A 144,179-nucleotide genomic window follows, 5' to 3' on the forward strand; every position below is an offset into this window, starting at 1 on the left:
GTGAATTCATTAATTGTATATAATGAAAAAGAATCAATAGTGAAATTATTCAGTTTTGAGTGTGAGACTCTTCCCTTTATTAACTTACTACTTAGGGACAGAAGACATTCAAATAGGTAAAAAGTATCAGTACAGGAGAAGAGGAACAGTACAAGGCAGCAAGGTGACAGATACCATGTTTATCCAGAATATGTCCTTTGCATTCTCCAGTGATGCTTTTAATCTGGAAGTCATTGGATTGGCACCGTGGAAGGAAGGTGCTGGCTCGCCAGTCTTTAAGCCCAATCAAGAGAATGGTTAATAGGCTTTGGGGGCTGGAAAGCAATGGCCTCCCTTAAGAAGCAAGCCATGGAGAAAAGGAACCTGGGTACACAGGTGGGGGCCCTGGGAGCCTGGGTGGTGGGAGGAGAAGCTCAGCATCCTCTGTAGGCAGCTCTGCCCTCTGTCCAATGAGGGCACAGCTCAACTGCCCAGAGCCGTGGGGCTGCCCAGGGCAGGGTGGGTGGTCACGCTGTTCAGTTGGTCACTGATGGCGCTGCTGCCCCATGGAAGGTCCCCCCAGCCCTCGTCCTTGGACGATTTCTGGTACGGGGTCGGCCTCCACTGAGTTGACTCATAATTAGTGCTGTTAGACTTTCTGCCTCCTTAGAGCTTTCCAGTTATGTTTATGGACATTTCAGAGAAGTAAAGAAACAAGGTAATATCCTTAAACCAGGCATTAAGGTAAGCTCTAGGGTCAGGGTAATGATCCAAACTGACCTGATCTGTACTGTCAGAGCCTGCAGTCTAGTGCAGGAAGCAAACAAAAGGCAAAAATAGATACATAAGATATTTGCCAATTGTGGTGATGAGGAGAAGGCAACAAAATGGGCGGAGCTGAAGATTTGCAAGAGGTTTGATATAACTTTAAGGCATTTTGTAAATGATCTCATGGGTTGAAATTTTTTTCCTAATGATTTTCACAGACTTAAATGCAAATATTTTTCATTGTTTGTCTCTTAGGTACACTCTGCAGGTCCCTGATGAATCAAGGGAACCCTCCACCGTATCCAGGCCCCGGGCCGACGGCCCCGTACCCACCTTATCCACAGCAACCGATGGGGCCTGAGGTCTACCCTCCAGGACCTATGGGGGGCCCCTACCCACCTCCTCAGGGGTATCCCTATCAAGGATACCCGCAGTATGGCTGGCAAGGTGGACCCCAGGAGCCTCCTAAGACCACAGGTATTGTGAACAGGGGTGTGTGTATACACGCATATGTGCATGTGCTATGCAGCCGCATGTCACCAAAGGAAATATTTGCCTATTTTCTTTGGCAAAGAAGAAACTCTGACCTTTGTATGCCATGGTTGACATTCCCAAAGCTTGGGGATTGCTTAGGGTAGCGTCTACTCCTGAGAAGGACTTCTTTCTCAGGAGGCCTGAGTCAGTTCTGCCTACTTCTTTCGAGTCTCTTGCCCCCTCTGGGGCTGATGACTTTCTGGCCGACATGTTTTCTGAGAGCTGCTCCTGGAGCACTAGGGGGGAAGGGCCAGTTGGGTTCTTGCTCTGGTAGCCAGTTTTGTTTTTCAGGTTTAGCCCGTTGGGATTACTTTATCTCTCAGCTTGTCGACCCTCAAGTCATCCTCTTGCCCGTTATTGGGATTGGTTTTCATTACTAATGTCGTCATAATGCTGTTTAATCTCCTAGCTGAGTTTTCAGCAGGCTTATGAGTCCTTGTTGTGTGCTAGAACAGTGCTACTCAAAGTTACCTCTGCAGACAAATGCCAGTCATGAGTGGCTAGCAGGTTACACTGAGATAAGTACAGAAATGAGAGTAAACATTTAAAAACTTGTAGAGCAATTTGACATTACTGTGATACTCCAGCACGCAATATTGCATTTTACAAAAAATGTCAGTCTGTGAAGTTAGAAAGGAAACATCTTGAGAAGCACTGTGCTAGATGTCCTGATGACTGTTAGGACTTTTACAACCTTTTGGTTTGTGGAATAGTTGCTTTCTTACAGCGCTTTCAGCTTTTAAAATAGCTAATTCTCACTGAGTGTTTATTATATGCCAGGTAGCCACCTAAAAGCTTTATATATATTAGCATTTAATCCTTGCAACAATCCTATGAGGTTATTCCCATTTCACAGTGAAGTAACTGAGGCACAGAGCAGAGTGATGACTTCCCTGTATCCCACCTAGAAGTTGCCAATCCCAGATTTGAATTCCTGATAGTTTGGCTTAAGATTCTGTGTACCTGTAACTTATTTCTGTGCTTGTTGTTGCTCTCCTGTCTCGTCTGAGCTGACCCACATTCCCCTGAATTTAGGGCTTTAGGCTGCCTCACAGATTTTCCTATAGTTAAACCCCTTCCTAGTCAAAAGTAGTAAGAGAATTGATGGTTCATTTTATTCCAGGATTTGAGGATTCCTTAGAATAGGTGGATGGCATGGAAGAAAAATATATTTAAGAGGAATTTTACATTCATTGTAGGAAAGATTATACTCTTAGGGTGTCAAATCAGAGGCTGTGTTAAGATCAAATAGATTCAATTAAAATATTTAGTTTTATCTCAAAGGAAAACTTTTACATTCTAAGATTCTGTTTTGTTGTATAACACTTGGTCAGCAAAGCTCAGGGAGTGTAACCAGTGTCATCCAAGTAGTTGGCATCCAGGCCTGTGACATCAGAGGGGCATTTCCTAAAAATAAATCTCAGTCTCAGGGCTTTCTGCTTCAAAACAGATAACCCTATGGTGAATGAAAGAAGGCAAGCTGAAAAGACTGCATAATGTGTGATTTTTATGTAAAATTCAAGAACAAGCTAAACTAATCTGTGGTAATGGAGATGAGAATAGTGGTTACTCCTGGTTGTGAGTTGGGGCTGGGGTGGGATGGGAACCTTCTTGGGGCATTGGGAATACTCTTTATCTTAATGTGGATGTAACCATTCTTTGAATTGTACACTTACTGTTAGTGCCGTTGACTATGTTATATGTCAGTGAAAAACCCCAGCATTTGGACTGTCCAGTAGCCTCAGCCCAGTGCCACCTGGGGTTAGGTCTTTCACCTACAACCCTCAGGGTCTATGGTACATAGGCCATTTCCTGACCTGTGCTGATTATACCAACTGTAACTAGCATTCAGTAGCCTTGGATCTTTATAAAGCTTGTCTACAATAAGTGCTTCCTGGGGTCAGGGGACTATGTCTCCTCAGGCAGAAAATACTGATTAGGTACTCCTTCTTACCTTTGATGTAATTCTAAGTATTATGAGAGCCTTTCTGAGGAAAAAATAATATCTTAATTCTTCTTAGGATAAAAAGGCTCTGTCTTTTAGTTCAGTATGTCTTTTAGGTCAGTGTGTGTTCAGTATAAAATCAGTTCATCAGATTTCATAAATGCAGTTGAAAGCTGTTTAATGTCCTTCCCTACAGGATTTCTCTCTCTGTCTTCAGCTTTGTGCATTGTCAACTGCCTGTACCCAGACATGGCAGGTGATGCCAAATGGTCAAGTTCTTCTCTCACCTGGGGTGCAGGTTATGTGAATGGGATGCTTTGATCCCCTCACTAAGGGATGCATGCTTTAGGCACCCACTTCATTCCCCTCTTTGTATTGTATCTGGGATCCCCAGTCAGAATAATTCTCTGGGCTTGTATTCTGTGTACATGTCTCTGAGCTCTTCAGATTTCTCTGTAACTGCAGATACCATCTCTCAGCTGAAGTTAAGCGTGTAGTTCATTCTGTTAACAGCTCTGTAAGTAGAAACTTTCAAAGAAGGGAGGGTCTTAGATATTCTTAATTGGTGTCTGGTAACTAGTAAGGACTTAATAAAGGTGTGTTGAATGGACAGGAGGTGGGTAGATGGCTAATCTAAGCAGAAACCTTCGTTGGCAATCTGTTTATGGTTCAAAGTTCATTTCAGGAATTGTAGTAAAAAAAAAAAAAAACCTTTGTTTTTCTCAGGAAACCAGCTTTTTGGAAACCATGGGATTGGAAGCAGCAGGTACTTGTGGGAATGAGGCTGCCTTGAGAGCATACCTGTAGTCTGTCATGGGTCTCCTGGGGTGACTTTTAATAATAGGAGCAGAAACGACTAGTATTTCTTGAGCATGGTGCCTGCTATTAGCCTCATATAATCTTCACAGCAACCCTCTAGCATTAGTCCCATGTTGCAGAGATGGAATCTGAGGCTCAGAGAGGTTGTGTTTGAGTTGTCTATTGGATAACATATCACCCCAAAACTCAGTGGCTTAAAACAACACTGATTTATTTGTCATGATTCTGTGAGTTGGCTTCATGTGATCTCTTCCGGGGTCACTTGCGTGATCAATTCCACTGTTGCTGGGGCTGGAATGGCCACAATGGCTTCACTCTCAAGCCTAGGGTCTTGGTTTACCTCTATGAGGCCTCTCTGTACACATAATTTCTCATGTAGCCTGAGCTTCTTTACATGACAACTAGCTTCCAAGAGGGTAAAAGTAGAAGCTGCCAGGCTTTTAATGACTAGGTCCAGAACTGGCACAGTATCACTGTTCAGAGCAAGTCATGAGGCTGGCCAGATGCAACAAGAGGGAAAATAGATGTCATCTCCCCTTCCTTTGCTTTTTTCCTTATTATTGAGAGATAATTCATGTACCATACAATTCACCCATTTAAAGTGTACAATCCAGTGACTAAGAGTATATGCACAGAGTTATGCAGCCATCCCACTGATACCAGAACACTTTCATCACCCCCAGAAACAGCCCTTAGCAATCACTCCCTGTTTCCTTGAACGGCCCCCCTCCAGCCAGTCTCATAGATTGGTTCTGGACAGTTCTTATAAATAAAGTCATATAATATGTAGTCTTTTATGACTGGTTTCTTTCATCTAGTACATTTTCAGAGTTTATCCATGTACTAGTATTTGTTCCTTTGTATTGCCAGATAACATTTCATTGTATGGATATGTCACCTCTTATTTATTCATTCATTAATTGATGGACATTTGGGTTTCTGTTTTTTTTTAGCTATTAGTAATAAGTAATGGCTGTGATAAGCAGTCATATAGAATAAACTCTGTCTTGCTAGGAAGAATGGCATGTGAATATAGGGTGAGAGGAATTGGACCATCTTGGCAGACAGTCCACCATATTCTACTCTGCTCTCAACAATTCACATCTCTCCATATGCAAACTACATCCACCCCTTCCAAGACTGCCAGATACCTCATCCAAATAACTATCAGCTTGAAGTTCACATGCCATCATCTAAGTAGTCTATGTGCAGATAAGGCCTCAACCTGCTGTGCTGCTCTCTTCACTCCCCTGCCCCAACCCCACTCCCATTCTGCCCCCACCTAACACATCTGGGAGATCAAACAGGACATCACCTCCTCCATGAAGCTTTCCCTGAGTGTCCCACACTTCCAGTAGAAGTTACCACTCCCTTGTGCTTCAGCTGCACTGAAAATGGACTTCTTTCAAAGCACCTCCTCTCTCCAAATTCAGGTCATTTTCATGCTGTGTCTAGTTTACATCTTTAATGTCTGACTCTTAGTGGAGGCTTTCACCATTTGTGTTAGTTAAGACTTTTGAGGCTGCAAGTGACAGAATCTCAGCTTAAATATTAACCAACAACAGAGGATCACCAGAGACCTGAATAAAGCCTCCAAAATGATAGAATGTGACCTTTTCAGGCAGGAAAAAGAAACTCTGGGGGAGCAGAGACAATGCAAGGAGCAAAAAACCCTGCTGCAAAACAGGAAAATAGCTCCATCGTATTTCTAGATACATGGGGAGATAAATCTTACTGAAGTAAGAATAGGGATGCTGTATAAAAAGGAACTTGGGGAAACAGAAGCCAAGAAGAATGTGAAACTGACCTCAAACCAAGGATCCTTACACCTAATCCTTGAATAGTCAAATCTTGCCAAACCAGAATTTAAGGCTTTTCACCACAAGTGAAAGGTTGACGGATGCTTTGGTTATCTATTGCTATGTAGTAAACCCACCCCAAACCTTAGAAGTCCTCTAGTTTGAGCAGGGCTTGGCAGGAAAGATTGATCTCTGCTACCCCTGGCATCTACTGCGGCTGGAACATAGATGATAACCAGTGTGCTGGGTCGAGTATGTGTACTTTCTACCCTTGAATGAGATTTATAAACTTTCCTCTTAGCTTTATATCTATAGTGTGTCCAAAGGGATACTATCAGGTAGGCTTACACCTGTAATAGAGAGGAAGAAGCCATTTGGTTTACCAGATGCTTCAGAAGGTAGAGAGGGGTGGGAGCATTATTGTAATCGACTGCTGGGTGGGGTCAGAAGGTAGCCATGCTGAGACTCCATTATGCTTTTGTATGTTCCAAACCAGTCTTGGGCTTCTCTACTCTTTTTTTTAAATTTTGGTATCATTAATATAAAATAACATGGGCAACATTGTGGTTCCTAGATTCCTCCCATTATCATGTCCCCACCACATAGCCGATTATAGTCACTGTCCATCAGATGCTATAGAGCCACTTCTCTGTACTATACTGCCTTCCCCGTGCCACCCCTATGTATGTGTGCTAATCATAATGCCTCTTATTCCCCTTCTCCCTCCCTTCCTACCCACCCTCCCCAGTCCCTTTCCCTTTGGTAACTGTTAGTCCATTCTTGGGTTCTGTGAGTCTGCTGCTGTTTTGTTCCTTCAGTTTTTGCTCTGTTCTTATTCTCCACAGATGAGTGAAATTATTGGTACTTGTCTTTCTCTGCCTGCTTATTTCACTGAGCATAATAACCCTCTAGCTCCATCCATGTTGTTGCAAATGGTAGGATTTGTTTTCTTCTTATGGCTGAATAATATTCCATTGTGTATATGTACCACATTTTCTTTATCCATCTACTGATGGACACTTAGGTTGCTTCCATTTCTTGGCTATTGTAAATAGTGCTGCAATAAACATAGGGGTGCATCTGTCTTTTTCAAACTGGGCTGCTGCATTCTTAGGGTAAATTCCTAGGAGTGGAATTCCTGGGTCAAATGGTATTTCTATTTTGAGCTTTTTGAGGAACCTCCATACTGCTTTCCACAAAGGTTGAACTACTTTACATTCCCACCAGCAGTGTAGGAGGGTTCCCCTTTCTCTGCATCCTCACAACATTTATTGTTCCTAGTCTTTTCTATGTTGGCCATCCTAACTGGTGTGAGGTGATATTTCCTTGTGGTTTTAATTTGCATTTCCCTGATGATTAGCGATGTGGAGCATCTTTTCATGTGCCTGTTGACCATCTGAATTTCTTCTTTGCAGAAGTGTCTGTTCAGATCCTCCACCCATTTTTTAATCGGGTTATTTGCTTTTTGGATGTTGAGACATGTGAGTTCTTTATATATTTTGGATGTTAACCCCTTGTTGTATAGGTCATTTACAAATACATTCTCCCATGCTGTAGGATGCCTTTTTGTTCTACTGATGGTGTCCTTTGCTGTACAGAAGCTTTTTAGCATGATGTAGTCCCATTTGTTCGTTTTTTATTTTGTTTCCCTTGCCCGAGGAGATGCATTCAGGAATATGGGCTTCTCCATTCTTACTGGCTTTGTTTGGTCTTGTTATTTCCCTTGGAGGTTTAAGTTCAACCATATTCTGTCAGCTGTTTCAGTTTCAATGAAATCTTGTACTTCTGGTTCATTATAACAAGAAATTGTTCTTTCAAAAAAAACAAACCACACGTCTGGCATCTCTCTTCCCCCTTCTCCTCCCCCCACGTGGCCTGTCCATGAGGCTCGCTTGAGCATCCTCACAGCCTGACAGCCTCAGGTAGTTGGGCTCCTTCCATGTTAGAGTACAAAAGCAGAAAGTGTCAGGCATTCCTTAAAAAAAGAAACAAAAAAATTTTTAAATTTAACTTCTAATTTTGAAACAATTTTGGGTATACAAAAGCACTGCAGAAATAGTACAAACAATTCTATATACCTTTCACCCAGATTGCCCTAAACCTTACATAACTACAATTTAATGCTCTTCTCGGCTTTTTTATTGCCCAGGCTCAGAAGACTGGGAACATTGCTTCCATCCCGCTCTCCCGGTCAAAGCAGCCACCAGTCTATCTAGCCGTTCATGGCGGGGGAAACAGACTTCACTCTGTGGCGGGGAAGTGGCAGAAGCACACTGCCAAATGGTCTGTGGGTTGGGAGATCTTTGGAAACAACGACCTCCAGTCCCAGTGGTCGTAGGCGAACTTCTGGCTAGTGAAGCATTCTGAATAGCAGAACTACTTCTAGGTGGCGGTGACTATGCCATAGAAATGGGACTGTTTAAAGTGAAAAATTAAACATGCAATATCTCCAGTCTTGTATCAGGAAAATCTTTTTAAGGTGGGTTTTGTGAATTTTTTACAAAGTCATGAAAGAAGAGGTTTTTAAAATTCTGTCACCAAAATTAAAGTGACTCCCACTCAGATACTTCAAATACTCAGAAGCGCAAGAATCCTCAGGTGCTCACCCAGGTTAATCACTCTTTCGAGGTCGTGGCAGATGTCACTCATCAACTGTGGCTCTTTCTGCTCAGCCCGAATGTGGCTTTGGAATTGTTAGGTAAGATGAAGCCATTTGCCATTCCTTGCTGGGCTAACCCATCTCATTTTAGAGATAATCAAACTGAAGCCCAGAGAGGTTTAGTGACTTCCCCAGAGTCAATGAGTTTTGACTAAAATATGAATCCGGATTCCAAGCTAAGTACATTTCTTCTCCCTGCCCTGCTGCTGCAATCCAGCAGAGGGTCCAAACACCCACCAAAGGAAAATAGCTTCTTTTCTGACCATTTCCTCCCATCTCCCCCCGCAACACCCCTACCACCAAAACAAACACAAAAGCCTGGTAGTTGTAGCAGGGCACCAGGGTCCCAGTAGACAGAGGCACAGTGGAGTTGAGAAAGCTGGATTCAGATCACCTTATTAACACAGGTAACTTAGCTTCCGCCATCTCTGTGCCTGCCTCCTCTTGTGGGCTTCAAGAAAGCAGTTTTCCTCTGCTTCCACTGCGCCTCGAACAGTGCTGACACATGGGATATGCTCAGTAAATGTGTCTTAGGTGAATAGGAATATCATCATTTTGAAGGGTGGTTGTGAATTCATGTTAGTTGTCCAGTCCTCTTGTCCTTTCAGACCCTCCGCTTTCTATTTAACTCTTCCAAGTCCAGATGTTGGGGTTCTATACATGTTCTTCTGGGTTTGGGCTGTGATATCTGGCAACGTAGTAATTTAAAATAAATTCTACTTCAGCAGAGTCCTTGGGATGTCCGCACGCAGTTCAGGAGTCCAGTTGGCCTTTGAACTGGGTTTCTAAGCCTGTAAGTCAGGAACTAAAAGTGGCCCTATTATGGTTCTTTGTAATCTGAAGCCGCAAAAAGGGAGCGCCTGCTTTAGAAGTGCCCTGCCAGGTCATTGGCCAACCAGTGAGAAGTTACTCACGGCCTCTCCTGTAGTCCAAGGTTAGAGATGGTGTGTGTGTGTGTGTGTGTGTGTGTCGGGGGGGGGGGGGGGGGGTTCTCCTTTTGCACACTCTTGGAGTCTGACACTGCTCTCATCAGTCAGCATGAGGATAGAAGAGGAAGGAGTTTAATGGTCTGGCATCTGGCTAATTGGCTTGAGGTGCAGAACCACGGTTTGGCTTGGTTGAGCCTTTTACGCCTTTGTTTCATCAGAAGCTCTGATCAGGTGTTTTCAATGCTCTGGGAAGCCTTTCCAGCCTGAAGTCCGGCTCAGTACTTTCCTTCTTTGCCAGGTGTCAGATGACAGAATGTCACAGCAAGGACGCTGTGGTGGCACCAAAAGCCACATTGGCTTAGGAATCTAGGTGGAGTTTCTCTAGTTCCCTGGGCTTCTGTTTCCTTATCTGTAAAACCAGTCTTACAGGACTGTGGTGAAGAATAAACAAGGTGTAATACACCTTGTACGTGGCGCCTTGATGGGCAGTGAGGAAGTTAGGACCGTCCCTGGGCCTACTCAGATTCTCTGAATCTTTGCTTGTGGGGAGATGGGAATGGTGAAGACAGAAAGCTATCAGGGGGAAAGGTGGGGAAGCCTGCTGCAGACGGTCATTCCTAATCTGCCCTGAGAATCCCCAGTGACCTGAGGCAGTTGTGGGGTGGCTCCAAAGTCATCTCGTCTGCAGATGTAGCCACATCACTCGTCTCCCTCCTCTTGCTCTTGCCCCTTCTGCCTGTTTTCTACCCGACCCCCTAGTAGCTTCCCGTGTCACTCGGAGTAAAAGCCAGAGTCCTTACAGTGCCCAGCAAGGCCCTCTCTGAGCATGCTGCTTCTGCCCTCTGTGCTGCCCCTCCGCAGGCCGACCGCTCACTCACCAGGCCCACTCCTACCCCAGGGCCTTTGTATGTGCCATTCCCTTTCCCTCTGCCTTTTTCTTTCCTCCGAAACCCATGCAGCTTATGTCCTCTCTTTTGGTTCTTGCTCAGCTGTCTCTAGTGAGGCCTTCCAATCACTTGCCCTCCCTCACCCCCCATTTAATGTGGCAGCCCAGCGTGGCACTCTGGCCCTGCTCTCCTGCCTCTTGCCTCCTTAACATACTGTTTACATGTTCCTTGGCTGCCTTTCTCCTCCCACTGGACTGTATGTTCCTAGAAGGCAGGGACTTCTGGGTGCTCTGTGTGCTCTGGTTGCTACTTGATTCCAGGTGCTTGTTGAGTGGTTGAGCGTCCCCTCCCCCAGGATCCTCTGCCTGTACAAGTATCTTGTGAGGCCTTCTTCTTCGGCCTTAGCTGGGCTTCCTTTTCCTCCCCGGCTCCTCTGTACAGAATCCTGGAGTGGCCCTACGGAGCTGCTACTGAGTTAGCTGCATGGCAGCCCTGGGGCTGAACACTGTATTGTCCTTCATCATTTAACTGGTAAGGCAGCTCCACGAGGTGGGTCCTATTCAAGAAGAGAGTTTTCCCAAAGTCAGAGACAGTAAGTGGTAGAGCAGGCATTCCAGTACCAGGTCTGACTTGAGAGCCTGTTCGCTGCCTCAGGCACCGGCTCCTGCCAGGGCCGCCGGGGAGGTGGCGGCAGTGGGCTCTGCTTGTCGCTGCCTCCAAACTGGCTGAGGTCTGCGCTTGGTGTGCTTTGTGCCTCTTTGGTGCCCCTTCCTTCTTGGCCTTCTGGTTTTTCCTGGTCCCTGCCTTCTTCATGGCAGGAGTTGGCTGTTTTGCAAAACACTCCTTTATATCTTATCCTCAGTTTCTCTTGTTCTATCCATGTGAACTTCATCCTTCCTCTTCCATCTTTCAGCACATATCCTGGGACAGTCATCTGAGTCTTCTAATGCCCAAATAGCATTTTCATGGAATTCCTTGGAAAAGTGCCCTTTTGTCTCATATGGGCCTGGGCTGTCATCTTTAAGACTTTAGCCAGGCCTGTCAGAATTGAGGAACTTGTGTGGTCTGTGACCCAGCAAGTCAGTCTGGCCACATACTCTCTTCACTACAAGCGGAGAGAGATGGCCACAGTGGGGAGGTCTGCAGAGAGGGAGGAAGAAGATGAACAAGGAAGGGGAATAAGGTGGAGATTATACAATTCCCAGACCTCGCACAGTAGCTGGTAGTAGGGCTTCCAGAAAGATCTACTGCAAGATGAATCCCCAGGGCCTGTGCAGATGAAAGCACAGAGCCTGGAGACAGATGGGGGAGAGTTAGTTATGGTCCAATCCAGCCTCAACGTGGGTGCCCAGCTAGAAGAAGATGGGCTGCTTGTGGGGCCCTCCTGGAAACTGTGGCTCTTGACACAGCTGTTTCTCAGCCATCTTGAGGGCTCCCCTTTCTTGCCCCAGAGAGAGCATAGACCTTCATTGCCCATTGGGCTTAGAACTTGCTGATACTTGCTTTAGAGGGGAAATTGCTCCTTTTTTTTTTTTTTTGCAGTGTTCTGTTGGCTTCCATTCAGTTTGGAAGCTTTGCTGCTAGTGTGGGTTTGTGTGATGGGCCAGACGTTTTGATTTACCTGAGGATAACGAGGCTTTTTGGTGGGAGTAGTTTCCTACCTAATCCTTGGGCAAGCCAGAATAGGAACTAAACAAGTTAACAGTTTAAACGGTTCTTTTACCCTCCTTAATGGTTTTCTATTATTCCTAGAATAAAGACCAACATTCCAAAAGGCCTTGAGGTCCTTCGTGTTCAGCCCTGCCACCAGATTCCATGTCAGTTCTCAGTCTCGCCAGGCCTCTCCCACCTGGCTTTGAAAATGGATTTCCTCTGTATGGCTTGGAAAATTCTTCACACCTCTCTTGGCTCAGTACAACTAACCCCTATTAATTCTTCCCGTCTCACTCATATGTCACCTCAGTGACACTGAGTGGTATCCGCCACCCCAGTCAGGGCAGCTTTCTGTCCTTCATAGGGCTACCTCGGTTGTCATTTTACAGTCTTGGGCCTAGTTACAGAATTATGGTTTTCCTTCCTATCTGAGTGCTCCATGATAGCAGAGACCTGTCTAATTTGACCACTTGATTCCCTGGTAACTACTTGTTGAGTGATTAAAGGTGAATAAGAGTTTAAAGATATGCAAGAGAGAGGGCAGGGTGAGAGTCTGGAATAAGCTTTGTCAAGTTATTAAATTCTGAGTTTGACAGTGAAATAAGCCAGGCGGAGAAAGACAAGCACCAAGTGATTTCCCTCATTTGTGGAGTATAACAACAAGGCAAAACTGAAGGAATAAAACAGCAGCAGAATCACAGACTCCAAGAAGGAGCTAGCAATTACCAAAGGGTAGTGGTGGGGAAGGGTGGGTGGGGAGGGAGGGAGAAGGGGATCAAGGAGCATTATAATTAGCACACATAATATAGGGGGGTCATGGGGAAAGCAGTATAGCATGGAGAAAGAAAATAATGACTCTATAGCATCTTACTACGCTGATGGACAGTGACGGCAATGGGGGTGTGAGGACTTGATAATATCGGTGAATGTTGAAACCATAATGTTGCTCATGTGAAACCTTCATAATATTGTTTATCAATGATACCTTAATTTAAAAAAATTCTGAGCTTGAATTTGCAGAAAAGACTGGGCTCCTTTTCCCACCCTCACATTACTCATCTTTTTGTCTGGGGGCTGAGCAGAGTTCATTGTGTGTAGGGATTGGAGCACTGCTACACTGCGGCAGTCACAGATATGTGAGGTACTGCAGCTTGGGTCATTCTTGCCCCCATTGAGCCCCCACTTTTTCTCTGGTCCCTAAACATAGTAACAGGTCTTGTAGAAAAAAATTTTTAATTCCACTCGTGGTCTAGATAGCCCATCACCATAAATCATTTTGTATCCTTATTTCCTAGGCAGTTCTTGCTTCCACGCACATGCCACCATGTGCCGCTGGCTGCCGTTCTGTGTAGGTGTCATTCATTGTGTATTCTGTCTCCCCCGCCACCTTGTCCCAAGCACCTTTCCCTGTAGGGCAGTTTCTCCTCTTACGCACTGTTGGCGTTTGGTTGGATGATTTGTTGCTTGGAACTGGGGAGTGTGTATGTGTGGGCTGTCCTGTGCCTTGTAGGATGTGTAGGGCATCTCTAGCCTCTACCCACTAAATGCCAGCAGCATCTGCTCAGCTATGACAGTCAGATTCTCAAGATGTGACGAGATGTCCCCGAGGGGCGTAAATCACCTTTGAGAACTCCGACTATAGAGGTTCATAATGAAAAGTTTAAGTTGGACATTGCTTCTGAGCCCAGTGAAGAGAAAGGCCTTCTAAGCAGCTTCAGCAGCAGCTGAAAAATACATGACTTTTTCTGGTGGCCTTCCCAGGAAGAAGGCTCCAGGAACTGTAAAGCACTCCCTCTTCATGTCTGACTGGACAGGTTTTGCTTCTGAGCCTCTCTGCATTCTGGGACTGGAGAATCGAGGTGTCTGATACAAATTCCTAGATTAAAACCAGCAGAACTAGAAGAGTTCAGGCCAATGGTCCCAGTTAAAAAACTGGGACATTTAATAGTATTTAATTACTATTAAATAATTAATAAATACTAACTATACAATAGAGCTAAGACCTATCAGGTGGTTATTGTGTGTCAGGCACTCTTATATATTAACTCACATAGTCCTGGGACCGAGGTGGGCCTTTTATGATCCCCATCCCAAAGATGAAGAAACGAAGCATAGAAAAGCCGACTTGTTCATGGTCACACAGGTAGGAAGTGGTAGAGCTGAGATTCAAACCCACCAGGCCAACCCCCAAGCCCATCCTCCTCAGCGGCTTCCGTTTACTGAGCGCCTTGTGAGGTGCCTGTCACTGGGCTGAGAGCTTTATGGGCATGGCTTTGATTCTTACAATAGTCCTTCAGGGTAAGGGGTATTATCTGAGATTTTACAGAAGTGGAACCACACTGAGAGAAGCTGTGATCTCTTGCCCATGGTCCCCTAGGTGACCAACCCCAGAGCCTGACATGCTTCCATGTGTTGTGTGGCTCCCCCCATGAATGAAGAAAAACTTATAACTCCATCTCCTTTTTCCCTTGGAATCACCACTCGTTCAGTAATTGCTGAATGCCATTTAAACACCTTCTGTAATTCAGTGCCAGACACTAAATAAATGTTAGTGTTTCTACCTTGTATACATTATCTTATATTCCATAGAATGGTCCTGGTGGTTTCCCATTTAGAGATGAGATTCAGAGAGAGGAAGTAATTTGCCTCATGTCAAATAGTAACTCACTGAGCCATGAACTGAACCTAGGTCTGTCTGATTTCAAAATCTGTATTCTTACCTTTTATGCTCTTTTGCATTCTGTTAGGGGATATCCTAAAATACTTCAAAATTAGCAATAATATGCATTGTTAGCAGTGGTAGAAAAGGCAGACCCTATGAGTAAGACACGTTCTCTCTGGGATAGAATTACAATCATTCTGTGTCACATCCCCCTCTGTAGAGCATCTCAACTCTGGGAAGCCACAATATAAGCAGACTATAGATCCTTCCCCTGTGGCTAACCACACTGACCTCTGGGAAGCACACACAGGTCTGGCTCAGGCTCTGGAGCTGCCCCACCAGCACACGTAATGCCTCATTACTATTTGGAAGGCTGTCCTAGGAAAAGATCCCTGCCACCCTTTTCCTTTTCATAAAAGCAGATGAGATTGGCCTTTAGTGAGTGCATTGTGCCCCTAGCAATAACTTTGACTCTCATTCCACATCCTTCTAACTTCAGGCTTTAACTTGAAAAATCAGCTCAGCTAGGCCAGTGGTTTGTTAAAGTCTTCCCAGTGACTGCACTAGGTCTCGAGGACCCGGGCATCATGTGGAGAACCGTCTGTCACGAGAACATGGGGATTGTTGGCTCTTAAAAATGGCCTTAGCTCCCTCCTCCAGGAAATAGGACTTCCTAGTGACTCTTAAGGAAACACCTACGGAACAATAGATGCAGTCTATTTTGGTCCAATACTTTGTGCAAAACCCTCTTTTGCTTTTTCAAAGGCCTTGGCCTACCCAGCTCTCAGTGTAAATGGAGTGTGAAAAGGCAATGCTCTGCGCAGATCCAGTTTACTCTGCTTGTGGGTGGGGTGGGCCCAGTGCCTACTGACTGGAGCGGGCTGGGCTGGGCCAGGGAACAGGAGCAGTTTGAAGTCTTGCCCGTTCCTAGACTGGTTTGCTTCACTGTGCTTAGTGCCCTTCCACTGGCTCTGCCTGGGTGTGCTGCTCTGATGCTGCTTGGACCCAGTCTTGAAACATGACCTAAATACTCCCTTCACTTCTTGCATGAGCTTTTTAAAGTTGGGTTTATATTAAACAATGAGGGAATTGGTTTGGCAGGTGAGAGGAAGACTGCTATGGGCAAAAGGCCCCGAGGGAAATTGGAGGTGTGGGTGAGTTAGAATGGGTCAGTCTCTAGGGTAGGATCCAAGACCGGGCATGGTGTTGGGACCTCCCTGTGAGTGGGATCACCTAGGGTGGCAGGGATCTTTTCCTAGGACACCCTTCCAAACAGTAATGAGGCATTATGTGTGCTGGTGGGGTGGCTTTAGGGCCTATGTAAGGCCTGTGTGTGCTTCCCAGCGGTCCGTGTGGTTAGCCACCGGGGAAGGATTTGCTTATATTGTGGCTTCCCAGAGCTGAGATGCCCTACAGAGGGGGAGATGACACAGGATGATTGTAACTAGAATGCTGACAATGAAGATGGTGAAGACCGGTGTCTATCTCTGGCTGAGGGCTGAGCCCAGCAGACACTAACACAAGTGTCACAAGTCCAGCGTGGTCGGGGGCCAGAAGAGTGGCCTTCTCCAACCCTGACTAGGTACAGCTCTGCTCTGCCCTGGCTGTTGCTTCTGCTCCTGGGTTACAGCCAGGTTCTTGCACAGAGAAATTTAGCCTTGTTTTGAAAATAACTTTTTCAAGTTACAGAACTATCTCTTCCTTATAGAAAGTAAATGCTACCTTTAATGTTGCTACCCAAAGACAGTAGTTAACATTTGGTGTAAGTCTTTGGTCTCTGGATAGGTTTTTTTGATGCAGTTCTTTTTAAAATTCAACTAGTATGTTAGTCTCTGTCCAGGGGATATACTTGCAGCTAATATAATGCTATATAAAAGTGTTGTTGGGTGGTGGGGTTTTTTTCTTCTTCTTTTTAAATTCATCAAGTCTATGTATCCTCGGCTGCATCTTGGCCCTGTAGAATATGCAAGTCCTAAGGAGCAGTGATCAGTTTTCACTGAGGTCTCCATTTCAGATGTCAGTCTCACACTGCTGACTTCATGCTGGGTTTTCTCCCCACCCCCAGTCTAAATTATTCTTGTTTTTAAAAGCTCAGTACAGTGCAAAGTTCTGCAATATAGATTGCTTTTCCTTGTGGTCCTTTATTTATTTAGCTCATAGAGCATCAGCAATAGTTACAGCTATCATTTATTGTCTAAACAAACAGACTTTGTTCCTGGTACTGTGCTAACTGCTTTTTGAGGAATTAATCATATAATCTTTATAACAATCCCAAGAGGTTGGTGCTGTTAGTGTCTCCATTTTTCAGATGAGGAAACTGAGCCACAGAGAAGTTAAGGGATGTGTATTTCACTTCAGTGACGGTGCCAGGTATAGCAAGCAGGAGCCCCGAATCCAGTGAACCTGTGTGCACAGTGCCTGGACCTTGGGTAGTACAGGAATGAGGAGGACCCGGCTCCTGGCGCAGCCAGCAGGCTGCTGGAGGCTGAGGGGCCCACAGAGCCAGACCAGTGAGCGAGCGTGGCGCTCTGTGCAGCCTGCCCCGATGTCTCCCCCGGAGGTGCCTTGGCTCCCTCCTCCAGGAAACGGGACTTCCTACTGACGCGTAAGGAAAACCTTATCAGCTCGCAGCCAGGAAGCTTGCTGCTGTGTGTGTCAGGGAGGCAACCCTTTTGGTTTGAGAGGCCACTACTGCTCCGCTCCTTTTCCCATGCTGGACTCGGTGTGTTTCCCTTGCTTGATCAGAGGTGTCTTTCGCGCGCAGGCTGGGATCTGACTGGGAAGGTGGCACGCCCCCTGTGGAGGCCCTCACCGGGCCGCAGCCTTCCGGACTTAGAGGCTGCCTGCAGCGGGGGAGGGCAGCAGAGTCCCCCACCCCCGCACGCGTGTGCACGCACACACGTCCTCCCAGGGGTTTACCTGGGGTGTACGTGGTCATGGGGAGAGCTTTCCCCTTGGGGTCCCATGTGTCACCTTTTTTCCCAGCAACGTACCTGCTTAAAGATCTTATGGTGGGAATAGCCTGGGAAAGATTTCAATGCCTTTCAGTTCCATTTTCTCATGGGAAAAGAATTGCCATCAAACTTTTTTTTTCAGTGGTGTTCTTGGTTCCCTCTGAGCTTCTCCATTTACCCTTGAAGTGCGTCCATCTGGTAGCCTGGGACACCCTGATGGCCTGGAGGGTTTAGAGAGTGTGCAAGGTTATGTTTGAGTTGTTAGTGGGTGAAATGGATTATTACTCTTGGGGATATGTGTGTCACGGACAGTTTATGAAGAATCAATATTTCTTCCTTCCCCTGCCAAAAAAGCCCTAAGCCCCTCAGGCAGCTGTGGGTAACCACGAACTCCTCAAGGCTGTGGGCGGGATGTCCTGGGCCTGCAGATCTGAAGGAAAGGCCCAAGAGGCCACTCTGGAGAAGGTGTTTCCTGTGGCTGCGGACTAGTCCCTCTGCTCACTGGACTCTCTCCCAGCATCTCCTCCTCATCAGGCGGGTCTCTTCTGGGAAAAGTGGTGGCCCCATATCAGGGCTGCCCTCAGCCATTCTGAGAAAATTCAGGGTGAGTCAAGGTTTCTTGAAGGGTTTGAACTGACAAATGGGAGTAACTTCCTTTCTTAAGAACTTAAGAATGATAGGGGTCTTTTCTTAGCAATCTTTACTGTTGCTTCAGAGAAGAGCTAGCTAAGCCTATATCTGCAGCTTGCTTACAAGACAGGCAGGAAACAACTTTTCCAGCTGAGGTAAATGGTGCAGAACAGAGTGATCATTCTTTGACTCACTCATTCATTCCCTGCCTCCTACGTGCCAGGCCTACTGAGTGCTCTGTGCTAGGCTGGAGGAATGGAGTGGTGAGTGGCATTGGTGTCCTCAGCATTTTATCCAGGTAGACTCAGGAGCCAAAGGTCACCAGGGTTTGTCCTGGAGACTAAAGGAATTCCTGAGCAGGACCATTGCCCTATTCAGGCATGGGGTAGAGTGAGAGAAGGAGTCTTGGTGGTCGGTCGCTGGCTCCTGCCTGCTGATACAGCAGGTGTAGGTGATTAGGGTGGCTGTGTGAACATCATTAGAAGGCAGTGCCCCTGGCTTTCCTGAGTTATCACCCTGCAGCCTGGCATCCACAAAGAGATGGGCTCAGGCAATGCCTGAGGGAAGTAGACACCTCTTTTACCCCATTTCCTGTCTCAAAAAGACCTTGATTCATTATGTAAAATGGGAAACTGTCTATAGGATCTCCTACCAGCTTTACTGGATGCTCATGTTGCTTCTAGGTGCTCAGCAGTTAGGGCACCCTGCCTTTGGTCCTTCATCTCTCTGTCTTGGAAGTAGTAACAGCAGCTAACATACACTGAGAACCTGCTGTGCACTAGGCACTGGCCTGTGTTAATGGTTAATTCATTCAGCCCTGAAGAACCCAGTGAGGGAATAGGTGCTGCTATTCCCACCTTACAGGTGAGGAAACTGAGGCTGAGAGAGGCAGCCACACCCTCAAGGTGGCACCAAGAGTAGACCTCAGGACCCCTGACTCTAGAGCCACCTCTCCTCCTCTCCAGGGTGTTCCTGGTGAGCTGCTAGAGGGTGTAGCACAGCTGTACCCTAGGTTGAGTGTGCTGGGCTGTCCTTCTGTCCTCCAACCTAGTGGTGTTATAAATAAACCCACCGCTCTGGGTGGCTGAATGCTGCTCAGTGGATGGGGAGCAGTCAGGTGCCTGCTGTCATTCCCACCCTGTTGGAGGCTCCCTGCATGCCCACCCCAATTCCAAGGCTAAGCCCACTTAGAGCCCCACCTTTGGGGGGTCACAGCAAGGACTGGTCTGTCTCTTCCTGTTTCTGTGGAGGGGTGCTCGGTTGTGGCACTGGAGACTTGTTTTGATAGGCCTTCATTGACAAACTGGCTTGAACTGGTAGAACTGACCATGGAAGGGAGTTGTTTCCCAAACTCCGGCCCTGCCTCCCGCGCAGCAGAATTCTAGTCACCATGCCGCAGGCCAGGCCTCTCTCCTTTTCTCTATCCGGGAAGTCTCTGGCCTCACAGTTGCCAAATGGCACATCTCAGTGGGGGAGGTGTTGGTTCCAAGACCCTTTGTCCTTGACTGTGGCTTGTGGAAGTGTTACAGAACAGCAACTGTGGGTAACTTGGTGGAGCCCAGGCACCCCGCAGAGTTCTTTCCAAATCTGTAAGGATGACCTTTGTTGCTCTGAAATGGTGGGCAGTGAGTCTGCCGTGAGTCACCTTCTCAGTGGTTCACTGAGCCTGGTCATCCTGACCTCAGAACTCCCCATTGTACCAGGGCTCTAAACTGAGGGGGCATTCAGGTGAAAACACAACTATTTTTACTGTTGAAAAATTAAGCCTGACAGTGGAAGAAAACAACCTGGGGTGTTTTGCATAAATATATCTGCTAGAACTGTTAATCAGTAACACAGGAATCCAGTACGTGTAGAAGCCAGTTGTGGTCTGTATACCTAAGATAAAAACATGCTTTGTGTTCAGTAAAAACGATACAGCAGTGTTTGCTTTATTAGAAAATGCTGCCGGTATTACTTGAGCGGGACTCCCGAGGCTGGCACTCACTGCGAGTCAGACTAACATTGCCGACAGCGGAGCAGCTTGTGCCTGTCTGTGCCTGGGCACTAATTGGTAGAAGCCAACAGCTACCTCCTCGGTGATCTCTGCCCACTTGGGCAAGTTCCAAAGAACCAGCTTCTCTCAAAGTAACGTCTCCATTTTGTTTTGTAACCCAGTACCTGAAGAGCCAGGAAAACACTAGTTTTCCTGATTACTGTTTAGCCTCCAGAATCGTAGCAATCATTGTCTTATATTCAGGGCACAAATGCAGTGGTTTCCGACGGTTCTGTTCTACTCTCACTTTTTCTCTCCTTGCTTCGTTCCATGATTCCCTTGTTCCAAGCATCTTCCCTGTGTAGCAGGGTGTGAAATAACAGATCCTGCATTAATCACCATCACCACCCCTCCCTGGGGTGAGGTGAGCCAGGCCGTGATAACTCTATCAGTCAGGAGAAGCCCAGGCTGCAGGGGCTGGGCCAGTCTAAAATGGTGCCCACTTCTGGGTAAGCCACTCACTAGTCACCGTTTCTTTAACTTTTCTTGTATTGGCATAAGGCAAGAGAAATGAGGACAGTGAAGTCGTAAGGCTGGCTTCCCTCTCTCCTTAGTTTGAAAGGCTGTGTCCTGATCCTGAATGCCAGTTGTGCTGATTATTGGGCCCACCCAGTGTGGCATGTCACTGTCATTTCCTCAGATAATTCTCTGGCCCTTCTTCCCAAGGAGTGTGTGAGCTGCCTGAATCAGAGATGAGGCTTTTTGTTCCTGGACTCCCCTGCAGGGTTGGCTGTGTCAGAAAAAGGAGAAGTGAGCATATGAGGTAGGAGGGAAACTGAGCAAAGTGCCAGGAACAGCAGCTTTTTCTCCTTCAGCACGTGCTCTGTTTGTGAGACAGACTCAGAGCCGTCTGCAAGGCCTCAGCCGGCAGGGCAGGTGCGCATAAGAGCAGGCAGAGCAAGTGAGCTTAACTGTGCCTCTAGCTGGCTGGCCCAACACTTCCATGCTGCCCCTGGGGACTGCAGGACTGATTCTCACCCCCAAACTGCAGCGAACTGAGACCACTGCTGGGCCAAAGCATCCCTGAGCCACCAGCATCTGGCGCTGTGCTGGCTGCGAGGTGAGGCTGTGCTCTCTCCTCCCCAGGGTGTTGAGGTGTCTGGAATCCTCAGGCGTAAGCCGAGAATTAAAGAATGTAGGCGTGTGTGGTGATAAAATATGCACAAGATTTATCATCTTGGCCATTTTTAAGTGTACAGTTCACATTAAGTACATTCACTTTGTTGTGTGACCATCACCACCATACCTCTCCAGAACTTTTCACCTTTCCAAACTAAACTCTGTACCCACCCAACAATAAACCCCCTCCCACCATTCTACTTCTCTCTCTGAATCAGACTTCTCCAGGTTCCTCAGATAAGTGGCATCATACAGGATTTGTCCTTCTGTGACTGGCTCACTTCCCTCAGCGTCATGTCTTTCAGGTTCACCCACACTGTAGTATATGTCAGACTTTCCTTCCTTGCTAAGGCTGAATACGAATCCATCTTGTGTATAGATTATGTTCCGTCTATCCATTCGTCCAGCAGTGGATGCTTGGGTTGCTTCCACCTCTTGGCCACTGTGAATAATTCTGCTGCGATCCTGGGTGTGTGGCTACCTGTTGAGCCCCTGCTTTTTCAGTTCTTTTGAGTAAGAGTTTTAAAGCACAAGGAGCAAGATGTCTTTGAAGGTCAGTTTCTCATAAATCACCCTTCTCCACCAAGAGCTAGACTTGCACACCAAAAGGCAGCTCACAATCTAACTTTAGACTCCAGTGTAACTCGTTAACATCAAGCTTCATTTTGATAGTTGATAGGCTTTCACAGCATGTTACAATTCTAGTTTTACATATTACTTGTCTCTGACTCAACTCAGAGCGCCCTTGTCACTTGGCGGCACTGGCACCGGGCGGTGCACCTAATCGCAGCTGGGGGATAATCCCACGCCTGCCTCTGCTGACCTGAGCTGGGCTGGATTTTTGGCCTCATCCCCAGACACAGCTCTATCTGGGACCTGAAACCCTGAGCCCACCGACAACTGTGGTGTCTTGAGGTCACTTGTCTTCCACTCACGGCAGCTCTGTGCAGGCACAATATTAACCCCCGTGTCTGCTGGCTCTTGTAATCTGTTTCCATTTCATCTAGTTCTTACACAACATTTAGCGTAATCAGAATTATATGTAAATTTTTTCCTAGGAAAGTAAGATATTTTCCTGAAATACCTTGACATTTGGAGGTGCCACAAGACCTGGTTTTCGGGGCACCAGCTGAGAACCAGTCCTAGGGCTCTTGGAAACTGGTAAGGTATACACACCTGCAGGGGAATGGGCTTTTGATGGATTCGGCTGTCCGGTCATGGGTCTCTCTGCCTCTAGGTGAGACTTCCTTTGGCCATTGCTCCTCTGTATTTGCCAGACCAGTTAGGAAGTGGAGATAGCTGGTTGTGAAATTCTTGTCCATATGGGCATATGGTTATTCTCTGTGTTAATTTCTTACTAGAAATTCTACAAACCCACAGATGAGCCAACTCAGACCTCTTCTGCAGAGCCAGCAACACTATGAACAGTCACCTGCGCCCTGGGAGACCTTGCACCCATGGCCTGGTGAGGCCGTAGACTGGGCCGCGGGGCAGGCATCCTGTCACGGGAGGAACTCGCAGTCCAGCTAGGGCATGTGGAAGCCTTGATGATAAATCAGCCCTTCCTGGAACAGACCTAGCTTCTTGTGCTGGTCCAGTGACACAGGTGAAAATGAAAACATTGCTGGCAAACAAAGAGAAAGTTCTTACTCTCAGGCCATCCTGGAAACTCTACACGTTTTAGGAAAATGCAGGATGAGTCGAGGTTTCTTGAAGGGTTTGAACTGACAAGTGGCAGTGACTCCCTTCCTTAAAACTTAAGATTGATAGGGTTTTTTCTTAGCAATCTCTGCTGTTGCTTCTGTTCTGTAGCCTACCCTTTGCATGTAAGACTTCCCTTGGGCCCATGGCTGTCTCGTCTGCATTCTTCTTAAGGACTGCTTGGTATTTCTAGGGCTGTTTTCAAATGATTGGAATGATAGTGTGGTGGCAACAGTTCAGAGTGAGAAAGATCCTTGAAGGCTGGGTTAGCTCAGGAAGGCCTCTTGGAGGAGAAGCCCGGAGCCCCCAGGCGGTGGTGGTCTCATGTGGCACTGAGGCGGCAGTCAGCGCCCTGGCCTAGTTCCCCCTGCTCTGCTAGGGCTGGGACTGACCTCACTTTCTGCTGCTGCTCTGATGCGGGAGGGGAGCAAAGTGACATCTTGTGAACGCGTTTTCATCTCACTGGGGCCTCACTACAGACACGACTATCAACCCCACTTTTTACAGGCAAAGATAGGGTTCGAAGAGGTGATGACGAGGCCCAGGGTGGGGCTAGCTGATCTGGAGCCTAAACGAGGAAGCAAGGGAGGTGTCCAATTAGTCTGAGCTGGGGATGAGCTGAGAGAATGCGCTGGTACGTGCTTCATGCTGTGGCCGTCGCTGTAGTCCCCTGACATGGTGCCTTATTTGGGTTTGTTATGGATATTAGAGGCTGAAGGGAGGAGTTTTCCAGACAGCAGGTCAGCTGCTTCTCAGAGAATCAGAGATCGTGTGGGTTGTGAGGAGCAGCCTTCCACACTGTAACCCAGCCTCGAACTGGGGCTCTGCCTAAACCCTGGGAGAACAGCTCATGAATCAGGCAGCTGTTCCCGGAGCTGACACGGACAAGGGGGCACTTATCCACCCTGGGGCAGGCAAGCCATTCCTTGAGAGGTTGTTCAAGGAGTGCACAGCCAGAGATCCCGGAGGCGGACTGGTGACTCTGCGCCCAGGGGTCGCTGCAAGGGAAGGCCAAGGCCCAGCAGATGGTCTAGGCAGGCGCCTGTGAAACCCACTGGGCTCTCCTGCTGGGCCGGGTGGCCACAGAGCCCAGGGTGCTTGGGCCTTCAGGGGATGGGGTGGGTTGTCACTAGGCATGGATACAGGTCTGTCTGTGGCCCTTGGGCTACAGCTTTGGGCTGCTGCTGTTTTGTTCCCATGCCAACCAAGTCTCTCTTCTGTCCCAAGCCCAGTACACTAGCTCCCTGTCCTTTGCCTTCAGAAGCTGCTCTGTCCTAACCCTCCTGAGCATCCCAGAGTCATACTTCCCACAGGTGTGACTGTGAATCCCCGACCCCGAACCTGGGCTCTGATGCCATATGGTTGGTTGGGGCCAAAGGAAAAGTGACAGGGACTGTGTGTGCTTGTGCATGAGTGGGGCTGGAGGCCGGGCCCTGAGCTCCTGGCAGTTGCCTCCACAAAGTTCTTCCAGGTGGGGGCCTGGCTCTGTTCATTTGCCCCTTTCCCTCATAGTGGCCTTGGGCACATCTCTCCCTGTGGCTGGACCTCTGTCACCTCTCCATACAGTGACGGGCTAGCTGATCTCTCAGGCCCTTTGCTCCTGGAGTAGCCTGTGACTCTGCCTCCTAGCCTTTTATTTCTGAGGCTTCTCCCCAGAGCCTGGGAGAGCCACCCCTTCTCTCTACCTCTCTGGTCTGTCTGTAAGAGGCCTGGTCTTTACTCAGTCAGGGGAGCATCTGCCTGATGGGTCACAGTTGCTTGAATATCAGTAGTAACATCAGTGAATATTTCTTGAACCCTTTACAATGTGCTGTAGCGTATAGATTACTAATGTTACCACTACTGTACAGCAACGGCAACTGAGGCTAAAAGAGATGGTCACCTGCCTGAGCTTAAATGGCCAATGAGTAAATGAGCCTATATTTAAGTCTTATTAAAATGAGTTCTGAAATCCTAATTGTGGTGCCTCCCACTAAACTGGAACAGTATCTTTGGGAATTGTGACCTGGATTGGGGTGACAGAATCAGGGAGCCTTCGTTCCCCGCTTTCTCTGAACTTCCCGTCTCCACAGTCTGATGCGAACCCGCTGCCTACCCCATGTTCTCCTCCACCGCACTGCTTCCTGCTGGGCCTCAGGGCCCTGGGAAAAGAAGTTGAAATGGCCGAGGCCAGCTTTGGTGAGGAAGGAGAGCTGGGGGAAATGGGAACAGAGGTTTGCGGACCCCACAGCTAGTGCCCCCTGCAGGTTGTGCTTTTTGGTGTTGCCGCGTGGAGCATAGAGTACCTTGTCTCAGCCTTGGCCTCCCACACGCAGAGGCTGCTCTCAAATCCCTCATCCCGCCAGAGGGATGCACTGATGCCTGCCTTGCTCGCTACACCGTCAGCACCGATGGGGTTCAGGGCAGCGCTGCCCCTCGCTCTGTGAATGCAGCTGGAGGTGGGCTCCTGCCTTCTCACCGCAAAGCGGTCCTCACGTAGCTTTCCACACACACCAGGGCTCTGCAGCCAGCAAATACAGGCCTTGGCGCTTGAAGCTCCGAGGAGTTTCACCACGGAATTCGCACTCTTCCCTGGATTCCTGCCAGCCAAGTCCAAGCCTTCGCACTGTGCATGTGCCTAGCACTGCGCTCCCTGACTCCAGAGGACAGGCAGCAGCCCCGGCTCCGGAGTGAAGGTCTCCCTATGTGAGGCTGGTCCAGTCAGGCCTGTGTTGTGCTAAGAGCAGCCTTCCTTGTGGGGGCAGGTTGGACTGATCTGGGCTTTAGCAGAACTCAAGGCCCTTACAGGTGGGGTTGGGTAGTGCGTTGAGCCTGGTTGACGTGGACCCATGGGACCCAAGCATCTGTGAGCGGTTTGCGCAGCCAAGCAGGATGTGCTGTAAGAAGGAGAAGCCTGGGTGTTTGGGGGCAAAGGAGTGACATGACAGCAGTGAAGTGTACAGCGGGGCTGTGCGGCATGAGGCGGCAGGAAGCAGACGGGTGGGTGCCGCCTGGCCTCCTAGTTGAATCCGGACAGAGCACAGTCTTCTCCCGAGCAGCTGCCACCTCTGTGGAATGGGACCGCTCTGCCTGTGGCCGTGCAGGGCTCTGCAGACTTGGGTCTGATGATGGAAAGAAGGTGAAGGCTGAGCCTAGGAGCAGCAGGCAGGAGCCTTGGCCGAGGCAGCAGCAGCCCAGGAGGTGTGAGGACCCCAGAGACAGAGCAGAAAGGCCCCGGGGCTACTTCCGGGACGGAGGAGAGGATGGGCCCAGGAATAGCGCTGCAGCAGTCAAGAGAAGGCCAAGGGGCGGGGTGGGCACTACCTCCGGGGTCAGAGGAGTAGGCACTGAAGGTCCTGGCGAGGCCCCTGCTGAGGTCACACACGGGCTGGTGAGAGCTCTGCTGAGGAGGCAGCCGGAGGAGGAAGTGCCGAGGTTCACACTCCCAGGGGTGAGCGGGGGGGGGGGGGGGCAGCGAGGGACACAGGTGGCCCCTGGAGCAGCATGAATCCTCGGGGTTGGGCAAACACAGAGACAGACTGTCCCTGCTCCCTTGGTGCCCTCTTTCTCCAGGACTGAGCTCAGGTGGGCGCCTGACTACCTGCCCAAACCTAAAGGCAGACCCAAAGGGGAGGAAGATAAGAGGCTGGGCTTAGGGAAATTCTGAGGTGCTGCTGGCGAGGGAGGAAGTGTACTTGGCAGTGGGCTGTTTGGATCCTGGCATGGGGGGACAGGGCATGTGTTTGTGGCGCCTGGGGCCCGGTCTTAGGATTGCACCAGTGCGGGGTGCTCACTGGTCTCTGAGCTCTTGGGCGGGATTTGATCTGTCTGCTACTCGCCAGGTTTGCCCAGTAGAAACTGTAGCATTTGCCCAGAGCCAGAGTCCGCAAGGCCTGAAGGGAGTCAGAATGCGCTGGAGGCACATCTGATGGGTGGAACCACGTCAGGCTGCGAGGGCAGCGAGAACAGCTGGAGCAGGGCTTAAGTGGAGTTGGGCCAAGGCGGCGTCTAGGTAACAGTGACGTGGGAAGGTAGTCCAGGACTGAGGCCGGTGCCACCAGGGAGCCCAGGTCGGTTGAGCTAGCTGCCCCAGAGCCCTTGGAGCTGGCACATGTGTCAGAGGCTAGAAGTCCAAGGTGTCCTGAAACTGGACAGGCCTGCCCTCCTGCCAACAGGTCGCTGGCAATGACAGTAGAGGAGGATTTGAGAAAAATGTAAAATGCCAAGTAAAAGCCTGCAACCCCTCCCTATCCCGACTTTTAAGTTTCTTGTATTATTTCAGAAACTTTTGTCTATGTGTGTTTGTGTGTGTATATCCTTTTCATTGTACAGATAAAGCAGGGCACTGCTGTGTACCTTGCTTTTATTGGCAACATGGAAGAGCCACCTAGTTCTTTTTAATGGCTGCTCAGTATTTTATTATGTGATACACATCAATTTAGCTTACCAGTCTCTAGTTGACAGACATTAAGGCTATTGCTAGTTTTGGAGTTATTTTGCTATAATTCCAGCAGCAGTCACACCACATGCATATGTGAACACTGGGACAATTATTTCTGTAGAAAAATGCTAGATAGGGATTTTCTGGGTCAAAGTTGCGTGGACTCCTCCCCACCATTTCTCTTTCAGTGGGGTTCTACCTATTCACACCCTTGCTAACAGTGTTTGAGAGTTACAAATGATAGTAACTGAGCTGTTGTGAGGATTAAATGAGATAATGTGTAAAGCTTTCAGCCAGTGCCTGCCGCATCAGGCTCACTGCAAGCCGGACCACTGCGGATGAGCCTCAACTGAGGGCAGGTCGGGCTTCACAGTCACCTTGGGGAAGGGGAGGTAGTAAAAGCAGTTCTGCCAGCTGCTGAGCAGATGTCACCTTCACTCACTCGTTCAAGACACATTCAGAGAGCACCTGACACCTGGTGGAGACGGAGCCGCCTGGCTGCCGCGCTGCGGGCACTCCCCTCTGACCGGGTCTCTCTCTCCCCACCCCACCCGCTGCCCCAGTGTACGTGCTGGAACGGGGAAGGAAGAAGGACTCCGCCGGCTGCCAGGCAGCCCTGGCCGCGTGCTGGGCGGCTCTCTGCTGCTGCTGCCTCCTGGACAACTTGGACTGAGCGGCCAAGACCCACGTGCTGCCTGCAGGCTGCTCCCTCCTGCCACCGATGAACACCTAGTGCTGCGCAATGTCTGTTTTCTCTCTTTGAAAAATACTTTTGCAGTATTTTTTTTTATTTTGTTTTGTAAGATTTGCAGACTTACATTTTAGCGCCTATTAGGTGTGAAATGGTATCTCACTATTTTAACTGACCTTCCCTGATTACTAGGGACCTTGAACATAAAAATATAAGTATTTGTGATTTGCTTTTACAAATCTTGTGAATTGTTTGTATGTACTCTTAGCCCATTTTTCTTCTATTGGTTTCTTAATGATTTGCAGGGAATCTTTAAATATTCAACATACTAATAATATTTGTCACTTTTATAGGTTACAAGTATCCTCTCCCTATTTGTGTCTTAACTTTTTTTACAGTGTATTTTCTAGTATGGAAGTTTTAAAATGTCATGTTATCAATCTTTCCCTTATGTTTGTGTATTTTAGAAGTCTTTGAAAAATCATTTCCTATTCCAAGATCATAAAGATAAGCCTATATTTTCTTCTAAAATTTTTTCCACATAGTCTTTAGACCACCTAAATCTATTTTTGATCATGGTGTAGGATAGGGTTCTGGGGTTTTTTCCATTTTGATAGTTTCAACACTGTTTATGATTAGGTCACCCTTTCCTCACTGATTTGAAGTGATAGTTGTCAAATACCAAGTTCCCAGACATGACTGGGCTGGGGTCAGGACTCTGGTTTGATCAGCATCTGCCCTATCCCCAGCACATGCATACACACATACCACTTTTTCTTCTTCACTTTTCTTAGCTTTTCTTGGCCTTCTACTCTTTAATCTAGGTTTTAGGATATGTCACTTTCTATGGAAAACCACCATGTTTGGCTTTAATTGGAATGGCATGTAATTTACAGAGTATTTGGGGAGAAGAGATGATACATTTACAATCCTATCTTCCTGTCATGAACATGTTATCTCTATTTTTTTTCTTTTATGTCCTTAAATAAAATCATATGATTTTCTTCACATAGCTTTCACATGTCCTTTGTTGGTTTTTAAAATGGATTTCTTCTGAGGTATGTTGGCTTTATGCTATTCTAAGGGTATTCTTTAAAAAAAAAAATTACATTTTTGGTGAAAATTTCTTCACTCCAGTGGGGTCACAGATAAGATTTTTAACCCAGCTGTATCACAGCATTGCCTCGGCACTTTAAACTGGGAGGAGCAGTTCTCCCATCTGCCCCATGGAACCCCCAGGAAACACCCTCTGCCTACAAGGACTGACACTCATTCGTAAAGGCTGAATAGCTCCAGTGTGTTAGGTGATGGGCAGCACAGAACAGACCCCATCGCTGCCCTTGTGGGGCTTATTTATAAACTCAAGGGAGAGAACCAGATGCTAAATAATCCAACAGGTAATAAATAACAATCTACCTGCCCAAGAAGAGAAGATAGGTATTGCTATGAAAACATATAAAAGGGGGAGAATCTTGCACATTCTGGGAGAGAGCTGAAAGGTGAATAGGTGTTAATAGGCAAAACAGTTGTGAGAAGAGAAGGTACAAAGACCCAATGACAGGGGAGAATATGGCTCATTTGAGAAGACGAAATTGGTGTGGCAGAAAGCAAAGGGATGTTGTAAACAGAAGAGAAAAAGGCAGGGGCAAGACAAGGTGCTTGCTCATAGCCCCAGTTAGAGATTTTGGGTTTTTCCCCATCAGCAGTGAGAAGCCGCTGAAGGATTTTAAGCAAAGAGATGCCATGATCATATTTGCATATTTGCATTTCTAAGAGATCCCTTTGGCTTCCATGTAAAGAATGGTTTGGAGGTGGGGGACAGGTTCACGTGGTGATGGAGAGACGTGAATGCATTAGTGATATTTGGAAGTAAAATCAACAGGACTTGGGGATGGACTGGATATGGAGACTTAGTGTAAAGGGAGAGTGGGTGGTTCCTGGGCTTCTGACTGGATCTGTTTGCCTAATGGCAGTGTCTGTGGAGGCTGGAACAAGGGAAAGGAGGTGTGTTTGGTTGAAAGGAAGAAAACCATGTTGGGCTTGGAATCTGTTGGTGGGTTAGATTAAGGTGTCAAGTGTCTATGATACATGCAGGTGGAGATGTCAGGTAAGCAGTTGGGTGTATACCTGGAGCTTGGTGGGGAGTCTGGGATGGAGATATAAACATGGAAAGCGCTGGCATAGTGGTGATAATTGGAACTGTGAGCATGAATGAGATCAAGTTGGGTAGAAATACTGCCAGAAAAGACAAGTGCAGGGCTGAGTTTTAAGGAAAACTGACTTGGACCTATAGACAATGAACCTGCAAAGGAGTCAGACATGGAAAACCAGGAGAATGGGGTGTCCTGAAAGTGGAGAGAATTTGTATTAAGAAGAAGGAGGTGATCAGTAACATCAAATGTTGCCTGGAGGTCAGGTAAGAACTCAGAAATGTCCATTGGACTTACCCATGCTGTTGCCACTGAGGGATGGGCTTCTCTACAGTTCCTCCTATTCAGTGAAGGACACCAACAGAGGGAAGTCTGACACTAGAACCAGAGAAGAGGACTCCTCAGGCCTGGAGAAAGGCCGGCATTTACGCAGGCATGGAAGAGACAAACTCAGAAGTAGAAAGAACCAGCTGGGGCAGGAAGGCTCAAAACTCCTGCTGAACTGAAGAGAAACATGCAACAAAACATCAGGCTCCGTAAAGTCCAGGCACCACATAAGGGAATCAGGCTGATGTCACTCTGCTTTAAGCCTGGACAGAGATGTTGCTCCTCAAGCAGTGGCCTTGGGGTGGCTTTTGGAGAGTCCAGCACATAGATAACCAAGCATCTGACTATCCATGTGCTGGGGAGGCCCTTAGGAACAGCAGCAACAGCATAGATCCTTCATGACCACCGTTTCAGACTTTCTGATCGTTCTCAGATTTTCCTAATATAAATCTTTTTAAAAGAAACTTTACATGCAGCTCCACTGTGGAATTGCGGTTGAAGCAAGGAGGGACCGCCTTTGTAGGGGACCTGAGGAATACATTTGAAAGCCTTTGGGCTTTCCAGATTTTTCCAGTACATTTGGCTAAGGGAGATTTTGCTGGATAGGTTTTGCCCTAGAATATTCTTCTGGGTTACTGCCTCACAAGCAAAATCATCACCTTGTAACTGCTGGTGTGTTCTGTGATGATCTGGCGGGCCCTTCATTTCTGAGTAGTATTCCATTGTTTATTCGTTTACCTGTTGAAGGACATTTGGGCTTATTTCCACTCTTTGGAGTTATAAATTTATGTAGTTTTTTGTGTGTGTTTCTCTAAAATGAATACCTAGGTGTGGAATTTGTGGATCATATGATTAAGTATATGTTTAAGAAACTGTCTTTTCTTTCCTGGAGTGGCTGAACCAGTTTGTGTTCCCATGATCAGTGAATGAGAGTTCCAGCTCCTCTGCATGCTCATCAGTCCCTGATGTTGTCCGCGGTTTTTATTCTAACCATTCTGATAAGTATGTTACAGATTCTCACTGTGGTTGTAGCTTACATTTTTTAAATAGCTATTGAGATTGTCATGTACTTATTTGCCCTCCTTATATCCTCTTTGGTAAAATGTCCAAGTCTTTTGCCTACTTTTAAACTGAGCTGTTTTCTTACTGTGGAGTTTTGAGAGACTTTATAGATACAAGTACTCTGTTATTTGAAAATATTTTCTTCAAGTCTCTAGCTTGTCTTTTCATCCCTTTTCACAAAGTGAAAGTTTTAAATTTTGATTAAGCCCAATTTATCATTTTTCCTTTTCTAGAGTGTGGTTTTGCTGTCAGGTCTGAGAACTCAGCCAAACCACAATTCATGCCGATTCTGTTTTCTTCTGAAAGTTCTATGCTTTTATGTTTTACATTTAGATCTGTGATTCATTGGGGTTAATTCATACATAAAATGTGAGGTTTACAATGGCTGAGGTTTTTAGTTTTTTGTCTGTTGGGTTTTTTAACTTTCGTCTGAAAAGACTGTCCTTTCTCCATCGGATTCCTTTTGCATGTTTGACAAACGTCATGTGGCCGTACCTCTGTGGGTCTGTTACTACCTCTCTGTCTGTTCCTTTGATGTGTGTGTTGGTCCCTTTGCCAGTACAGTAATTCTAACTACTGTAGCTTTATATTAAATCATAAAATAAGGTAGTATGATTCCTCTGTTATTCTTTTTCAGAATTGTTATTCTAGTTCTCTTGCCTGTCCATCAATTTTAGAATCAGTTTAATCTACAAAAAATATTGCTTGGATTTGATTAGAATTGTATTACATCTATAGATTATTATGGGACCTGATGGGTATTTAATGGGATTGCTTGCTCGCTCTTAAGTGCTGTAACTTTAATGACACAGGCAGCCTGCTCCTTCATTTGCTGTGTTGTGATTATTCCAGAGTTAAACCCTCAGCTTATGATTACACTGGTGTCTACTGAAGTTTGGTAGTAAATGAGGTGTAGTCTATGTCAAATTGGGTAGGAATAGCTATGAAAAGATGACCGGTGTGTTGAGAGGCTTGTGGGGCAGGTCAGCCACCATCTTTCACAACCTTGGTCTCCGTGTGTCTCACTGCTGAGCAGGTTTTGAGCCAGATCATGCATCCTTCCCATTAGCTGGGGGTCATAAAACTGTCATCCTGGGTGGGCATGATCATATTTTTTTCTCTAGATTGCCCTTAATTTCTTCTGCCTAGCATAGGAGCCCCACTCATATTTCTCCAAAACACTGCATTAGAAATATATTCATGGTATGTCATGATTTAATGAACGCTTTCTCCCTTCTGCAGAATGTCATCCATGATATTGGGGCGTCTCATACTTGTGAGCCCTCCACGCTTGATCTTTACAGTGACACTCTCCCCTCTCACATCCACAGCCCGTCTGGTGTCTCTGAGGCAGGGGCAGACAGGCTTTGGGGTGGGGGCTGGAGAGTGCCTACCATTAGGTTCTCATCCTGAGTATGCCTTCCTTCCTGTTGTCCAGCAAACCCCACCCTGGTCTCTTGGCTGACTTCAGGATGAAAGAAAAATTGCTTTGCACTCTGGAAACCTAAGAACACAGGCATTGCAAGGTGTCTCTTCCCCTCAGGGTATGTGAGGTTCCTTTCCTAAGTCTCGTGCAACAGAAGCGGGGCCGTCACATTCGTAAAACACTTTGAGTTCCCTTCTGCTGGCTTCTTTTCTTCTCTCACCAGCATGAAAAGCTCTTGGTTATCTCCTCAGATTTACAAGAAAACCTAAGTTTTTCATTTTATAAACTCATCTGGATAGAACTCCCACCCCCAGCTGTTCAGCCCTCCTGTCAGCTTGGGGCATCGCTGGCTGTGCGCCCTGCCCCGCGGCCCGGGCCGCTTGCTGTGTCTTGCAAGCCCAAGCGTTGCACATGCTGCTGCGCCAGCACACGGTGTGCAGTTGCTGCACCGGAATGGCTGGCACCTCTGTTCTTTATTTCTGTAATAGAAACAGTGGAATGTCTATCAAATTGTAGAAGATGTTTGAAATGTCCTATATATATATATGATCTCTTCAAGAAAGCCCATGATAAAACCTCCCTGTTTGCAAATTGGATCTTCTCTTGACCTGTCTTCATGACCCCTTTCCTCACCACATTTTCCCACATCCTCTAAGGCAGTAGCTCCCACAGCTGCCTTTCCTTCCTATAGAGGAGGAGGCGGAGGCTCCGAGAGGCCCAGTGACTCCCCGAGGTCACCAGCTATGGAAGAACTGGGCCAGACCTCAGCTTGGGTCCGTCTGACTCCCAAGTTGGTAACAGTGTGGGCCCTGGTTTTGACCTCTTCTTTTAATAGTGGAAGAAAATAAAAAGCCCCCATTTTCTGTTATTTAAGTGGGGACCACTACTGCTTGCAGAATAGCATGGAAAGTACCAACACTTCCGGATCTCTAGCCACGTGCACCCGAACGTCAGCTTCCAGCACTGCACTGAGTCCCCCATGAGGAAGTGACATGCACTTGTGCCGTCCTTCACACACGCCCTGTTCAGGCTCCTTGGCAACCTTCTTGCCTTCTGCAGCATCTCCAGTGGGGAATCGGATGGTCCTTTCACTTCAATGTTCTGTGACTGTGGACAGAAAATGCCGTCAGCTCTCATTCCATTTCTGCACTTAGCCTAGGTCAAAAAACAGACTGGAGGGAGCTGCCTCACTGTCTTGTCCCCAGAGAATTCAGTCCCTTCCCTGAGATTCAATGAGCCAGGCCACCAGACTGTTGGAATTTTTGCCATTCAGTTGTGGGCTGATCACATTTGACTGGCCTTTAAAAAATTTTTTTAAGTGTAAGGAGAAACACCTTACTCTTCAGTTTTTTAGTCTTTTAAATGTGACTAAAAGACGTCGACCTTCTAACCTGACCATTCTCTTTCATATGATGCTTCGGCAGACCTTAGTATCCGAGTTGCCTTAGTGGTCACCACAGACTCATCACATCTAGGCAGATGCTCCCATATACATGCGTAAGGGTTCCCTTACTCTCTTTCTCTAAGGAAATGGGATGTTGCCAAATATTTCATCCTCTCCAGTCTCTGAGGGGTCTCAACAGCTAAAGGGGTTTCTATTCTACCTCCCAGGCCAACGTACACCCAGCCCCTTGCCTCTCCCCTGGGGTTGTTTCTTCTCTTTCCTCTGTGAGCAGCTGGGCTTCACATGGGCTGCCAGTTGCTCTGCTTTCATCATCGCGTGATGGTTTGGGGCCCCAAGGACAAGTACCAATCTGAACGCGGGTTGGTTAGAAGAGCCCCTCCCCACACACAAACCCATTATAAGAAAACATTGACTTCTGGTGATTTCTTCTGTAGGATGTCATTACATTGTGGCTCCTATGTATTAAGTTCTTCTCATTTACATTTTTTTCACTTAATTACTGTTTTTTTTTTAAATTTTTTTCATTAAGGTATCATTGATACACACTCTTATGAAGGTTTCACATGAAAAACATTGTGCTTACTACATTCACCCATATTATCAAGTCCCCCCAACACCCCACTGAAGTTACTGTACATCAGCATAGTAAGATGCCACAGGATCACTTGTCTTCTCAGTGCTACACTGTCTTCCTCGTGACGCCCCCACAACATGTGCCAATCATAATGCTCCTCCATCCCCTTCTCCCTCCCTCCCCACCCACCCTCTCACATCCCTCCCCTTTGGTAACCGCCAGTCCCTTCTTGGAGTCTGAGTCTGATGCTGTTTTCTTCCTTCAGATTTGCTTCATTGTTATACTCCACAAATGAGGGAAATAATTTGGTACTTGTCTTCCTCTGCCTGGCTTATTTCACTGAGCATAATACCCTCTAGCTCCATCCATGTTGTTGCAAATGGTAGGATTTGTTTTCTTCTTATGGCTGAATAATACTCCATTGTGTATATGTACCACATCTTCTTTATCCACTTACCTACTGATGGACACTTAGGTTGCTTCCATGTCCTGGCTATTGTAAATAGTGCAGCGATAAACATAGGGGTGCATCTGTCTTTTTTTGAATTCGAGATCTTGTTTTCTTTGGGTAAATTCCTAGGAGGGGAATTTCTAGGTCAAACGGTATTTCTATTTTTAGTTTTTTGAGGAACCTGCATATTGCTTTCCACAATGGTTGAACTAATTTATATTCCCACCAGCAGTGTAGGAGGGTTCCCCTTTCTTCACATCCTCGCCAGCATTTGTTGTTCCTAGTCTTTTTGATGGTGGCCATCCTAACTGGCGTGAGGTGATATCTCCTTGTGGTTTTAATTTGCATTTCCTTGATAATTAGTGATGTGGACCATCTTCCCATGTGCCTGTTGGCCATCTGAATTTCTTCTTTGGAGAAGTGTCTGTTCATGTCCTCTGCCCCTTTTGTAATCAGGTTATTTGCTTTTTGGGTGTTGAGGCATGTTGAGTTCTTTGTATATTTTGGATGTTAACCCTTTGTCAGTATGTCATTTTCGAATATGTTCTCCCATACTGTAGGATGCCTTTTTGTTCTACTGATGGTGTCCTTTGCTGTACAGAAGCTTTTTAGCTTGATGTAGTCCCACTTGGACATTTTTGCTTTTGTTTCCCTTGCCTGAGGAGATGTGTTCAGGAAAAAGTTGCTCATGTTTATATTCAAGAGATTTTTGCCTATGTTTTCTTCTAAGAGTTTTATGGTTTCATGACTTACAATCAGGTCTTTGATCCATTTCAAGTTTATTTTTGTGTATGGAGTTAAATAGTAATCCAGTTCCATTCTCTTACATGTAGCTGTCCAGTTTTTTCTTATTAAGGTATCATTAATATGCTACCTGTCCAGTTTTGCCAACACCAGTTGTTGAAGAGGCTGTCATTTCCTCATTGTATATCCATGGTTCCTTTATCGTATATTAATTGACCATATATACTTGGGTTTATATCTGGGCTCTCTATTCTGTTCCATTGATCTTTGGGTCTGTTATTGTGCCAGTACCAAATTGTCTTGATTATTGTGGCTTTGTAGGAGAGCTTGAAGTCAGGGAGCATAATCCCCCCAGCTTTATTCTTCCTTCTCAGGACTTCTTTGGCTATTCAGGGTCTTTTGTGGTTCCATATGAATTTTAGAACTATTTGTTCTAGTTTGTTGAAGAATACCATTGGTATTTTGATAGGAATTGCATTGACTCTGTAGATTGCTTTAGGCAGGACAGCCATTTTGACAATATCAATTCTTCCTATCCATGAGCATGGGGTGTATTTCCATTTATTGGTGTCTTCTTTAATTTCTCTCATGAGTGTCTTGTAGTTTTCAGTGTATAGGTCTTTTACCCCCATGGTTAGGTTTATTCCTAGGTATTTTATTCTTTTTGATGCAACTGTGAATGGAATTGTTTTCCTCATTTCTTTCTGCTTCTCACTGTTAAGTATAATGTTGGCTGTGGGTTTGTCATATATGGCCTTTATTATGTTGAGGTACTTGCCCTCTATACCCATTTTGTTAAGAGGTTTTATCATGAACGGATGTTGAATTTTGTCAAATGCTTTTTGAGCATCTATGGAGATGATCGTGTAATTTTTGTCCATCTTTTTGTTGATGGTTTTTGAATATTGTACCATCCTTGCATCCTTGGAATAAATCCCCCTTAATCATGATGGATGATCTTTTTGATGTATTTTTGAATTCGGTTTCCTAATATTTTGTTGAGGATTTTTGCATCTATGTTCATCAGGGATATTGGTCTGTAATTTCCTTTTTTTGTGCTGTTTGCCTGGTTTTGGTATTAAACTGATGCTGCCCTCACAGAATGAGTTTGGAAGTATTCCCTCCTCTTCTACTTTTTGGAAAACTTTAAGGAGGATGGGTGTTAGGTCTTCACTAAATGTTTGATAAAATTCAGCAGTGAAGCCATCTGGTGCAGGGATTTTGTTCTTAGGTAGTTTTTTGATTACCAATTCAATTTTGTTGCTGGTAATTGGTCTGTTCTGATTTTCTGTTTCTTCCTGGGTCAGCCTTGGAAGGTTTTATTTTTCTAGAAAGTTTTCCATTTCTTCTACGTTATCCAATTTGTTTGCATATAATTTTCATAGTATTCTCTAATTCTTTGTATTTCTGTGGTGTTTGTAGTGACTTTTCCTTTCTCATTTCTGATTCTGTTTCTGTGTGTAAACTCGTTTTTTCTTGATAAGACTGGATAGGTGTTTATCTATTTTGTTAATTTTCTTGAAAAAAACCAGCTCCTGCTTTCAATGATTCTTTGTATTGTTTTATTATTCTCGATTTTATTTATTTCTGCTCTGATCGTTAGTATGTCCCTCCTACTACTGACTTTGGGCCTCATTTGTCCTATTTCTAGTTTCATTAATTGTGAGTTTAGACTGTTCATATGGGATTATTTTCTTTCCTGAGGTAAGCTTGTATTGCAGTATACTTCCCTGTTAGCACAGCCTTCGCTGTGTCCCAAAGATTTTGAGGTGTTGAGTTACTGTTTTCGTTCATCTCCATATATAGCTTGATCTGTTTTTATTTGGTCATTGATCCATTGATTATTTAGGAGCATGTTGTTAAGCCCCCATATATTTGTGGGCCTTTTTGTTTTCTTTGCATAATTTATTTCTAGTTTCATACCTTTGTGCTCTGAGAAGCTGGGTGGTACAATTTCAATCCTTCTGAATTTACTGGGGCTCTTTTTCTAGCCTAGTATATTATCTACTCTTGAAAATGTTCCATGTGCACTTGAGAAGAATGTGTATCCTGCTGCTTTTGGGTGGAGTGTTCTGTAGATGTCTGTTAGGTCCATCTCTTCTAATGTGTTCAGTACCTCTGTCTCCTTATTTTCTTTCTGGTTGATCTGGCCTTAGGAGTGAGTGGTGTGTTGAAGTCTCCTAAAATGAATGCATTGCATTCTATTTCCTCCTTTAATTCTGTTAGTATTGGTTTCACATATGTAGGTGCTCCTGTGTTGGGTGCATAGATATTTATAATGGTTATATCCTCTTGTTGGACTGACCCCTTTATCATTATGTAATGTCCTTCTTTATCTCGTTACTTTATTTGTTTTCAAGTCTACTTTGTCTGATACAAGTACTACAACTCCTGCTTTTATTCTCCGTTATTTGCATGAAATAATCTTTTTCCATTCCTTCACTTTTAGTCTGTATGTCTGGGTTTGAACTGAGTCTCTTGTAGGCAGCATATAGATGGGTCTTGTTTTTTTAATCCATTCAGCGACTCTGTGTCTTTTGATTGATGCATTCAGACCGTTTACATTTAGGGTGATTATTGATGGTATGTGCTTATTGCCATTGCAGCCTTTAGATTCATGGTTACCAAAGGTTCAAGGGTAACTTCTTTACTATCTTAACTCACTTAGTATGCTATTACAAATACAATGTAAAGGTTCTTTTTTTATCCCCCTCCTTTTTCTTCCTCCTCCATTCTGTATATATTAGGTATCATATTCTCTTTGTCTATTCCTTGACTGACTTTTGTGGTAGTTGGTTTAATTTTGCATTTGCTTAATAATTAATTGGTCTGCTTTCTTTACTGTGGTTTTGTTTCCTTTGGTGGCAGCTTTTTAGCCTTAGGAACACTTTCATCTATAGCAGTCCCTCCAAAATACATTGTAGAGACAGATTGTGGAAGGTAATTTCTCTCAGCTTTTGCTTATCTGGAAATTGCTTAATCCTTGCTTCAAATTTAAATGATAATCTTGCTTGGTAGAGTATTCTTGGTTCAAGCCCTTCTGCTTCATTGCATTAAATACATCATGCCACTCCCTTCTGGCCTGTAAGGTTTCTGTTGAGAAGTCTTGATAGCCTGATGGGTTTTCCTTTGTATGTGATCTTTTTTTCTCTCTCCAGCTGCTTTTAATATCCTTGATCTTTGCCATTTTAATTATTATATGTCTTGGTGTTGTCTTCCTTGGTCCCTTGTGTTGGGAGATCTGTGCACCTCCATGGCCTGAGAGACTATCTCCTTCCCCAGATTGGGGATTTTTTCAGCAGTTACCTCCTCAAATATACTTTCTATCCCATTTTCTCTCTTTTCTTTTTCTGGTACACCTATAATGTGAATATTGTTCCGTGTGAATTGGTCACACAGTTCTCTGAATATTCTTTCATTCCTAGAGATCCTTTTTCTTCCTCTGTGCCTCAGCTTCTTTGTATTCCTGTTCTCTAATTTCTATTTCATTTACTGTCTCCTCTACTTCATTAAATCTGCTTTTAAATCCCTCCATTGTATGTTTCATTTCAGATACTATATTTTTCTAAGTTTCTCTCTCTCTTTTGAATTCCTCTGACATCTTGAATATTTTTCTGTAGCTCTGTGAGCATGTTTATGATTTTTATTTTGATATCTCTTTCAGGAAGATTGGTGAGTTCAGTTTCACTTGGCCCTCTTTCATGTGTGTGGAGTTTTGGTTTGAACCAGGTTCCTTTGACGTTTCATATTGGTAGGTGGCGCCCTCTAGTGCCCAGAAGCTCTACTCTCTGGAGCTGCTCTGCACCTGTAGCGATGGTGGGGGTCACAGGCAAGCAGCACTATTGCCTGCCAGGAGGAAAGAGCTGTTTCCTGCTTCCCAGCTGCAATGCCTGCCTCCACTGCCAGGGCCAGTGGGCCAAGCATGCAGGGAGGAGTCTCTATGTTATGCCCCTTTAGATGCTGTAGGTGGGACCACTCTCTGGCTGGCCTGGTGCAATGGCAGGGGCAGGTTTGAGAGCCAGTCCCAGCTGGGAGGAAGGAACGGCAGGCTGCCTATTGCGGTGCGGGGCTTTGGAGCTGTGTTGCCAGCCAGGGGGCTGGAGCACCTGAAGCTCCTCAAGTTCCCAGTCTGCTGGGCTGAGTGTATCGACACAATTTTGTCCACCTGTCCTTTCTCCTGAGCAGTAAGCTCTGTGCAATCCTTGCCCCTTTAGCGGCCCTCTTGCTGTTGGGGAGTCTCTCAGAGTGCCTGCCTTTCTTTTGTCCTAGAGTGGCCGGCCAGTTGTGGGTGCCTGTTATCTACAAGCAGCTGGAATCTCAGACTCTCTTGAGTATTCCGCCTTAGTTTTCCAACCCCACTTATCTCCAGAGTACCATGCAATGTAGGTTGTGCTCCCAGAGCAGATCTCCAGGGCTGGGTGTTCAGCAATCCTAGGCCTCCACCCCCTCCCCACTCCATTTCTCTTCCTCCCACTGGTGAGCTGGGGTTGGGGGAGGGCTTGGGTCCTGCCAGATCATGGCTTTGCTACTTTACTCTTTTTTTGTGAGGTCTGCTGTTTTCCCCAGATGTAGGCAGTCTGTCGCAGCATTCTTTCATGTTGTTCTTTCAGGATTAGTTGTATTTACTATATTTTCATAATATATGTGGTTTTGGGAGGAGGTTTGTATCTCACCTCTCATGCCATCTTTAAGCCAATCCACCCACATTCTTATGTTTTGGTCACAAAACATAGGCTCGTAGGCTCTACTTTTTCCCCCATTTTGCAGGCAAGAAGACTGGGGCTCTGGGAACTGACTTGTGAGGGCCACACAGCCTGTCATTGCAGCATTAGATTAGAGCTTGGGCGGTGTGCCTCTACAGCCCCTGTACATAACCACTTAGAAAATAAAGTGACCCAAGGGGTGGGGTGGCCCAGGAAGGTGTGAAGCAGAGCTCTTGAGGGGGAGAATCCAGCCCCCAGGAGGTGCCATGCCCTGGGCCTGCCTGGGGACTGCTGGGCCAGGTCATTTTGAGGTAATGGGCTATGACTCTTGGGGACACACTGTGAAGCAGGGCAAGGACTAGATCTTATCCTCCAACACAGACCTTGTATTTCAAGGGAAAACGGGGCAGAAAGAGAAGAGAGGCCATTTATCCTTCCATACATAGCCATATTTCAGGTCACTTGCCGCCAGACTGGTTTGAAGTGAGCCTAATCTTGACATGTAGAGAGCGCTGGGCCAGGAGGCCAGGAAGGTTGGGTGACAGGCCAAGACCTGCCTTTAATTCACTGTGACCTAAGTCAAGTCACTTACCTTTTTTGAGCTTAGCATCCTCTTAGCAAAAATGACTGGCCAGCATGATTCCTCAAAGCAGTTCCATCTGCAGGCATAGCACCTAAGATGTTCTCAACTGTCGCAGTGTCTACAACCAATCCTATCTTAGTGCCCCCAAGAGGTCCTTCCCTAGGGCCACAGGTGGTGGTGGCACTGTCCTAGTCAGACTGACACAAGTTTTATGAAAAAAACTTCAGTCTTAAGCCAAGCCTGCCGTTATAGGACTGAGACTAATGTGCCTAGTGGACTAATGGACGGGCCTAATGTGCAAGCTGGCCTTGTGAGAGAGGAGGGCATCTCTCCTCTGGACACTGTGGGTGAGATGGGCTGGGGTTCCCTAGCCCATCATCAGCCTCTAAGGCTTGGTCTTGGCTGAGATAGCTGCTTGGTTTTCCCTTTCATGGTGGTGGCAGCTACACTTCTAGAGATCTCAGAACGGAACCCACACATAGGTCAGTAAGCTCTTACCCTTCCCAGGCCAACCCTCATCAGCACTTGACCCTCAGTGTCTGCAGAGTGAGTGACGGCAGGCTGAATGGTCAGCGGGTGGCAGTCAGCAGATACATGAGTGGGCAGAACTGGTTGGCCAGCTCCCAGACTGTTCTATCCTAAGGGGGGCTATCTTGGAACCCTGAAGCAGAGAGAGGGACAGAGACCTGGGAGATGTGCATCACATGACTCACAGCTTCACGGAAGAGACAGGCCAGAGCTGAAGCTGCAGGAGGCGGTGGCATGAGGAGCAGCAGGGTGGGCGGAGGCCCAGGAGGCCCGGGGAAGACCCCGGCAGCAGGCAAAGGCAGCTGCTGTTGCAGAGCCTGGCCACAGCTGGGCCCGTGCTGCCAGCCCCACGTCCCACCTCCCTGTGGAAGATACTCCTGCCTCTCCTGCTCTTACCCTCCACATCCTTGATCGCCTCTTCTGTTCTTGGCCACCCTTCACCCTGTCACTCTCCCCACTCAGTGTATTACCTGGTGCTCCTGGGCTTGAGAGCAGGTGGCATAGTGGCACTGCCCGTAGGACATCCTTTCTTAACAGCTCAGCCCCCTTGTGCTGAATAATAAATGATCCCACCACACATGCATATACAAGGAAAGACGAAGTGAAAACCTCAGCAAGCTGTGCGCTCTCCTCTGTGCCCTGCGTGGAAGAAACAGGATCCATCCTGTGGCCATGTTGGTATTTCACTTACTCCTAAAATGCTTAAAGATTTTCCCCTCCCTTCCTGCCTCTTGGTCTGAGTAGTCAGAGCAGCTGTCCAGCATCCGATACCTCCTGGCAGGCCAGCCTGGCCAATCTTCTGTTGGTCTAGCTGCTAAAGGTGGGGATGGTGGCTGCACACACACTACAGGCCTCCTGCTCTGGGCAAAGCTGGCATCTCCCCTGGGCACTACTTGGCAGGTGCTGCGGCTGTGGTGGTCTTAGCGATGGAGGAGCAGCCCTGGGTGTCCATCACTGGTCTGGGCCATGAAAGGCCAAGGTGCAGCTTCCTGGCTACTGGAGCATGAAGGCCCCAAATGCCAGAACCCTCTAGGAGGCCCCAGTCTTTTCATTTCCTTCTCCTTACCAGCTTTCCTGAGACAGGACTGTGTACAGATGCACACAAATACGAAGGGCTTAATAAGGCTCTATCACAATGCCAAAGTACCTGATTAATCATTTAAAATGTTTGAGCTGAGCAAGTAAGGGTTTCAGATTCTAGGATGGACTGAGGAATTGGAGCCTTTAGCTGAAAAGACCTCTGCTCACATTTCTCGCTGGGCATCTCTGCCTATGGCCTGGAGCCCCACTTGCCCACTGTGTGTCCAGATACCTGGTTTCTGAGTAGCCCATATGAATGGCACCCTTGGGACTGCTGGCTGGTGTCTGGAGGCCTTCCTTGACTGCAGTGGACTAGTGCGTAGTAGGCAGTTAGCACAGGGGGCTGCGTGCCTCCAAGTATCTTCCATTTGGCCTCGCTGCGTCTAGTCCAGAGGCAAGAAGGTGGGTGGGAGCCTCTACCAGAAGCTGCTCTGCACCCAAGACCTAAAACTTACCTGGACCTTTCTGACCTAGCCTGTGGCTCTGGGTTACACATGTGTGTGCACACCCCTCCAGGCACATGCCCCCAACCCCCTTCACCACCACCATCACCACCACCACCACCACCACCACCACACTCCTCTCCCTTTGCCCTTGCATCCGGTGGCAAAGCTCTGAGTGCCTACCTCTCTGCTGACTGCCCCCCGCCCACCAGGGCTGAGAACACTGATGGTGTCCAAGGGCTGCCCCAGGGCAAAAGAGACAAGCTGGCGAGGAGCCCCCTGGACCTGATCTCCAGCTCAGCTAGTTTTCTGAGAATAGAGTCCCTTCAGTCCGTTCCTGTTTGGGGCCAGGGCGCAGGCTCCTGGGGCAGCAGCACATGGGAGGTTAGCCACTTGGCTGATGTACATGTAAGCCAATCCATAGGTCCTCTCAGCATCCATCAGAATTGGAGCCCAGGCTGGCTACAGGGGGCACTCGATCTCCATGGAGGAGCTCAGTCTGAGCAGCCCTGCAGGCATCAGAAGCCCTCTCCCATCCGGGCACTGACAGTGGCAAACATCTGGAAGGCCAATGGTTGCTCCTCTCCCCACCCACTGCTCTTTTGACCCCTTCCTGTTTTTTCCCTTTTCTTTTTAAGACTTTTATTTTGAAATAATTTTAGGCTTACAGAAAACTTGCACAGATAGATTTTGTATACTGTTCACCCAGCTTCCCCTAATGTTTAACATCTTACATAACCATGGTTCTGCCCCCTTGATGCCCTGCTTGCCAGCACAGGCAAGTTCCAGGAAGGCCCCTATGGCCTGGGTGTGGAACCTCTGTACTGGAATCATCTATGTCCCAGCTCTTGCTGGGTGACCAGTAACCAGGACTGCCAGTCCCCTGAAGCTTCAAGTATCAGGGAGGGCATCACAGCCCAGGACTCGGGTGGCACAGGCTGCATACTGGCTGGCCAGCCAGGCAGCTATAGGAGCTCCCAGGCAGATTCACCCATTGGGTGGTAGGGATGGTGGTGGCAGAGTAGGTGAGGAGCAGTGAGGCCTCGGGTGGGGTGGCATCTCTCCTGGGGCGGCCCAGGCTGAGTGCAGTGCCTCAGACCACAGGTAGCAGGGCATCTAGGAAAACAGTTACAAAGTTGGCCATCACAGGGCCCCAAAATGGGTGCAGCCGGGAACTGAGGCCCTCCTCAGCACTTTCTCCTGGGTCACTCACCCCAGCTTTGGGTGATAGAAAACACAAGTCCCACCTACCTTCAGACCTGCCCACCCTCACCTTCTCAACCGTTTGCGGGCAGAGGTTCTGACCTCAGCTAATGGAAAGGAGAAGGACCTAAGGGCTTACTCACTTGAGAAGACCTGGTGCTCCAGGAAATAACTGGCTCAGGTTTCTACAATCTGTACAGCATTAACCATCCCGTCAAGGTGGATGCCACTCTGATCTGAAGGCCCCTGTTCTGTAGCCACACTGATTATGTCTAGCTTCCGTAAGCCTTGTCTGGGTGTAATGAGCTCGAAGTCCCTATTGCCCTGGGGTTGTGGAATATGTCATGTGAAATAAGCCCTGGCAGGAAGGCTGCAAGAGTGGAATGTTTTGTTTCCTACCTGCCTGAGGTTCAGTGGTTCTGATGGGCAGGAAGGGCTGGGAGAAGCACAAGCTGTGAGGAGATGGTGATCCGATGCCTGTGCCACAGGGTTGTGAAGACCGAGGGGTGCTGTGGTTGGAGGCCTCAGCGTGCACCCTGGCGCATCTGTGAGCGCCATTCTAAATGGCAGCTTAAGAAAGACCACGGGACCTCGCACCTTGCAACGGGGCTGGCTCTCGGGCCTGGATCAAGCAAGCTATTTCTGTCTCAGGCAGGGGCAGGGGGACCTTCTGCCCAGGGGCAGCAGGGCCAGTCCTCTGGCAGGAAAAAAATAGGAAGGGTTCTTCAAGGGGGTTCACAGCCAGTTGTGTCCTTGGTTTCCTTGTCCAAAGCTGCCCATGCACGATCAGGGGAGGCTGGGGACTTGTGCTGGCCCTTGGGGCAAATGGCAGAGATACTCTGCCTGGAGTTTTCCCGCTGTGCTGACCCCCAGGGTCTGGACTGCCTAGGCCTTCCATCGGTGGTGTGGGCTCTGGCTGGTTAAAAGAGGTCTGTCCCAGAAGCCATTCGCTCCTGTGCTCCTCATGGTCCCTTTTTCTTTCCAGTTGGGCCTGGACAAGACTGGCTTGCCAGAGGCCTCGGTTTAGATCCTGCCCCTGCCTCTGGCTGGTCACGTGGGCTTGAACAATAGGCTTCACCTCTCTCAGCCTTGAGTTCCTTACCTGCGTAACAGGAATGAGGGTAATATCTCAAAGTTATTGTTAGGATGATAAGCAGGTAATGAGCCTCACCAGTCCTCAGAATAAACAGGTTGTCTTTTCCTCTTTGGCCGGCTTCCCTGGTGGTGGGCCTTGTCTCCCAGACCCAAACAACTTTGCCTCTTTTGCTCAGTGAGGCCAAATGAAAGCAGGCTGAGATTAAACCTGTGCCACGAGAGGAGGAAAGCGCTGTGTCGTGGAGGGGGCTGGTACGGCGGGAGAACTGGGGAAGCTCACCACTAGCCCAGCATTTCCTCACTGCTCTGCCAGGCTCCAGAGAGAGAAGTTGCCAAGAGAGGAGATATAAAAATAGGCACCCAAAAATGGAACTGAAAGAAGACTGCCCCAGGACTGGTTCAATTTTTAGGACTCATGTATTCATGAACTTTCAAAAAGTTCAAAAATCCTCACTGCTTACAACTGAGTTTGATGATGGTTGTTGAGATTTTTCTTCAAAGTGGCCACAGATCCTCTGAAGCCAAAGCTGACCAGCAGCCATTTTTAAGTGTGCGCTTACGGGAAGAGAGGCTGATGCCGGCAGCAAGTCAGCTGGCGGGGAGAGGGTGGCTGGGGTCCTTCCTGCCCTGTGGATTGTCTAGCCCTCAAGTCTTATAGAGCGCTGGGCCCTGACAGGGCTCAGAGTCCCGACTCCGTTCTGAGGAAGAGCAGGAGTGCCAGGCTCCAGGCAGCCTTGCCGCTTGACCAGGTTTTCATCCCTGCCTCCTATTGCTTTGGGTGAAAGTTCAGAGGTTGGGCACATTCTTTTTGTGTTGCTGTGTATGAAAAACCAAGATTCTCGATTATTCTTTTAGGACCTAACTCCTTTTCAGAAGCTTTTAGTTACTCTCTGGCTGTTGGGAGACAGCTTAGCTGTATCTGAAGAAACTCCCTCCAGTTTCCCCACGGAGTACGGGGCACAGAACCGCCTGGTTTCTAAACCAAGTAAGGTCAGCCAGCTCTGGCCAGGCAGCTGGACCCTTCTTACTTTTCTCTGGCTGCCGTGGTGGGAGGCTACTGTGTCAGTTCCCTAGGGCCTGCCCCTGCGGGGATTAGCGTCCTCAAGAGGAGGAAGGCAAGTAGTGCGCAGCCGAGCCAGACGCCTTCCATTCGTCATCTGCAGTGACGTAAGCAGAAAGGCTGCACCAGATCTGCCCCGTGGCTTTCGGCTGCCTCCCCCTCCCTCAGTGTGGAAGGCGCTGGCTCTGTAGGGCCAGGGGCTGTGACAGTGCATCCTCACCCTCTCTCCTCTTCCAACCCCTGCAGTGTATGTGGTGGAAGACCAAAGAAGGGATGACGTGGGCCCCTCCACCTGCCTCACAGCCTGCTGGACAGCTCTGTGTTGCTGCTGTCTCTGGGACATGCTCACCTGACTGGCCCAGCCTTCCTGTCCTGCCAGTCCTGCCGCCTGCCGCCTCTGACAGGTGGGCCTGCCCCATCTCTTCTGATTGCTGAAATAAATGACTAGCTCTGCGCAGACACAGTGGGATTCTAGATTAGCAGGGGCCGCTGCTGTTTAATTCAGTGACTTGATCTTTTAATGTTCAAAATCCATTTCATATTAGCCCTTCACAAATGTGCTAAATGACTTTTATTTTTTTGGCCAAAGGCTTAGTTATGAAATATATATTTATAATTTTTAAATTATACATTCAAGGTAATGGCATGGTATGACATACCACTGAATGATTTCTCTGCTAACACCCTGTAAGTTTCAATAAATGTGTCTAAACCTCAACTGTCTGAATTATTCCAGATAGAATCTAAGCCCTGGGTATCAGCTAGTGGCCACTATTCGGTACAGGATGAGGGGTATATTTACCTTTTCATTCTGGCTGCTGCAAGAGCAGTGTGGGTGTCTTAGGAAGGCAGGTTCCAGGGCCAGGTATCCTTCAGCCACATCTTGGGGCCCTCACCAGGCTAGCCACCTCTCCCTAGTCCCACTCAGAGATGGGCTTGCCCCAGAGCTGTACCCACATTTCCCCAAAGCCTAGGAAAGGGCCTGGGACCCAGATCCATGGCTTTCTTGGCCTGCTGGCCCTTCATGACACCTCCCTTCCCGTGACACACCCACACAGCTGAGAAGAACCAGCCCAGCACAAACTAGTCAGCCAGGCCACCCATCTCAGGTCCGGCCACAGGGTGGCGCTGGGCCGCCACAGCAAGTCTGACTTCCTTTCTCGGCTGGCCTGCCAGCCCGGAGAGGCTGCAGCTGATGGCTCTCCGCCCACCTTACCTCTGAAGCAGTGATGTTCCCTGAAAGAAATATACCAGCTCCCTCTCTTCAAAAAACCAGAGCCACGATTTTGTAACATCACCTATTTCTGTGGAGTAAATGGTCCCATAGCTGATTTCAAGCTACCAACATGATATATTGAATGTGAAGTTGGGAAGAAAAGCACAGGAGTGCACCCTTGTGTAGTATTTCTGCCACCCAGATACAATAGGCTGTTAACCTCAAAAACATAGATCACAGCCAGATTAGTAACTGGGAAGGGATAAGTTTTGAATATTTATTTTCCTCTTTTTTAATGTAGTTTCATTGTAAATTTTTAATATTGGCTGTGTTTAACTGGCTTGCAACAGAATTCCTGAGAACTGAATCCCTGGCTCCCCCAAGCCAGCTGCAGCGCACCACTCCTCCTGCGCCTCGGGGAGGCCTCGGCATCACAGGGCCGCCGCCCCCACCCCACCACCTCTTAACACCGGCCAAAGGGAGACCGCCCTGGGGTGCTGCTGATTCATTACTGAACTTTGGGAGGAAGGGGGAAAGGAATCTCAGATTGCCACCGAGGCACCTCGATCCTGTTCACTCAGGATTCAGCTACGACCTGGTCTCCGCTCCTCATCGGCATCCCACTTGGAGGCTCAGAAGTTTGAGGGGATTACTTAAAGGAACAGAAAGGGAAAAAAGAAGAGGGCAAGGTTCCGCTGCTGCAGGAGCAGGGCCACCGGCCCTGGAGAGGGAAGGCAGGTGCTGCGGAGACGGCCTCCGCCACATAAACCTGTTCTCACCCCCGGCTCGAGAGAAGCGGACTCGGCAGAGCGGGACGGAGGCCTTTTATTGGTCCGCCCAGCGTGACTAGCAGGCGGCTCAGCAGAGCTCCCCGGTGCGTCCTGGCTCCCCTCCTCCCTCTCCTGGGTGCTCATGCCGCACCCCCAGGGGAGAGGAGTGCCCTGGGCAGGGGTGGCCCGCAGAGCCAGGATAAAAAATACAGGGGCTTAGGGTGATGTAGAAAACAGTGTTACCAGACCGTCCAGAAAAAATGCCCATCAGAGCAGAGGTTGCTTCCCCGCACAGGCCCCTCTGCCCTTGCCGGGAGTAGGAGTGTCAAGGGGAGAAGCTTCCCGCGGAGGCCTCCTACTGTGCCCTTCGTGCCATAAGCATCTCTCGGATGTTGTCCTCAGCTTCTTTCACGCTCCGCTCCAGGTAGGACTTTTTCTGCTGCAATATGAGAAAGAAACAAGGGTTTCGGGGAATGGGCAGGCTGTCCGATGCAGCGTTCCTGCCCAGTGGTTATGGTTTCCCCTCTGACCAGTGATGACTTCCAGGAGCAGTGTCTGCTGGGAGCCAGGCACACACACCTGCCCAGGGTGCTCGCCCACCACACAGGGGAGGCCGGCTGGTGCAGGAAGCAGAAATGCTCTGTGGAAGGCAGCCACACTCTTCCCCCAGAAGGAAGTCAACTCTAAAAACAGGCGTCTCAGTACATGAGGTTACACCAGACAGACAAAGGCCAGGAAATTCCAGGACAAAGCCCCGGCCCCGTACAGACTGTCTCTCAAGGTTTTCCATGGCCCGGGCCAGGCGCCTGTGGCCGCCACTGCCGCACAATGGACAGTGTGGCCTCTGCTCTGTCCAGTGAGACAGGAGGCTGTGTGAGTGCTGAGAAGCTGTGTCACTCATCCTACCGAGGCAGATGAGTCAAGATGAAGTCTGCTTTTCTAATGAGAGGCTGCCTGCCAGGAATCCAGGGGAGTGACACATCGAGTAGAACAGACCTTTTGGAAGCTTACCTCCTTCCCCATCTGGGCCCTAAATTAAAAATCTCGACTTAGACAACGAACTTGAACTACTTTCAGGAGCCCCATCTGGACCAGGATTACACAGGATTAGTCAAAGGAAATGATGTCTGTGTATGATCTGCCCTGTGGTCACCCCAGAAGTATGGTGGCTCACCACTGGTTCCAGCCGGAGGACAGAGCTGTGGATTTGCACTTGAAATAAAGACTCCCTTTCGGAGGAGTGCTCAAAATAAGACCCCCAAGGGTGCAGTGACCGAGCCACGCTGAAGCCAGTGATGCAGAGGCCTGACCCCGCAGCCCTGCCCTCCCCTCACCCTGGGCCCGAACAGGTGAGCAGCCAGGCCTGGCAGGCCTCACTGGGGAAGTGGGCCCCAACCTCTGAAAGAGGAAAACTGAAATGAGTGTGCCTCCATTGCTCAAGGCCTTCCTTCACCATTACACCTCTGGTGCCCCCCTACATGTTCCCACCTCTGACTTCCCCACTTTCTGTCCAGATATTTGTTAAATGATACATTTAGAGACTTTTTCCTATAGGTCCCAAACTATGGCATCCACAAGTCCTTCTCAGTTCTTGTGTGAATTTATGATTATTTGTCTTCTCCAGACTTCAGAATTTCCAAAGGCTAGAGAAAGTTGTCTCTCTTTATTCCTCTCCCACCTGTCCAACTTGCACACAATTCCTTACAAAACAACAGGCGCTCCATAAAAACTCAGAGTGACCATGATAATTTGATGGCCACAAATGTATATTGTTTGCTAAGGAATTTTGTTTAACTACATTACTAAGCCTGATACAGTCCTATCATTGTGATATCAGAGTGGGAACTCAAACTTCCTTTGATAAACAACCCTTAGACTTTACTAGCGGTGAGTTAAAAAGAGGGAAATACTAATAACTCTTGACACACTACTGAAGAATGCACACGCACTGGGTGTTGCACAAAAGGGGAACAGCAACTAGATAGCAAGTGCCATGTACCATCTGGGCACCTTCCCAGCTCCGTGGGAACCTAAGGAAGTCAGCCAGCGCTCAGGAACCCAGGTCTGCTGCCCCAGCTGGCAACCCTAATGTTCCATAAGAGGCTTTCTATCTACTGCCCAGGTCTCTGGACAATCGAATTCTGGTTGCAACTCTTTAAAATTCTTCATTCTAACTTCCACTTTCAGTTTCATGAGTTTTACCACTGCATATCCTAAAATCTTACAAGTTTCAAGAAATGGTGCAAAATGAACTTGTCTATCTTTACTATTTGTTTAAATAAACTTACTGGACATTAAAAAATTTTTTATTTCATCCCAACACATGGGCATTGCTAGCACAGACGGACCCAGTTTTCATTCAGTGGCTGCCATCCCATCCTCAAAGCCATGTCTAAGCCCAGAAGAACCTTACAAGCAAACTCAGACCAAAGCATCTGTTGTGGGTTGAATTGTATCTCTCAAAAAGATATACTGAAGTCCTAAACCCTGGCTCCTGTGAATGTGACCTTATTTGGAAATAGGGTCTTCGCAGAGGTAACCAAGTTAAGGGGAGATCATATTAGGTTGTGGGGGCCTAAATCCAATGAGAAGACCACGTGATGACAAAGGGACACACAGACACACCGAGTATGCCGTGTGTCGACTAACGGAGGCAGAGTGGACGGGTGCATCCCTAAGCCCAGGAAGGCACCAGAAGCTGGGAAGGAGGAAGGAAGGATTCTCCCCCACTGGACCCTTCAGAGGGGACATGGCCCTGCAACACCTTGATTTTGGGCATCTTGTCTCCAGAACTGTGAGAGAATGCATTTGTGTTGTTTTACATCACCCAGTTTGTGGTAATTTGTTACTATGTAGGCTCAGAAAACCAACAGCATATGAAGGATGCCCCTAGAAAGAGAGTCTACCCCAAGGTTCTTCTTGGACCCAGAGCTTCTGACCACACTGAGTCCCAGGGGCCTTGATAAGGATTCTTAAAAGTCAGTACGCTGGGACTTGTACTTCTCCCTCCAAAAATTGTAGAATTAAAATCAGACTATCAGAGAAGATACAGAAAATTCAGGAACCAGTGATTAAGTCAAGCTACTTCTTCCTTGGCTCTCCGGTTTCCTAAAACTACTAGTCAAATGAGAGGTTCTGTGGACCCCAGGGTTCCCCGTTTCTATAAAAGACAACTCCATTCTTGTGATTGCTCAAGACGAAAAATATTGGCATCGTCCTTGAATCTTCTTTCCATCTAACATCCAATCAATCAACCGTCTCAAAATACATCCAGAATCTGACCTTAATGAACAGCCTCCTAAGGGTCTCCTTTCTTCTGCCCTTTGAGCCCCGCCAGTTTCTTCACATAGTGGCCTGAGTCACCTTTTCACACTTAAAACCCTCCAATGGTTCCCACCTCAGAGTAAAAGACAAAGGCTTTTCAAAAGTCAGTCTTGCTCTTGGCCGACTCTGAAGTCCCCTTGCATGACTCGCTGCCCCTCGTCCAACCCCAGCCACCCCGGCCTCTAAGCTGCTCCCCTGCCCCCCAGCCACTCCTGCTCGGCCTCTGCCCTCCCCGGCTCTCTGTGGGGACTCCCTCCCCCAGGTGTCTGCAGAACCTGCTCCCTTGTTGCTTTTCTCAAATGCCACTGGGAAAAGGCCTTCCTGATGACACCACAGAGCCCCACTCCCTAGGCTCCCCCTGACTTTCCTCCACAGCACTGCCAGAAGCAGTGTCCATGTCTTCTTTACAAGAAGAAGAGGCCCAAGAGGGCAGGGTTTTGTTGTTTGCTGATATAGTTCCAGTGTCTAGAGAAAAGCCAGTACATAATAGGAACGCAATACCTATTGAACAAAAGTGCATCTATTGTGGAAAATGATGCCTTACTGATTTGCCTATACAGGCACTGCTCTGAGGGTCTCCCTGTCAACTTGAATGAGTGGGAGACACCCAGCAGAGGAAGCCAGGGCAGAAATGATCATCTCCTTCAGAGTGGTTTTCAGCTTCGGGCACTGCCCTCTCACTCTGCCTCTGCATATATACATGGGTTTAAAATTCAAACCTCACTGAGGCCAGTGAGGACATCAAAGCTTTGCTCACACAAACAGAACAGGCCCTAAGGGTCAAGCCCTTCCACATAATCAGGTCAACTTGTAAAACTATATACCATCCGACTTTCCCACGTCCTGGAATTGGAAATCCCAGAGAAACTGCTCCATCCGATGTCGGCGGCAAGGCCGCTGAGCCACCAAGGAACCACAACTGCCGTGTGAACTCCAGGGGGCGCTAAACCCACACCTTCCCCCAGGAACCCGGGAAGGCATTTGCGGGCCTCACTGCAGCACCTTCTGTCTTGCTGAGCCATCCCCTCAGAACACTTTCCCCAGGAAATTCTCTAGCGGCATCCAACCACAGAGGCCTGGGTGCAGTGACATTCTTGCAGGGCCTTGTCCTAACATGAAAGTCTAACTTCCTGTGGGGCTCAGCGTGGCCAAGGAAATGACAGTCAGAGTTATTGCTCATCAGCCTGAGCTGCTGCTTTCTGGGAGTCAGACTGAGGGACCGTGTTTTATTCTCACCCTCATGAAGGAAAGAGGCTCACGTCCCTAGAACTTCTCTGACATGACACAATCTCTCAAATAGACTCCTGAGGCAACTCACCTTGTGACACTGACACTACCTCTTGAGGTTTTTTTCTGTTCTTAGGAATTTTTTCTCCCTCCTTCTCTAAATTACTGTTTTTCCTGTTTGCCATTTCTTGGGGTATGGGAAGAAATATGTATGTCTCACCCTCCATTTCCCCATTTGTAAAATGAAGATTTGGACAATACCAGTGTCCCCTGTCCTCCATTTTTCTTGAGTCACAGAACTTTTCTTCAAATGAACTCTTGTCTTATTAAAGACAAACCAAATAAGAAAGGTAAAATGGAGCTTAGGGAAGGGGGAAGACAGCCTGCTTCCAACCTAGGCTACAGGGCAGCAGACACGGCAGTCTTGGTTCCCTTCTGCCCATGATATTCAGTGAGATCTGTGCTCAAAGACCTGCTGTTTTGAATCCCATGTTTCAGACCCTGAGTTTGACCTGCCCTGGCCACATTTCCTCAGACCACTACCAACTTCAAGCTCTACTGTGAATCAGAAACCAGAGACAAAACCAGATACCTTCTCTGTCTCTCCCATAACTTCCAAATTAAAAACTCAAGAGCCTCACTCATTCTCATGTTCACTCAGTTTGTAGAACTGTAAAATGGCCAGAGGATGCCAGCTGCCCACAAGGGGAAGTTTAGCAAGAGGACAAGAATTCACTAAAGGCTGAGGAAGCATGTCTTGGCAGACAGGGAGTAAAATGTGAAGAAGGCAGGGAAACAAGAGGAGGAAGAGAAAGAAAGCAAGGCAATAAGAGCACAATCAGAGAAGTCAGAAGGGGAAATGCAACCGAAATGGCCAGAGCTGGAGCAAGCAGAGCCTGAATGGGTGGGGAGCACTCAGGCAGGAGAGGCACGCCAGCCCAGGCCGGAAGGGAAGGCTAAGAAAAAACTGGCCCAAGAACTCATGTCCACTTGTGAATTCATCAGGCTACATTTACTTCATGATTAAGGACACAACTAGGCTAATCTAAGAAGGTGTTACTGTCTGTAGATTTTTAAGAAACTGCTTTCAAACCCTTTTTCAGAGTACCTCCTAGAAGATGGAGGCAAAAGACTTGGTTCAGCTGAGGACTGACCTTGTTCTTCTCCCAGATGTTCTTTGACCTGCTCAGAGACTCTGATGCTGCTATCATGGAGGACAGACTCCCAGCTCCCATCTGTGATCACATGCCCAATCTGCCCAAGACAAACCTCTACACTACTCAAACACTTGAGAGCAACTCAACTCTGGAAATAAGAGCAATTCTAATTTCCTCCAAACAACAATGGTTAGCTCCTTAGAGACCCTAGGGTTTCGGTGATCTCTACCTACTGTTGCCCTAACACATCAGCTTCATTTGAGTCCCAGGGAAAGCCCAGGCCCTCAGACAATCCAGGAAGGAAAGTAGAAAGAAAGCTCACAGGTAAGCACACAGCCAGGAGGGGCAACAACTGTTCAACACACATGGCCCTGATCAGACTTTATCCAAAGAATAACTGCATTTGTGGGCACCAGCCTTAAAGGGGTGAGAGAAGCCAATGAAGCATGGCAAGTGACAAGAGGCTGGGGTAGGTGGGCACATTTGGCTCAGAGAAAATTAAGGGGAGAAGGAACCTACCACCACCTTAAATTGCTAAAGCAATGGCTCTTCAAGTGTGGTCCCTAGAAATCTGCAGCATCAGCAGCATCTGAGAACTTGTTAGAAATGCATGTTCTTGGGCCCCGACCCGGACCCACTGATTCGGAAATGGCAGAGGCGGAGCCCAGCCCCCCAGGTGACCCTGAGGCATACTAAAGTTTGAGAACCACTGTTCAAAAGTGGAAGTCAGCAAACTTTATCTTCCAGACAGAAAATATCTTAGGCTTTCTGGAGTTATCTCTGTCACAACTATTCAACTCTGCCATCTTATTACAAAGGCAGCTGTAGGCAGTGCACAAACGGGTGCAGTGTAAATGAATGGGGATCCTGTGTTCTAAAACACAAAAAGGCAGCAAGCCAGATATGGCCAGCAGGCTATAGTTTGCCAACCCGTTTTCAAAAAAGGGGGTCTTAAAAAGGAGAATGGAGTCCAGTAGGTAGAGATTTCAGAGGTTTTTAACTTTCAATGAAAGCTGTCTAATAAAAGTGTAAGTTTCCATCCATCCATCCTTCCATTCATTTAGTACCAAACCATTTCTCCTCTTTTTTCCTCCCAAAACCTTAAATTCTGTGGTATCCGCCTCTTTACCACCCCCTTTCCCTGCTCGTTGCTGCAATCTAACAATATCTGGGTACTGTCCCTCATTCACCAGTGGCCCAGCGGCATCCTCCACCACTGCCGTACCACTCGAGGTGACTTTAACAAGGACACAGATGACCCATGCCATACCATGACCTCCCCCTCACCATTTCTATCTACTTTACCCCATCTCACCACCGTGCCCATGTCATACTCTAGAGATCTTGTCAATACTGGTAACCACACCACCTCTGAAATGTCAATTTCACTGCCACCACTTCATCTTTTTCCAGGTCAGTTCTACCTGATAACTCTTTCCAGCACTTCTTCGCCCTCACCACTCAACACGGTTTTCATTGTCCGGAATGATCTCATGGCCTTCCCCGTCCTACCCAACTTAGCTCCCACAGTCCATCACTTAGATTTATTCCCCTTGCCGACACCCCGTTCTCCTTTGCCTTTCTCTCCCCCCTCTGTTGCACTTGTCTGGAAAAATGCCAACCCAAGTTAAACCCAAATCTACCTACTCTTCGCTATACCTCAACCACTGAGAGTCACTTAAGAAAACCCTTCACTGCACTGAATCATTCACTTTCCATGCAGGACCATGAATCTGAACGGGCACTCAGCACTGTCCAGTTCAGTTGTCTGCTGACCAAAACAACTATTTCACACTTAATCTCCTCAGATGTCCTGTGCTCTCTCATACCCACCTCACTGAGAAAATACAAGCAATCTGATGAGAAACCCCTCTTGTTCCCACCACCAAATCTACCTGACCTACACCTGTCCATAGGCCCTCTTCTTTCCCTGCGGTTAAAACGGAGAGAGCGCCCCTGCTTCTGTCAGAACACAACCCTTCCACTTGGGCGTCGATTCCATCCCCCCTCTTCTCAAACATCTCACTCCCACAATTATCTTTTTTCTTTCTTTCTAATCTTTGATTTCTCTTCCTCTGCAAGATCCTCATTGGTGGGTAAGTCACTCTACAATCCTTTATGGACTCCACATTTTCCTGTAGATACTGCCCCCCTTTCTCCCCACCTTTCTAACAGAACCCTTAAACCAACCGGTTTTAGCAGCTGCCTCACTCGCTACTTCCCATTTGCTCCCCAGACCTCTCCAGTCACACTTCCATTTACTCTACTGGACTGACTGTGGTCCAGGTCACCAAGGGGCTCTGCTGCCCAAAGCAGTGGTTACTTCTCTACTGTCTTCTGACTCTACCCATTCTTACCCATCAACAGCACTCAACACAACTGTTAAAATGCCTTCTTCTCTTAGCTTTCACGACACTACACTCCTGTTTTCCTCCTACGTCACTAGCTGCCTCTTCTAAGTTTTCTTTTGCTAACTTCTTCTCTTCTGCTTAACTTCAAAATGCTGGCATTTTCTAGGAAGCCATCGTGGAATTCCTCTTCTACTCTTTCTTTCAGTGTAGTCTCATCTAGTGTCTCATGAAACTCTCATCTAGCCTCACAGCTTTAAACACTATTATTATTCCCAAATTTCTATGTCCAACCCGGACCTCCCCTTGATTCCTGATTTACACATCCAGTTGCTTACAAACCTCTTAGATATCAAACCCAAACTTAACATGTCTAAAACAAACACCACTGACTTACTGTCAGCTCGCCACCCACCCGGCCCAGTCTCCTCCACCTCAGTGAAGAGTACTCATCCAAATGCTCAACTTAAAAACCACAGAAACATACAAACACACAAATACAGAAGCCTTCCCTGATTATTTCCTTTTCCCTAAACTCCCTATCCCCAAACCAATCAAACTGCAAACTGCAAATTACTTTCAAATATATCCCTAAACCATACTCTTCTTTCTACCCAGCTTGACCATCCCATCAAAGCCTCCACCATCCTAGCCTGGATGTCTGTCATGCGTATTTTAACACATAAATCAAATTACTTTCTGCTCAAAACCCTCTATGTCTTCCCATGACAATTAGAATAAAATCCAAACTCCTTTACCTGAGCAATAAGGCCACGCATGATCTGGTTCCTATCAACTACTCAGACCTTCTTACCACTCTTTCCCCCTTTCACTTGCTTAAACTCCACCAAACTTATCTCAACCTTTAGACATTTTCGCCACCTGTGCCCTCCACCTGAATTTCTTACTCTTCATATTTTAAGTGGCTGGCTGCTGCTTCTCATTCATATCTTGGCTGAAACTGCACTTTCTCAGCGAGGCCTTCCTTTACTACTAAAGGAGGTCCCCAGTACCTCTCTAAAGTATCACCTTTACTACGATATTTTCTTCTTTCTTTGTTATCTTATCTGAATGTAGGCTTCATAAGAATAGTGATCTTCAAGGATAAAGACAGACTTTTAAAACGAGCTAGAGAGAGAAAAAAGATCACATACAAAGGAAAACCCATCAGGCTATCATCAGATTTCTCAACAGAAACCTTACAGGCCAGAAAGGAGTGGCATGATGTATTTAAATCACTGAAAAGAAGGGCCTGGAACCAAGATTACTCTAACAGGCAAGGTTATCATTTAAATTTGAAGGAGGGATTAAACAATTTTCAGATAAGCAAAAGCTGAGAGAATTTACCTCCCACAAACCAGCTCTACAGTGCATTTTGGAGGGACTGCTATAGATGAAAGTATTCCTAGGGCTAAATACCTGTACCCAGGAAAAATAAAACCACAGCAAAGTAGAACAATTCATTACTAAGCAGATGCAAAATCAAATCAACTACCCCCAAAGTCAATCAAGGGATAGACAAAGAGTAGAGAATATGATACCTAATATATAAAGAATGGAGGAGGAAGAAAAAGGAGGGAAAAAAAAAAGAACCTTTAGGTTGTGTTTATAATAGCATACTACGTTGAGTGAAATTAGACTGTTAAGTAGTAAGGGAATTACCCTTGAACCTTTGGTAACCAAAGGGAAAGGGATTTGGGGGTGGGGGTGGGAAGGGAGGGAGGGAGAAGGGGAATAAGGGGCATTCCGATTAGCACACATAATGTTGGGGGGGGGCACAGGGAAGGCAGGCTAGCATGGAGAAGACAAGTAGTGACTGTATAGCATCTTACTATGATGATGGACAGTGACTGTAATGGGGTGTGTGGTGGGGACTTGATAATGGGGGGAATCTAGTAACCACAGTGTTGTTCATGTAATTGTATAGTAATGATACCAAAAGAAAAATTTTTTAAATTACAGATAAGTGGATATATATTAATATGAGGTTTCAGTGAGGCGATAATTAGAAAGTGGTTATTACAGAGTAACATGTTGAAATAACATGCTATATTAAAAAAAGAATAGTGATCTTGTCAGACTTGATTAATACTTCATCCCTAGCACTAAGAATTAACACATAAATCATTTAACCAACATTTATTGAGCACCTAATACATATTAGGCCCCCAAAGCACTGTGATTAGAGCAGTGAACAAGTCACACTTACAACCTTACAACAGAGATTACACTGAAGCAGGGCACATGGACATTCATTTAACTACCACTGTAATAGGGCTCTAAGAGTAAAGCACGATGTCTAATGGAGGAAACACTTGGTGTAATCAAGGGAATAACAAGCACTTTTATGTGAATAGCTAGCAATCTTTTTTTTATTAAGGTCTCATTGATACACACTCTTATGAAGGTTTCACATGAAAAACATTGTGGTTACTACATTCACCCATATTATTAAGTCTCTCCATACCCCACTGAAGTTACTCTCCATCAGTGTAGTAGAGCTACAGAGTCACTACTTGTCTCCTCTGTGCTATACTGCCTTCCCCGTGACCCCCCTACATTATGTGTGTGAATCATAATGCCTTTTAATCCCCTCTCACTCCTTCCCCACCCACCATCCCCAACCCCTTCCCTTTGGTAACTACTAGTCTCTTCTTGGAGTCTGTGATCTGCTGCTGTTTTGTTCCTTCAGTTTTTCTTTGTTCTTATACTCCACAAATGAGTGAAATCATTTGGTACTTGTCTTTCTCCGCCTGGCTTATTTCACTGAGCATAATACCCTCTTGCTCCATCCATGTTGTTGCAAATGGTAAGATTTGTTTTCTTCTTATGACTGAATAGTATTCCATTGCGTATATGTACCATCTCTTCTTTGTCCATTCATCTACTGATGGACACTTAGGTTGCTTCCATTTCTTGGCTATTGTAAATAGTGCTGCAATAAACATAGGGGTGCGTAAGTCTTTTTGAATCTGAGATCTTATTTTCTTTGGGTAAATTCCTACGAGTGGAATTCCTGGGTCAAACGGTATTTCTATTTTTAGTTTTTTGAGGAACCTGCATATTGCTTTCCACAATGGTTGAACTAATTTATATTCCCATCAAGAGTGTAGGAGTGTTCCCCTTTCTCCACATCCTCCCCAACATTTGTTGTTGTTTGTCTTTTTGATGTTGGCCATCCTAACTGGTGTGAGGTGATATCTCCTTGTGGTTTATTTTGCATTTCCCTGATAATTAGCAATGTGGAGCATCTTTTCATGTGCCCGTTGGCCATCTGAATTTCTTCTTTGGAGAATTGTCTGTTCATATCCTCTGCCCATTATTTAATCGGGTTATTTGCTTTTTGGATGTTGAGGCATGTGAGTTCTTTATATTATTTTGGATGTTAACCCCTTGTCAGATACGTCGTTTACAAATACATTGTCTGGTAGTGCAAGATGCCTTTTTGTTCTACTGATGGTGTCCTTTGCTGTACAGAAGGTTTTTAGCACGATGTAGTCCCATTTGTTCATTTTTGCTTTTGTTTCCCTTGCCTGAGGAGATGTGTTTCAGGAAAAAGTTGCTTATGTTTATATTCAAGAGGTTTTTACCTATGTTTTCTTCTAAGAGTTTTATGGTTTCATGTCTTACATTCAAGTCTTAGATCCATTTCAAGTTTACTTTTGTTTATGGAGTTAGATAATAATCCAGTTTAATTCTCTTGCATGTAGCTGTCCAGTTTTGCCAACACCAGTTGTTGAAGAGGCTGTCATTTCCCCCTTGTATATCCATGGCTCCTTTATCGTATATTAATTGAACATATATGCTTGGGTTTATATTTGAGCTCTCTATTCTGTTTCATTCATCTATGGGTCTGTTCTTGTGCCAGCACCAAATTGTCTTCATTACTGTGGCTTTGTAGGAGAGCTTCAAGTCGGGGAGCGTAATCCCCCCTGTCTTCCTTCTCAGGACTGCTTTGGCTATTTCGGGTCTTTTGTGGTTCCATGTGAATTGTAGAACTATTTGCTCTAGTTCATTGAAGAATGCCATTGGTATTTTGATAGGAATTACACTGAATCTGTAGATTGCTTTAGGCAGAATGGCCATTTTGATAATACTAATTCTTCCTATCCATGAGCATGGGATGCATTGTTATCTTCTTTAATTTCTCTCATGAGTGTCTTGTTGTTTTCAGGGTATAGATCTTTCACCTCCTTGGTTAGATTTATTCCTAGGTAATTTGGTTCTTTTTGATGCAACTGTGAATGGAATTGCTTTCCTCATTTCTTCTTCTGGTAGTTCACCATTAGTATACAGGAGTGCAACAGATTTCTGTGCACTGGTTTTGTATCCTCCAACTTTGCTGAATTTAGTTATTAGATCTAGTAGTTCTGGGATGGATTCTCAAGGGTTTTTTTATGTATAATATCATGTGATCTGCAAACAGTGACAGTTGAACTTCTTCCTTACCAATCTGGACGCCTTTTATTTCTTTGTGTTGTCTGATTGCCATGGCCACAACCTCCAGAACTATGTTGAATAAAAGTGGGGAGAGTGGGCATCCTTGTCTTGTTCCCAATCTTAAAGGAAAAGCTTTCAGCTTCTCACTGTTAAGTATGATGTTGGCTGTGGGTTTGTCATATATGGCCTTTATTATGTTGAGGTACTTGCCCTCCATAGCCATTTTGTTGAGAGTGTTTATCACGAGTGGATGTTGAATTTGTCAAATGCTTTTTTCAGCATCTATGGAGATGACCATGTGGTTTTTGTCATTCTTTTTTATTGATGTGGTGGATGATGTTGATGGATTTTCTAAAACTGTACCATCCTTGCATCCTGGAATCAATCCTAATTAATCATGATGGATGATCTTTTTGATGTATTTTTGAATTCGGTTTCCTAATACTTTGTTGAGGATGTTTGCATCTATGTTCATCAGGGATATTGGTCTATAATTTTCTTTTTTGTGGTGTGTTTGCCTGGTTTTGTTATTAGAGTGATGCTGGCCTCATAGAATGAGTTTGGAAGTATTCCCTCCTCTTCTACTTTTTGGAAAACTGTTAAGGAGGATGGTTATTAGGTCTTCACTAAATGTCTGGTAAAATTCAGCAGTGAAGCCATCTGGTCCAGGAATTTTGTTCTTAGGTAGTTTTTAGATTACCAATTCAATTTCATTGCTGGTAATTGGTATGCTCAGACTTTATTTTTCTTTCTGGGTCAGTCTTGGAAGGTTGTATTTTTTTAGGAAGTTCTCTATTTCTTCTAGGCTGTCCAATTTACTGGCATTTAATTTTCCATAGTATTCTCTAATAGTTCTTTGTATTTCTGTGGTTTCCATAGTGATTTTTCCTTTCTCATTTCTGATTGTTTATGTGTATACACTCTCTTTTTTTCTTGATAAAGCTGGTTCTTCAAGAAAATTAACAAAATAGATAAATCCCTGGGCAGACATGTTTTCTGGAAGAACCAGCTTCTGCTTTCATTGATTCTTTCTATTGTTTTATTCTTCTTGATTTTATTTATTTTTGCTCTAGTCTTTATTATGTCCCTCCTTCTACTGACTTTGGGCCTCCTTTGTTCTTCTTTTTCTAGTTTCATTAATTGTGAGTTTAGACTGTTCATATGGGATTGTTCTTCTTTCCTGAGGTAGGCCTATATTGCAATATACTTCCCTCTTAGCATGGCCTTCGCTGCATCCCACAGATTTTGTGGTGTTGAATTACTGTTGTCATTTATCTCCATATATTGCTTGATCTCTGTTTTTGTTTGGTCATTGATCCATTGGTTATTTAGGAGCATGTTGTTAAGCCTCCGTGTGTTTGTGGGCTTTATTGTTTTCTTTGTGTAATTTATTTCTAGTTTCATACCTATGTGGTCTGAGAAGCTGGTAGTACAATTTCAAGCTTTCTGAATTTACTGAGGGTCTTTTTGTGGCCTAGTATGTGAACTATTCTTGAAAATGTTCCATGTGCACTTGAGAAGAATGTGTATCCTGCTGCTTTTGGGTGGAGTGTTCTGTAGATGTCTGTTAGGTCCATCTGTTCTAATGTGTTGTTCAGTGCCTCTGTCTCCTTACTTATTTTCTTTCTGGTTGATCTGTCCTTGGGAGTGAGTGGTGTGTTGAAGTTTCCTAAAATGAATGCATTGCATTCTATTTCCCCTTTTAATTCTGTAAGTATTGGTTTCATATATGTCAGTGCTCCTGTGTTGGGTGCATAGATATTTATAATGGTTATATCCTCTTGTTGGACTGACCCCTTTATCATTATGTAATGTCCTTTTTTGTCTCTTGTTACTTTCTTTGTTTTCAATTCTACTTTGATACAAGTTCTGCAACTTCTGCTTTTTTCTCCCTATTATTTGCATGAAATATCTTTTTCCATCCCTTCACTTTTAGTCTGTCTATGTCTTTGGGTTTGAAGTGAATCTCTTGTAGGCAGCTTACAGATGGGTCTTGTTTTTTTATCCATTCAGTGACTCTATGTGTTTTGATTGATGCATTCAGAACATTTACATTTAGAGTGATTATCAATAGGTACATGCTTATTGCCATTGCAGGCTTTAGGTTTGTGGTTACCAAAGGTTCAAGGGTAACTTCTTTACTATCTTAACTCACTTAGTAGGCTATTACAAACACAATCTAAAGGTTCTTTATTTTTTCCCCTCCTTTTTCTTCCTCCTCCATTCTTTATATATTAGGTATCATATTCTGTATTCTTTGTCTAGCCCTTCACTGACTTTGGGGGTAGTTGATTTAATTTTGCATTTGCTTAGTAATTAATTGGTCTACTTTCTTTGCTGTAGTTGTATTACCTCTGGTGACAGCTATTTAGCCTTAGGAATACTTCCATCTATAGCAATCCCTCCAAAATACAATGTAGAGATGGTTTGTGGGAGGTAAATTCTCTCAGCTTTTGCCTATCTGGAAATTGTTTAATCCCTGCTTCAAATTTAAATGATAATCTTTCCAGATAAAGTATTCTTGGTTGGAGGCTCTTCTGTTTCATTGCATTAAATATATCATGCCTCTCCCTTCTGGCCTGTAAGGTTTCTGATGATAGCCTGATGGGTTTTCCTTTGTATGTGATCTTTTTTCTTTCTGTGGCTGCTTTTAATACTGTCCTTATCCTTGATCTTTGCCATTTTAATTATGATATGCCTTTGTGTATAACAAGCACTTTTGAACTAGCTCTGAGTAGGAGTAGGAATTAACTAAGTGGAGAGGTGAGGGTTGGGGAGAGAGTGATTTCAGGCAGGTGGAGCAGCATGGAGCATGGCATGTTTGGGAACTGAATGACAACCACTGGGGCTGAAGTAGAAAGAAAGAGAAAACACAGAAGCATGAGGCTGGATGGGTGTCAGATCATGCAGGGTCTTAGCTGTATTAAAGATTTGGTATTTAACTTGAAGATAATTGGCAGAAAGCCAACAGGTTTAAACTTCAAAATCAAATTTCCATTGAAAATAAAATACCACTCAGGCTGTAACATAGAGAATGAGTTAGAGTAGAGCTTCCCACAGAATGCCCAGTGAGTCATGAACAGGTAACAGATGTGCCCAAGATACTGTTCCCTTCAGTCCCTAGAGTGGCTGGGTAGGTTCAGAGCCACCGAAGTCCTCCTGGGAAGCTGCCTCCAACCTTGAGCACCTTTGTCTATTTACCCCAGTGAATCATTCAAATACTATTTCCTGGGTGCTGCAATGTAAAAAAGGCTGGGCAGCATGGATTAGAGAACATAACTGGGAATGCTGAGAAACCCACTTGGAGGCCACTGCAATAGGCTTGGAAAGAGATGACAGTATCTTAGCAGAGGCAGTGGAGATAGATAAAAACAGGTTTAAGAAATATTCAGAAGAAATATCAACAAGAGGACAAGTCCTTCACCATAACCTTCATTAGATATCTGAAGTTGGGTGGGGTCAAGAATAACCCCTAGAGTACTGGGTTTGGAAGGGAAGATACGAGTGTAGTTTTAGGCATGTCAAGTTTATCCTGTGATATCCATGTGAGATGTGAGAAGAGAACTAGATTGGGTCTGAAGTGCACAGAAGAGGTCTGGGCAAAAGATAAAATCTTGCATACAGGTTGTACTTGAAGCCATGAGAAAGAACACAGAATGAGAGAAGGTATAGGCTTGTAGAAAGTCAACATTTAGTAAGATTGGAGTAAAAGAGATTAGGAAAAGGATACACAGAGACCACTATGGATATCACAACCCTGGAGTCTTTGATTCCTTTCTAAAACAAACTAAAACTTACAGCCCCCATAGAAACACTCTCCTTAGTTCCATCACATGTGAAAATTAAATGTACATAATACCCAATAAAGAGATCTCATGAAAATAAATTTTATAAAAGCAAGCAGTCTCCTAATATACATTATTGTTCTTCTGCTTCTCCAGGACCAGGAAGCCAGGTATTCATCAACAAGGACTATTAAAACGCCACAAGTTTTCCAAATGAGCACATAAAATGAGAAGTCTTACTATTTCAATTTGTCTTTAGTTTGCCCTAGTCTTAGAAGAAGAGCAAGAGGATCAAATCAACAGTGCTTATGTAGGGTTTGGCCTGTAGGCATGGCAAAGGGGTAGGTAAATCAGGGTGTGCCTTCTGTGAGAGGAAGTAAGGTCAACACCTTGCATTCTTGGAAGTCAAGGTGTAACTGACTCAACCATGGGGACAAGACTAGCATACAGTTATGTCTGACATGCAGAGACAGTCTGATCCTATCTGCTCCAAGCAGGCCAAGAATTTCTATTATTGTACAACTCAAAAACAAAAAGGTAAACAATCCAATTAAAAAATGAGCAAGGACTTGAACATATATTTCTCTAAAGAAGGAATATGTATTAATGGCCAATAAGCACATGAAAAGATGTCCAAACTCAGTCAATAGGGAAATGCAAATTAAAACCACAATGACATACTACTCTACACCCACTAGGATGGCTGTAATCAAAGACAGAAATTAAGTGTTGGCAAAGATGTGGAGAAATTAGAACTCTCATTCATTACTGGTAGGGATGTAAAATGATGCAGCTACTGTGGAAATCAGCTTGGCAGTTTGTTAAGGAAGTAAAAAGTTAGAATTATCACATGACCCAGCAATTCCACTCCTAGGCTATTCCACCCAAGAGAAATCAAAGCAGGTGTTCAAAAACCTGTGAATGTTCACAGCAGCGTTATTCATAATAGCCGAAAAGTAGAAACAACCCAAATGTCTGTCAGCTGATGAGCAGGTGAACAAAATGTGTCATATCCATACAATGGAATATTGTTCAGCCACAAAGAGGAATGAAGTAGTGCTACATGCTAAACCACAGATGAACCTTGAAAACATTAAGCTAAGTGAAAGAAGCCAGACACAAAAAGCAACCTACTGTGTGACCCATTTATATATTAATATCCAGAACAAGCAAATCTATAGAAACAGAAAATATTAAAGGCTGCCAGGTGCTGGGGGAAAGGAAAATGGGCAGTAAACTGTTTAATGGGTAAGGGGTTTCTTTAGGGGGTGATGAAAACATTCTAGAATCAGACAGTGGTGATGGCTGCACAACACTGTAATTTTATGTTATGTGTACTTTATCTTAATTAAAAATAAAAATGAATTCTTAGTCTTCTCAAAATACCACACCACAAGGAGAAAAGACAGGACACGAAAGCCCTGTGTGTTTAAAATCAGGCAATGCAAGTTCCTAATTAATTATTTTCACAGCAAATCTGTCTTTACTCCACCCAGACTTAGTGTAACACACACACACACACACACACACACACAACCCAGGGTAAAATAAACTGACATATTAATTTCTGAAAATTAATGTTATCAGCAAGCACTTAACATTTGATGAGTTATTAAGGTACTCTGGGAGAGCCAATGGACAAACAAGGGTAAGGAAACTTCTATGTGATCACATTCCTACTTTCCAATAGAGTAACGTATTTGTACAACTAAAAAAATAGAGATATGGCAATCGGAAACCCATAAAAGGACCTGGAGACAGTGAAAACAAGCAAGCGCTTGAAGCCTCGGCGAGCACAGATGCATGACTCATCGGCGCCTCCTCTGCTGATCTGGACAGGTCAGCAGAGGGCAGAACTGGGGAACCACAAATACACTCCAATATCAAAGGGCTATTTATAAACCTTTCAAAAAACCTCAGCTTCTTTTCATTAAGAAAGAAAAGGAAGACGCACAGTTATACCTGTCAGTACCACCAAGAAACTGCTGTTCTCTAAGCTAAACCTCTTGGTCAGACAAGCATCCCAGGGTCTTTGCTCAAATGGCTCTGAGTGTTCTGAGGGGCAGAGAGATCAGGTCACACCACCTGCGACAATTCTCCATTCAGGGTAATGGAGTTCATACTGTGATGAAATCACTCTATACAGACCAGACGTCACAGCTGCCACTTGTCCCAACTCCACACCCAATCAAGTTACCATGGAACTGGCACAAACAGAATAGAGTTTAAGATGCTATTAGCTCTGAGCTAGGTAGCTGACATAACACCAATTAAATTTATAATGACACTGGAGTAATAAAAGAGTCCTTGGCACACTTCTCTGCAAACATGATTCAAGGGGTGGTTTTCACTTTGCCCTTGCTTCAATTTCCAGATGCTGGCCACTTATGAGCCACTTATAATCTCTTTACTCAAAGTGTTGGTGTTTAGGGGGTTAATCATTTTATAAGAAAAGGATCACTAATATTAGAAGGTCCAGCTGCTGGGAGTCTCCAACCAGGCCTAGGAATCCCTATTTCTTTCGGAGTAAAAGTGAATGATCTCGTGGTTGGAATCTAGAATCTGGAACCATGGGTATCCCCACTCCGATCCCCCTCTCTTGCCCTGGCTATTCTGGCTCTGGCTCTGTGAAGGACACATGATCCCCACTTCTAAAGCATGGGCAGAGGCCATTAAGTTTATGAAATAGCTTCATCACAGAATCCATGGTTATCCATTGAAATAAGAAGAGCAGTTATCACTAACCTGCTGACACTGCACCCTTGAACCCATCAACCAGCCCTACAATGGCTGGGTTTACACTACATGTGGAAGGAGTCACGCGGCCCTTTGGCCACACTTCTGTGGTGTATACTCAAGCTATTAACAATGTGTCCTTTGAATAAAGTATAGAAAGTTAAATGTTCTTATAGAATATTCTTCAGCAGTTAAAATGAGTGAACTACATACATTTATTAGTGTAGGTACGGCTCAAAGAAAGAAGCAAGTTACTGAAAGATATGAACAATATGATATCCTTTGTTGAATATTAAGATGCTACAAAACACTGAATGGAAAGACACACACCAAATACCTCATAGGAGCTGCTTCTGGAAGTGGGGTTGCAACGGAAATTACCTAAGAGACTTTGATTCATTAGTATTGTTTTATTTTTGTAAAAACAAAGATGTGTATTACAAAATACTAACATCTGTTAGCTCTGGATGGTGAGTACATTCATTAAATTAGCTTTGTAGATTTGTGTATCTTTGTTTCTTAATTAAAAAAAAAACCTTTCTTATATTTGGTGGCAATATGCTCAATTGATAAATAGCTACTGAGCAATCCACCAGATGCAAATAACAAAATCCTGCATTTACCAAATATTTACTGTGTGCCAAGCACAGTATCAAGTGATTTACACATATACCACAGTGTAGGTACTTTTTGCAAGAGAAATGCTTAGCCTCCTCACCTCCGGTTTTCATTAGCTACAGTCCAGGCCTTCTCAATCTACTCTCTGGAAGGCTACTGGCTTTTCTGATTGGTGTATTCGGGAAAAGGCAGTGTGGCTCAGCCTCTGCTGCTCTGCCAGGGTCTACGTGCATGCAGAAGGTACACATTTTCCTCTTACGTGTGACAGACAGGCACTTCCTGCCTCTGCAGAGAGAGACCTGGGGTTGTCCCATACTTCCAGAGATTTGCTGGGTAATTGCATCTAATTTATATACCTAATTCTGAATCAGTATTAGAACATACCTAAACCACATCCTTCAACCTAATCTTCATCAATAATAAAGGTAAAATACATAAAAATACTTATACAAATCTGCCTGACTTTCAGTTGGTGCCACACACAGGCAGGAGATAAAGGTGTTATTTATTGTCTCTCTCCATCAACACTGCTGTTGTTGCTGAAGAGCATATTCAGGCTTACAGACACTAAGTCATTTGCCCAAAGTGGTAGTAAGTGGCAGAACTGGAGTTCAAATTCATATTCATTTGATTCCAGAATTCACAGTCTTAATTATCATGCCAATACATTACGCTACACAAATCAGAACAAAGACAAGCAGTACCTATTACTTGCTAAGAATCCCAAGAACTCAAAAAATATTCTACAGGTTGAGCTCTTCTCGGTATATTGTGAAAGAGGGCAGGGAAGTGCATGTATGCACATTATCTGTGAGTGTGTACAGGGAACAGTGAGGGTACTGGTTACAATAAAATCCCTTTAGGGGACTTTTAACCTTCAAAACTAGTTCAAAACTAGTAAGCATGCTTGCTTTCGCCCATGTAAGTACCCACCTCCCTCAAATTTTTCTTAAAAGACACTTCAGATGCATGGCAGGGTTTCTGAGCCCTGTGCCCTAAGTGAACTGCGATCAACCACTCCCTGCGGTGTGGTCCCAGAAGGGTGGCCAGCTCTGAGCCTAACTCGACGTCAGCCTTTACCTTCCGTTCTCCCTGCCCGAGGGACTGAAGCTACTCCCCTCCGCAGCCAGGCTTGCCCACCCCCAGAGTCAGTGCTGGTAAGGACCGGCCACGAAGCACTTGCAACGTGCCTGAGCCACTTCTGCCACCACAAAACCAAGGGCCCGGGCAGCCCCCCAGCCATGCAGGGAGGTGGCCCCACCCCTTCAGCTTGGCCTCTTCTCCGCACAGGCTTGCCAGGGGGCACCTGCCTAGTTCTCTGACTCACACTGCACACTGTCCACACCTCTGTAAAGAGCTTGACAACGCGCTACAATGCCACCGCGCTCAGTCCGTGAGCCTCATTCATCCCTCCTCTAGCTACCTTCTCTCCTTAGTGGACCGACTATAGTTCTATTACTTTAAATGTTACCTATAAATTGACAATTTACAGACAATTCTCCATTTTATTTCATTAGCCTGGAGTTCCAGATTCATACATCCAACTGTCTATTTTAACATCTCTACTTGGGTGTCTAATAGTATATCTCAAAGGTAAACGTGGCCCAAAACAAACTTTCAATTTACTTTTAAAATTACTTTTGAAATTTGAAAATTGACTAGGAAACATTGATCTCTGAATTATCAATAGCACATCTGTTTCCACAAACATGTGGAATCTCTGTGGACCCCTGTACGCATGGAATGCTGTATGGAAACCACACTGAATGAACATCATTGCCCTGGGAATAACTACCTGCCAGAACAAGTAGTACTTACACAAAGTGAGGAAAAAACAAAGCTAATTTCACTCTTTTTGGCCTTAACTCCTTTCCCTTAGACCTCTCCAGCCTCATTTCTCACTCCAACCCTCCGTTCCACCACTCCACTTCCAGACTCTGTCCACACTATTTCTTTGATTTGAAATGCTCTCTTCTGCCCCAGCTCTATCTACCAAAATTCTAACTGCCCTTCAATGCCCATGTGAAACACCCCCTCTCCCATGGACAGACTCCAGATACGTCCAACAGGAGAAAGAGTGATAAATGGTGGGAGGAAAGCGGTATGATTCCTTAATCACAGATTCAAAACTTTGAGTCCTCTCTTTCACCCTTACACCGAATTGTCACGGCTTTACCCTGAAACACACCCAGAGTCTAACCACGTACAATGTCAGCACCCTAGTCGAAGACACTGCCAATCTCTCACTTGGATAACTGCAATAGCCTCTACCTTTTCCCCCTAAAATCTGTTTCAACAAAGCAGCCAGATGATCCTTTTAATATGTAAATAAGATGTTATTCTTCTGTTCAAAACCCTTCAAAAACCCCCAAAATCTTTAATATGGCCTATGAGACCCCATATAATCTATTCCCTGATACCTTTCTGATTTCATCTCCTCTGATTCTCTACCTTGCTCACTCAGCTTCAGAGCAACAAGCCTCCTTTCTGTTCTCCCAACTCATCGATTACGCTTTCACCTCTGGGTTTTTATTCCTGTTGTTCCCTCTGCTTAGAACCCTCTTCTCCCAGAGGCACCCAGAGCTGGCTTACTCTCCCTCATTCCCTTCAGACCTCTGCTCAACTCTAACTTAACCTGATCAGAGAAACCTTTCCTGTCAACACTACATAAACGAGCTTATACACTCCCATTATTCTGTCCCTTCACCCTATGTTGTTGTTGGGTGTTTTTTGTTTTATTATATCATTTTTCTGTTATCTATCTCTCCCTCCCATTCTCCAGAATGAAGTTCCATGACATCAAGGCCTTTGCTAATTTTGTCTTCATTGCCTATAATAGTGCATAGCACACTGTAAGCACAAATAAACTGAAGGTTCCTTAATGCAGAAGATTGAAAGTGAACAAAAAGCCTCCATAGTTAGACATAACCCCAAAGTACTCTGTATAATCAAGACACCCACTAAACATTTAATGTTCTTTTAATATGCATATGCTTCTTCTGGCCTAACAATTATCACTGGCCAAAGCTTTATGTCATGAATCTTAGAATTGTTTAGTTCTCCAAAAAAGAAGAAAAAAAACCTGTGGTAAGCGAAAAAGTTCAGCCTCTGATATTGAAAGCACCAAAGTCTAAAAATTTAAGTAACTGGTATTTTACAATTCAGTTCAAAACTTGGTCTAATTTAAGGCTTCACCTATAGTACCAGAAGCTCCTCCTCCTTGCATTTTCCATCACCACCGTTTGTTTCCCTCTGATGCCTTCTCTAAAGAGTAGACCACAAGGCTCTGAATCTGAATACCCAAGAAAGTCCACGCTTTGAGCAGAAAGTAATGGGGTTCTGTTGGTTTTTTTTTTACAAGTTTCTAGAGCTGATTAAACTTGACCACAAATGACATCTGTCTGGGTGTTACTTAGAAAAATTCAAAGTGCGGCTATATATGTCATCCCACATGAATCACAAGACTTTCTCATCTGTATAACATAGATAGTCTTCAAGACTGTGTTCTAAATTATACATTTGAGACCCTTTAGTTCAGTTAAACTAATTATTTCATTAAATTAGAAGTAAGGGTGGTGACTTAAGAAATGTCTAAAAGTGAGCACTCCCAAAGCCTGCAGTGTCCAAGTGTTCAGATCCCAGTTTTAGGTAAACACCAGGATCTCCATTAAAATAGGCTCTCTTAAGACATCCCCCCCCCACCCCTGTCAAGAATCTCTAATAAAAACAATTTTCTTTTGTGTGCTTAAAAGTGGTCAAGTTCAAACAAAAACAAAAAACAAAAAATTTGAGAATTGCCCAAAGGAAAGGACTTTGAGTAGTACTTCAGATACAAAAATCAATAAGCAACTTCAGACATAAAAATCAAGAAGCCCTCTGGTGAGTCTAACACAGAATGTGGAATGCCAGAAATACAACGGTAAAATTTGCTCCCAGTTTTCACATACTCCACCACTGGTAAATACATATTTAAATCACACCTTCAGTGATCAACAGTTTTACAAACAAGCACTAGACTGCTATCTCTACAGAAAGGTATTTCTACAATTCAGAAGAAATGAAGGCACAGGGAGGGCATGAGCTAAATCCAACAGAGCTTTACACCAGCACGGTGGGTTAAACTGCACGCAGGTGCACTGCCGTCGCATGTGTGGTTACTATTACAAACAGCCTGATTCCGAACACTGAGTTAGGGAAGAGTACTAAACAGAGAGATGTCTTTCTTCTCACACTAACTCCCCCATTTCTAACCACCATCCTCTCCCTCTCAACTCTCTCTCACAGGCTAACTGCATGTTTCCACTGTCAAAAGCCACATTAAATGACAAGCAAAAGACCACAGTCACCTGGTTAATCCCTACCATGACCACTGATCAGACGAAGCATGCTCTGTGAGCCCCTGGCTCTGGCTCTACACTATAGTGGATGTGAGTACGTGAGCCCTATGGGGTTTGGAAAAAGGGGAGCTCAAACAATGTTCTTGTCAGCACTTTAAACAAAAAATCCATTCAATGGGAACGGCACCATGTTCCTTTTGCCCTTTCTCCCTAGGAACTAAATTAAACAGATTACAGACAGTGGTAAGAGCTGGCCTTAGAACAGCCTCCCCCTTATTTGTTATTTTTAGCAATTTAGTCCGACAACGCCTGACAACTAAACATGCCTAGAATAGCTAAAGGGAGGGGGGATTATCAGATCCTACCAGCAAAAAAACACTAGTCATCACTTCCTCCAACCCTAAGAAAGAATCATTTTCCATGTCTTTATAGTATCACACAGAGTTTGAGCTTTTAGTCTCATGTAAAAACAGAATACGTATAAAACATCAGTGGAAACCGATAATGCTTCCTGAACTGGAGTATTGTTCCACCCTCACGTGTGTTTTCTTAAAAACAAAAGCAGAATAAAATGAGCTAAACTGTTTTACACAAAAGTTAGGAGTTCAATAATCTGTGTCCATGTTGGAAAAATTTTCTCATAAGATAATTATGTACCCAGAAGAATGGCTTCATGAATAGTGATGGAATTCAAGTATTTTTATTATGCTGGTGATAGGTGAGAGATTTGTTTGAAAGCAAAACAAAATAAATGAGTTGGAAAAACTCCTCTGATTAATCAGAATTAGCAAGACAGCATCACCTATAGATATTCTCTTTATAAATGAAATAATGTAGTGAAAATTCTTTGAAAAATGGTAAAGTCCTAAGTAATATAACTTAATCTGCATTAGATTAAATAAAATTCACAAAGGAATACCTTACAAAAATAAGATATCACTTATAAAAATGTACATGTCACTCAAGGAATTTAACAATTTATCAGCATTTTTTGTCACTATTCTAAGTATCATGTATTTATAAGACAGTACATGATAAAGCACTACAAATAAGTAAGATGATGTCCTCCTGGGCATGTTATTTTAATTTATGTATATGGACTCAATAAGCTATTACATAGCTCTATCCAAAATAACCTCTAAAATTGGCAATACCTAATATAAACTACCTGCCACCTTTAAGCCATCACATGCACACCTGCATGATTTCATCAATTTAAGTGAACACCAGAAAGGTATCAAAGGAGATGTAAATGTATTACATTTTGGCTGGCAAAGGTGTAGGCAGACAACTAGTTTTATTTTCACTTCAGAAACAGGATTCCAATTACCTTTTAAATTAATGATACAGACATGAAAGGAAACTGGTTTTTATTTTGTTTTGTTTTGCCTTCCTCCATCTTTTCATTTTAAGGGGGTGTTTTTGCTCCTAATGTAGCTGTTCAGAAAAAGACCAAGGTTATACCAATAAACTTAATAGAAGTATCCCTAGATACCTTCTAATCCAATCTTCTGGTTTTACAGATCAGGATACTAAGGATTAGAGCACAACAAAGGCTAGAATCCAGAACTCCTAACTCAACGAAGGCATTTAAGTCAGGAATTCAGGGTAATGAGTGCTCTGCTATAAATCTAGTAGACCTGGAGATCTCTATGGTTCAAATGTCAGTTTGGATCTTGTTCTTTTGAGCTGACATGCACAGTGTGCTCATTAAATACAGGTGTAGCCTTGTCCACACTGAGTGCTGAACAACTCACTTCTTCTGGCCAGTATCTGTGATATAAAAGGACTGGTTAGAGGAGATCTGCGATGTAAGAACTGACCAGCAAGAATCTGGAGTAAAGAAAAGAACACTGATAGCACAGAGAAGACAAGTAGTGACCCTGTGGCATCTCGCTACGCTGATGGACAGTGACTACAATGGGATGTGGGGGGGGGGACTCGATAATGTAGGTAAATGTAGTAACCAAATTGTTTTTCATGCGAAACCTTCATAAGAGTGTATATGAATGACACCTTAATAATAAATAAATGAATGAATGAATGAATGAATAAATGAATAAATAAAAGTAAAGAAAAGAACACTGATTAACCTTGCCTTACATCTAGTTATAACAGCAGGGAGGCATGCACCAACATGAAAGAAAATTTAAAGTCTAAATCATCAAAAGAAATCATTCTCTAGGCAGCCTGAAAATGACTGGACAAACTCTTAGGCATGGGAGAGAGGCGGCTAAGGACAGATATCTACGGGTAGACAAAGAGAAAAGTACAGACCATGTGAAGCATAGAGCAGCAAAGGCTGAGGTCAACAGCCGTCTGAAGCATTCAAAAGGATAGTCTGGTATGGGGACAGACAAGTATTCCAAGGAGGAGAATCAAGACACCTGCGAATACATCCTAGAAGAAAAGAGTAACTGAACTGAGATGCAAAAAGCTGAATTCTGGGCTAACTGGAATGCAAATCCTTCTTTTATCTTAATCATGAAATGAAGACTGCACATCAGATCAAAGAGAGGTGTGGGTGTGTAAACCATCTGTAATATATATTTTATAGATAAACAAGAGAGGCTATCTAGTTAAAAGGGCAAATCTGTTTGAACTGTTTACATATGACTTCTCACTGGACCTAAAATATTTCTACTGAGAATATGAAATATATCACAGTTTACATTTAGGCAAATAATAGCACTTGGATCACAACACATATATACTGACAAAGGCATTGATAATATTGATAATAACCAGTAAGAATACTCAGGAAAAAAGCAAATATGGGCCTTTTCAGACTCATGTCTATTCTTCTCTGAAAGCCGCGGAGGAGGATTATGCAGCCACAGGAGGCCCTACAACACCAGGACAGAGGATATACATAGTTCACTATAAACTCCAGGGCTCCCAACCACCAGGCTCTTTTAGACTTAAATCTTAAATAACTAAAAACTATTTTAAAGCAAACATTCATTTTTATAATTGTTGAGAATGCAAACGAATTCTATAAAGAGATTAAGAATTCAGATCTGAAATCCTAATGTATGTGACAATAATAAAAATTTTACCCAAGACTCCCCAAATCAAAACAACATAGAAAAGAGACTAATTCACTCATGTGCAATTGTTTTTTAATTTAAAAGGCGCCTAGCTAGCTAGCTACAACTGAAGGTAGGAAATCCACAAGCTAATTTTTGAGACATTTTCTACTTCTCTCCAGGACTCAAACTCTGGAAGGAGTAGGAGGATGTCTCCGAAAAACAGACTCCTCTCAGAAAGAGGCTGAGCAATAAACCGTGCAAATACTCTATATGAGAACATCTTGACTTGTTACAGGTAAAAATGCACTGTCTGCAAAGATAAACTGTGGCACATCTACATAATAGAATACCATATAGCAATAAAAATGAACAATCAGAATCCGGGGTCAGAACACGGATATACTTCACAAACACAATGTTGAGCAAAAGAAGCAGGCAAAACTTTATATACAGGCAAGATTAAATTACAGTGGAGGATACATACACAGACAGTAAAACTGTATTTTTAAAGAAGGAAATAATTATCACAAAAGTTAGGACAGTAGTTACCTGACCTGGTGGGAGCAGGGAGAGCAGGCAGGGATGGCACTGTGATCAGGAAGGGAGGGAGAGAGCGCTCGCGCGCGTGCGTGGTGTCCTCCCATGCGTGGGGTGTGGCACGGGGGGTGCGCTCTGATGTTCTGCCAGTTTTTTATGTCTTGGCCTGGATGACTGTTATAGGTGTTTGCTTTATAATTATTGATTAAGCTATACAAACTTTAATATATATTTCTATAAATTCTGTATTTCACTACAAAATAAATAAGTGACTAATTTTTTAATGATTCTAAACTTGGAACAATGTAAGCAGATGAACCATTAGGTGTAATTTTTGTTTAATGTATTTAAAAAATTATATCACTGGTTGTGCACTCACTTGCCCTTCTCTCTTCACTGAAAACACAGACGAGTGACTATCGTGTAACAGTGTCCTCGACATCACCTTCAAAGAGGGGCTCCCATATGTACAACAGTACCAGCTCAAAAATGAAATACTCAGGGCAGAAACTGGACATCCATCCACTGCCTACCAGTTAACACCCGTGCTATGGAAAAAATGATCCTCAATAGGCAGAGTAAAAATCTCAATTATGGGAACTCTTCCAAAACATTTTCTCATCAGAGTCTTAGAACTCGGCCAACTGCAGAGTGTCACAGGCACCTCCTATTCACTTTTTGTGCCAGTATTCTTCCTACTTGTTTCAGAAACCACTATCTGACCAATATCCTCATTCTGTGGAAGAGTTAGGACCTTAATGCAGTTTCTTAGATTTTACTTATAGCATGTGCTGGAGAGCTATTTTGCAACCCTGGGATTGTAACATTCTGCGTCAGATGTGGCATTAAGCAGGCCAGGAAGTCCTTGAGCTTCCTTATTTTTATTTTTTTCTGTCACTGCTGAGTTAACCAGGGTGGTAGAAGGGGTGGTAACTATGCTGGAGATAGTGGGTAAGGAAGGTGCTCAACCAGTTAATATGTAAGTGCCTAAAACATAATGGGGACTTTAGGCTGAAGAAAAATGAGCCTGAGCAGTAACTGTTTGGCCCCCCATCTAGAACAAGGGAGAAAACATAAGAGAATGGTGGTCAAAATGTGTTTGACGACATCACTGAAAGCTTAGTTATCTCAAGGATTCTAAATAGATGAGATTCATAAGACATGGATTCAGAAATTGAGTTCTAGTTCAAATGAATGCTGAGTCTAAGATTTTAAAACTGCAAAACAAGTCCACAGTAATTCTTTCTTTCTTATCTCTAAAAAAGTGAGCACAAACATAGGATGTATTTTTTACTCTTTAGAAGATATGTATCTCCTCAATCTATTGACAAGTTTTTAACTGAACTTTGTTTTCTCAAAAAAAAAGACTTCTACTCCCTTTGTAGCAATGCTGTACATTTCAAACAGAAAATTATTTTTAGAAAGACAGATGAGACTCAAAGTCGTACTTTCAAATCCCAATTACATTAATGTCATCTTAAAAAATTATGCTTTGTACTTTCCTAATGACAACATATACTGCATTATGTATTACACTCAACAATCTTTAAAAAGTATTTTTTAAAAGCATTTTTACTTTTAAATTTTATTTTTAAATTTAGTATTTAAAACTTATTTTTTAAAGGTAGAGAATTCCCTCAATGACATAAATAACAGTTACTTTATCATACGAGAGCCATCATTTTATATTTTCTCTTCAAAAGGATCAGCATCATTGGTCTACTAATCACCACTAGGTGATATTCCCTCCAGAACCCAGTCTATTGTATTTATAAAGGAAAGATAAAAATATACATAACACTATCATATTGTGAGTCTGTTAGGAAAATATTTCCTAATCAATCCCAGTAAAATTATTATAGTCTGAAGAATAACACAACATAGGGGTATTAAAATATAAATATAGAGTTTTAAGAAGGAAAAGACAGTAAGACTATCTCCCAAGGTTAAGACAATATTTGTTTCTACCATTCTTATGAGTAATGTGACTCCCTATCAAGGGGACATAAGGACAGGGTTATAGAACCCCCCACCTTTGCTCCATCAGAGGAAAGGACCAGCAGGTGAGGCCAACAGGTTGGTTGACAATGTAGGCACAGCATTAACAGCATTATCAAAAACTATGGGCGCAGCCTTAACAGTGTTACCAAAAACTAAACAAATTCTAGGTAAGTTCTGCATTCACAAATAAAGACAGACTGGGGGTGTGGGGCAATCATAAAGAAACAGTGTAAATAAAAGGGAGTCTAGTAAATACTAATGAAAATAGGCTCTCAAATCAGAATCTGAATCAGACTAGCACCTATATCATAGAAAAAGTTTATCCATAACGTCATTTATATAAACTGTTGGTAGTGGGTAGAGAGGCACATAAAGTGGGCCAAGTTAACAGCTTTGATCAAAAACTAGACCTATGGACCCAGAACAAAAATAACCTTAGTCCTTCAGAGATGAAAACATGCTAAATCGAAACATCCTGGCACTTGTCTACACAATTATGCATAAATTTTGCCTACCCAACTTAATTGTAAGGTATCTGGGGTAGAACTTAATGATAATGATAGTAATTAAATAGGATTAAGATGAAACAGGTTGGAATGGTAAGAAATGCTAGGACCTAGAAGAAGAGACTATAAATTTTAAAGGAGCAACAACTGGGAGGCCTTGGGAAAAACTACTTAGAGCTATGAACCTGTATCAAGCTTCCCAAGTAATAGGAAACCATACTTGTACAGTTGACCCTTGAACAAAATGGGTTGGAACTACGTTAAGTCCACTTACAACAGGGATTTTTTAAAATAAATATTGTACGGTACTATAAATGTATTTTCTCTTCCTTATGATTTTAATAACATTCTCTTTTCTCTAGTTTGCTTCACTGTAAGAAAATGGTATATATTACATGTAACATATAAAATACGTGTTAATCAACTATTTATAAGTAAAGCTTCCAGTCAACAGTAGGCTGTTAGTAGTTAAGTTTCACAGAAGTCAGAAGTTCAACTACAAAGCTTGAGGGTGGGGGTTAGGGGTTAGGGGTTAGGGAGAGGTCAGTTTTTCAAGGCTAACTTTAATTACTTCAACTGGTGACAGTTTACAGACCCAAATTCCCACATTGTGTTATGAAACTAATAGAATAATGTGAAAGATCAAGGAAAAAGCACCTAATTTAAGATTGAAGAATCAAAATGTTTCTCAGGAATAGCCCTAAACTAAGATCTTAAGGATTAATAGATGAAGTAGGTAAGGGCAGAAATTCCCAGGCAGAGGGAACTACTTTTGCACAGACCCAGTAGAAACCAAGCACAACAACTTATAAAAACAGAGTATTTCCTTATGGCTAGAGCATACAGTGTAAGAGAAGGCAGAAGAAATGAGGGAGATGAGAGAAATAAACTGAAGGCATTTCATAAAGACCCTTGAAGCTATGTGGATGAGTTTGAACTTTACCCTAAGAATAATAATGGGTTTTAACATAGAGGAGTAATACAACCAGATACAACACTTTACAAAGGTTGTTCTGGCTTAAATATGTTAAAAGGTTTGGAAGGGGGAAATCTGGACATGGAAAAACCAATTAAGATGCTACTATAGATGGTGAGGACAGCTGGTTTAAAGGTGGGGGAAAATTCCTGAAGGAAATACCATTTAATAGAGAAGAGAGAGAATAAGTAATATTCACAGATGATAAGAATTTTTCAGAACTGATGAAAGACACTAATCCTCAGATTCAGGAAACCCAACTTAATCCAAGTAGGATTAAGAAAAAAATTTTTTAATTAAATCAGACCCAAATATATCCCAAAGAAACTACAAAGTGTGAAAGATAAAAAGAGAATATTAAAAGCAGCCAAAGAGAAAAGACAGAGGAACAACAATTTGACAGTTGACTTCTCAACAGCAACACGGGAAGCTAAAAGTCAGTGGGCTGCTATCTTTAAAAGGGCTGAGGAATTCTAACATATAGAGCAAAATCAGACACATCCTCTTAACTATGTATACGGTAATAATGAGCACTCTGAGCACCCAGAGAGTAGTCTCTAAATACCATTGCCCATAAAACTGAAAGACTGAGAAAAACTGATTAATATCATGAAGGAAGATTTGACACCTCTCTCAATAACTCACTATAACTGAACCCAAACACTCCAATTCCCAAAGCATGTGTGCATGAGTGCACACATGAGTGTGTGCACATGTATACATTAAGGCTGAAGTAAGTAATAAAACTGTAAAGGTATGGCAGTGGAAAAGTATAGGATTACTTCAGGTAAGAGAAGAGAGTGTATAGTAGGTAGTACTATTAAAAATGCAGGTTAAGGCAATATTGGAGAGTCTACTAAATGCAGAGGTAGGGATCATGCAATAATTGAATACTGAGGAATAAGAAACCTACAATAGTAGGAGAAATGGAAAAAGACAAGATGAATATAAACTAGATTTCTATTACTAAAATGGAAAGATTCATTGTCAAATGAAAAAATATATACAGCATAATTCTTCTTTATTTTAAAAAGAGTTATGTATGTATACATATGAATGTGTATAAAATGTAGGAAAGTTCGAAATGATACACACACACATAAACACCAAAGGTAACATTTGGGAGTGTGTGAAGAGAGGAAAGTTGTAAATTTGTTTAATTACTTAATTTTTTGTTTGACTGCTTTTCTTTTTTATAGCACCTTACATTACATTGCTTTTATAATTTAAGTAACATGTAAAATGAAAGAAAAAAGAAAAATGGCAAAATAAAATTTCTTTGAGTAGAGGCAAGAGTTTATGCTGGTTATGTAGCTCTAATAAGCATTTCCAACAGGCACCTACATGCCAGCTCATCTACCTTTATTATCTGTCAGGTATCAGGATACTCTACTAGTATTTGAAAGACTCAATGAAAGAAAACTTTTAGAAAATAAATTTCATAATACTCATCAGAACCAAAAATATGCTAAAATCATTATCTGTGGCAATCTTACCTTGATAATGTTTTATATAAAAGTTAACACATACTTGTTACAATTTACCAAATACACAGATTACATGAAAAAAATAATTTCATCCCATGTCCCATCTAATTTCCTTAGAGTAGCCAGTGTTTATATGCTTACATATCATTTTCAATGTTCATACACAGATCTTGCTTTTTGTTTGTTTTCATAAAAAGAGAATTATAAACACATTACTTTGGGTCTTACTACTTATTAATCAGGACAATTTTTAGATATATTTACCTGCACAGTTGCAAAAAACATTTCTTGTTATCTATATGAAATAGTTTTATTTGGAGTTATTTGAGATACTTTTGCTTGAAAACACTAGAGGATATAAAATTCAATCTGGTATAGTTGTGCTGACAAAATAGGATACAATAACTACAGTATGAGATTTGTTTGCTTATTTGTTTTGTTTTTACAATACATCTTTCTAAGCTGTAAATCTATTATCAAGTTTGTCTAAATTATCATCAGTGGTCAAACAAAAATAAGCCTATGTAACCTTAAGACACTACATGCTTGCCCAGGCCATGCCAACTTGGTGCCCATGAGAAATCCCCAGGAGGTTACAAGGGTGTCTCATCAATTCAGCAGAGGGCTGAGTCAGATTCTGAACCACTGCCTCAAATAGTACTCACAGAAATCAGATAAAGTGACCTATGAAATCATTGTATCCACCCCCATCTCAGGAAATCTTGGTCCCAAAGAATTAATAACCAGTTGTTTGTCTAGCCCAACTTTTACTATATACAGGTTGGACATTTCACCAAAGCCCAAGAAGAAAATCTCATTAAAGGTCTTAACGTATAAGGAAACTGTAGTAATAAACTCCCAATTTTCCAAAAATTTACTAAATTACTCTTACCTATCATCTTTTTCCCTAGCTAAAAAAAAAAATTGTTTTCCTCACTGAAGCACCAACCTTCAGAGTCAATTAGTTACAATTTACTACTCAGTCTTGTCTAGAGCCTAATCTATGTTAAAGGAATTATAATGTGTAAAACAGACATGTATCAAGATCCTTTAACTACTATTACTACCCCTTCTCATGCCCACCCACCACAATATGTGGTCCTAAATATATGTTACATGTTTTTCTTTTGCTGTTGTTTTTAAGAACAGACATGTTCATGGCTGAAAGCATCCTATCTTCTTCAAAATTCCCCACAGTTCCAAAGATTTTTTTTTTGTCTTATACACTGCCTGAATATGACTGTTTCATAGCTCTAACACAATCAGAACAAATGAAAACAATGTGACATGATGTTGACAGGCATATACTTTCCTTTAATATGAAAGTGAGATAATTACTTTTTTCCTAAAAGTTGACTACTACTATCAACATTCAGTCAAAACTTACTTCCAATTCTTTAATTTTTTCTTCTGCTATTTTCTGTTTCTCTAACAGCTGATTGTGAATTACCTCCTTGGATTGAAGAATAAACCTATAAAACATGAAAAAGCTGAAGTTAAGCCACATGACCACCAAATATTCATGAAAACCAACAGCTATGTACCACAAATGTTAAACTAAGAAAAGTAAAATGATGATCTCCCAACTCAGGACAAATGAAATGCATTGTCATGTTAATGTGGCAAATTCAAGAAACCACCATAGGCTTATTAAGCCTTCTTCTCTGAAAAGGAATGGAAGTGTAGAAGTAAATTCTGCTTTCTGGTCTAAGAAGGGGATCAGGCTTTGAGTAAATTCATGAATGAAAGAAAAACAACAAAATGTATTATATGCTAAGAGAAAAGTTAACAAACAATAATTTTAAAAACCCATAATTTTTATTTTTCAGTTATCTGTATCAGCTTAAGTAGATATTTTTTAAACAATATTTGTAAATTAGAGCTCCCCCTCCAATCTTTCTCTATTTTTTTTGTTGTTACAGCAGTAACTCATGACCTTTTAAAGTCACAATCAAGTACTGTGTTAGGATCAATGCATTAGTGTTTATATGAGTTCCTCACACAAAAAGCACTGTATAAGGCCTAGTATCTTTAATTATTATTTCCAGAGTGTATAATACCTCTGAAAAGCTCAAAAGGCATAAGTGGAAAATCTCAACTTTTTCCATTTTTCAATCAGGCACATTATTTACAACTGATGAGGATGGAAATATGACAAAGCTTTAAAGTTAACCCGGAATCTGTTTTGTGACTTTATCTTCATAATTCTTGATGTGGGGAAAGAACAAACTATTTTATAGTCTCAAGTAAGTGGACTGAAATATTTCCCATCCACTGGAACCAAGGGAAAACCTTAATTCCTCAAATCCCTTTCAGAATTGTCTAATTTAGCTGTAACAGATTTCAATTAAAGATTACAATTAATTAAACAGACTGTTTCTTCTCTTTGCATAAAACTTGGAGTTTAACAACAAAGAACTTAACATCATCTCTTTTTTGGGGGGGAAAGAGTGCTTACTGAAGTATAATATACATATAGTATTCTACTAGTTTCACGTGTACAACAGTTATTCAACATTTATACACACTGCAAACTGATCACCATGATAAATCTAGTTACCACCTGTCACCACAAAAAGTTAATACAGTATTACTGATTGTATTCCCTATGCTGTACATCACCATGACTTACTTTATAACTGCAGGTTTGTACCTCTTGATCATTTTCACCCATTTTGTCCTCCTCAACTCCCTTCTGGCACCAGCACTCTGTTCTCTGTATCTATGAGTTGCTTTGGTTTTGTTTTGTTTTTAGATTCCACTTACAGGTGAAGAAGTCAGGCAGCATTTGTCTTTTCTCAGTCTTATTTCACTTAGCATAATACAAAGTCCATCCATGTTGTCACAAATGGCAGATCATTCTTAAAATTTTTAAGGCTATTATCCAATTACCATACATATATAATGTCTTTTTTTAATCCATTCATCTATAGATGGAAACTCAGGTTGTTTCCATACCTCAAGTATTGTAAATAATGCTGCAATGAACGTAGGTAAGAGTGCATGTGTCTTTTCAAATTAGTGTTTTCGTTTTCTTCAGATGACTACCCAGAAGTGGAATTGCTGGATCAAATAGTAATTCTATTTTTAATCTTTTTAGGAACCTCCATACTGTCCTCTATAGTGACTATACCAATCTACATTTCCACCAATAGCGCATGAGGATTTCTTTTTCTCCACATCCCTGCCAACACTTGTTGTCTTTTTGATAATAGCCATTCTGACTGCCGTGAGGTGGTATCTCATTGTGGTTTTCATTGCATTTCCCTGATGATTAGTGATGTGCAGCATCTTTTCATGTGTCTATTGGCCAACTGAATATCTTCTTTGGAAAAAATGTCTATTCAGATCCTTTGCCCATTTTTAAATTGGACTTTTTTTTTGTTACTGAGTTGTATGAGCACTCCATATTTTGGATATTAACCACTTATTAATATATGATTTGCAAATACCTTCTCCCATTCAGCAGGCTGCCTTTTTGCTTTGTCGATGGTTTCCTTCACTGTGCAGAAGCTTTTCAGTCTGATGCAGTCCCATGTGTATATTTTTGCTTCTGTTGCCCTTGGCTTTGGACTCAGATCCAAAGCACATTGCAAGTCTGATGTGGAGGAGCTTACCACATGTTTTCTTCTAGGAGTTTTATGGTTTCAGGTCTTACATTCAAGTCTTTAATCCATTTGACTTGTGTATTTGTTGTATACATAATTTTCGTGTATGTTGTATGATAGTGGTCCAGACTCATTCTTTTGCATGTAGCTGTCCAGTTTTCCCAATATCATTTATTGAAGAGAATATCCTTTTCCCATCATTTATTCTTGCCTACTTTATAAATTAATTGACCACTTACATACGGTTTTAATTCCAGGCTTTCTATTCTGTTAAATTGATCTATGTGTCTGCCTTTAAGAAAAGGCCAAACAAGAAAACACATCAAGATAGCCATCTGCAGTTTCCTCTACCACTCTCAGAAAAACAACACTCTGTCTAGGCAGGTTCTTACCAAGTGGAACTATTACTATAGACATAAGATAAGAAAAGAGAGACCAAAAAAGGCAACTCTTGCTTTGCTCAGACATCTAGGAGAAAACTGCTTTTCCCTTCCTTTTCTTAATGAATACACCTTGGCACACATATTAATGCAGTCTGCTGAACTTCTCTTTACTAATTTATTAAGCTTGTGTTCTGAAATGGACAGATGAGATGATTTAATTGATAATCCTAGTCTTCAGTAGTAACTTGATTCTTTGTAAAAATCATACTCATATACTTACTACAAAGACAGCTCATATCATGCAAACCAAACATGACTATAAAACCCTTTCTGTCCAAAATATTATTAGTCCAAGACACAGGTGTTATTTCTGATAATATTTTGGTTTATAAAATATTTTCCTCAGAACTAATTTTTAGTATAGTATTTGAGAAGAGTTGTTTTGAACTGTACTAAATCTCTGTGACACCATATAAAAAAATATTACAAATCTAGTATTTATAAATTCAAACTGTCATTACATGCACAATTTTACTAAGAAAATATTTTAGCCATGGAAATATTTTTCAGAGTAAAATATACATTTTTAAATAGCACTAGCTGCTGGCTAGTTAGTATTCTCAAATAATAGGTCATCAGACATTATCTTTATTAGCGTCTGGAAAATTTTCAAAGCTAAGATTAGAGGTCAAGTCATTACTTGTGTGCCCTTTAAAAATAAAATATCTGAACAGATACAAAATCCCTTGAGCAAAAAATAAAATTACTAGAAAGCAAAAACACTCAACAACAAAAACATGTTTTTCCACGGCCACACACCCCTAAGGCAGCTATACTGGATTGTGCCAACTTCAAAGGCCAGCAAGATGTCACCAAAGCTGGCCAACCTGTTATAAACCTAAGACATCTCAGCCATAAAAGTTTTAAACAAGGATGAGCATTGCATAAACGCAGATGTCTATGTTAAAAAATAATCACACAGTAAAAGTTCAAACAAAAAACTTACAGAAAATTTGGTTTGGCCCTCAATTATAAAAATGCCAAAGGTATAACATGTGGAGATTGGAAAGTACCCCAAGAAACATTTGCATTTCTGGAAAAAGTTATTTGAAAATACCTAACTATTGTTAAGAAGGCAATGAGCTATCAGATGCTATTTTGAAGATAAAGGAGCTATTATAATAACATAATTATGAGTCATATATAAAATAAATATTATGTACACAGTTTCTCAAAGTAGAGACTCTCACAGCTATCCCGCCTGATAGTTCTGATAGTCCATGGAAAGCCAAATGGTAGATAAAAGACTCTGGAGCCCAGAATGTGCCACAGAGGAAAAATAAACCATGAAGAGGGAAACTCTTTTCATATGACAAACGATATGCAGAGAATGTACTTACAATATTCAGGACTATATAATCTAGACTAGAGTCATTGCTTTGTAAAAGGCTTGTTCATTGGAAATCAATGCCATGTGGTCCTGAACTGTCAACTCTCAAGGACTTAAGGCCTACTGTTTCATTTCCTCATTTATTTGTAATTATGTCATCTGAAAAATACAGTTTTGTGATAACTTTTGGACTTTTTGTATTTGTGAAACATCAGAGGCTATGTTCTGATTTGTCCTGCAAGTTGGTACATGACTTCCACTCTTATGACTCAGCATGAAACAAAGTGTTGGTCACCCGCACAACACAATCCAGCATCAGATGGCAATTTGTCTTTTGGGTACACTTCCAAAAGAACGGTCACCTGGATTTACACTATCCAGAAACAACAATATGCAAATGATGATGCATTTTGTTTGGGAGAGAAATTTTTAGAGGACATTTGAAAACATATTCTAATAGCACTTAAGGTATCCACAAATTAAATGGCACAGAAAGGGCTGAACAAGAATGAGCCTATCTTGCTTCTTTCCCTAATTCCACTGGTGATGAAAACTACTTGCATGTATACAAAGATCTACATGCAAAAAAATGTTTACTTCATAATTTTTTAGGAGAAAGAAAGGACCAAATCCCTTAGTAAAGATGCAATTTAAAAATTGTAATACATCCATACTATGGAATGCTGAAGGGAGTAAAGACTTCTGTGTTGGCATAATGCAAAGTAGATACCCTAAACACATTTCCTGATTAAAAACAAAAAACAGGGGCGGAGCCAAGATGGCGGCATGAGTAGAGCAGCGGAAATCTCCTCCCAAAACCACATATATCTATGAAAATATAACAAAGACAACCCTTCCTAGAATAAAGACTGGAGGACACAGGACAATATCCACACCACATCCGCACCTGAGAGAACCCAGCGCCTCGCGAAGGGGGTAAGATACAAGCCCCAGCCCAGCGGGAGCCCAGAGCCCATCCCCCCAGCTCCCGGCGGGAGAAGAGCAGGCAGAGCGGGAGGGAGACGGAGCCCAGGACTGCCGAGCACCCAGCCCCAGCCATCCGTGCCAGAGCGCAGACACAGTACGTGCCCAAGGGGCCCTGGATGCTAGGGAAACAGGGCAGCAAAAACAGTGAGTGGGCACCGGAGGCCGGGTGCTGGAGGACATAAGAAAAGCGCGTGACCTTTTTTTTTTTTTTTTTGGCTGTTTTGTTCTGGCGAGCACTTTTTGGAAGTCTTAAAGGGATAGGGACCCCAATACTAGGGAAACAGGACAGCAAGAACGGTGAGCAGATGCCTGATGCTGGTGCCGGAGAATAAAGAAAAACGAGCGGCCACTTTTTTTTTGTTTGTTTGTTTCTTTTGTGGTCGTTGTTTTGTTTTGGCGGGTGCTTTTTGGAAGTCTTAAAGGGGCAGGGTGGGACACTTAATCCAGAGGTAGGGAATCCGGGGATCTCTGGGCACCCTAACCACTGGGCTGCAGGGAGCAGGGAGGCCCCTTACGGAGATTAATAGCCTCCAGGCCGCTCCCCCTCCAACGCGACTCCACCAATTTGGAGCAGAGGCCTGAACCAGGCCACACCCACAGCAACAGCGGAGATTAACTCCATAGCAGCTGGGCAGGAAGCAGAAGCCCTGTCTGCCCGCAGCTGCCCAGCACAAGCCACTAGAGGTCGCTGTTCTCCCAGGAGAGGAGGGCCACAAACCAACAAGAAGGGAAGTTCTTCCAGCCATCACTCGTCCCAGCTCTGCAAACTATTCTTATCACCATGAAAAGGCAAAGCTACAGGCAGACAAAGATCACAGAGACAACACCAGAGAAGGAGACAGACCTAACCAGTCTTCCTGACAAAGAATTCAAAATAAGAATCATAAACATGCTGACAGAGATGCAGAGAAATACGCAAGAGAAATGGGATGAAGTCCGGAGGGAGATCACAGATGCCAGAAAGGAGATCGCAGAAATGAAACAAACTCTGGAAGGGTTTATAAGCAGAATGGATAAGATGCAAGAGGCCATTGATGGAATTGAAACCAGAGAACAGGAATGCATAGAAACTGACATAGAGAGAGATAAAAGGATCTTCAGGAATGAAACAATGTTAAGAGAACTGTGTGACCAATCCAAAAGGAACAATATCCGTATTATAGGGGTTCCAGAAGAAGAAGAGAGAGGAAAAGAGATGGAAAGTATCTTAGAAGAAATAATTGCTGAAAACTTCCCCAAACTGGTGGAGGAAATAATCGAACAGACCACGGAAATATACAGAACCCCCAACAGAAAGGATCCAAGGAGGACAACACCAAGACACATAATAATTAAAATGGCAAAGATCAAGGACAAAGAAAGAGTTTTAAAGGCAGCTAGAGAGAAAAAGGTCACCTATAAAGGAAAACCCTTCAGGCTAACATCAGACTTCTCGACAGAAACCCTACAGGCCAGAAGAGAATGGCATGATATATTTAATACAATGAAACAGAAGGGCCTTGAACCAAGGATACTGTATCCAGCACGACCATCATTCAAATATGACGGTGGGATTAAACAATTCCCAGACAAACAAAAGCTGAGGGAATTTGCTTCCCACAAACCACCTCTACAGAACATCTTACAGGGACTGCTCTAGATGGGAGCACTCCTAGAAAAAGCACAGCACAAAACACCCAACATATGAAGAATAAAGGAGGAGGAATAAGAAGGGAGAGAAGAAAAGAATCTCCAGACAGTGTATATAACAGCTCAATAAGCAAGCTAAGTTAGGCAGTAAGATACTAAAGAGGCTAACCTAGAACCTTTGGTAACCACAAATTTAAAGCCTGCAATGGCAATAAGTACATATCTTTTAGTCACCCTAAATGTTAATAGGCTGAATGCACCAATCAAAAGACATAGAGTAATATAATGGATAAAAAAGCAAGATCCATCTATATGCTTACAAGAAACTCACCTTAAACCCAAAGACATGTACAGACTAAAAGTCAAGGGATGGAAAAACATATTTCAAGCAAACAACAGCGAGAAGAAAGCAGGGGTTGCAGTACTAATATCAGACAAAATAGACTTCAAAACAAAGAAAGTAACAAGAGATAAAGAAGGACACTACATAATGATAAAGGGCTCAGTCCAACAAGAGGATATAACCTTTCTAAATATATATGCACCCAACACAGGAGCACCAGCATACGTGAAACAAATACTAACAGAACTAAAGGGGGAAATAGACTGCAATGCATTCATTCTAGGAGACTTCAACACACCACTCACCCCAAAGGATAGATCCACCGGGCAGAAAATAAGTAAGGACACGGAAGCACTGAACAGCACAGTAGAGCAGATGGACCTAATAGACATCTATAGAATTCTACATCCAAAAGCAACAGGATATACATTCTTCTCAAGTGCACATGGAACATTCTCCAGAATAGACCACATACTAGGCCACAAAAAGAGCCTCAGAAAATTCCAAAAGATTGAAATCCTACCAACCAACTTTTCAGACCACAAAGGCATAAAACTAGAAATAAACGGTACAAAGAAAGCAAAGAGGCTCACAAACACATGGAGGCTTAACAACACGCTCCTAAATAATCAATGGATCAATGACCAAATCAAAATGGAGATCCAGCAATATATGGAAACAAATGACAACAACAACACTAAGCCCCAACTTCTGTGGGACGCAGCAAAAGCAGTCTTAAGAGGAAAGTATATAGCAATCCAAGCATATTTAAAAAAGGAAGAACAATCTCAAATGAATGATCTAATGTCACAATTATCAAAATTGGAAAAAGAAGAACACATGAGGCCTAAGGTCAGCAGAAGGAGGGACATAATAAAGATCAGAGAAGAAATAAATAAAATTGAGAAGAATAAAACAATAGCAAAAATCAATGAAACCAAGAGCTGGTTCTTCGAGAAAATAAACAAAATAGATAAGCCTCTAGCCAGACTTATTAAGAAGAAAAGAGAGTCAACACAAATCAACAGTATCAGAAATGAGAAAGGAAAAATCACGATGGACCCCACAGAAATACAAAGAATTATTAGAGAATACTATGAAAACCTATATGCTAACAAGCTGGGAAACCTAGGAGAAATGGACAACTTCCTAGAAAAATACAACCTTCCACGATTGACCCAGAAAGAAACAGAAAATCTAAACAGACCAATTACCAGCAACGAAATTGAAGCGGTAATCAAAAAACTACCAAAGAACAAAACCCTCGGGCCAGATGGATTTACCTCGGAATTTTATCAGACATACAGGGAAGACATAATACCCATTCTCCTTAGAGTTTTCCAAAAAATAGAGGAGGAGGGGATACTCCCAAACTCATTCTATGAAGCTAACATCACCCTAATACCAAAACCAGGCAAAGACCCCACCAAAAAAGAAAACTACAGACCAATATCCCTGATGAACGTAGATGCAAAAATACTCAACAAAATATTAGCAAACCGAATTCAAAAATACATCAAAAGGATCATACACCATGACCAAGTGGGATTCATCCCAGGGATGCAAGGATGGTACAACATTCGAAAGTCCATCAACATCATCCACCACATCAACAAAAAGAAAGACAAAAACCACATGATCATCTCCATAGATGCTGAAAAAGCATTTGACAAAGTTCAACATCCATTCATGATAAAAACTCTCAGCAAAATGGGAATAGAGGGCAAGTACCTCAACATAATAAAGGCCATCTATGATAAACCCACAGCCAACATTATATTGAACAACGAGAAGCTGAAAGCATTTCCTCTGAGATCGGGAAATAGACAGGGATGCCCACTCCCCACTGTTATTTAACATAGTACTGGAGGTCCTAGCCACGGCAATCAGACAAAACAAAGAAATACAAGGAATCCAGATTGGTAAAGAAGAAGTTAAACTGTCACTATCTTCAGATGACATGATACTGTACATAAAAAACCCTAAAGACTCCACCCCAGAACTACTAGAACTGATATCGGAATACAGCAAAGTTGCAGGATACAAAATCAACACACAGAAATCTGTGGCTTTCCTATACACTAACAATGAACCAACAGAAAGAGAAATCAGGAAAACAACTCCATTCACAATTGCATCAAAAAAAATTAAATACCTAGGAATAAACCTAACCAAGGAAGTGAAAGACTTATACTCTGAAAACTACAAGTCACTCTTAAGAGAAATTAAAGGGGACACTAACAGATGGAAACTCATCCCATGCTCGTGGCTAGGAAGAATTAATATCGTCAAAATGGCCATCCTGCCCAAAGCAATATACAGATTTGATGCAATCCCTATGAAACTACCAGCAACATTCTTCAATGAACTGGAACAAATAATTCAAAAATTCATATGGAAGCACCAAAGACCCCAAATAGCCAAAGCAATCCTGAGAAAGAAGAATAAAGTAGGGGGGATCTCACTCCCCAACTTCAAGCTCTACTATAAAGCCATAGTGATCAAGACAATTTGGTACTGGCACAAGAGCAGAGCCACAGACCAATGGAACAGACTAGAGAATCCAGACATTAACCCAGACATATATGGTCAATTAATATTTGATAAAGGAGCCATGGACATACAATGGCGAAATGACAGTCTCTTCAACAGATGGTGCTGGCAAAACTGGACAGCTACATGTAGGAGAATGAAACTGGACCATTGTCTAACCCCATATACAAAAGTAAACTCAAAATGGATCAAAGACCTGAATGTAAGTCATGAAACCATTAAACTCTTGGAAGAAAACATAGGCAAAAACCTCTTAGACATAAACATGAGTGACCTCTTGAACATATCTCCCCAGGCAAGGAAAACAACAGCAAAAATGAATAAGTGGGACTATATTAAGCTGAAAAGCTTCTGTACAGCAAAAGACACCATCAATAGAACAAAAAGAAACCCTACAGTATGGGAGAATATCTTTGAAAATGACACGTCCGATAAAGGCTTGACGTCCAGAATATATAAAGAGCTCACACGCCTCAACAAACAAAAAACAAATAACCCAATTAAAAACTGGGCAGAGGAACTGAACAGACAGTTCTCCAAAAAAGAAATACAGATGGCCAACAGACACATTAAAAGATACTCCACATCGCTAATTATCAGAGAAATGCAAATTAAAACTACAATGAAGTATCACCTCACACCAGTAAGGATGGCCGCCATCCAAAAGACAGAGAACAACAAATGTTGGCGAGGCTGTGGAGAAAGGGGAACCCTCCTACACTGCTGGTGGGAATGTAAGTTAGTTCAACCATTGTGGAAAGCAGTATGGAGGTACATCAAAATGCTCAAAACAGACCTACCATTTGACCCAGGAATTGCACTCCTAGGAATTTACCCTAAGAATGCAGCAATCAAGTATGAGAAAGATCAGTGCACCCCTATGTTTATCGCAGCACTATTTACAATAGCCAAGAATTGGAAGCAACCTAAATGTCCATCGATAGATGAATGGATAAAGAAGATGTGGTACATATACACAATGGAATACTACTCAGCCATAAGAAAAGGGCAAATCCAACCATTTGCAGCAACATGGATGGAGCTGGAGGGTATTATGCTCAGTGAAACAAGCCAAGCGGAGAAAGAGAAATACCAAATGATTTCACTTATCTGTGGAATATAAGAACAAAGGAAAAACTGAAGGAACAAAACAGCAGCAGAATCACAGAACTCAAGAATGGACTAACAGGTACCAAAGGGAAAGGGACTGGGGAGGATGGGTGGGTAGGGAGGGATAAGGCGGGGGAGAAGTAGGGGGATATTAAGATTAGCATGCATGGGGGGGTAGGAGAAAAGGGAGGGCTGTACAACACAGAGAAGGCAAGTAGGGATTCTACAACATTTTGCTATGCTGATGGACAGTGACTGTAAAGGGGTTTATAGGGGGGACCTGGTATAGGGGAGAGCCTAGTAAACATAATATTCGTCATGTAAGTGTAGATTAGTGATACCAAAAAAAAAAAAAAAAGGGGCAGTTCCTGTGTGGTAACCTCCAATGAGTTCTACACAAGAGTATAAAGGGCATATAAAAGTGTAGGCAAAGGGTCTGTTTGTGTTTATACAGAGGATCAAAGCCTAATTGGCTACCCCGAAAATGAACTAAGATACGATATGAAAAAGAACTTCCAACATCTGCACTCTCTGGAAGACTCATGCCAGAAGATGATCATCAAAAAACCCCAACAAAGATCCACGCACTGCTACAGCTGTAGATGCACTCATCCCACCAGTTCCTGGACTTGCCATGGGAATGAGGAAGGAGATATTTAAGCTGGCCTGTGCATACAGTAAAACAACAAATTTGACTGGATCTATACTGTTGGAACTCAATCAAGAATTAGGAGAAGTGCAAATTGTAGCGCTCCAAATTCTTACAACTACAGACTCTTTACTGTTAAAAGAACATAAGGGATGTGAACATTCCCCAGGAATGGGTCGTTTTAATTTGTCTGATTTCTCTCAGACTGTTCAAGTTCAGTTGGACAATATCCACCATATCATAGATAAGTTTTCACAAATGCCTAAGGTGCCTAACTGGTTTTCTTGGTTTCACTGGAGATGGCTGGTAATTACAGGTATGCTTTGGTTATGTAACTATACTCCTATTATGTTAATGTGTGTGCGCAATTTAAGTAGTAGCTTAAAACCTATACATGCTGAAGTTACTCTACAAGAAGATATGTCAAAGAAATAATCAATCTTCCCAGGTTTTCTGCTGCCTGCTACTTCTATAGATTTTCTTCTTCCTTCCTAATTACAACCCTTAAATAGAATTCATGCCTCATATCAAATTTACCGAGTATCATAATTCTTCCAAGTGGTAAAGATACCTCAAGACAAATGCTGGGCATAGAAGCTACAGGGCATAAATATGCAAAGAAATAAAAAGCTAACCATTTCAAACAATAAGGCTTTTCTCTCACTTACCAACTTTACATTTCCCTGTATGGCCCCGGAAGATGACTGGTTAGCCAGAGACGGGTAAGATTCCTCAAGGGAGGAACAACCTAAGACAGGCACAGTCGCAGGGGGGTCATCAGGTGAGAAATTGGGGATCAACAGAGGTGAGGCTTAGAACCTCACCCCCCCCGTTCTGAGAGAAATCTTCTGCATACGTGGATGTTTTATTGCCCTTGTCTAGCTTGGATTAACACATAGTCTACAGGCACACACTTGATCATCTACATTTGCTCTCTTACAACACTAAACTATGTTTTCTACCTTTATCTTGTATCTACCTACCACTTCAGCATTTTATTAAAAATAATAATAATAAAGAGAGAAATGTGGTATCCACATATAAATCAAGTATAAAAATCAAATGAGTATTCATATTTGAACTGACTGTTTAGAGTTCATAATGCATGAGCAAAACCGAAGGTTTCTGTGATGGCTGCCCTTGTACTGTTCACCATGTAAGAACTTATTCACTATGTAAGAATTTGTTCTCCATGTAAGAACTTGTTTGTTATGCCTCAGAAGATGGGAGACTGACGAAAATTAGGCTTGGGGTGGATTAATGATTGTGCATTGAGCATTGACTCCGCTATACAGAATTTTATTGTTGTTGACAACCATTTGATCAATAAATATGAGAGATGCCCTCACAAAAAAAAAGTATGCACTTCCAATGGTAAAATAAGTAACCGGGATGTGATGAATATAGTCAAGATATTGTAACAGCTTGGTATGGTGATAGCTGGTACCTAGAATTGTCATGTATATAAATGTTGAATCAGTGCCTCATATCAAATTTACCGAGTATCATAACTCCTCCAAGTGGTAAAGATACCTCAAGACAAATGCTGGGCATAGAAGCCACAGGGCATAAATATGCAAAGAAATAAAAAGCTAACCATTTCAAACAATAAGGCTTCTCTCTCACTTACCAACTTAACATTTCCCTGTATGGCCCCGGAAGATGACTGGTTAGCCAGAGACGGGTAAGATTCCTCAAGGGAGGAACAACCTAAGACAGGTACAGTCGCAGGGGGGTCATCAGGTGAGAAATTGGGGATCAACAGAGGTGAGGCTTAGAACCTCACCCTCCCTGTTCTGAGAGAAATCTTCTGCATATGTGGATGTTTTATTGCCCTTGTCTAGCTTGGATTAACACATAGTCTACAGGCACACACCTGATCATCTACATTTGCTCTCTTACAACACTAAACTATGTTTTCTACCTTTATGTTGTATCTACCTACCACTTCAGCATTTTATTAAAAATAATAAAGAGAGAAATGTGGTATCCACATATAAATCAAGTATAAAAATCAAATGTGTATTCATATTTGAACTGACTGTTTATAGTTCATAATGCATGAGCAAAACCAAAAGTTTCTGTGATGACTGCCCTTGTACTGTTCACCATGTAACTTATTCACTATGTAAGAATTTGTTCTCCATGTAAGAACTTGTTCGTTATGCTTCAGAAGATTGGAGACTGACGAAAATTAGGCTTGGGGTGGATTAATGATTGTGCATTGAGCATTGACTCCCCTATACAGAATTTTATTGTTGTTAACAACCATTTGATCAATAAATATGAGAGATGCCCTAACAACAACAACCAAAAAAAAAGTACACACTTCCAATTGTAAAATAAATAAGTAACCGGGATGTAATGTATAGCATAAGGAATATAGTCAAAATATTGTAACAACTTGGTATGGTGATAGCTGGTACCTAGAATTATCATGTATATAAATGTTGAATCACTGTGTTGTACACCTGAAACTAATGTAATGTAATACTGTGTGTCAACTACCCTTCAATAAAAAATAATTATCTAAAAATAAAAATAAAAATAAATAAATAAATAAATAAATGTTGAATCACTATGTTGTACATCTGAACCTAATGTAATGTAATACTGTGTGTCAACTACCCTTCAATAAAAAAATAATTATCTACCAAAAAAAAAAAAAAATTTTAACATTTTGCTGCACAAACACAAAGGTAAGATTCCACAGAAGCCTAATATAAAGTAAAATCTGGAATTCTGGCAGATAAGAAAGCAATAAACTGGCTTTCACCTTGAGGGCTTCCACTGAATCCTAGAGACTGTGAGCACTGACACTGGCATAGAAATAGGAGATAAAACCTAGGGACCATCCAAAATAAGAATGCTATTAGAAGAATCCTCAATTAAAGCCAGGCTCCCAAAGGGTTCCACCTTCAGTCTAAGAGTCAAGAAGAAATAAACTGGCCTCTCAGTAAGGTAAAATAGAATAAACTTGTCTATCTACACCTTTGTAGTAAATTAAATGAAACAACAAAACTGTCCCTTAAGAATGTGCAACTATAAGCTGACTTTATCATGGGTTATGGTCTACCACACTAAAACACAAATGAAAAAAGAGAAATAAACAGTAAGATAAATTAAACAAAGAAATAGGATCTACTATGCAAGACCTAAGAGACAATATTAAGCAGTCTAACATATACACAGAAGAGAATGGAGAACAAACATCTGAAGTGATAATGGATAAGAATTTTCTAAAACAAATGAAAAAAAACCCTACCACATCACAGTTCCAAGACACTTATAAAAACCCAAGCAAAGTAAATACAAACAAAACAAAACTAGACATAGCATAAGCAAACTTCTGAAAATCCAAGATAAAGAGAAAATCTTCAAGGCAGCCAGAGAAATTATACAGAGAAACAGAGTTTCAACAAACTTCTTTACACAAACGATGTAAGGCAGAAGACAATGGAATATTTTGAAACTACTGAAAGAAAAAACTATTAACCCAGCATTACATACACAGGGAAAATATCTTCAAAAATGAAGAGGAAATTCAAACAAAGCTGAGAGAGTGTATTCCGGCAAACACATGAAATCTTAACAGTAGTTCTTCCAGCAGAAGTATGTTAATATGGCAACTTTCAAAGAAATGAAAAGCACTGGAAATAGTATAAATTAAGATAAATATAACAGACATGTGTAGGGGCCGGCCTACGGCCGAGGCTGAGTCCCACTATGGCTGTACACCGCCCTTCCACTCTAGTTGACCAATGCCCTAAGATGGCGCACGCTTCCTGGGCGCCACCCTGCCTGGTTTGGTGGCATTAGCATAAGGAAGTTGCTCCTATAGGCTTGCATGATCTTGATCACCATAGGCCAGCTTCCTTTATATAAGGCATAAGCAGGAAAGAGAAGCACTCTCTCACTCACTCACTCTCCCACTCTCCCACTCTCTCAATCTCTGTCTCCCTCTCTCCCCTCACTCTTCTTCTCATTCGCTCCCCCCGGCTGTTGCTTCTTCTCACTCACCTTCTCCCGGCCTTCCGAGCAACAATAAACAACTGAAGTGAACCAGGTCTGTGTACGTATCGCTGTCGTCACCGCCACAAGGGGCGAACGCGGTATCTGGTGCCGAAACCCGGGAGTTTTTTTCTCCAACCACCCAGAGGAGAATCTGCCGGACGCGGACGCCACAGAGCTTCTTACCCTGAAGCAGTACCTGTGGACCCCGTTCGGAAGGATTGCTCGGGAAGGCGCCTCAGATGAGAAGGGTGAGTGGACCAACGAGCAAAGCAAATGTAGGAGTAGGAAAGGAGATAGCAAGCGGCTGTGGTGGGGATTTCTGTTTTCTCTATCCGTCATAGTGTTCTTTGTTGTACTGTTTTGTTTTGTCAAAAATGTTATGAAAAGTTAGGGCGCCAGTGAAAGTTCGCGGGATAGCGACGAAGCCAGGAAAGTTCGCGGGAAAGCGACGAAGCCAGGAAAGTTCGCGGGAAAGCGACGAAGCAAGGAAAGTTCGCGGTATAGCGACGAATGCAGGTTAGCGATAGGAGTACCCTTTACCCATAAACTTAGAAGTAGCCTTTTATCCTTTAATCGCTAACATGGGATCTGAAGAGTCTCGAATTAGAGTAGAAGAGCCTTTGAGAGCACTCCTGAGGGCCAACGGAACCTCATTAAAAACAAAAACCGCAAGGGCTTTCCTCCACACGGTGGAGAAGCATGCTCCGTGGTTCCTAGATGCAGGAAGAATCACTACCCCCGTGTGGGAAAAGTTAGGCGAGGATCTGCGCAGCGCAGATCGCAGGGAGCCGCTCCCGGCTGGGACGCTCCCCATATGGGGGCTGGTTAAGAGCTGCCTAAAGGAGAATAAACCTAGTTGTAGAGAAGCCATAAGGGAGGGAGAGGAGATTCTTGAGGAAGTGAAAGAGGAAAGAGCCTCTGCGAGAGCATCTGAAAGTGGATCTACACAGGGGGGGTCCTCTGATGAGGAAGAGGACCAAGAATTATCAGGAGAAGAGTTAGAGGCTAGGGCTGCTCAGAGAGGACATCGGCCCACATTGTGCTCCTCACTGAGCCGACTGAGAATAAGCAGAGAGGAAGGAGAGACTAGCTCAGCCCCTCTCCCCAATAAGAGCAGTAAGGTAGAGGAGATTGTGCCAACCGCCCCAAATTATCCATTTTGCTCTCCAACCTATAGAGCAGAGCCACCCCTTTACCAGAGTTACTCATATTGTGGTGGCCAGGGGTGCCAAGAACAATTGGGCAAGAATAGATGGAGGGAATGGCTAACCATGGAGGGGAATGCAGCCTTCCCAGTAATAGAAGATCCAAACACCCAGCAAAGATACCATCAAGCCCTAGATTTTAAGCTTGTTAAAAGCCTAAAGGAAGCTGCCATCACCTATGGAGTGCAAGCAGCGTTCACTGTGGCCATAGTGGAGTCATTAGCCACTCAGAATCTAACACCAGATGATTGGGCTAATGTAGCCAGAGCATGCCTTACTGGAGGTCAGTACCTGCTATTCAAAACTGCGTGGGCAGAGCTTTCTCAAGACACTGCCCGGCATAACGCTGCCGCAGGGAACAATCAGTGGAACCTAGAGATGCTAATGGGCACAGGACCTTACCTAGGACAGCATAATCAGATAAATTACCCTCCTGCTGTGTATATGCCAATAGCTACAGCAGCTGTCAAGGCCTGGAAAACACTCCAGGGCATTGGTGATTTACAGGGTCAATTATCTAAAGTACTCCAAGGACCAAATGAGCCTTATGCAGACTTCTTGGCAAGGTTGATGCAAACTGCAGGCCGTATATTTGGAGATGTTGACACAGCAATGCCCCTAGTAAAACAGTTGGCCTATGAGCAAGCAAATAAATGGTGTAAAGAGGCTATCAGACCTTGGAAAAATAAAGATTTAAATGTGTACCTCAAAGTTTGCAGGGACATCTATGACACTGTAGTGCAAGGACAGGTAATGGCTGCAGCCATAACTCAGGGACTGCAAAATGCACGCAGCAGGGCTACCCCTTCCGGGGCATGCTTCTATTGCAAGCAGATGGGTCATTTAAAGCGAGATTGCCTGAAATTATGGCGATCAGAGGAGCCCGTGTGGGTTCCTCAGTGGCCCCTTACCAGAGAGAAAAAAGAAGCAGCCCACACATTAGTGCAAGAGCAAATTGCTGCAGGGCATCTTCAAAGTTCTACTTCCCCATGGAATACACCCATATTTGTCATAAGAAAGAAATCAGGAAAATGGAGATTGCTACATGATCTAAGAGCTGTAAATAATCAGATGATTCTCATGGGATCAGTGCAATTAGGGTTACCATTGCCTATGGCCCTGCCAAAAGATTGGAAATCAATTGTAATAGATATCAAAGATTGTTTCTTTTCCATCCCTCTTCATTCTGAGGACTGTAAAAAGTTTGCCTTCACTGTACCAGCCATCAACCACGATTGCCCAGATGAGCGGTATGAGTGGAAAGTGTTGCCACAAGGCATGGCAAATAGCCCTACTATGTGCCAGTTGTATGTGCATGAGGCCCTGGCAGAAGTTAGAAAAAAGTTCCCTGATGTAATTATCTATCATTATATGGATGATATTCTCTTATGTCATGAAAAGAATAGTAAAGTAGAAGAAGCCCTCTGCTTCTTGCAAGCACACTTTAAGATATGGGGCCTGGAACTAGCACCAGAGAAAATACAGGCAGCTTGCACCAAACAGTATTTAGGAATTAAATTGGAAGATACTATTGCTAGGCCATTAAAAATAACCATAAGAACAGATCAATTAAAAACCCTTATTGATTTTCAAAAACTACTTGGAGATATAAATTGGGTAAGGCCATTCCTAAAGCTTACAGATGAAGAGCTCAGTCCATTATATGAGACACTGAAGGGCGATTCTGATTTATCATCTCCGCGCTCTCTCAGTAAGCAAGCCAAGGAAGCCTTGAGCCTAGTCCAGTCCCGCTTGCAGCTTGCCCAGGTAGATAGAATAGATTATGGCAAATTGCTATTCCTTATAGTGATACCCAGTAATAATAGCCCAACAGGGGTACTTTGGCAGGAAGGGCCAATTCTCTGGGTATATCTGGCCCACTCTCCAGGAAAAACATTAAGATGGTATCCTCAGAGTATAGCTGATTTGATCATCAAGGGAATCAGGACAGCTATAAAAACATTTGGGATTCCCCCAAACATAATAATAACGCCTTATACTGCTGAGCAGATTGAATGTCTTACTGCATGCTGTGATGCATGGGCTGTTGCTTACACCATCACCAATGCTTCCTTTGACAACCACTACCCAAAACATCCTTGGCTACAGTTCTGCCTCTCTAATCCCGTCATCTTTCCTAAAAACACAAGATGTAATCCTATACCCAAAGCCAAGGTGGTGTTCACTGATGGGTCAAAGAATGGCATTGGGACTGTGGTCACTGGTGACCAATCTTGGACATTCAGTTTTCCAACCACTTCAGCCCAACAAACAGAGCTGTTGGCTGTAGCACAAGCCTTTACGCTTTTCTCACAGGAACCTTTTAACCTTTTAGCAGATAGTCAGTATGTAGTGACTGCTGTGTCCATCTTAGAGAATGTAAGTTATATTAGCCAGTCTTCCCCCGTTGCCAACATTTTTAGAAAGCTACAACAACTAATATGGACTCGATCAGAACCTTTCTTTATTGGACATGTAAGAGCCCACACTTCCCTCCCAGGACCCATTGCTGAGGGAAACAGACGTGCCGATGCCCTGACCCGTGAGTTTAACATCTTAGTTCTATTTGACCCTGTAGAACAAGCTGCTCAATTTCACAAACAATTCCATGTCAATGCACATACCCTTCGCCTAAAATATAATATTACTAGAGACCAAGCAAGAGCCATAGTAGTCAGTTGCAAATGGTGTGTCACACTCCTACCCTCCATCTCAGAAGGAGTTAATCCAAAGGGGCTACTCCCCAATCACATTTGGCAAATGGATGTTACCCATATTCCAGAATTCGGTAAGATGAAATATGTCCATGTGTCTGTAGACACCTGCTCAGGCATCATTTTTGCCTCTTGCCATACAGGAGAAAAATCTAGAGATGTCATATCTCACTGCCTCCAGGCATTTTCGGCCTGCGGAAAGCCCAAACATTTAAAAACTGACAATGGGCCAGCATATACATCCCAATCGCTCCTCAGCTTTTTAAAAACAATGGATATCACCCACACCACGGGCATTCCCTATAACCCTCAAGGGCAAGGCGTGGTAGAGCGCGCCAACCTGACCCTTAAAAATGCTCTCTATAAACAAAAAGGGGGAATAGGGGCAGACTTCAGATCCCCCAGAGACAAACTTAACATCATATTGTTCATTTTAAATTTTTTAACATTGGACAAAGATGGCCACACTGCAGCAGAGCGGCATAATCGCCGTTCCAGGCCTAAAGACATGCCCGCAGTTATGTGGAAGGATGTATTGGAAGGATCATGGAAAGGCCCGGATCCAGTGTTAATCTGGAACCGAGGCTCTGTTTGTGTTTTCCCACAGGACCGAAACAATCCCATCTGGGTGCCTGAACGCCTGACACGGAGAGTGGCAAGACCAGAACCGGAAGTGCGAGATGCCGACCCCACTGATGCTCATCCTGCTACTGATTCTTCAGCAGGCGATAGCGGAACCCAGAGAACTATGGGGTCTGGTGAAGGCTTGGCCTATTCCACTCCCGGTGACTGAAACTGCACATACCTTTCCTGCCTTTTTCTCTACCTATAGTACACTTAATCTCCCATATCTGCCTTTTGACAGCTCTATGTGTTACTGGCATTCCTTTCATAACCTCTCTAAAGCTGCCAATCTGTCCAGGGAATTAGGCAAGATGTTATCCACCAATTGGTCCAGTGAGTTTGACGTGCTCACCACTCAGCTATGGCAAGAAATATTGAATGTTAGCTCCTAAAAGTTAGAGGCGCTGTCTGTAGCTCAGTTTGCTGAAGCCGTGCTAAATGCCACCAAAGCCTGGTCAGGCATGGGTGTTATGGGCATATTACTCCTTGTAGGTCTTCTCCTACTTGGGAGAAAAGTCTGTTCCATGCAACGGCAACATCGGGAAATGCAGATGGCTCTGGTGCAGGCCATGGCAGCTATAGAAGAAGGCATCTCCCCTAGGGTGTAGCACAATATGTTGGACCAGTAGTCAAAGACGGGTAAGATCAGGAGGTACGCATACCAACCTAAGACAGGGCGCAGACCTTAGCTGTCTGTTGCCTTATGACGGGTAAGGATGCTGCACCTCCCTGACAACCTAAGACAGGCATGGTCCCCGAGCCTCATTGTGTTAAAAAACAAAAAAGGGGGAGATGTAGGAGCCGGCCTACGGCCGAGGCTGAGTCCCACTATGGCTGAACACCGCCCTTCCACTCTAGTTGACCAATGCCCTAAGATGGCGCACGCTTCCTGGGCGCCACCCTGCCTGGTTTGGTGGCATTAGCATAAGGAAGTTGCTCCTATAGGCTTGCATGATCTTGATCACCATAGGCCAGCTTCCTTTATATAAGGCATAAGCAGGAAAGAGAAGCACTCTCTCACTCACTCACTCACTCACTCTCCCACTCTCTCAATCTCTGTCTCCCTCTCTCCCCTCACTCTTCTTCTCATTCGCTCCCCCCGGCTGTTGCTTCTTCTCACTCACCTTCTCCCGGCCTTCCGAGCAACAATAAACAACTGAAGTGAACCAGATCTGTGTACGTATCGCTGTCGTCACCGCCACAAGGGGCGAACGCGGTAGACATGTTTTTCTTTAATCATTTTAAAAGATAGTTAACTGTGGCACAGTTAAGAGAGACTGTTGTGACAGAGACCATATGTTCAGCAAAGCCAAAATTTTTACTACCTGGCCTATTATAAAACAAGCCTGCCAACTCCTGATCTAAAGCAAAATATGAACAATATATTGTATGTTTCATAACATATGTAAAAAGTATAACAATTTTTAAAAAGGAAAGGTGGGGGGATTTGAAATATAATAAGATGAAATGGTATAATATTACAAAGTAGATTATGATAAAGACATATACTATAAAAAATAGAAAAAAATCACTTAATAAAAAATGTTTTTACTAAGGACTAATAAGCCAAGAGTGAAGATAAAATAGAATCATAAAAAATAATCTAAAAAAAGACAGAAAAAGAGGGGAAAAGGAATAAAGAACAAATGAAGCAAATAGAAAACGGAGCAAGGCAATAAATTTAAATACAATCATAACAATTACTTGAAATATAAGTATCTAAATACCCCAATTAAAGGACAAAGATGGTCAGACTGGATAATAAAGCATGACCCAACTAAATGCAATCACCAAGAAATCTACTTAAGAAAAGGAAAAGACATAGGTTCAAAGTAAAAGCACAATCACACCCACTAGGATGGCAATAACCAAAAAGATAGTAACAGGTGTTGAGAAAGGATATGGAGAAATTGGAACTCTTGTACATTGCTGGTGGATACAAAAAAATGGTGCAGCTGCTATGGAAAACACTCTGGTAGTTCCTCAAAAAGTTAAGCATAAAGTTACTGTATGTCCTAGCAATTCTACTTCTAGGAATATAACCAAAAGAAATGAACATACATACATGTATGTTTGTGTGTGTGTGTAGACACATTTTCATATACATACATATGTGCACAAAAACTTGTACATAAATGTTCAAAGCAGATTATTCATGATAGCCAAAAACTGAAAATAATTCAAATGTTCATCAACTGATGCATGGATAAAATGTGATATATCCATACAATGAAATATTATTAAATAATATAAAGAAATGAAGTACTGATAACATGCTACAACAGGGATTAACCTTTAAAACATAATGCTGTACAAAGAAGACAAGTAATGACTACAGCATCTTACTACACTGACAGACAGTGACAAAAAAGACTTGATAATATGGGTGAATATTGAAACCACAATGCTGTTCATGTGAAACCTTCATAAGATTATATATCAATGATATTTTAAAAAATAATAATGCTGAACAGACACATATACTCTATGATTGTATGATTCCATTTACAAGAAATGGTCCAGAAAGGCAAATCTAAGGCAACTATCAGTGGTTGCCTAGGACCAAGGGAAGAGAGGAATATAGCAGAGCTGTTGAGGGATTCTTTCTGCAGTGAGAAGTATGCTCTAGAATTAGATAGTGGTGATGATTACACAATTTTATGAATATTCTAAAAACCACTCAGTTATACACTTTAAAATGGTTAAATTTTAAAATATAAAATTCACTCTTTTATGCTGAAAGACTTAAACAGATACTTTATCAAAGAAGAGAAAAAAATGACATATAACTAATGCTCAACATCATTAGTTATTAGGCAACTGCAAATTAAACCCACAAGGAGATACCACTCCTAACCTATTAGAGTGACTAGAATAAGCAACAACGAAAAACAATACCAAGTGTTGGTGAAGATGCAAAGCAACTGGAATTCTCATAGATGGTTGACATGCAAAACATTACAGGCACTATCATAAACAAAAATTAAGAGAACTTCATTTTATAATCACATCACAAGAATAAATTATCACGGAATAAATTTAACCAAGAAGGTGAAAGACCTGTACATGTATTGAAAAGCATAAGGTATTAAGGAAAGAAACTGAAGACGTTAATGAAAAGATATTCCATGCTCATGGACTGGAAGAATTAATGTGGTAAAAATGTCCACACTACCCAAAGCATTCTACAGATTCAATGAAATCTTTATCAAGATTCCAGTTGTATTTTTTCACAGAAATAGAACAATCCTAAAATCTGTATCAAACCACAAAAACACCCCAAACAGCCAAAACAATCTTGAAAAAGAAAAAAACAATGTGTCACACATCCTGATTTCAAACTATATCACAAAGTTATAGTAATCCAAACAGTATGATAGTGACATAAATACACATACATCAATGGAACAGAACAAAGAGCTCAGAAATAAACCTACACATACATGGTCAATTAATTTATGACAAAGAAACCAAGAACATAAAATGGAGAAAGAACAATCTCCTCAATAAATGGTGCTAGACACCCACATGCAAAAGAATAAAACAAAAGCAAAAATAAACAAATGGGACTACATCAAACAAAAAAGCTTCTGCAGAGTGAAGGAAACAATCAACAACACAAAAACACAACCCACGGAATAGGTGAAAATATTTACAAATCATATATATCTAATAAAGGGCTAATAGCCAAAATACATAAAGAACTCATGCAACTTAATAGCAAAAAATATCACTTAAAAATGGATAGAAGATATGATTAGACATTTTCTAAAGATTTATAGATGGTCACATGAAAAGGTGCTCAGCTTCACTAATCATCAGGGAAATGTAAATCAAAACCACAATGGAATATTAATTCACCCCTGTCAGAATGGCTGTATCAAAAGACAAGAAATAACAAGTGTTGATGAGGACATGGAGAAAAGGGAACACTTGTTGGTAGAAATATAAATTGATGTAGCCTCTATGGAAGTATGGAGGGTTCTCAAAAAATTAAAAATAGAACTACCGTATGACCCAGCAATTCCACTTCTGGGTATTTATCCAGAGACAATGAAAACACTAACCCAAATAGACATATGCACCCCCGAATTCACTGCAGCATTGTTTACAATAGCCAAGGCATGGAAGCAACCTAAGTGTCCATCAATGGATGAGTGGACAAAGAAAATGTGACACACACACTGGAAAATTATTTATCCACAAAAGAAGAAGGAACTCTTGCCATTTGTGACAGGGATGGAGCTTGAGGGCTTTGTGCTAAGTGAAATAAGTCGGACATAGAAAGACACATACTGTGTGATCTCACTTATATATGGAATCCAAAAAAAAATCAAAGTCAAGATACAGAAAATAGACTGGTGGTTGTCAGTGGTGGGGGGATCATCAAAAGTTTACAAACTTCCAGTTATAAAATAAGTCACATGGATGTAACGTACAACATGGTGACTACAGTCAATAATACTGCATCGTGTATTTGAAAGTTGCTAAGAGAGTAAATCTCAAAAGTTCTCATCACAAGAATAAAAAATTTGTAACTGTGCAGTGGTGAATCTTAACTAGACTTACTGTGGTGATCATTTTGCAATATAAACAAATATCAAATCATTATGTTATACATCTGAAACAAATATAATGTTATATGTCAATTATATCACAACTGAAAAATACCAGCTGGGACATTTATCAAAAATACCAGCTGGAACATTTATCAAAAAAATTATACAGATAGCTAAAATTAACAGGAAAATGTGACCCAGAGACAAGAGAATATTCAGTTAATAGAAACAGACTCAGCCAACCTGAAGATGAAGCTGGCAAGCACAGGCAGGAGGGCAGAGGCAAGGGAACTGAAATATGTAGAACTAAAGCCCCACATACCCTCCCTGAGAAGGCCTGATGTACGCAGTATGGGTGAATCTCAGAAGCATTATGCTTGATACTCCACACAAATAAGTACATACTATAATGATTCCAAATGAAGTTCTAAAATAGACAAAATTAATCTACAGTGATAGAAGTTAGATTATCAGTTGCCAAGAGCAGAACTGGGGGAGGGAAGAACAGATTTGGAAGAAGCAAGAAGGCACTTTTTACGATGATGAAAATGTTCTATATTGTGACTGGAATGGTGGTTACATTTGTCCAAATTCATTGAACTATACTCTTAAAATGACTGTTTTACTGTACATAAATTATAGCTCAAAAAGTTGATTTAAGAAAGATAATTAGTACTATAGCATGCCAGATGGTTTTAAGTGCCATGGAGAAAAAGTCAAAAAAAGTACATGAGGCAAGTAGGTGGGGGAGGAAATATGTGTATAATTTTAAATAGGATGTCATGAAAGATCTCAATGCCTTTTTAGTAAAGGCCTGAAGGAAGACAAGGTGTGAGCCATGCAGACATCTGGAAGAAGGATTCAGGAAGAGAGAAGAGCAATTACAAAAGCCCCCGTCTTTTCCAATGATAAAATGGAAATCCATCTGAAGGTTCTGACTAGAGTGATCTGACTTGTTTTAAAAGGAACACTCTTGCTGCTCGGTTGAGCACAGCTATAAAGTACTAAGGATGGAAGCATGGTGCCCAGTTAGGAGGCAACTGCAATAATCCAACAGTAGCTTAGACCAAGGTGGCGAGAAGTCGAAATGTTCAATTCCTGACAAAATCTAATGCTAATGCATTGAATGTAAGATTGAAAAACAGGAGTCAAGGATGGCTCCAAGATTTGGAAGAACTGGAAGGACAGAAAAGTCATTTACTGAAATGATGAAGACTGTGGGAGGTACTGGTTTATTTGTAAGCAGAGTATTATTTTTGTCAAATTGATTTTGAGATGCCTATTTGACCATCAAATGGAAATGTAAAGTAGGCAGGTAGATATACAGGCGTGGAGTCTAGGGAAGGCGTCTAAACTAAAGATACAAGTCTGGGAATTGTCAGCATATAAAAAGACATTTTAAAAGATAAGCCTGGATAAACTCACTTAAAGAGACTGACTATAGAAAAGAGAGGAGAAAAAAATCCAAAGGCTGAGCCCAAGGTCAGTCCAATATTGGAAAAGGGAAAGAAAACTATAAAGGAGATGGAGGAGGAATGGCCAGTGAAACAGGAAGAAAACCAAGAGATAGTACCCTGAAAGCCATACAAATAAAGTGCTTCCAAGACAGAAAGATCAACTGGACTCAATGCAACAGACAGGTCCAATAAGAGGAGAACGAGAATCACTGCATTAGACGATCATGGTCCCTTCGGGAACCCAAACCTCTGTAAACACTCCTTGTTCTGGATGAGTAACTCACACACTGCTAGGTTTAATCTGTGCTAATTAAAAGTCACTGTATTTTTAAATCAAACTATTACTCCTGAAATGGAAGCAGTAGTATGTTAATCTATTTTAAACATGCTGCTTATTTTGGGTCACTATTTGGTATTCTAAGTATTCTGGTAAATAATCACCTCTGATGTTTACCACTTTTACTGTGGCCTTATCACACCCCCAAAATTTCCACATATAAGCATTAAGCTAAGCTACAACTTTTTATTTTACTAGAAAATTAAAATATAACATTGGATTAAAATATAATCATTAGATAGTAAAAAATTACTATCCAGTGAGTACTGAAGGACACAAACAGAAGACTCCTGGTACAAATGCAGAAAATCAGTAAAATATAAATACATTTTGGCACAAATGCAAAAGACTCAGTCAGACACACATACAGCATGCATACTGTGGTCCAAATCATTTTGCTCTGAATCAAACAATGTAAAAAGGCTCAGCTTAGGGAGTCATGCTCTTATCTATTTAAAGATACATTTTTAATACTGGGCCCCTGCTGCTGTGCGAATTTTGATATGAGAACATTTCAAGTCCTCTTCAAAGCCAAAGGAATTTTGTCTTCCAAGTGATCTGGTCCATTTCAAGGTAACTGGTTTTCCTCCAAACAAAAGATGGTAATGAAGAGTTCCTGGCCTGGGCAATGAGATAACATTCTCCCAGACATGTCCATTCAGAACTTAAATGCTAAAAATAAATTGGGCATACATTCTTTACAAAACCACAAGCACTAATGGTGCATGCAACACACCACAATCCTAATTATTCCATCTGGGCAAAGGATACTTGCAGTTCACAGCAATTCCTAATATGAGTAGTAAGAAAGAAAAGAATACTAGTAAGTCACTACCAAGTGTGTGCTCGTGTAAATGGACGATTCTCACCTTTCAGTTCCGTATTTTTTCTGAGCTTCTTTACGGATGTTTCCATAAGCAGATTACGTTCCTTGACATGAACATTTTAGTTGTTTCTCAAACAGATTAGACAGCAAGTTGTTCCTAAATTTGCCTTTGTGAGATAAGTGACAGCTAAAATCAGAAAATTCTTGGTATAGCTTTAAAAAATTGATAGTTTTTCATTTCAGAGTAATTCAGCTAGTCAAGTCAGAACATAATTCCCCACTGTCAAAGTAATAAAGTTCAAAATCACTGCTACCTTTATTTTAATTTACATAGCAACAAGGTAGTGGTATTTTCACCCTTTCCTCAATTAGCTACATTGATCGTCGCTTATCACAAATTGGAATATACTGTAGTACCCTCTTGTGTTGATGAATAATTGCTACTTTCATACAACAGCCGATTTAATCCTTTGTCAGCTAAAAAAAAAGTCAGGCTTTTTGATGTCAGGAAATGCAGAAGCAAAGTCCTCCCAGTTATGAAATCAATTACATTTACTTTTTTAAACAAGTTCAAGCCTAAAGTAAGTAACCCTACAACAAGGACACATTAAATAGAAATTTTATTTTAGCATGCTTGAACATTCCAAGACAAGCATAATGGACTTTTTCCTTTTTTTACAACAGACTTCCAATTATTACAACATTTTTGAAACTGATTTCCTGTGTTTCAGAAAAACTATTTGGATTCTGAAGGACATGGGAAGGGACGAAGGGAAAGAATTATTAAAAGTACTCTTCTGCAGAAGAAACATGGCTATGTAATTCCAACGCAAATGTCTGTTGACTTCCCCGGCTTAAAAACAGTGATGTCATTCTACACAGTAGGATGGCAGAGTTATAATGAACACCAAGTTTTTAAATCACTGACAACTTAAGGAAATTAAAAACATTACTCAAAAATCTCTCCCTAGAATAGCACATCTGTGGAAGAAAAGTGTGTGCCCATCTGGGGTTATATACATACTCAACATCAGCAAAACTGAAGTCATTTTTCCCTGCACAACAGGAAAAGTTTTTTTCTCCCTTAGAACTCTGAGCAATGAAAGCCACGTCTTTAAATGGCTCTGTATAAAAACACAAGACGGGTGGGTCATATTCTATTAGTAAAAGCAGCTCAACATCAAGAACCCTTCTTCCTTTAAAATAAAATCTAAAAAATAACTAAAAAAATTCCTTCTCACCTCTGAAAATTATTTTACCTTTGCTTTATTTTCTCTAAAATACAGATTAATACCTTTAAAGAGAGTAATAAAAGCTTATAAATTTGAATTTGCAATGTGGCTCTCATACCAAAAGTGACATATTTTTTTTCTTCATAGGGTAAGCATTAAATAATATATCCAAACTTATTCTGGTGAGAACAATTAAAACTATTTTTTACTTTAATATTAACAATATTTCTACACCAAGACTTGTGATCCTTAATCTAGAACAATCATTTTTTCAGTTTTAAAATTACCTTAAATTAATTGGAATACCATTTCTACAGTCACATAAAACTATAAAATGGTTGCAAAACCTGAGGCAGCATGACTATGTCCCTTTCTATTAATATTTACTACAACTAAAGTTAGAGAAACTGCAAGTATTTCATGCTGGCTTTACTGAATGTCACAATTCAAATTACAGGTCAATGTCCAAACTAACCACTAAAATCACAATAAAACCACTATTTTTAAACAAAGCGCAGTTCAACCAAACTATCGGGAAGAGTTTGAATTTCTACATCTTAATTAGTTAAAAAATTGCTCAACCATTTAATTTCTTTTTAATTTGTTACCTATCAGAAACATACCTACTGTTTTTACTTTCTACCTGTGCCAAATTTATCTTAGGTTTTGCATTCTGGATCTTTCAACTACTAGAGATCAACCATCGAATTACTTCAACAAGTAGAAATAGCAACACCGCTCCCAAACAGCAATTTCTGCATTGCTAGACACTTATCTAGTTGGTAGATTTATACCATTGTTCATTCTTAGTTCCTTAAATGTAAAAAATACCCACAGAATGGTGGCATACCTCTAAATTAGTTTAAATATGGAGTTATTTTTAGTGAGATTCAAGTTTTAAAAAGGCACTAATCATTCTTTTTCTAAGACTAATCTACTCAAGTACATCCCATATTAAAAACATAAAAAGTTTACTTTGTCTCTTTTGGAAAGAAGAAATGTTTATTCTATAATGCTCAAGCACAAGGATATTAGAGTAATTAAATAATAGACCTGACATCAAATCAGGGTCAGGATCATACCTATTGTTAATAAAAATAACTTTGACATTTATTCTAAAGATGATCCTTTCAAACACTAGCATGGCTAAATATCATTTATGTGCCCCTTTGAATGCAATTCTTATTTTTAAAAAATATTCTTTCTTCTATGCAAAATAAAAAGGAAGAAAACCCCCATAAACCTTTATAAACTGGTTCTTATTCATGGGGAAAAAAAAGATACAAGAAACACCCATGTAGTTATTTATTTATCTGTGTCTATTCCTTCTTTGCATGCTAGAAAGATGCAAAGACAAACACTTCCAACTATTCAGACAGATCACTCCACAGTTGTAACTTTCATCATAGTTCTCAAAGCGGTACGGTGAGGTCAGCTCACAAACAGCTTAAGTAGCAAAACTAGAAATTGGTGGTAGTAGTATCAGGCTACATAACAGCCTCTCCAAAGAATATGAGGTAAGAGAAATAAAATGTGCTGGCAACATGCCAAGAGACTGGATGAAATGCAGCTTTAAGCAACAAATACAGAGCTTACAGTAGAGCAAGCCACTGTCTCTTACCTGGTAGCCTGATTTTCCCTGTTTTAAACCAAAACTAGCCACACATAAGAGGCATTTAACATTACCAAATTTCTCCATATTTATGACTTGGAAGGTTATCTGGGCTTATAGTGATGTGGTAAACTAAATACATACCCTAAAAAGAAAAACCTGACTCCTATCCTATATCAAGATGAGCAAAGTAAAACAAATACAACTACACTGATATTATTATTAATAGAATAATAGCTTTTGTTCTCCAAGGACTATACTATATACTAACCTCATCGGAATTCTAAAGGCCTGAGTTTTTCTATGTTATCAGTTATGACTGAGTATCTCTACAACTGGTTGGCATTTAGAAGTCAATCTTCTTAACAGATTTAATAAAGAATTAATCCTGCCAAATCAAAGGATTTATTTTGGTCAGAAACAATTCCTTTGACCTTAGCCAAAATATGTTACTATTATAATTTCATCTTTATTGAATCACATATTAGAACAATAAACTCTAATTCTTAAGTCTCTGACACCAAGTTTCTTTCTTAAAAAAAACAAAACAAAAGAAAATGCAGTTATTTTAGGTAAGAGAAATAATTATATTCTAATCAAATCAACACACATTTAACACCTATTTTGTGCTGGACATAAATATGTATATGGTCTCACAGAGCTGACAATCCAGTTGGGGTGACTGACATCTAAAAATCAATTTCTCTGTCCTGGTCTCTACACTCTACTAGCTATAGGAACAAAAGCTCTGGTATCACTCAGAAAAGTTTGCATAAGAGAATGGAAAAATATTCAGAGAGGATAAGCCATGTCGAAGGATGAGAATTTCACATGGGATACCACAGGCCAAGGACAGAACAAGCAACAGTAAAGCACAAAAACAAACAAACAAAAAAAATAGCATGTGTGAGGAAGCCCATCTGGCAAGGGTAGAAATATCAATTTCTGGTACATGTGCTACTACTCTTCTGCCCTCAATCCATGACAGACATTACTAGTCAATTAAAGCATGTTTAAAGCCCATATGAGACTCAAATTCCTTCTCAACAGATAATCTAAAACCAGTGGAAGGAGGCAAGTTCATGAGATGAAATGTATGTGCTATCCTGAGTCTGGGAATAGGAAGTGGTGAGACTTGAGGCGAGAAGGGTACATTAAGAACGGATTATGAATGACCATGAATACTAGCCTAACAAGTTTAGATTTTATCCTGTGGGCAACAGAGGACCAGCATAGGATTTTATGAAGAATACTGACATGGTCAATTCAGAAAGCAGATGTGTAAATAATGCATTTGGACAGAGAGAATAAATGCCAAAAAACAGTTAAGATGCTACTGCAATAGTCCAGGCAAAACACAATGAGGTCTGAACTTCAACAAAGGCAAAAATTTGCAAGTGTTAAAAAAAAAATGGAGTGTTTGGACTTTATAATTCATGGTTTTAAAATGACAACTTGAGAAAAATTAGTACTAAATTAGAATTCCCAAATAATACACAAAAAGGGAAAAAAATGACAAATTAAAAAGATAAAGGATAGAATTAAAAAAGAGAACCACAATGATACTCAAGATTACTCAAGACTATAAATTCAGAAATAGTTATTTCAGGTTTAGCATCAACAAAGAGAACATCCTCATGACCAGACTAATACTCAGCAAGTCTTTTCTTCCGGAGGGCACTAATATTCTAGCCAAACAACAAACACCATTCACCTTACATGCCCCTACAATGCAGGGTCAAATTCACACTCCCAGTGAGATGCAGTATGATGCACATAAGTCCAATTTAAAACTGAAGTTTGAAACCATATAGGAGTTCCAATTTATCCAAGCATTTAAAACTACACATACCTTTTAAGAAACAATTTATATGAAGTAAATCTGGATATACTACTGTTCTACCATTAACTAATTCATACTCCTGCTTTTAAACTCTAAAATTCTTTGTACTATGGAATACAATCTATCTGTATTACTTTAGGCAATAAGAAAAAAAAAATCTCCTATTACTTCTGCAGAATGCAGAATTAGAATAAATGAAATTATTCTAATTAAAACTAAAAATCTCATTGTAGCACAAAAGGCCAAAGATAACCAGAGTTTTTCTATTTTGGAAAAAGAGATTCTTTAGCAGTCGCAAACAAACAGAAGCTAATGTAGTGATATGAAATCCAAGTGCAACATGTTAACAAGCATGCTAGAAAAACTAGCATTACTGTTTTAAGACTTAAGGATATTCACATTAAGGATAAAATTACCCTGCAGTGAATGCCAACAATGCACTTCATACTACAGAAACATATATTCAAGGACTCTACTTTGTTCTCAACCCAATTCTTTTGTGTCCCAGTAAAAACTCACAAATTGAGATTCCCTTCTCTTAAAACAAGCTAAAATGAAAAACATGAACTCCAGAGATAAAATTTGTGGTATATTATTTACTTTGTGAAAACAAATCAGATAAACAGTTTATCGTAATCTATCTCTTTTCCAGAAAGATAGGGATTAGCTAGTCATGAGCTCGGTCTACTTCTCATGATGTCATTCCAAAGCCATTACTAAATGTTACACATGTTATGCTTCCTTCAAATCAATCACAAAACAAGTCATCCTAAGACTGAGGTCAAATTCCATTCCAACTAAAAGATCCTCAAACTTTAAGTAGTGGTCCACTTACTAATATTCAAAGACCAAATTCCAGAAAAACCCTCTGTACCTCCCGCACTTAGAAAAAAAATCATTTTCCTTTTAGCTCACTGTCATGGAATGTGACCAGTAGTTAAGGGCTTTTCCATTCCTTATTTACTGCTTAGAGAACATGAAGCAGACCTATCCTCTATCATAAGAGCAATATATTTTTTAAAAGAAAAAAAGTGAAGTATAGGTAGTTAATCATATAACAATTAGAACAAGCAAAACATAAATTGGTTTACTAGATTTCTCATGTCTGACAGAATGAGTTTATTTAAATGATAACTGAATCCTCATTTTTATTTTACAACACTGGTCAGACATCTAAAAGATTTATGATTTGTATGACTCCTAATAAATTAGGTAGGGAAGGGAAGGTAAAAACTACAACTACTTAAATAATTCTTCACACACAAAATTACTATAAACATCTTTTTATAACAAGTCATATTTTTATTACTTAAGTTACACACTTAAATATACCTATAACATAGAACAAGGAAATACTTAAGAAATGTACTTTAACGTCTAAAATTAAACACACCTGGGGTTCAGTTTCTCATTTTTTTAAAAAAAAGAAGGTACTTGACTAGATGTTTAAAGCTACTGACACTTTAACCTGAGTTTTTAAATGAAAAAATTCTATTATTTAATTCAGATAAAACCTCTCCCAAAATAACCCCATAAGGATATATTTTACTTACATTCTTCCTACACCTTCATACATGTTAGTCTCATCTACCAAAGTCATAATCTCTGTGTCTGTAAGATGTGCGTGCTTTTTCGTTCTGTTTAGCTGTTCAATCTGTATGTCTGCAAGCTTCACCTTCTGTTGAGTGTCAATAACTTTGGCTTGAAGCTCTGTAAAGGCCTAATAAAAACAGGTCTTTGATTTAGTACTTAAAACATTTCACAGGAAATATTTAAATCAAATCCAAATATATTAAAATAAAGCCTGTTAACCAGAGACAAAGCTGTGAAATTTACCAAACAATAAAAGTCAATATAACTGTAAACAATCAAACCACTATGCTAAATACTGAACTTATCCTGTCCTCAGAAAATGCAATCTCTTTGAAGCAGAACAAATGCACATTAAATAATAACTGTATCAAGTAGCAGGTAACCAAGGAGTAATGAATGCAGTCAGAGGATGAAGCCCAGTGATCCAAAACAAGAAGAACCATTAATGTAACAATGTATAAAATTCATATTACACAACTAGGTTTCCAAGCACTTTCCCACATTTGTCTGACATATTAACATGGGACTATTAATATGAAAATATTAAGGGATATAATAATATCTTATTTACTCCTCAAATAATCCTATGAGTTAGGGATGGCAGTTTCATCACTGTTTACAAATTAAGTAATTAAATGCATTTAGGAGATGTCAGTGGCTTGCAAAGGGTTGAACTATTAGATGGAAAAGCAGGTAACTTAAATGCATTTCTTCGGACCTCTAGTTCAGGAATCTTTCCATTCTGTTTACAGTAATATCAGAGTTTTAATATTTTTTAAAAGACAAAAAAAATTCAGAGCATTGGTAGAATTGCATCATAATCTTCATATGTACATACCAAGCCAAATTTGAACCTTGCGTACACTTAAAGACAAACACAGTTCTTGGATACTCTTGTTGAAGTGCCTGGAATGACTTCCACATGCTGTCAAATTTATGCCTTAATACTAAATATTGTGACTGCAATATATGGCAAAGGCTACTACTTCACTGTATCTGACTCTTCTCACCTACTACTAGGGTTTCAAGATTTATTGGGTGGGGGAGGAGTGCCTGAAATTTCCTTAGTCTCCACCCCCCAAAAAAGACCTTATAAATATATTAGAAGATAAAAACCTTTAAACAGGTTTCTTTTTTTTTTTTTTTTTTTTGTGAATTTAATTGACTGTCAAAACTATATGATTTAGTCCTGTAATCATTTTCTTAGTTTGTGTTCATGGTCCACAGGTTTCTTAGCAACAAATTCAAACACCACAAGGAGGTAAGTCCATTCACATCTGTATTCCATTGTTAGCTCTTTCATTAAACCCTGACTTAAATTTGAGCTTTTAACAGAAAAAAAGGCAAACTTGTAAGTACTCTTAAGATGAATTTTACTTTGCATGTAAAATGACAGGTATTACCTGATTGTTCTGTATGCACTTTGCTAAGAAAGCTAGTATACTGTTAAAGCCGAGATTTTACAGCATTAGAGAAATGTAATTAGGAATTACATTTAAAAAATCATGTAAAGGCTAAATTTACAAGGTTCAAAACAAGAATGACAAAAAGCAAGCAAGACACGTATACATAAATCCTAAGAGCAGTAACAAACAGCCCCATTTCTTAAGAGTACTATTGCTTATGCAAAGTTTGACCAGGAGGCAGGCAGTCTGAAGAAGTAAAATTTGCTCTTCTGAAGAACCTAAACTTATGGCCAAAAGGTGTGGAGTAAGGCAAAGAATACTGGACTCTAGTCCCAATCTTCGTGTCTTTTCTGTAACTGTTTCCTTTTCTAGAAAAATACAAGTTTAAAGTACAAGAAGTCTAGTATCCTTCCAATCCCTGTTCCCCGCTACACAAAAACAAGGGTATGGTTTTGGGTCCGTAGTGGTTTTAGAATCCTGACAGCTTTTAGGTGGCAAAAATGTTTCTGAGTAACAATACATTTATAAGTAACTGAAGAGAGAAACCCAATTCTTCTAACACCAATTTTATTTTGAAAACTTTACTGGAGTTTTTTTTTGCCCCCAAGTCCTTCAAAAAAAAAAAAGGGCAAGGGGAAAGGAGATGGGGGCCAAAGCCCTGAGATGAACGCTGCTAGAATATATGACTCTTAACTGTAGATACCGCGACCTTCCACAGAATGGGATCTAATAAGTGGCCTAAAAGCATAGGTTAGATTTACAGTTTTTCAAAGCAAACGAGGATGCAGAATTACAGACGCTTCAGCTCGGGCAAACCGTCCGAAGTTGGCTCCAATTTGTAACGCTCACTTCAGGCCTTAATATGGAACTGAAGGCTCCGCGCAACGAAACGGTTCTGAAGTTCAGAACAGAGGAGGGAAGCCCAACTATCGGCCCGCCGAACTGAACCAAATCCAGCTAAGACGGCTCTTCACCAGCAAAAACCGCTAGCACCCAACTCCAACCTAAGGATACCCGGCCCCGTCTTAGGGCTCTGAGAAATCTTTCCCCAGTTTCCTGGGGCTTCTTTCCTTCCTCAGAACTAGAGCCTCACTCTATATTCTTGTCCACAGTCCCCTTAACTTATCAGGTGAAACCTCTTCCTACCCAAGACCCCCCTTTTACCTTCTTCAACTCCAGATCCACGGGAGCCGCCATCTTGGTTCCCTCTGCGCCTGCGCGGTGGGAGGAGGCCGGAAAGAGAGGGAGGGAAGGGCGCGCCCTGGAGGTTTGTCGTCCGCCTTCCTTCTGCGCTTGCGCAGGACTCGGCTACTAGGGCATCTTCCGGTCTCAAAGGTAGTAACCCTTGAGGTGTTGCGAATTTTGAATTCTTCCCCACATAATGCTAGACATCACAACGCGCAGATTTCGCGTATGGTTTTAAGCATTTAGACAAATGGCTTCGTTTGTGCTGCCGAATTCAGATGTATGTAGATCAGGCCAAAACCTCCTCAGTCATTCAGTCCTTCAGCACAGAGATAAGAAAAAAATCAGCCTGTGCCTCCCACATGCCAGTATGGCGAAGACGAGAAGGTCTAGTTGAAGTGTTTTCCCAAAGAACTTACTTCTACTGAACGCTCCTGGAAGACCTTCTAGACACAGTGGTTCTTAAAGGAGGCCAAGTAAGTTTGTTAAATAGATAGATTATCTGGTTCACATTCCAAACCTAATTACTTAGAATCTTTGGGATTGGGGGCTGGAAATTTGTGCTTTTGCAAACCCATCTTATGGTCTGAAGCAAGTCATATTTTGAAAATTTTGAAAATCTGTAAAAGCTCTGGTATTTGAACCAGAAGGATGGATAATAATCAGACTTTTGGAAATGGAAGAAATGGATGTTTTACCTACTCTAAAAATGTGTGAGGAGGGAAAAGGGCAGGGAATTTGGAACCAGCCAGATCTGGATTCAAGGGTCTACCTAGAGCCTAGATCTGTCTGGTTCCATTTACAAACTATATTGACCTAACAAGGTTATTGTGAGAAATAAATAAGGAGGAGAAGCTCCAAGCAGAGCAGCATGCACACTGTAGGGACTCGATAAATAGTTACAGTTAAGTTGATGGAGTTAGCATTATATTTGTTTTTCAAGGTCCAGCAAACAGGCCACCACCTCCATTATGTCTTTTTTTATTTTTTTACATCACTCATTCCACAGACCAAAAACAATCTCTCCTCTGAACTTTCCTCAAGAATACATCTGTTCCTCTCACAAGGCACGTGACATGTTCTATGTTAAAAATGATTTTTTTTTCTTACTGGACTGTAAAGTCCTTGAAATCAAGACCTATGGAATAAAGGTTCTCCCACCACTTACACCTAGAACACCTGTCACAGTACCTCACATGGAAGGAATACAAAATAAACACTGGATGAGAATGAATTCTTCAGAGGAAGAAAATGTGTCATCACTCTAACTTAAAAAAGAAAAAAGGGCCTAATTGTTCTCTGGGACCTTCTTAGAACTTCAGTATAGATGATTAATAAATAATTGAACATTAAAATCCAAAGAAAGTCTCAGATACTTTCTTGTACATTACTTCATGAGATTTTGAAAGAGTCCTCGTAGAGGTATAGGTAATGTAAAAGTTAAGGGTATCAGCTAAGGTGTCAGACAGCCTGGGTTCAAGTACTGTCTGCTCTACTTAAGAACAATGTGTCCTTAGGCAAGAGTCTTCTCTCAATTTTTTTGTCATTGTTCCTTTTTGCATACCACTCCTTCCTCCTGAGTGTTAAGATATCAATACTACCCAAAGTGATCTATAGATTCAATGCAATTCCTATGAAAATCCCATGGAGCTAGAGGGTATTATGCTCAGCGAAATAAGCCAGGTGGAGAAAGACAAGTACCGAATGATTTTACTCATTTGTGGAGTGTAAGAACAAAGCAAAAACTGAAGGAACAAAACAGCAGCAGACTCACAGACTCCCAAGAAGGGACTATTGGTTACCAAAGGGAGAGGGATGGTGAGGTGGGTGTGGGGAGGGAGGGAGAAGGGGATTAAGGGGCATTATGATTAGCACATATAATGTGGGAGGGTCATGGGGAAGCCAGTATAGCACAAAGAAGACAAGTAGTGACTCTGTAGCATCTTACTATGCTGATGGACAGTGACTACAATTGGGTGTGGGAGCAGGGACTTGATAACATGGATGGATGTAATAACCACAGTATTGCTCATGTGAAATCTTTATAAGATTGTATATCAAAGATACCTTAATTAAAAAATTTTTTAAATCCCAAAGACTCTTTTTTTTTGCAGAAATAGAAAAACCCATTCTAAAATTCATATGGAATCTGAAAGAACGCCGAATAGCCAAAACAATCTTGAAAAATAAGGACATATCTGGAGGACTAACACTTCCTGATTTCAACCTATTACAAAACTACAGTAATCAAAACACATAGACCAATGGAATAGAACAGAAAGCCCAGAAACAAACCTTAATATATAGTCAAATGATTATTTTGACAAGTGTGCCAAGACCATTCAATGATGGAAAAGTCAGTCTTTTCAACAAATGTTACTGGGAATACTGATACCACAGGCAAAGAATGTAGATATCCCTTACCTAATACCATATACAAAAATTAACTCAAAATGGGTCAAAGACCTAATGTAAGATCTAAACTATAAAATTCCTAAAAGAAAACATTAGAGAAAACCTTCATGACACTGGATTTGGCAATGACTTCATGGATATGACATCAAAAAACACAGACAACAGCAACAAAACATAAATTAAAATTAAAAACTTTAAGCATGCAAGGAGACTATCAACAGAATGAAAAGACAACCTATGCAAATTATATATATGATAAGGGGTTAGTATTCATGATATATAAAGAATTCCAACAAACAATGAAAAAACAAACAACCCAATTAAAAATGGGCAAAGGATTTGAATGGGCATTTCTCCAAAGAAGAAATGTAAATGGCTAATTTGAAATGCAAATGGCTAACATGAAAAGATCCTCAACATCACTAATCACTAATCATTGGGGAAATGCAGATCAAAATCACAGTGATATACCACTTCACTTCTGTTAGAACAGCTATTATGAAAAATCAAAACCAAAAACAAAACAGAAAATGACAAGTATTGGCTAGGTGTGAAGAAATTGCAATCCTGTGTGTTGCTGGTTGGAATGTAAGATGTTGGGGCTGATAGGGAAAACAGTATGGTGGTTCCTCTAGAAATTAAAATCAGAATTAGCATATGATCCTGGAATCCCACTTCTGGGTGTATACCCAAAAGAATTAAAAGTGGTGGGGACTCAAACAGATATTTGTACACTCATGCACATAGCAGCACTATTCATGATAGCAAAAATGTAGAAGCAACCCAAGTCTTCATCAATGGATGAATGGATAAAATGTGGTCTATACATACAATTGGATAGTACTCAACCTTTAAAAGGAATGAAATTCTAACACATGCTGCAACATGGATGAACCTTAAAGACATTATGCTAAGTGAAATAAGTCAGTCACAAAAAGACAAATGTCGTATGATTCCACTTACATGAGGGACTTAGAATAGTCAAAATCATAAAGATGAAGTAAAATGGTGGTTTCCAGGGGTAGGGGGAAGTGGAGGAAAGGTATAGAGTTTCAGTTTTACAACATGAAAAGACTTCTGGAAATGGATAGTGGTAATGGTAACACAACATTATGAATGTATTTGATACCAGAGAACTGAATAGTTAAAAATGGTTAAGACAGACAATTTTATGTTATATGCATTTTACCACATACAAAAATGGAAAAAAAAATCCTTTTCAAATCCACTGCTCTCTTCTTTTTCATAATGATACATAATGATATATTCTCGCCTAATAGTGAACATAATTAAAATATAATGAACATCATTATTTTAAAATTTATTTACAATGCCCTACTACCTGAAGTTTTTCTGGGTTTGAATTCTTCTATTAGGGACATCTACTTGTCTTTCTCATGATAGTTGATCTTCACATGTGACTCAAAAGTTTTTGACTAAGAACCTATTTCAGTGTCTAACATGTCTTAGGCCATGGAAACACCCTAAAGATGGCTCCATGTTCTCTCCTATCAAAGCCCTTTGAGATTCATGGGTTCCAGCCCAGTTTCTATGTTAATGCTTGACACTGCATGAGTGAAGCAAATCTGGGGAAAAAATTAAACTTGCCCTGAGTGTAAAGGTGGTAGAATGTTGTATTGCCAATGGGTTTCATCCCCAGGCAAATTCACTGTGGATTCAATGAGACCGAAAAATGACAATAGAATGTTCTTGGGGTAAAAGAGTTTATACCTAATTTTATTCCCATGGTAGCAGGTCAATCACTAGAATCCCATCTACTCAGAGCAAGTCGGCCTGCAACAAGCCGATCTCTGCCTCTGGACCTCTCTACCCTGCAGCCGTCTCAGTCTCTGTCCTCGGCGCTGCCACCACTCCAGTCTCTGCTCTCCCGCAGCTGTGCAGCAGCCATGCGGCCGTGCCACTGTATTGCCCAGAGCACTGGGCAGAACTCTTTATATAGAATCAATAGGTACATATTGCCCACACGTGTGTAGTGAGCTAGCTGACCAGGGCCAGGTGAGAATCCTGGCCATAGGAACCTTCTTTATCCACAAATGTGACATACATTTATGGACTGAAAGCCACTATATGTTTCTGTACCTCCTTTTCATTTGGGTCTTCAAAATAAAGGAATTGTTTCCTTTCTCTCTCTGGCGCTTCTAAAACGGCAGGAAGATACTCTCTAAGAAAGCGCTGAAGAGTTTGCAGTCCTCACATACTTGCCAAGAGAATCACCATGATGTGCTTGCTTCTATTATTTTCACAGAAAAAACAGGCTTCACGCTGAAGACTTCACTGGTACAGGGATGCACACCTTCTGAGGTTCACAGTCTACAGCTGTGTAACTTTAAAAAATGATCCATTATCCCTCAGCTCCTCCACTTACCCATGCTCAATACACTTATTTATTCATTCAGCAAATATTTATTAAACATCTGCTATGAACTGATCGAGGCCATTGGGACATAGCAATAACAAGAGACAAACTCCACCGCATTTTATTGTACATATCTGTGGATAAAATGAGAGTTCCCGTAGCCAGGATTCCCACCTGGCCATGGTTGACTAGCTCACTGTACATCTGTGGACAATATATGGCTGTTGACTCTATAAAAAGAGCTCCGCCCAGTGCTCTGGGCGCGACATGGTGGCACAGCTGCAAGGCTGCAGGAGAGCAGAGCAGAGGCTGGAGTGGTGGCAGTGCCGAGGACAGAGGCCCAGAGGACAGCTGTGTGGGATGACTGTGCAGAGAGGCCCAGAGGACAGCTGTGATGGTAGAGGCCCAGAGGATGGCTGTGTGGACAGAGGGGTCCAGAGGACCGCTGTGCAGACAGAGGGGACCAGAGGCAGAGGCTGGCTTGCTGCATGCAGACTCACTCTGAGTGAATGGAATTCTAGTGACTGACCTGCCACCTGGAAATAAAGTTGGGTGTAACCCTTTCACCCCAAGAACGTTTTGCTGTCGATTTCTTTGGTCACACTGAATCCATAGCGAACTTGCCCAGGGCTAAAACCCATTGGCAAGACAATACCTCAATTTTTTTAATTAATTAATTTTTTAAAAGGTACAAACTCTCTGACCCCAGGGAGTACACGTTTCCTTTAGGGACAGACAATAAACATGCAAACAAGCAGTTTCATATATTGATAAGTGTTATTAAGGAAGAAAATAGCAATGTGGCTTAAGACTGACTGGCTGGAGGCCACTGAGTTGTGGGAAGCTCTCTGGAGGGACATAATATTTGAGATGGGACCTGAAAAGTAATAATGAGCCAGCTATGAAAAGAGCTGGGGAAATAACATTCTAAACAGAAGGAATTATGAGAGAAAAGGGTTTAAAATGGAACCGGTTTGGTTTATTTGAAGAACAAAAGGAAGGAGCCAGTGTGGCTGGATGGGAAGGATGGCAGAAGGTAACATTAGGGAGTTGGACAGCGGCCAGGCCATGAAAGGTGTTGTAAAGCTATGGTCAGGAGTTGGAATGTCATTCTGAGTGTGACTGGAAGCCATTGAATGGTTTCAAGCAGGAGAGTGATATGATCTGAAGAGATTGATATGACAGTTTTAAAGGGATGAGTGTGGGTTCCAGGTGGGGAATAGATTGAAGGGAACAAGAGTAGAAGCAAAGAGACCAGGCAGTAGTGTAGGAGAGAGATGATGGTAGTTTGAGTGACGATGATAAGAATGGAGATAGAAATAGATGGATTCAGGTAAAGGCTACTGAACTTGATGAAGGAATGAATTGGGGGTAAAGGGGTAATGAAATGAAGGAGACAACAATGAAAGAAAGAAAGGAATCAAAGATGGTTCCTAATCTCCAAATAAGTATGTTGAGCAAAAGAAGCCCGACAAAAAAGAGTAGCATATGATGCTATGTACATAAAATTCTAGAAAGTGCAAATACATCAAGTGTGACAGAAAAAAGACAAGTGATTGTCAGATAGGATGGGGTGGGAGGCCTGGGGAGGAGGAAAAAGAAGGAATTACAAGGAAGTATTAGATAACTCTTGGGGTGATGGATATGTTTATTATCTTGATTGTAGAGATGATTTCCTGGGTGGGAACTTATCAAACTGTACACTTTAGTATATTCAGTTTATTGTATGTCATTTATACCTCAATAAGTTGTTTTACAAGAAAAAGACTTCTAAGATTTTGACCTGAATAAACTAGTTGAATGGTAATGTCTGTTACTGAGAAGAGGACATTAGTTCTTATGATAGGCTGCAAGCAGTCTCAAAGCCACTCTACAGGAATAATAAGAGTAATGCTTCTCCAGGTGAATAGACTATGTTAGAGTACAGGTGCAGCTGCTATAACAGAGATCCAAAGTAGCAATGGCTGAAACAAGATAGAAGCGTATATCTCTCTGTCACAACCATCTAGACATAAGCAGTGTAGGGTTAAGTATGTGAGTTCCATGGCCACAGTTCCCAGCCTCCTTCTACCTTACCCATATGATCCAAGATAATTGATCACCCCATGTCCATAGCCTAGCTAGAAGGAGGCGGGGAAGGAAGGAAGGCTCACTCTTTCCCTTTAAAGGCACATCCTTAAAGTGGTAGGTATGGCTGTGTTATATCACATTGGCCCACACGGAATCACATGGCCATTCCTGGTTTCAAGGGAGGCTGGGAAATGTCATTATTATAGGCAACTATGTATCTAGTTAAACACCAGGAATTCTGTTATTATGAAAGGGAAATAGAAGACAGATATTGGGGGGATATTAGCAGTTTCTGACATCAGAGCTTTTTAGCTTACAAAGCCATTTCCTGTTCATGAAGTCATTTGATTTCACAACTTTGTACGACAGACCCTAAAGGGTTCATTCAGTTTGGAAGAAAGTTCAGCAGAGTGGTTAAGAGTAGAGGTTTTGGAGCCTGACCTCCTAGTTTCAAATCCTATTTCCACCCTTACTAGTTCTGAGTCCAAGGAAAATTAACCTCTCAGAGCTTCCATCTCTTTAACTGTAAAATGGAGATAATAGTAGTACCCCATTCATAGGTTGTTATGAGGATTAAATGAAATCATGCATGCAAAGTTCCCAGTATACAGTTGCACATAATCAACATTAACTATTATTATGTGTCAAGAGTTGTGAATCTACAGATAAATAAAAGGGCAATTCACAGTACAGTGGGAATCACAAACAGAGTTATAAAAGAATATGCAAATTCTGCTGCAGAGGAAGTGACCCCCAGGAGCTGGAAGGACACAGAGGAGGGACTCCTAACCCAGCAGTCTTGTAGGAAAAATGGCAGTTTGTGACAAAGAAAGGAGAAAGAATATTCCTAGAAGAGACAAACACACCAAGGTGAGAGGGAAATACAAGTTGTTTGGTGTGGCTGGAGCATGGAAACATGGTAACCACTAAGAGAAAGGGACACAGAGAGAGATGAGTGCCAATGGTGGAGGGCCTACAAAGTCAAGCTTGAGCTTGACTTCTATCCTATGGCCACTGAGGATAATGGAGTATTATAAGCAAGGAGTGACTGGTCATATTTATACTCCAAGCTGCTTTATGTGGAATGATTCCCAGAAGGCAGAAGATGAGAAATGAGATCAGAACTGGAGCAGCCATCCAGACACCAAGAGGCTAAAACTAAGGCAGTTGGGGAAGAGGAGAGAGAGCTCCAGGGTTCATCTGCTCCTCAAAAATCCGGTCCTGTCTTGAACAAGTTCTCTCTTTAACTCTGCCTTATCTCCACTGCTTTTGCATCACTTAGATTAGTAGAGAAACATCTCTAATAACATTTCTATATAAGGGTGACCAACCATCATGATTTTCCCAAGACTCTACCAGTTTTTGCATTGAAAGTCCTGTATTCTGGGAAACCTCACAGTCCTGGGCAGGCTGGGACAGTTTGTCATCAACCTATAGATCCTATGGAGACACAGCATGGTATAATGGTTAAAAGCAAATTCTGGAACTAGATTGCAAGGATTTAATTCCTACCCCATCATGTATCAGGTGCAGGACCTTGAGGAAGTTATTTTAGTTCTCTGTAGCTCGGTATCCCCACATGAAAAACTGGGATGATATACTGTAGTAACTACTTCACAGGGTCATTGTGAAAATTAAGTGAATTAATAGACACTGAGTATTGAGAACGGTGCCTGGAACATGGTATTTTCTAAGAGCATCTTGAAATTAGAGTTCTTATAAACCTACTGCCTTCTGGTTTATTTCACTTCTGTCCCCGTATCTCCTTGCTCTGTCATCCTTTCTTGGATGTCTCCAGACCCTTCACCTCAAGCTCTCAGTCACCTTGCCCAAGGGTGGTGAGGAAAGGTAGTTCTGTGACACTGGAGCCTCTCCAGCCTGTGGGTAGCCTCCGAGAGTATTAAATTGAATTAAACAGAACTGAAAGCTTTTAAGACTCTCTCCTAAGTCGGCTACCTCCTGAAATCCGCAAGAATGGGAAAGTCTGCACCTGCACCTATTTTCTTTGAAAATAAATTCTGTACAACAGTCTGTCTAGGACTAGAGTGGGATGGGGTAGACACTTGTAAGTCTCATAGGGCAGTTCTGTGAGGCATCAGCGGCAAGCATGGGGAGTGAGCCTACCTCAGTGACGTATTTGCCAAGAGACTCTCAGGCAGCCCTTGAAGGCTGGGACCTTCCTAGGAAGGGAAGGGGGGCCTCCGCTTTGCCTACCAAATTTTGAAACAGTCATTGGAAATTGCAAGGAGAGCAGTTGAGTTGTCATCCTCAGAGACTGGTGGTGGCTTTTCGCAGGCCCCTTGCCATATCTGATTTAATCTGTTTATGAAAAAATCCAAAGAAAGTGATTATTTTCAATCGATCTGATAATTTAAACCTGCATAAGAGGTGAAGCTTGGTCACAGATTCTAACAAAGGCCAAGGTATTTATCTCTTTTCTCACCAGTGGGTGAGAAAAGAGATAAAAAGTGAGGGTGTGGGGCCTGCCAGAGGTGAGAGCCAAGAACAGAAGACTCTGCCCAAGAATAGGAAAACAATAAAGTCAGGGAAATGAAAAGCCTAGTGGAGAAACCATGCCTCTATCACCCCAGCTCACTCCAAGAGGAAAAAGTTCACGGTCCTTTGGAACAGGAAGAGGAATATAATGGGGTTGGGTTAAAATCTGAACAAAACACCCCATGCATTTATAAATAAGCACCAAGAAGTACCAGTGCAGAGGAATGTTCTTCCATCCTCAGAGCTGTACCTAGGACAAGGTGACTAAGCTTTTCTCCACAGTGCCTACATTTATCAGCTCCAAAATTTTAAATAAAGACTTTTTAAAATGTGAGAAGTTAAAATTTTTAATGTTTTTTCTTTCATAATTAGAAGAACATGAGTGAGTATAGCACCCAGCAAGCAATAAATTAAAATAGGAAGTCTCACATTGTCCACCCTGTTGCTAACTCTCATAAGTAGCTACAAGCAACTCCAGGCTTCTGGCTGACTAGTTTAGCCTCCACAGTGGAAAGAGATAATACCTCTTTCTTTTATGGTTCCAGAGAGTTCCAAGAGTGGATTTCCCTGGCCTAGCGTGGGTCATGTGCCCATCTTTGAAACAGTCATATTAGCCAGGGGTATGGATGTTCTGATTGGCCAGGTGCGGGTCATATAGCCATTCCAGGAAGATTAGGGGAATCGGCCCCACCCAAACTGCATTTGGACTGAGGTTGAGGGAAAAGTGTCTTCTTTACAAAAGAGTCAAGTGTGAACTATCAAAGGAAAAGGTAATTGGATGTCACAAAGACTAGAAAAAAATAGATGTTCACTATACCTTAACTGCCAACGTTTCAACTTTTTCAATCCTCTCCTAATAAGTTCAATTTCATTTCAGTGCATACATGAATTTCATGATGGTGAACCCCTATTCCCCAGTAACAATGGTCAGGGACCTCAAGGAAACAGTTTTGTTTTGTAATGGAGTCCTTGTATCATTTGACGTGGCGGATCCTGTCCGAGGAGACTGAATCTAAGACTTAATGTCGTTTGCCTTTCCTTGCTCAGAGACACTAAGTCTGTCTCTGTTTCACTAAAGACAGATTGCAGCAGCCACTGCTGATGAGGGTGTGGAAGTTACCACTTCCTTTTGTCCCTTCAGTTAAGGTCAAATGCCTCAGCCTGGGTTTAGGAAGATGGTAAAGCGTGACTGGCTGTGGGTAAGTAGCCCGTGATGACCTCATAGGTCTTCGTCTTTCTAACCGCAGGGATTAGTAGAACCAGAGGTCACCAGGAGGAACACTTATCCTGGGACATCAGAATCTGAGGGCAAAAGGGCATGTGAAATAAGGGAGCAAACTCTCTGAGGGACTCTTGGTCCACCCATTTGTCACATACCTCCATTGTGCTCTGCCGTCTGAAGTATAGGGTCCTGTACAAAATTTCCAGAAAAGAATCCTCAACTCAAATTGCTGGGAGGGATCTTTGAGTTCTTCTAGTCTACCTCCTCATTTTACAGTCAAGGAAAATGAGGCTCACCAAGGAGAAGTGATTTGCCAAGGACATAGCAAAATGGTGTCCACATAAGACTAGGACCCAGGAGTCTTAGAGGCCCTTCCAGAGTTCCTTCCAGTTGACCCTGTGGCCTCTCTTGGGTGGATTATGGCAAGATTACTGAGTCTCAAACAGAAGAATCTGGAGTCAGAAGGCTCCATTTGTCTTGGAAAGATGGGACTCCTTTTTATGGCCACTTACCTTTGACTGCGCTTACACATGCGGATTTTGAAAAAAGCCTCTACCCCAGAGCACAAAGGGCGGAGACAGAAAAGGCTCCGGGGCTCTTCTGCCTGGAAGCAGGATGAAACTGGGGTCATTCCAGACTTGCACTGTGCCCTGGGAAATCTGGGCAATCCGGAAACACACTGGGGTGTCTGGGATATCCTCGGCAGCATATGTTAAGTGTTGTGCCTGTGAGACGTTTTTTTTCTGGGTCAGGATCAGCGAAATCTCGGCATCTCAGAGAGGCTGATAACCCTCTGAAAGTTAAGAATCACACTGACTTCCCAATGTGGCATCAGAATCACCAGGGCAGCTTTCAAAGCACTGACGCCTGAGCCGCTCCTCCTGGAGAGGGGGATTCGGTGGGTCTGTGCTGGGGCCTATGGAATTGGCATCTTTCAGGCTTAGAAACTGCAGGTAGAAGAAAATATGAACGAAATGCTTTCCTGGAAGGCAGAAGGAAAAAAAATCTCCTTAAGACTTGGCACTTGAAAGCCATTCTGATACAAATGCTTCAGGTGTTTATGACACAGAGAAAATTAGAATTCCTGGAAAGGAGCAGGAGCTGAAGCCCAAGAAGCCATAGAGAAAACAGTGGAATTCAGAAGAAGGCCAAGGTTCTGTTATGTTACCCTGTGGCCGCAGCTCACATGGACGACATCAGCTCTTAGCCCATATTTTGTCTCCCTGACTCTACCCTCCAGTGGATATCAGATTCGGGGCGCCCCAGTCCTCAGGGCAGCAGAGCATTATGCAAATCTACCATGTCTTGGTCTTTTAATAGTTTCTGAAAAAAAAACTACTCATACATTGACTTTGCTCATTTATGCATGAAACAAATATTTCAGTGCCCATAGGATGGTAGGAACTGCTCTAACAAGACGACACCCCTCAGCCTCACCCCACATGATCCTCACAGTCCAGCATAGGTGCAGAATCCATTTTGTAGATTATTGAAAGTTGGGGCCGTAAAGAGCTTTTTCCCTGTATCTTAGCAGCTCTATCACGCCAGTTTCTCTTCTAGAACCCACTGTGCATTTCCGTGCCTCCTGGCTTTCTAGGGGCTGCTTCCCATCTAGAACGCTCTTAGCTACACTTAGCTCCGTTACGCACAACCAGACTTGCGGTGTCAGCGTCCATGGCCTTTCCATCAAGAGGCCCATCACCAGCTCCTTGATGTAAAGTAGTTCTACGCTATTAGCCTCTCTCAGAGGGCCGTCTACTTTTTCTTCATGGCATTTTTCACAGTTTTTAGTAGTATATTTGTGTGTGGTTATTTTTAAACTTCACTTTTGGAAAAAAAAAAAAGAGTCATTCTTACAATAACCATATATTAAATGAAAACGGTATAAATGATATACCAGGAAAAGAAAATTTGCCTCCTACTCCTGACCCCCTGATTCTCAGTTCCTCCTCCCGAGGGCAAATGCTGTTCTCATTTCTCTTCTGAAAGTATTCTCTGCAGCTTTGCGGGCCCACGTATTTATTTATTAAGTGACTCGCTCCTCTGCTAGACTGAGGGTGAGTACTGTGTCTGTTTGTTTATTGCTTATATCTAAACTGCCAGCTCTTGTTCACCTTCCATGCCCCCACTCGGCACGGAGCACACAGTCAACTTTATTGCTGCTCCAGTCTCCCCTGAAGCCCAGTTTATGCTCTTTGAGAGCAACTTCTCACACGGTGCTGGAATTAGAGTTCTCTTGTTTGCCGGTCTCTCCCAGTAGACTCTGAGCTCCGTGAGGACAGGGACCACGTTTCCCTCTTCCGAGATGCTGTGCTAAGCATCCCAGAAGTTAATGGACACTTTCTGCCTGGCTGCTTGTCTCACCTGACTCATCAGACTGTTGGCTCCTTTGCAAGTCTGTTCTCAAACTCTGCCAGCTTGCAGTCCGTCAGAGCAGTTGTTTTTCCAAGAAACACTAGCGTTTTCTTCAAAATCTCTAGTTTAGGGGATAAACTAAAATGGGGATAACCCTGCCAACCTCCAGGGTTGTGGTGATAATTAAATGTAGAAGCCCCAAACACATCAAGGTGTTCATTTCAAGCACATTGTTCATTTCTGCACCCCCTTTCAGCAAGAAGACTCTCAGCATCTGTTTTGCTAGAAAGGAGAAGAGGTCCCTGCTTGGGAAGTAGGGTCAGGTAGACAGGAACTTTAATTCTAACCCCAGTTCAGACATTATTGAGACAATGAAGTGAGGATCACTAATAAAGTAAAACTTGCCCTCTTTGAACAATGACTTGAAATACAATACATGTCAAAGAAGCTATTGAGTGATGCATCCTCAGGACAGAATACTGGCTCAGGAGGTCCCTCAAGGCCACATGCAGTCTTGTCCCTGCCAAGCCTCTTCTGTCTCATCTTGCAGGACTCCCTCCCTCCACTCTAGGCTCCTGCCACACTGAACCTCCTTTGTTTCTCCAGGCACCCTCTGGATGCCAGACCTTTGCCCATGGTTTTCCATCTGCCTGATCTGCCTGTCACTCAATTATCCTATAACTCTAAGCTTAAAAATTTCTTCCTCAGTTTCTAATGAAGTATCCCACCGTGCTTTGCAAACCATCAGCTTGGGTCACCTGAAAGGTCATACATGCATGCTGAAGCCAATAGGCCCGAAGGACTTATATCAAGGAATGTGTCTCATGGGAATTTGGCAGGTCTGTAAATACCTTCCAAACTGAAAAAGACGGACACAAAACTGTAGTTTTGCATTCAGTTTTGCTCACAATTTAATGTGGGTAACATTTGAGAAATTGCTTCCACTTGGCTCCTTCATACAGTACATTAGGAAATCATAGGCAAGAAATAAAAAGGCACAAAAATTTTATGTGATTAAGATCAAGTGATACTGCAAGTAAATTCAGATTACCTAGTCTATATATCAACATCAAGATCTTCCTTGCATGCAGGAGAAGATCATAAAGTTACTGTCTTTCTCAGGGAATATGCATCACCTGGATTTGCAGGAGTGGCCATGGCTATTACCAATTTTATCATGTCCACAATATATGTCCTCCTTAGTGTATGTGAGAAAGGAACAGGTAGGTGACCATTCTTTCTGCATGTGTTAAAGAAAACAGAATATTGTATGATGAGAGTTCAAAGAGGAGACCATATGTGAAAAAATATATAGTCATATGGCTAGTTTTCTAGTGTAAAAGGTCCTGACTAAATAGGTCCTATGTAATTCCTTTATCTTCTGGTATTGCATATGGGAATGAGAAACGTATTTGGCTAAGAAAATATCATTCATGTAATTATAAATACAAGAAAAATGACAATAAGGACTATCTGGGAATTATTCTGTCATAAGGAGTTAAAAACCTACATTTTAACAGTATTGACCTTTTACACTAAGGTAAATGAAATGTCACCCAAATTAAAATGTTACAAAGTTCATCAAGAAGGCTCTTTCCACCCAAATAAAAGTGTTCCTCTCTAAAAAAAAAAAAATTTCTTCCTCAGAAAGATTTTTCTTGACCAGAACAAGACTAGGTACCATAGGTGCCCTATAGAACCTGTTCTTCCCCTTTCAAAGCACTCATTATAGATGTGAATTCCCCAAAGGCCTTCATTCAACCACCTATTTATTCAACAGTTATTTCCAGAGTTCCTACTAAGTGCTAGGCATTGTTCTGGAGGCTGGGAGACAGCAGTAGGAAAGATAAGCCACAGAGCCAACTCATGACACATACATTCTAGTGACAGACAAGAAACATACAAACAAATTAATATCTAGGGATGGCTGCCTTGTTCATGGCTGCATTTCCAGAACTGGACATTGTATCCAACACAGAGCAGATATTCAACAAATGCTTAGTTGAGGTAAAGGAAAGTGAAGTGAGGGTGAATGGCAGCTAAGCTTCAGGAAGAGGCAAGGATGCCCACATGTCAGCACCAGCACCACTACCAACTGCCGGGTTCTTTCACCTTGAAGACCAGCTCAGAGGATGGACCACAGTGGCTTGGAGCCTATTCTCTCTGTGGTCTTCAAGAATATGAACCTGGGGAAGGGAAGAAGTGGCTTCTCTTCACTTCTGTCTGCCCTGTGCCTGGGTAGCCATGTAGAAATAGAGAGAAATGAATAGGTAGAAGCCCCAGCCTTGCAAGTGATTTATCCACTCCTGTGTCTTCCTGTGGCAGAGACTGGCTAGCTGGTTGCCAACCTCATTTCCTCTTTCTCATGGACAGTCACATAGATTATATTTTCTCACTTCTCTTGTAGTTAGGTGTGACCAAGTTAGGTGTGACCATGTGATGAACTTTTATTAGTGAAATATGGATGGAAGTTACAGAACCTCTCATACGTGATCCTTCATGCTCTTTCCCCATCACAGTGACCTTGCAAGCTATGTAGGAAAGATGGCAGAGACACCAGATGGAAGGGCCTGGGTCCCTGAACTACTACTTGGAGAAGAGCCTCCATTTTGGACTTACCTGAGTGAGAAATAAACGGGCCACTGAGGCTGAGAGCTTACCTTCTAGAGCAGCAAGCAGCATCTTCACACTTCACTCTCCAGATTAATGACACCTCTCCTTCCTGGATTCCTCCCCTGGGACCCAGACGCAGTTGTGCAGCTGTGCACTGGACATCACTACTGACGCAGTGATCAGCACTTTAGATTTAATGTGACCAAATCTGGGCTTGCTCTCTTCACCCCCAACCAGCCTCTCCTTTTCCAGGGTGGCCCTTATGCGTGGATGCACCACTTTCATCTAGGCATACAAGTCTAAAACTCAGAGTCATTCCTGCCTCCTTTTCCCATCTCTCATCCTCCACATAACTCCTTCATATCTCTTGAATTCATATATTTGTTTTCTCCAGTGCTGTTACCATCAGATGCTACTACCTACAGACGCTAACAGCCATCAGCTAACTGGTCTCCTTACTCTGAGGCAGCTACCCCTCTCATCCATTCTCCACACCACAGCCTAAGTCATCTACCCAAAACTAGATCCCATTATGCCACTCCCTATATACATTCATTTTAAAACCCTAGGCTGGCTCTCCATCACCCAGAGGATCCAGTTTTTGGCACAGTCAGAAAGCCCTGCATGATCTGGCCCAGCCACCCTCTGCAGCATCTTTGCCTCTTCTGCTGATGCCAACCCAGCCGTCTACACTCCTGCCACCAAAGGCATTTCAGTCCCTCATTCTCTTCATCCTTCCTCTCTGCTCTGCCTGTGCCCTCTGCTAGAAGAGTCTGAACCCCCCACTTTTCCATTGGACCTCTGCTGCTCATCCTTTAGGCCTTAGCTGGAATTTTACTTCCTCAAGAAAGGGGCTTCCCTGAGGCCAGGGGTGGGCTCAGTCACCTGGCACCTCCCCCTGCCCATCACCACTCTCTTGACACTTGATTGCTGTGACTTGTTTCATTGTCTACCTCCCTAGCTAGAGTGCAAGCTCCTGCAGGGCAGGGCTTGGTCCTCTTCACCCTTGTGATCTTAGCTTCTAGAACAAAGTAGGAATTTCTGTATGTGTGTCCAGTGTGTATACAGGTGAGCAGTGAGCTATCCAATAATTGCCAACTTAAAGTTGCAATCTGGCCCCTCTCGGCAGCCTTGTAGGAATATCAGTGCTCTCTTATGACAGCAAACAATTAATTCTCAGAGTCTCTCTGTGATCTGAGTCAGGGTGATTCCCAGGACTTAATGAGGAAACAGCCCGAGGGGAGCAAGTGATTCGCCCCAGGGAGGCGGTGAGGTGCTGCGGTCACCCGGCCCTGGCCATGGCCACACCATTTCCACCTCTCCCTCTTACTTTTCTTGGTTCTGAGCACCAGGCGGAAATGTAATGTCATGACACATTGGGGGATTTCTTTCTTCCACTGCATTTTTCTGATGTGACTCCAGACTTGGGGGTGGGAAGGACACAGGCCATAGGGGGAGGGAAGCGGGTAGAGGGGACATTAGCTACCGCATTCCAGAGCGGCCTCCGTTTGCATAGCTCAGAGAAAGAAGAAAAGCAGTTAGCAGGCTTTGGCAGACACACTGGGCATTCAGCTCCTGTTCTGGCAGCTGCAGAGGCTGAGTCTGAACACACGCTCTGCAAAGATCAGGGAGGCAAGGCCTCTCTCCCAGCCCAGGCTGCCAAGCTGAGATGGAGGTCGGGGCCTCTGCCTAAGTTTGGGGATCACAGAAAGAGTCCCCTTCTCTCTGGCCAGCCTGGCAGCCAGTTGGCCATGAGCCATTAAGTGTGTGTATATGGGGTGGGGGTGGAGGAATAGTGTCATGGCCTCAGTGCAAATCCTTCCAGGTTGAGGACTGGTGTGTGCATCAGGTAGCCCAGGGGGCTATCTCAGCCCTTCACCCACCCTGGAGATGTTGGAAGGGCAGCCCCTGGACAGATGTCCCCACCCAGCTGCTGGGGCCATTGCCATCACATTCCAGAGCAGGCCACAAGCCACAGAGCATGGCCTGAGAAAGAGCGTGAGGCCCCACTCACCATGGAAACCAGGCTTCCTAGGAAAAGGTCACATATTTGATGTGGCTGTCATCCCGGCACCTTAAAGGCAGCACTGTTCCTGTTTTCCTGAGGACACCCACCAGCAAAGAAGGCCTGAGACAATGGGGGTGGCAGCCAACCTGTTCGCCCATCTTTAGGCAGGCCCCTGTCATGGTTTCTCCTCAGCGAAGCCTGGTGCTGTACCCACTTACACCGTCTCACTCCAACTGGGACAGCCCCTGCAGGCCAAGCCATGGGCCTGGAAAAGGAGGTGCCAACGAGACCCATGAGGGTAAAAACTAGCAGAGGGCTGGAAGTCAGAGCTTGTTAATAGCTATCATGTACTGAGTGCTTATAAATGCTTTACGTGCACTATAATCCTTACAAAACCCTAATAAAATGGACACTTTGAGAGGCTAAATAACTCGCTCAAGATTATTGTACAATCAGAAAATGGCACGATCAGGATTTGAACCCAGCTTTGTCTAATCCAGAACCTGAACTCAAAACGCCCATTCTATTTTCACTCATTCATTTATTCATGCACTCATTCAATTATTCAATTGTCCAGTCCTTCATGCGTACATCCAACGCTCAGTGAGTGCCTCTGCTGTGCTAGGATCTGTGCTGGGTGCAGGTATACAGGGCTGCAAAAGGATGTCCATGACCTCCAAGAGTTCACAGTGGGAGAAACAGAGGAGCAAACAATGAGACCACCCAGTGTGAGGGAAGCCATCAGAGAGGAATACCAAAGCTACGGGAACACAACCAATTTTCCCTGCATTGTCCGAGGCCAGTGCGTGCTGTGGAAGCACAGAGGAGGAGAGTGCCCAACCACCCAGGACTCAGGGTGGGTGGCACACTTTTTCCAGGTGTTCAAACATATACCTGGGAAAGGATATTTGTCCCTGCAGGGTTAATCTTGAGCCAGACTTCTCAGGACTGGAGTCTCAGGGTCCGGAGTTACATCCACTGGCCAGGAGAGAACATCTCCCGGCAAAAGAACCCGATTAGGCCCTCCTTACCAAGCACAGAGCGTCCCAGGGCCATCCAGCACTCTCAGTACCACCAAAAAATTGAAAGGAGTCAGGCCTTCCTAGAGAGCCTTGGGCGAGGGCCTGGCTCACACAGCCAGCTTTAGCCCGGACAGTAGTGGCATGAAGGAAGACGGAGCTGGTCGCTTCTTCCTCCGTCCACACTCCCATTGAAGCCCGCCCACTGTCAAAAGCAGGGGGATGGCAGAAATAAACCCAGTCCCTCATTAAAGGGAAACCAAACCAGTGACTTCTGGGTTAGACAAGGAAATAAGGGTTGGGGAAAGGGTGACTTAACCCCTCCCGTCTGTCTGGTTCCTACACCCACATCTTCTGTCTTTGGGGAAGCCTCCCACACAGGGTATGATCCACTAACTACTGCACTCCAGCCCTGAAAGGAGCCCTTTTCCTTAGATGCCCTGTTGGTTAATAATGGCCAAGATGCTGGGAGGGAGGAAAGGAGGGCGGGGTGGGGAGCGATGTTCTCTGCAGAGCGAGAGGGCAGCTGGCTTCCTTGGCAGCTGTGTGGGTGGCAGTGAGCTAAGAGGTCCCTGTTCTCTTCTCCATCAGTCTAGGGGGCAATCAGGAAAAAATGTGCCATTTTATAAGTTCAAAAAGAAAACCCAATCCGCAACAACCTCCAAATTATATTAATTTGGTGGTAGCCTGACACTCCAGAAACCAATGATGGAAGGGGGAATTCTAACTTCCTCCTCCTGCTCTTGGACAAGGTTAACCTTGTTTTCTTTTTCCGGGATTGGTGTCTGTGAAGCAAGACCGCCTGGTGCCCCATTCCCTGGAGGCCTGGCCTGACCTGGGCACCTCACCACAGCCAGGAGGAAGACACAGAGCCTTCTCCTCTCCTTTTTCTTCAGAGAATGGTGGCCAAAATAGAAGCATAATCAGGGAGAGGCCTGGGCCCTTCTGGGCAAGGGCAGAATCAAACAAAATAGCATTAGCTCATCATGCAGGACACGTCACTCCTGTGAGTCTCAGGGCCCTTGTCCATTAAACCACCCACCTCCTGGGGCACCATGAGGATTAAACAAGATTCTGTAAGAAAAGTACACTTTAGAGCTTGAAACATATAAATGTCTGGTGTCCCTATTGTTTTCTGTTTTCCGGTCTTTCTAATTTATCCCTTTGCCTCTTCTTCCTCCTCCTTGCATCCCCCTTCCTCTTACCCCCCTCACTACAGTGCCTTCCTCACCCCATAACAGACTTAGCATGTTCATAAGAGAACCTTTTACTTCCGTGGCCCCTGTGTCAACAGCAGGAATAAAAGTCCCTCATTATAGGGAAACCAAACCAGTGACTTCTAGGTTAGGATCTCATTTGGAAGGTGATAGGGAGGCCTCCACAAATATTTGCTCATTGAATGAAACTAAAATGAATTACACCAACAGAGAACGCCAGCCTCTTAATGCTTAGCTCTTCCCAGGAGTATTAGCATTCTCAAACAGGAAGCTTGAATTTCAGGCATTGTTGACAAAGGGAAGGATCTCAAGCCAGCCTACTTGAAGTGATATATTTGGTCAGAGTTGCTGTCCCAGGGCTTCTTAAATCTACAACTATTTCTTAAGACCCTTTAGGGCTCCTTTGAAACCAAAGCTGAATTAAAATATGAAACAGTGATTGAAAAGCATTCTTTGTTTCTAAGGAAAGAGGCGTGGCTTGGACATCAGAGGGCTAGGTTTCAATCCCAGATGATGTGCCAGTAATTAGCTCCTTGGACGGGTTGTTGAAGATAACCAACATTCACTGAGCATTTAGCATGTGTGTGGCTCCGAGCTAGGCGTTTATTCACACCTATCATTTTAACAACTCTTCAAGGTGAATATTTTTAGAATCTCTGTTTTATAGGTAGGAGACAGGTTCGGAGAGGTCAAGTATGGTGCAGGAGGGCACTCCCCAGTGAACAGTGGAGCTGGGCCTCAGACCCAGGTTTGCGGCAGCCAGCCCTCCTGCTCCTGCCCCTGCACCACATTAAGGCACATCAGGTCCCCACCCGTGGATCTGTAAACTGAGGCCAGGGCAAGACATTCCTGGGCCTTAAGGAGTTGCTTTCTAACCTTACTTTCATATGATTTCTTCTCTGTATTTTTTCTGAATATAGGAAGAAGAGAAAATAAGGCTGGCCCTAAGAACTCATTTAGGAGCAGAGCTTAGAGGTTAGAGAGAAAGCTCAGGGGTCAGGCTTCCCAATTTAACATACTTTACCACTAACCTCTGTAACATGGGTAGAGATGTTGCACCCACCTCCTGCGTTGGGATGAGAATGAGTCATAACTGAGATGACGCCTGCAAAGGGTACATACGGCCCAGTGGCCTGTGTTTAGTGAGCACTCCATGAATGTTAAATATTTATTAACCTAATAATGGTTACTATGAACATTATAAAAGAAAATATCAGGCGACTGAAAGGGAAGCCCACAGAGAAGAAGCAGGTGCCCACAGGAGAGCCAGATTTCCCACGCCGGCCAGTCTTGAGAAGTGGCTGCAGGTTCAGAGGCTCCCAGGGCCACCGTGTCAGCCCAGTAGATGTCCAGGGTTGCTGAGGAGAGCTCCCTTCAGCAGCAGGGGCAGCAGAAGAGAGCAGCTGAGAGGCAGGAAGCCTAGAGCCCACAGGAAACATTAGCTGGGGAAACAAAGTATGCTCGGAAAAGCCCAGCCCATGTGAGGACTGGAGGCTTGAAGCTTGGGAGCAGGAAAGGGAGCCCCACAAAGAGTCCAAAGTAACTGGCTGCTCCACAGTGATTTCTGGTATCTGCACTATTTTCTCTGATTACCAAAGTAATACATTGTTACTTGACAGAGCATTACCAAGTATTGGTATTTTACCAAGCTTTACCTAATGCAAATAGCTGAAGTCCCTTATCTGAGTTTTTAAAAATCTTTCTACTGAAGTTTTGCACATACAGAAAAATGCGTAAGTCATACTCGATAAATATCCTAAACGTGAGTCCACTTGGGTAGCCAGCACCCAGATGGTGGGACATAATGTTATCAGAACACCAGAAGTCCCCCTATCTGCCAGTCATTGCTGATGCCAACAGGAATCTATCTGGATTTATTTCACCATAGATTAGTTTTACCTGTCTTAAATTTTAAATAAATGGAATCAACAGAATGTACCCTTTTATGTCTGGCTTCTTTCACTCAGCATTACGCTGAGAGTCATCCATATTGCTATTTAGTATTTTATTGTATAGGTATACCACAATTTATTTATTCATTTCATTGTCAAATACTGATTGGTTTTGGATGGTTTCCAGTTTTTAGTTTTTGCCATAAATAATGCTAAAATCACTGCCATACATGTCTTTTAGCTAACATACATACTCATGTCTTTGGGGTATACCCCTAGGAATGGAATTGCTATGTTACAGGGCTGCATATGTTCAGCTTTGCTAATGATTGCTCCCCACAGTTTTAAAAGGATATTCAAAGTATATATGAGATGCCTGTGTGGGTTCCTGGAGAAACTTCAGAGTGTCACAACTCCTAAGAGAAGAGGGGAGGAGAGGACAGCAGAGGAACCCTCGTCCAATGTCCCCCTGTTGCATCCCTCTGTCTCCAATCCACCCAGGACACGATGACCCCAAATTCCACTTTCATCCTGTTACCCCCCATCGACCCTCCCCAAGAGAGGTCTTTCTTTAAACTCAACCACACTTCCAGGTAGCACTGGATCACATACCTGTCTACTAGCTGGCTTTGGACTGGATTTTAGTCCTTTCTTATATTCATTCATCCATATAACAAATATTGAGTGCCTACAACTCAATTGCATTGTTTTAGAATCTGGGATTGGAGCAATGTACACACCCCTACTCTCACGGAGGAAGAGGTAGACAATGTACTAGTAAGAACAGGTTGGCGACGATAAGGGCTCTGGATAAAAAAACAATACAGAATAAGAAGAGTTGGGTAGAGGAGGACTGTGGTATGGTATAACAGGGTGGCCAGGGAAGGCCTGCAAGGCAGGCAAGATCAGCGTAATGTTTTAAATGATCTCTCTGGCTATTATGTTGGAAATGGGCTCTGAGGAAGCAAGGTGGGGAAAAGAGACAGAGGGCATGAGTCCAAGCAAGAGATGACAATGGGCTGGGCTGGGGTAAGGTAGAGGGGGAAGTAGTGGGGAGTAGTTGCATTCGGCACATGTTCTAAAGGTAGGGTTGACAAGATTTGGTGATGGATTGGCTGTGGAGCCCGAGAAGGGGGTTCACCAGGAGCAGTACCTGCTTGCATATCCAGCACAGATTCGGCCCTGAGTCCCGGCTCTGCTGACTGAATGGATGGCTAGTAAGCTAGCCACACTTCCTGTGTAAGGTCTATTCTCTCTCGTCTCAGAGGTAGTATGGTTTAAGGAATAAAACAAATACTTGGAGTCCCAGCTCTGTCATTTTTCAACTGTGTATCCTCAAGGCAAGTTAGATAACCTCTCCAAGTCTCAGTTTCCTCTTTTGGAAAAATGGAACAACAGTACCTCCATCACAGGGTTGTTGGGAATACTGAGATAGTGTACATAAATAGGCCTGGCATAGCACCACTACCAAGTCAGGCTTAGAAAATACTTCTGTTAAACCAGTTCCCAGTTACAACAAGCAGACAGATGGCTATGGAGTAAGGATTTTCTTTATTTGAATTGCAAAGTATAAATATGAACCAGGTTTGGAAATACAGGTTGTAACAGTTCAGAAATGGCACCAGAAACTTCCAGAAGGGACTATGACAGCATACCTTTGTAGTTTTAGTGAGGTGGGGTTGGTTTACACAGAAGCCCTCCTCACCTCCAAACTTCTCTGTAGCAATCGATAGGTTACTGATTACCAAGAACAGTCAGCTCCAATGTTTTCTGTTCTCCTCAGCCTTTTTCTTGGCTAATACCTTCTCTAGATTACCCTCTGCTGCACAGACCCCTGCATGGAGTAGCACCAGAAGAAGAGCAGGAGTAGAGAAATGTCTTACACCAGGGAGAGGGAGTTCCCACCCTGTGGGCCTGGGGCTATGGTGGAAGAGGGGCCAGGAAAGCTGCAGGCAAGGAAGCCCGACCTCTTAAGAGAGTCAGCAGGGAGAGGACACAGGGAAACACCAATATCTGTTACGTGTTGACATCAGCACCTTGGGCTTTCAAAACACAAAATGTAGACAAAATTGCCTAGGCAAGACTGCAGTCCAACTCATAGAGTGGATCTGACAAAGTTAACTCTTACATCCTGACCATACCGACTCCGATCATCGAAGATGTTTGGAAATTTGGACAGATGATAGATCACTATAGATGGTGACAGAGCCATCTTGGATTTGCAGCAGGGGAGTGTGATGCTGAGCCAAATGGTGGGGGATGCAGGGCGGAGGGCCAGGAAATTGCCCAAGTAACAGTCTAGGCACTTGAAATATTATTGTTAGATTGTTAAAAACTAAATAAATTAACATACATAGAATAAAATAAATATATAATTTAAGAGGCATTTTACAAACAACAACAAAAAAAATAGTTGTTATTTTTCCATCTGGGTAGAAGTCCCAGAATTCAAAGTTCTCAGGCTTAGGGTGTTTCACAGTTAGCTCATGAAATCCAGCTCCACAGGGTCCAAATGGCAGGGCCCTCGGTGGCTTCTCGAGTACATGGCTTCTCAATCTTTGTTACTTTTTTCCCATCTACAAACGTTTCATTCTTCCTCTCCTTCTTTTTTTTTCAGGTCCAAGATCCTGGAGCATATAGAATTTAACTGGCATCTTAATCCAGAAGATAAGTGTTTGAACAAACTCATGGGGGGCAGTAGGGTTGGGTGGAGGGGAATCAGAAGGGCACGAAGGTTCTTCACGTTTGCTTTCTTCTGCCCCAGATCCTGTTGGACATACTCTGTTTGGCACTTGAAGGCTCTGGTATTTTGGCAAAGCAATTATGGGAGGTCCAATCTAGATAGCAACTGGGGACAAAGGTGTCTTCATAGCTAGTTGTGAAGTCCTTCGCCTCTGCAGAGTCCGCGATCAGCCTGTGTCTTCTCAGAGGTAGCATCCCCAGCCAATTCCTAAAGCACAAGAGGAAGGCAGTTAAAGCTGGAGCCAGTCTTAGATTTTTGGGAGTCTCCCAGGTCCAGTTTAAGTGGAAAGGTCATCTGGGAAAGGGTAAAAAGGGGTGGGGATGAGGACAGCAGAAGCTGTCCTCTCAGATCTACCTCCCTTCGGTATCTCTCCAGCACCTCTCATCCTAAGTGGAGATAAAGCATGGATGGCCTTTCTGAAAACAATTCTGCATTGTGACCCTGACTCCACAGTAGCCTGTTCCCCAACTCCTAAGCCAAGAGAGGAATTCAGTATCCCTTAAAAGAGATGCAGGAAAGGTGAAGATGGCACCACGGGGCAAAGGGGGAGCCATTACCTTGAGCACAGGTCTCTCTCAGTGGGAAGTGGTCATGCCCAACTTCACTTTCTCCTCATTTTCCACATCATAACCTCCTCTCCTGTGGTACCTGAGGAAGGAAAGTTTTGTGAGCAAGTTCTGCCTGCTACACCACGATGCAGGTCCCAGAGAGGGTTCTTCTTAAAGGACACTGCATGGTGGTTCCCTCGACTGCTCAGAGAGGCCCAGGGGGTAGGGCAGCTCAAGAGACCTCGGGTCAAAGGCCCAGCTGCCTGTCTCTAACAGCAGGCTACATTTGCTAAGACCTTTCAGCTCATTTGTACAAGCCTCACAACATCCTTATGGGAAGGTAGACAGAGATTACAATCACCGGAAGATTATGACCCTTAGAAAGACAGGTGACTTGGTCCAGGTCTCTCAAGAGATGAGCTGCACTGCT

The 144,179-nt window shown here is 42.9% G+C and overlaps 2 protein-coding genes across 3 annotated transcripts in view; both read right to left on the reverse strand.

The window, feature by feature from the left end:
* Positions 1–49,043: 49,043 nt before the first annotated feature.
* PFDN1 (prefoldin subunit 1) lies at positions 49,044–118,886 on the reverse strand. 2 transcript variants are annotated; one of them, XM_036896618.2, is made up of 5 exons: positions 118,754–118,886; positions 116,144–116,310; positions 82,903–82,987; positions 77,221–77,281; positions 49,044–49,443 (listed from the first exon to the last, which is right to left on the reverse strand). In XM_036896618.2, the coding sequence occupies exons 1-5, from the start codon at positions 118,784–118,786 to the stop codon at positions 49,403–49,405; spliced, it is 387 nt and encodes a 128-aa protein (XP_036752513.1). In that variant the 5' UTR covers positions 118,787–118,886; the 3' UTR covers positions 49,044–49,402. The 2 variants fall into 2 exon arrangements, with proteins under 2 accessions (XP_036752513.1, XP_036752522.1); XM_036896627.2 differs by lacking the exon at positions 77,221–77,281 and having other exon boundaries at positions 118,754–118,885.
* Positions 118,887–142,812: 23,926 nt separating this feature from the next.
* HBEGF (heparin binding EGF like growth factor) overlaps positions 142,813–144,179 on the reverse strand; it is a 10,783-nt gene continuing 9,416 nt past the window's right edge. Inside the window, exons 5-6 of the mRNA XM_036896593.2 lie at positions 143,759–143,849; positions 142,813–143,408 (exon numbers count right to left, since the gene is read on the reverse strand). Coding sequence (XP_036752488.1) covers positions 143,777–143,849 — 73 coding nt within the window. The 3' untranslated portion in view covers positions 142,813–143,408; positions 143,759–143,776. The remainder of the gene's footprint in view (positions 143,409–143,758; positions 143,850–144,179) is intronic.

This window comes from Manis pentadactyla, chromosome 13 (genome assembly GCF_030020395.1).
Source record: "Manis pentadactyla isolate mManPen7 chromosome 13, mManPen7.hap1, whole genome shotgun sequence".
NCBI lineage: Eukaryota > Metazoa > Chordata > Mammalia > Pholidota > Manidae > Manis > Manis pentadactyla.

Coding starts and splice junctions, on each gene's coding strand:
- PFDN1 (XM_036896618.2), bottom strand. CDS start 118,786: ATGGCGGCTCCCGTGGATCTGGAGTTGAAGAAG. Junction 82,988..116,143: donor TATGAAGGTGTAGGAAGAAT/GTAAGTAAAATA, acceptor CATGTTTTATAG/GTTTATTCTTCAATCCAAGG. Junction 77,282..82,902: donor AAAAAATTAAAGAATTGGAA/GTAAGTTTTGAC, acceptor ACTCTTCCACAG/AATGAGGATATTGGTCAGAT.